Source organism: Denticeps clupeoides, chromosome 2, assembly GCF_900700375.1.
Source record: "Denticeps clupeoides chromosome 2, fDenClu1.1, whole genome shotgun sequence".
Taxonomy (NCBI): Eukaryota; Metazoa; Chordata; class Actinopteri; order Clupeiformes; family Denticipitidae; genus Denticeps; species Denticeps clupeoides.
The window spans coordinates 27,201,910-27,346,088 of NC_041708.1; the positions used below are offsets into that span (position 1 = coordinate 27,201,910).

The 144,179-nt window shown below is 41.9% G+C and overlaps 1 protein-coding gene across 3 annotated transcripts; it reads right to left on the reverse strand.

The window, feature by feature from the left end:
- Window positions 1-21,564: 21,564 nt before the first annotated feature.
- Window positions 21,565-84,643, reverse strand: ofcc1 (orofacial cleft 1 candidate 1). Of its 3 annotated transcripts, XM_028968436.1 has the most exons (24): window positions 84,376-84,643; window positions 83,640-83,757; window positions 82,581-82,652; window positions 78,210-78,276; window positions 77,604-77,798; window positions 75,084-75,188; window positions 74,394-74,486; window positions 72,558-72,766; window positions 71,264-71,332; window positions 71,028-71,101; window positions 69,925-70,036; window positions 66,229-66,468; window positions 62,889-63,152; window positions 61,969-62,098; window positions 56,955-57,049; window positions 55,139-55,308; window positions 45,454-45,690; window positions 43,557-43,638; window positions 43,386-43,457; window positions 42,850-43,013; window positions 39,818-39,977; window positions 28,540-28,728; window positions 24,336-24,471; window positions 21,565-24,090 (listed from the first exon to the last, which is right to left on the reverse strand). In XM_028968436.1, the coding sequence occupies exons 3-24, from the start codon at window positions 82,596-82,598 to the stop codon at window positions 24,020-24,022; spliced, it is 2,952 nt and encodes a 983-aa protein (XP_028824269.1). In that variant the 5' UTR covers window positions 82,599-82,652; window positions 83,640-83,757; window positions 84,376-84,643; the 3' UTR covers window positions 21,565-24,019. The 3 variants fall into 3 exon arrangements, with proteins under 3 accessions (XP_028824269.1, XP_028824277.1, XP_028824262.1); XM_028968444.1 differs by lacking the exon at window positions 28,540-28,728 and having other exon boundaries at window positions 43,386-43,638; XM_028968429.1 differs by lacking the exon at window positions 83,640-83,757 and having other exon boundaries at window positions 43,386-43,638; window positions 82,581-82,651; window positions 84,374-84,643.
- Window positions 84,644-144,179: the final 59,536 nt, after the last annotated feature.

Here is a 144,179-nt window from a genome sequence, read left to right on the forward strand (position 1 = left end):
CACGACTGGGCTTCTGTGCCCACAGCCTCAGTGTCAGTGGCGTGGGTCAGGTCGACCCGTTGGCCAGAGCGTGCCCCACCCTGCTGGATTCTGTGCGATCCACCGTTTCCTGTAGAACCCAGGGAAACGTCATTCCGCTGTAGTCCTGTACACCAGTTTGCCGATTTGCCATGTATGTAAAGGCATCACAACATCCTATAATTTATATTTAAAACTAGTAGACCATTGTGGGATAGAGGCTCAGATGGGAAGATGATCTGGTGTCATATTGTCATGTTTTCAATATGAGACATATTTTTATGACAGTAAATAATATGAAGTGAATTAAGACATAAATAACCCCCGTCTGAATACTTCCAATATGAATTTTATATATATATATACATATATAAAAAACAGACCACAACACAGCTCCCATTTGCTGCAGAGTTAACGTTCCCCTGATGTTCCTATTTGCGGCCTGAGCACACAGGGCAAGCCGCACTGTAAAAGCAGCAGCTTGTCATAATAATGATAGACTTGATTCCATTATGTTCTTTTGAGTTGATTTCTTTGATTTACCACCAACGACTTTGGCCTGGGATGATCTCCAAGGTTACTGTCATGATGAATTTGATGTCCTTGGCTTTCGCTCCTTTCTGCGAACTTCTGTCACATCAGTTCAACACTGACTCCCGTATCAGCTAGGACCTCTGGCATATTGTTTATTAATAGAATATTGACACAGACAAAAAAATGTGTGTGCAGCGGTGGTGCTGCTAATGCTGCCCAGGGTTCCTGTTGTGGGTTCCTTTTTCTCTCCTGAAAGGCCGTTTGAACGGCTCCTGTGAAAGGAACACTTTAATTAGTGCTTTTACTACATCTTTCTCATATTAAATTAATTATTAATATAGGCGTGTTTCATGCCTCAATTATCGTAGCAGTTTTATTATGAGGTTGAGCAAATGACACTAGAGTGCACAAAGGAAGAGTAGATGCTCCCTCCTCTGTCTGTTCTGGTTTCTGTTATCCTGTGGACATCATTTAATTGCATTAATTGCAGAACAACAGCAACTCAACAGGAGCAAAGCAGTAAAATGCTGAAATCTCTGAGGTTTCTCTGCCAATGACGGTCCTGGAAGATGTCCAAGGCTCTGTTTAGAGGAACCTTGGAAATGAGTGTTGGTATGATGTGCCATGTGCTGTGAAACCTTAGCATTTAACATTTCTCAACAGGGAAAAAAGTTTTCGTAAGATGGTGAAGTTTGGAGAGCCTTGAATGTCTCTTAGCTAGATTATCCAGGGCCTGGGATAACTGTCAATTTAGGAAAAAGCACATAGATTTTGATATAAACGTAATTATCGTCTATGTCTGAGCAATTGGCATGATGAGATGGAGAGTTCATTATCTGGAAAACCACATGGGAGTGTGATACTCTAATTAATTTTCTGTAATGAAGCCTATGTTTTGCAAAAGCACTGGATTACTCCAATGATGCATTGTTTACAAAGGAAGATTATCAGCGCCTCATTGGGTGCCACTATATACAGCGCTGCTGAGGCATTGAGAGGCTATTAAGCCTTTCTTACAATAACACATATTAATTAGCGGGAAGCACCATTACTAAAACCTGCCATATTGCTCTGTAAGCGCCCTAAATGTGCTACATGAACATTTACGGAAAATCCTGTATGAGGATTTCCTTCTCTATAGTGTATATAGCGTAAGTCAATCAGTGACTCTGAAATACAAAGTCACCGTGGTCTAACAAAGCACCACAAACCCACTGTTACCCCCTCTATGTAATAAGGCTCTGGACAACCTGTCCGCTGAGAAAAGGTCCAGTAAAATATAATTTCTACAAGATTTGGTGGACAATTTCACCTTTCCCCCCTCAAAATAATATCTCCTATGTGCACTTCATGATGACAGCATCCAAAACTATTTTCAATAATTGATTCTGTTCTTTAATTGAACAGCATGACTGAATGACATAGCTCATTACTTTCCTCATTAGTTAATTATCGGAGAAGTAGGACAAGTCAATAAAACTGAAGGCAGTAAATTTCAATGCTAATTAGTGGCGTTTCCTCAGAGACATATTTAAAGGCAGATTAGTTACCTGAATGTCCCGTGACGGCACGGGTGGAAGAAACAGACAAGAGCAAGCAAAGGTTAGCTGCTCATCATCATTAAGGCATAAATTATAATAGTTACAGCACTATTAAATAACCGTCAAAGGGAGCAGCTCCTAATGGAATGCTGGCTAAGCTCTCCTTGTAAACAAAACTGCTCATATGGATTGGCTACTCAGGGTGGACATATTGTACACTCATGCGTACTAGGCACAAAAATATGATATATTTTTGTACCTATATTAATATTAGCTCAAACTGATGTGAAACAACTTTGAATAGAATATAGATGCATTGCATTAAAAAAACACCTAAATTGATATGATTAATATATATACATGTGACATTAATATAAATGAATGCAATTATCAAAGCTGTATTTTGCTTACTTCCTGTGTGGGTCTGACCTCTTACACAGAATGCAAAATTCATCTTATCCAAAGACAGTCCCTGAATAAGAACGAAGACAGAGAGTAAAGGAGTTTTAGGGCCGATTCAGATATTTTGTGTATATGTTGACATTATTTTCAGACGGAGACACATGGCTTCCGAGGTGCTCAAACGCCAGAGCAAAGCACTTGTGGTGTGTGCACGATGTGACATGTCACATGGTTCACGTTACAGGATGTTTAATAACATTACCAGATCATCTCCCTGTCTACGTCATAGTTTTAAATATGCATTATAATGAATATTATAATGCATATTTGTATTGAATTTGCATTTGTAATGAATTCATTTGAAAATATACAATTAATTTATTTAAAAATGACATTTTCTGAAAGTGTAGAAATAACATTTCGAAACATATTGTATATACAGATTTTGTATATACAGAGTGTTGAATGTTTTTAGATGTAGACCCCAATTTAAGAATTGTATAGTCCATCTTTAAGAAGGCTGTCGACTGGCTTGTTTTTGCTTTGGTTTGGAGATGGTGTTAATAGCATGCTCTTGACAGATGATCCCGCTCTGAAGAAGCCACGGCCGGCCTCACACTCTCATCATGGAAGATGCTGACATCGTGTGTCACACAGACTCTGACATGCAACCCGAAAGTGAGGCGCATAAAGAAGGCACATCGGGGTGACACAAACACGTCTTTTTGACATGCAAATTATCCAATGAGATACTTAACACCTGACATGGACCATGACTGCTTTATTCATCGATTTTAATCAAACTCCTCACCCCCTCTTTGTCCTTTGTTTTTCCACTCCTACACTCTCTCTCTCTCTCTCGCGCGGCGCTGTATTATCATGCTTTCTGTCCATTGACCGTAATAGGCGTTAAGGGGTTTTTTTTTCCACGTCTTTTTTTTCGGCCTGTGTGTGTATGTGTTTTGGGGGGGAGGAAGTGACAGAAGGCTGCTTTTATTTACCTTCGTGGCCTCACCGTGTCATCTGCTTAATCATGTGGCTAATCGACAACACTGTCTCCCCACTCACACTGGGCTGGACAATAGTGCCTCATTCATATTTAATACAAAGGAGCGTTTAACTCATTGCACGCGTCTGAAGGGGGATATTATGTCTCATTGTTGTAACTCTCTGAGGAGACTTGGCCCCCCTCCTCCTAAACAAGCATATGCTTTGCACTTCTGGTGTTAAGCAGCCCCGTGCAGCTGGACTTCGTGGGGCCGCACCAAAGTATTAATTCAAATGATTAATTCAAATGGTTAATTCAGCATTGTCGCGCTTTCAGATATAAGATTACCAAGACAAATACGTACTCCACTGAATAATGAATTACAGGCAAATTTAATTATGCAACAGGGCATATAATAATAATCTTTTTTGACTAATCTCCTCAGCACCTCTACTTGAAGCAGGGTGTCACTTTGTTTTGTTAACAGCGCTTGGAAAAGGGATTATTTAATGGTGACTTAAACAGCCTCTTCCTGCGGTGCTCACGCTAGAGAGGGGCATTAGAGTGGCAGTTCTTGGTGAAGTCCATAATCCCACACACAACCGCTGATGCCGATATCTCCATTTGTTTTTTTGGACCTGGCTGGTGTTGAGGGCGATGACATAAGCTTAAAAGAAAAAGCGGCCTGGTGATGCGCTGGCACCTTTTTTCCCCCGTTGCTGTTTCTTTAAAAGATTAAGAAGGGTCGTTAAGGACACGCCGGTTCATTTTGCCATTACGAGCGTGGAATTAATCATCAGGGATGCCATTTAATGACACACTCGCCTGGCTGATTACTTGTGTTCTTGTTAATTACAACGGTTAACTACAGTGCACCTATGAAGGTCCTTTTGGTATTTGGCCCAAAACATTCCAACCTGCTCCTATCAACACACACACACACACACACACACACACACACATACACGCGCGCACGCACACACACACACACAGTTTATTTTCTCCTTGAAGCAAATTAAAGAACATAAAAGAAACAGCTGTGTATTGCTCAGATAGAGCCATTACGGTCCGCAGTGCTGAGGAAGGAGCTTAACTTTGTCACACAACATTAAAGAATGGGGAACATTTGCCAGAGTGTTTGTTATGGTGCCGGTTCTCCATCAACAAGGGAAGAAAAGAAAAGTTGATGCCATTAAAACAGCACCCGTTAAACTACCTGTATTTTCAGTCGCTGAAAGAGAGGTCAGACGGGAAGCGTTGAATTCTCGGATTTAGCGTGGTTAGTGGTTAGATGACCTGGGGCAGATCGGGGTCAGGCCGGACACATCCCTCCATTGTGGGGCGTCATCAGTCAGGATGAAAATGCCTCGGTGAGCATCGGGGCAACGGCCTGGGGTGACAGGGACAGGGTGTGACTCCTTACACTCAGAGGATAGAGGAGCAGATAATGGGGTTAGAGGCCTGATGGTTATCAGAGGGAAAAATGCCAAGATGTTTTCATTTGCTCTCTCCACGCCCACCCCCTCCCTCTTAAAAGGCGATCGGGGAGGGGTCACCCCGGCGCAATTCCACTGAGATTTTGGGATGGAGATAGGGTCCGAGCATGAATGGGTTCTGCTCCCTTTGTGGTGCCTGCCAAAATTATTTGTGGAGGGTTTGTCCAAACACTAAGCAGCCATGTCTTGCAAATTGCATAATTGAGTTTATTTCCTCAAGATGATAGTTCAGGTCATGTATGAAAGATACAGGCCCAGCAGTGTGTCTTTAGTCATTATGTTTTTTTTTCTCATTACATTTTCTACTATTTCTACTCATTGCGTAGATTTTTCAGTGGTACTGAAGAGTGAGGGTTTTTTTTTGTCCTAGTATGCTAGAAATGCAGAACAAAAATTTCTAGGAATGTGTTTTCATTATCTTCTTTGTGTGTGGATAACAGTGGATCACACCAGCTCCACATTTTGCCCCTTATGTCTCTTTGGACCAGTGACAGTCCTTTGATTTCCTTTTCTTTTTTTTCACCCATACAGGGTAGGCTTAAATGTTCTTCTGAAAAGGCCTATAGAAATAGTGAGCCCAGAATGCCGGGATTTTTCTCTCTCTTGCTCATTCTCTTTCTCCCTCTCGTCCTCTCTCTCCCTCTCCTTCCATCTGTTTTACAATCTCATTAAAACAGCCCTTTGTTTTGCCACTTTATAAGCTCTGATCTCTGGCTTAGGACGAGTCAAGAGGCCGGGACAGTTTGAAAAGGACTGCGCGCCACAAAGAGGCTGCTTGTTCCCGGCAGTAGTAAGCCTACCCCTCTATTTTTTTTTTAGCTCTTTGGTGGAGAAAAAAAAAGCACGAAAGGTCACTGGCTGGCAAGATATCGTGAGAACTTAATGAAAGTTTTATAACTCTTGAAATGTTTATGACCCCTGCACTCACCAGCTTGTCCCTCCACTTAATAGGCGACTCTTTGGGGCCACGTGGGCCACAGCTGGAGGAGAGCCAGGTGACTCCGACTAGTCTGCGTGCCGAGCCACACATACTTAGTCAGGGGCAACCTTTACTAATTTGGGCCGACACTCATTATGAGGTTAAATATTCAGTCAGCCCGTCAGTAACCTTTTGCGTATCTATGCAAATTAAACGCTTATACATTTTCAGAAGTTTGAGCTGAGATTTTTTTTGTTGTGCTAAATAAGACTTCGCAATAAAAGATTCTTTTATTGCATCACAATAAAAGAATCTGTTTGCATCAGCCTTTCTACCTTTCTAGCTTGTTAGCTATATCCTGGCCACAAATGCATGTTTTACGTTTTAGATATACTAAAATAAACGTATTTAAAAGTATTTATTGCTTACCTCTTAATGGGAGAGTCAGATGTCAGTGCAAAGGTTTGGTCGAGAGTGATGAAATTTAAACAAAGAACAAGTATAGGTATCAGTAGTGTTATTTGCATAATTCACAATGTCCATGTCACGCTGGATGTGGCAGTGTGATGGAGCGAGGAAATCGAGGGAAGAAAATTTCAATCGGCCCGCTCACCTGCTAAAAATGAGTATTAGCATGCACAATCATTACACATGACAGCAGTTATTGAATTACTTCTTCTGGTGAGGATCCATCTTACCACTATGGAGGACCTGTCGTCACGCGCCGAGGAGAAATCAGAACCCATCTCAAACAAACGGCAGAACCTATCGCCTCGAGGGCCCTTCTCCCTCTCCCTCTTGAACAGCTTCGATGGGAAGCCGTCACTGTCCACAAAATATGATCAAACCCACGCCATAATAGGATTCATAAACATGCCTAAATACAATTTGGTGAAATGTATTTCAGGAAAAGACAATCATTTACAACTTCTGAGGGGGATTTAGAATAAGTATGTTTGTATGCAAATCCGCAAACACGTTTTATGTACTCTGCTCCTGCAGTTCATGAAAGCGCATTAGATTTATGGCAGTATGTGTGCATAATTGTATGAAGGGGGGACAGGAGTGTTAGGATTTATAGAAGGACCTTTTTGGAAGCTTTGATTACAGAGAAAAAGAGCTCTCCTTTCACGCCTCTGACATTCAGAACAATCCTATTGGGCTTGAGTGGAGGGCTTCGCCAGTACCGCCCTTTTGCATCGACATGGGATCCCGCCAGCTTCTGTGATCAAACATATTCTACTGGCATTAACACCCATCTTGAAAGAATCCAAGGAACAAAAGGCATGCACAGTCTCCCCTGAATTCACACACACTCTCTGTCTTACGAGAGAGTAAACTCTAATGACTTAATTTTTTTATTTATTTTACATCTTTGTATTTGTATTACTCTTATATTTGCATGCTGAGTGAATTAGCAAATCTAACAAAAAGCAATGTTTAGAAGTACAAAAATGCTCTTGTTTCAAGATAAATGCCATTTAACATATGGTTTTGTGCACATTTTTATTAGAAAAACACAGTTAAAGCAAATAACAATGAATGTTAAGGGCTATAGTGTATTTTACATTGGTCTTTATAGGTAACCCGTTTTTAGGGCCTTATCAGTGAAACGTGAACAGGGTTCAATAAAGATTCAAGCATCGCCAGCGCCAAAGTAGAGGCGTGCCTTTAAGTTGTCTCAATCTAAACATTTTGGAGTTTAATGTAATAAAATCCTATTTACGATCTTATTTATTACCAATAAAGGGGAGCAGAACACCTGCCTCGTAGACCTTAAACTCTGATTCAGATTTGTTTGCTTTGCTCCTTTTCGTTGGTGGAGCCATTTTCCACAATGTGGCATGAATTTGAGTGTCTGTGACGGCGGCTTCCATCTTTTCCTGTGACCCCGGACTGGGGGCTTTTTGGAATGAAAGTTCAAAGGCACTCCCCGCAGCTTACATAAACCACACTCAATTGGCACAAAGAGGAAACTCAATTTGCAGGGAGCTGCATCGTATACTTTTTATAGAGGAACTTTTAGTCATTAGGCCAGAGACTGGGGTGCGCTCAAAGAGCAGGGCGAAGCGACGGGAGGCCGAGCCGTCCTTCCACCTCGGAGCCCCTAATGAGAGATCCGTGGGCTGTCTGTGTGCTCTGCGCAAAAGCCAACGAGATGCCCTTCCTCAACAAAATCTGCTTAGAAGGTGTAATCCTATCACACATGCATATGGCAGTCTTTGGGCAAGGATGTTTTTGGAAGGGGGGAAAAAGCCCAAGATGCTAAATAAAATTAAAATGGAGTGAGGCTAATAAGAGTTGTCTCTGCACCATTAGATGTCAAAATTGTAGATATACAGATGCCTTTACTACAATAAAATGTAGAATTATTTGTTTTTTTGTTTTTATCGTACGTTCCTGATAAACCCAGAAAACTGGATTTTTTTGACAACTCTATAAGATGCAGGCCAGCGAATTTTTTTCTATAACCTAAGAAACCTATGATGTTTATCAGGATGTCTGAAGCAGTTTTGCTGTGTTCCAGATCTACATGAATTTAAACATACATGAAGAGTGCAGACTGACCCCTGGGCTATTCTTTACATATCTTACATACATAATCTTACTACCACATGAACAGAATGATATGCACCTTTTCACAATAAAACAATTTGGAAATATATTGTTGACCCTTTACTTCAAAATGTATATATAGCAAGTAGAAGTAAATGATTAATACTAAGAAACGATTATTGTCTTAAAATCGATATTATGGCATAGGAACTGAAGGTGATTTTCTCCAGACAGCACTGATGTTAAAAAAACTAATACAGTGCAGTGATTTAGGATGTTTCTCTTTTTCTTTTTTTTTGTAATTTGTGATTGTAATATAGATAACTGCTTTGAAATGTATTGAGAATTGCATAAACGTTGTTAATGATTCATTCATCCAGTTTCACTTTTAGAACACTGGTGAACTTTTACCTTTGTCTGCATGTCTTTGCAATGTGACTGGTGCCTTTGTGTCCTCTGCACCCTTCTTCCCCTTTCTCTCCTCCTTTCACAGTCTCTATATATGGCAGATTAATGACAGCTAATAATATCTGATGTTCCTGGACATTGCCCCGTAATGAGTTACAGTCCCAATGGGTTCCTGAGGTGTCACCACTAACAAATTCTCCACTACAGCACGCAATTAGCTGGATAAAAGGAGGCAAAGATTTTTACAGTACTGCAGCAGGCTGGATAGACAAAAAGAGACACAAAAAAGGTAAAAAAGAAACAAAAGAAAAACGGACTGAGAACAAAAACTGTGTTATTTTTGCACATTTTTCTAACAGAGGACTTACCTTTATGGTTACATTACTTGACTGGCTGCTGGCAGAATTTCATTACACCTCGACAAATGTTGAAATATTTTCTGCAAAATGTCAGCGTATGTAAATGAGACTGAGTTCTCATTCGCATGTCACATTTTTTTCTTTGGAGAAAGTTGCTCCTGCCTTCCATCTACCACTGGCTTTCCAACATTTTTTATTTTTTCTCTCAAGGAACACTGAGCCCCTGCTCCTCATCGGCCGCCCGGAAAGCAATCAGAATGTCAGTCAATACGTTTTAATTGCTATATACTTCACCTCACAATAGAGCTGTCAGAGATGGTCAATGGGCAGAGGCTGTCAATACAGCTGAGAGGAGCTACATTGTGATAATAGGCTAATAATATCACTGAGAGCATGTTGCTAGGGCGATTTAACATTATTCCTGTGCTCGGGGTAACAGCGGATAATGTTATGCCTTCTGTCATCCACCGAGGGCCTGTAGCCATGTGATCGCTGTGGGTCTCTCTCTCTAGCTTTTTGCTCCATTCAGAGCCTCTGTGCCCAATGGCTTTAAGGGGTGAACAGTCGACAAGTCATCCTTAATGTGACAACTAGGACAGTTCAGAGCGCTTGCATGGCACCACACAGCCACCGAATCCCACCCAGTTATCACACTGGTCCAGTGGCCGCGGGACGATGAGCAGACAAAAGCCGGCGCCCTTTACATTAAAATATTCAGGCGGCTGTCTGAGTCCCATGCAAAGTACAAGCAAGAATTCCTTCAGTCTGGGGATTGGCGGTGGGCTTGGGATTGTTCAAGTTTTTTCGGTTTCTCTCACAGGCTCCCCGTGTGAAAAATTCATGGCCACTGTGTAGAAAAAAAAGCATGGCGGATGAAACTGGCAAACTTCGAGATCGGAGATCAGGGTGGCTCGATGAATTCTGAGCAGGAAAGGGGCCATGGTGTTCCTGGATGCCAAAAGAAGTCCAGCGATTTGCCCCCACTGCAGACACCACAGATAGATAGACTCGGTAGGGGGCCCAGCACTCCAATGAAAATTACATTCTCATTCGCTGCCTCGCTGTCTATACGCGTTGCATTATGCAACAGTTGAGGATTGGGGCCCGAATGTCGAAGTTGGAAAGCTGTTCTCACACAAGCGAAAACACTAAAATATGTACCATCATATCGTTGTGTGCATGTGTGTGTGTTTCTGTTAAAAGGGGAGAATATGTATATAATCTATTAAGATGAATACTTTTTACTGATGTACATTGTAACTTTTGAGAAGAGGATAAAAAAAGGCTAAATTTTTAAACATTAAGATGCTAAACAGTTCATGGAACTATGGGGGACTTTGCTCTGAATTTCTCTTTAAGCCAAAAAGAATTTAAAATAAATTACTTAATTCTCATAACCATAGACCTCCCTATCATTTGTTATATGCTAAATATGTGCAATAATATAAGAAATCAAGTTAAGGGAGGTGGAGTGTGATTATTATACATTTGCATGAAAATTTAGGTCCCTTCCTCAAACACATCTACAATATTGCAATGCAAGAAAAAAAAATCCTACCTTCAATTCAATTATCATGTGGGGTGAAATAATCATAATGTTGTTGGAAACTCAATTATGGAGGCAACCCATGTCTGAAAATTAGCAGAACTTAGCTAAGGGAAGTCAGCCTTGAATTCATCAAATATGGATTATCACAATATTGCATGTTCACTTTGATTCTGTCCAAAGACAAACATCCTCAGTCACTGGTACACACTCCCAGTGTGTGTATTATTCATGAACGACGCTCTGATCTATTATATATACAAAACTGGTTCTGCACTCATGGCCAGAGGCTACAAAGCTCAAAATTGTATTATATGCACATGCATGATCTTGTGTACAACAAGGTATTTCCCACTGTATATTATTTATTGCATTATTATTATTGTTATTATGAGTATTATTGTGACCATGTTTTAATATAAATGCTTCTGCTATAAGAAATTAATAATTTAAACCATTTGTAAGGGGCAGGGTATCAATGCATAAATGGAATGCTCATATGTGAAGAAAATTACTTTGAAATTAAACACCAGTCCACAGGTCAGGCAGGGAGACGGAGATAAGCGTATTAGTTCATTAAAAATATTAATGAAATATCTCAGCACTCGTGGAGACAGGCAGCCTTGCACAATCTCGTCTGCCTTTCCACTTGCCGCCTCCAGTTGAGTTTGCGTGTCTGAACAATGACTGCTAACCTTATTTTAAATAATGCTAATCTGTATACCTGTGTACATTTGGACAGAAATTGGCAGTGAAAAGTTAACTTGACCCTCTCCAGCTCAAGGTGAGCCTGCAGCATGTCTACTCAGGTCTATTCAGGTTTGGCTTAGAAATATGGCCCGCACACACCCATGCACACACACACACACACACACACACACACACACACACTCACATGTATACTGCATGTGAATATGTGCTGCAAGTCTATGTGTGTCTGAGCCAAAAAGGCAACTTTCCGTGTGCTCTGACACAAGCAAGCCTCGTTTTCCCCAGTAAAAGTGGCGACACCGTTGAGCTGGGAGCAGCCCGCGAGACGACTTCAATCCCACATTATCAGGGGAACGCACATTGCTTCTCACAAGGGTTTAATTTATTTGTGCCTGTTTCAGCCCAAGATTAAAGTTTAATTGGCACTGACTGGCAGCTCCCAAGTTTTGACTAATTCTCCTTATCGGGAGTCCTTACTGAGTTGCTGAGGGCGATGTGAGGCCTGTGTGCGGTAGCAGTGCCCACACACACACACACACACACACAGAAAGAGAGAGACAGAGAGAGAGAGAGAGAAGCAAAGTCAACACTGTAATCCTTTTTTTTTTTTTTTGGCCAATATGTTGAATACCTGGGAATTCTCGTTGCACATTTGCTATGTTTCTCTGGCAAACCCCTGACAACCCAATGGATTGAAGTACTGTAATTAGACATGCGTCAGATTATTTACTGCATAATGTAATTGATTTGTACATGGGATAGACCTCTTATGACTGACTGAGCAGCAGATTTTTATATTTTTGTACCAGATATGTTTTGACACAATGTGCACATTCTGCACATTAATGACAAACATAGCGATGGAAAGAATAATCCCGCTAAATAAAAACAACAAATGTATAGTATTTTCATCCTACAGTGTGTTTTTCATGCATTGTTCAATCTAGGGATCATAATTCATCACGAAATGCATTTCTGTACACATCACACCTCCATAAGTGCTTGTGCCAGAGTGAGGGGTGAGGGGAAAAAAAACACACCTAAGTAATGCAAATTGGTTTGTCTCGTTTGATCATCTAAATCCGAGTTGGGAGAAAATCTCATTTGTGACCTGTAGTATTATTAACAGGTATTTAAAGCGGCAGTTAATATGGGCGGCTGTGTTTCGGCTGGGCAGAGATTTGTGTGCAGCGCTGTGTCTTTACCCGTAAGTAATGCCTCTAATCAGAAGCAATAGCACAACGACACAGGCCAAAACTGGGACGCACTGGATTAGCCAGATCTCTGGGGGACCAACGGCACCAATCAAGCCAAAACCTCAACACAGAACTGAGGACCGCCATGTTGGAGATTTGCCTGCAGTTGTGCATCCTCTGTAGCCTGAAAGCCTCACGAGCACCAAAACGAAAGGCAAATGATTGATTCCCCTCATGCACGAGTGTGTGATAAGTAAACACGAGGAAGGTGTGAAGCGATTCGCACAGAGCCGGGGAGGCGGTGTCATGGGGGCTCAGCAGGCCCGTCCAAACCAGTTTCTCACCTGCCACCGTAAATCTGGGATGATGCCAAACTTGCAGGTAGGGCAGACTGTGCACCACGTCCAGCTGGGGACAACATGCTCCCTTAATGCAAATAGTGTGCTAATGCGTTGTCCCTGAGCACATGGCATGCCATGCACTGCAAAAGCGCTCACAACAGGCGGCACCTGTGGGGAACGGTGTGACCAACCTCACCCATTCACCTGAACGTGCACCGAATTTCACATTTACAGGCAATTTGGGGAAAGCCTTATACTTCTAGACAATCCGTAGGTTTCCATTTACATTCCATTACATTTACATTTACAGCATTTATCAGACGCCCTTATCCAGAGCGACTTACAATCAGTAGTTACAGGGACAGTCCCCCTGGAGACACTCAGGGTTAAGTGTCTTGCTCAGGGACACAATGGTAGTAAGTGGGATTTGAACCTGGGTCTTCTGTAAATTGAACCTGGTTCTTCTGGTTCATAGGCGAGTGTGTTACCCACTAGGCTACTACCAGCCCATTGACCATTATCATTGACCTATCACAGACCAAAACAATAAAACAACTCCAACACCATGTTATGGGCTGACTTGGATAGCTTTACGTATTTTGCAAATGAGATTCGCGTTATTCCTCTTTGAAGGCCGACAACACCACCACATGCGCGCTTAGTCCTGTTGTCCACTTTGACTCCAATTGAGCGAATACACACAGGAGTAGATTGACAGCTAATCACATTATCTGGCTGTTTTGGTTTTTAGTCAGTCTAACACAAAAAGTACTTTTTTGTAGTAGCCTGAATGATGCCTGCAAACGGAAGCATCTTCCCTCTAGTTTGTGAACGCATGTGTGTTGCGAGGTGGTGGCACAGGCCTGTTGTCTGTGTGCTGGTGCTTTACTAACACAGTGTCCCTGATGGGGATGTGCATCTACAGCGGGGCCGGGACAGCCCGTAGACGCAGGGTTTAATTTCAGCGCGGCGTCGGAGAAAGGCACAGAGGGGGTGTGAAGTGTGAATCCCCTGTCATTTCACTTACGCTCATCTCGCCCTAATGAATAAAAGTACCTCTCTGGGCCTCAGTCAGCTCCCACTAATTTCACCAGACCCCAGAGAGAGCCCGGCCCAGCCGTCAGGCCGCATCAGTCTCAATCAGCACTGCCGCACGACGTGTCCCCACCAGCCCCAGCACCAAGGCCATGTACCCCAGAGAGGGCACCTGATCTGGGGAGAGCACAGACTCACCTCTGGGTGGGAAGCTAGCATCTGACTGCTGCGGATCCTCTGTCATACCTAATGGTAGCTGGCTATCAACACCTCAATGAGACATTATAGACACAGTACAATACAGCTCTTCATTATGATTTTTGTAACAATATCAATACAAGATTTTGGAAATGATGATAAAACACAATTGTGATTCACAATTAATAATTCCCCAAAATAATGGAAATTGAACCCTCCAGAATTAGGCAGATTTATTTCTATTGCAGTAAAAACTGCAGAGTTCAGTGAAATGATTGTCAATGTGATACACTGCAACACAGCACACATGCACACAACAAAATGTGTCCTCTGCTTTTAACCAGTGCGCCCGGGGAGCAGTGTGTGGGAATGGTGCCTTGCTCAGCGAATTGTGGATTCGAACTGGCAATCTTCTGATTACGGGGCCACTTCCTTAACCACTACGCCACCTCTGCCCCAGGAAACTATTCTGGAGAGTCAAGATTTAAGAGATAAGATAAGATAATATGATAGTTTATTAATCCCACAAATGGGAAATTTAACATGGGGGTGGCCACATATGAAGGATTTCTGTGAGGTCAGAGTCCATGTCACATGTCAAGCTTCTATTCTATTTTCCTGTTGGAGGAATTTTGGAGGAAACGTTCTTCTCTTAACTAGAAAACTTTGCAACTTTCACATTGCAGCCGCGAGACCACAAATCCGCTGTGGTTCTTCTCAAATGCAGAGACGTGCAGTCAAGCCAAGCTAAACCAGCGCTGCAGAGTCAGGTCCTGTGCAACAGATGGTGAATGATGAACACAAGACTGAGCCAAGATGCTGGCACTGGTTCTGTTTAAAAAAGGGGTGTGTGGAATTCTTCTCTTGCTTGGCAGCAGTGTGATATCAGCCGTCCACATTTATGACACTTATTGGCAGCGTAGCATGGTCATCTGTGCCTTCACTCGCCGACTCCACCAAAAAAAAAAAAAAAAAAAAAATTGATAAATAAACAAACACAGATTTATTTGTGTAGTCTCTCTGTATCCCGATTCATTTTGCATTTCACAGCTTTGTGGTGCTGTGTTTATTCGAGGGCATGCCGCGCTCTCATTGGCTGTCAAAAATGCATGTTTTGTCTAGTGAGCAGTCTGTTTACCAACCAAAACAGTTTTGTTGTTACTCGTTTGGCAAATGCTGCCCATTGAGATCCAATTTGCTGGAAGCCAGAGCGCGCCATCGCTAGTTTCTTCATCAGGCACTGGGGTTTGGCCAAAGAGTTATGTTTGAACATATTCAAATTTGTAAAGCTATTAAATGTTCATTTGCGCAAACAGATGAGTGAGACATGCACTGGTTTAATCAAGAACCGCATTGCATTGGTGTCCCTCAGTGAGAGCGCAGAACGTGGTGCTTGTTCCGGTAACCTTTTTATAGATTTCCTTTTTAAACGTGCCCAACTTCTTTTAGACAATTTATTAGTTTTTAATACAAATAAACCCAGAGGGATTAGTAAAGATGTAAGCCTGTTTTTTTTATCAGCTGGAACCGTAATGTGTTGCCACTGGCTTTCCTTGACTTGTTAATGCTTAAACCTCTCAGTCTGTTAATCACTGTACAGTGCAGGCAAAGCAGCACTTTTCCACGAGCACCGTGCCTTGGAGAAGACCCGCTCGCAGCTCGAAAAGCCACTTTATTAGCTCTGATCGTGAGTTGAGGGTGAATTAGAGAGTAATCATCCAGGCAGATGGGCCTCATGTCGGAGCGAGCCTCGTTTGCGCAATGACCATCTCCCTGTGCTTACCATACGGCTGGCGGCTGCACCCGTCTGTGGTGTCGGGGAGGAAGGAGCCATGGGACGCTGGCTAAATGAAGCGCGTTGACACTGTCTGTTGTGGAGCCAGGGCCGAGCGGTGGTGGGCCACAGTATGTAGTGTGATTGAAAACGAAAGATGAAAAACGCTGGCGGGATGGGGGTTGCTGTGTTAGCTGAAGCAAAAGATTTGGTTGACTAAAGGGGTTTCTCAGGACTTTCTATCAAAAAACAATGAATTGAAGGAGCTTCAATCCTGAAAGCACCTCCTCTCCTAAAAGCCCTTCCTCTGTACTATAGTATGGACGTTCAGGGATCATCTTGGCTCTGCCGCAGCTCTGTCAGAAAGGTTTTGATGGGAACACCCATGCAGGCCTCAGCTGACAGGTCGCAGCGCCCTGGCTGCAATGGAGACTAAAGCACTGGAACCTCACGTGGGGCCTGAGCTGATGCTGCCTGACGCAGTCAAAACACGGCCCACCATGCCCACTTTACAGCACCGCCCCGCGCCGACACTTCAGGCCTACCTGCACGGACGTGCCCAATGCTGCATGTAAACACTGCCAGAGCCGGTAACCTGGTGCATGTCAGCGACAGTCAGAGTGCTCTGCAGAGGGCCGCTTTAGTCACCCTTGTCTGTGCGTCGGCGCAAAGATAGGCAGTAATGTAGGAGAAGAAAAGCGAAAGAAATGGAATAAATAAAGCGATGCCCAGTGATTCAGATGAACACGCTATAAATGATAAACCAGCAGAAAAAAAAGAAAAAACTGTGGAAATGTCAGAGAAGTTCACCTTTTGCTGCGCGAGTGCAGCGATGCATTTTGCTAGAACAGTCCCTGTCACAAGGAGCCAGGCTGTGCTTTTGAGGTCAGCAAGTGCAGGAAGTGCAGTGGGTGCAGAATGTGTTGGCACTTACTTCCTCCATCTAAAGCTCCTGGATGTGAAAGCTGAGGTCACGAGAAGAGTACAAATGAGAACTGATGGCTCTGTTGTTCTGTGTCGTCCTCCTTATTCTATGCTTTGCTATTTCCGAGTGGCGGGGTAAATTCGGAACCGACGCTATGCCCGCATGCAGTTGTATAAAAGAGACGTGGGAAGTTCAGACAGAGGCACATTATCGTCCATTAAGACACAAGCTTCACTTCTTTCACACAATGTGATGAGATTTGCCCTCATTTTTTCTTTATTTCTTCCCCACTGCAGTGGGCTTTTATGCGCGTGGACCTCCATTCTCATAGGGGACTTTGCAATTTTTCTTGGTCTGTCTTGCACATCCATTATATGCCACAACAGTTTGACTTAATCATCAGAGACCCAAAAGCACTCAGTGTCCCTGTTCTCCTCATTTTTTCCTCTTATATTGGGGATTTTTCTATTTAGGAGTGCATTGTTTTAATGCAAATTATAACCATAAAACCCAATACCCCATTCGGTTAAATTAATAGAATTACAAAAAAAAATGTAATGATAGCAATTAAGTCTTGAAAATGCAAATTTTATAGTCAAGGACGATTACCTCATTTATAGTGTGTGCTGGAATGATGCCAGCTGAAGGTAATTTAGATCCTAGTTGCTCACGGTTACATCATGATGAATATGTGTTGTGCAGCACGATTATGCACCTACAATCTGAGAACTTCAAATGAGGAACAGGAAATGAATGGGTTCGAATGCTGAGATTGTGTACTTCTGAATGAGACCCTTTTTTATGTTGGAGATGCTCTATAATTTTGCCACATGACTAAGAAAAGGAAGCATGTGGATTGAGCAGACTTCTAGAACAAATATTTAATGGAAGTGACAAAAAAAATGCTCCCTTCGTCTGTACAGCCTTATGTTGATAACATTTCTCCATTTATATTAAAAAATTTCATCAAAACTAGGCAGATACTAACGTGATCAACATTCGGTCCTATATTATACATGCATCAGTACATTTTTGGAGGGAACATTCGTTTGGATTGGGCCCATCCTAATAATGAGTGAAACATTTTAATTTATTGCTTTTGCATGATCATAGTAAAGCCTTGCATTCCCCTCGTAAGCACAAGATGATGCATCAGGGCTGCAGTCTATTCTTTTTCTTAATGGAGGCGCTAATCTGGATTGCAGCAACCACGACAAAGCACTGTTGAAGACAAAGCACCCGAGCCACCATGGGATGATATAGCGAGACTATTATAGCGGAGTTGTAAACCTTAACACAACCAACACCCCATCATAATAGAATATTGATTATATCAGAACTTGGCCCCTGCTACTTTCCGCTGTGGAGCACGAAAGGTCATTTGATGTGAAAATGTAATGGAGAGAAAGAGAGGTGTTCAGACATTTATGACACCCCTACAATTGGTTTTATTTTAGCCATGTAAAAAAAGAAGCCTCATTCAGATTATAAGTACATTTTCTAAAGCCATATCCTGAGAGTTTTCATTGAATATAACCCTAAATATGCAGAGCCAGCTGCACTAGACAAACATCGAGTTATTAACTCCGATTGTTGCAGGCCTCTGTTGTTATACGCTCTTATTTATTTATTTTAGAAAACCAACATCTGCTTCATCCACCATGAGTAACTGAGGCGATTTGGAATATTAAATGTTGATAAGCTGTTAGAGGGAGGGATGGAGGGAGGGTGGGGGGAAAGAAAGGAAAGTATTACGAGAAAAACAATGACGAATAACCACCTACCATGCAAACAGCCGCACAAATTACACCATGAGCAACAGACAGTTATGCTTGATTGGAGCAATTTAATGTTTCTTCAGAAAAAAGGGAAGTCAAAGCAAATCCTGGGAGGACAGTTAAGAAAATGACTTTTTAATCATGTGAGGAGCCACTGTGACTTCTGTCTCCTGACGACTCCTTCAAGGGTTTGTGTCATTAAGAAGATTTTAGGGCCTTTTGTCGCCTGTTTGTGAAATGTCGATTGCACGTCCTGCGCACCACCTTTTGACTGATCGCTAAAAGTATGCATTAACACAAAGGCACGACATGCACAATATATTAGAGTTCTGACTAATCCCCCACAGTGATGTTATAGGCATCGCAAACTATTTATTTTTCCTGGGACTTTGGAAATATATTCATGAAATTTCAATGTCCAATGAAAGAAGCCATCTTTTAACCAGAACACCACTGTGACATTCCATCCCTCATGTCGCCTTGGAGTAATGCATTATTTTAACCAAATAAATAGTCATCCGTCTTTTATTCCCCCAACCCTGACACTAACATCAGATAATTGATCAAAATCTATTTGTTTACTATTTTTGTTTCTTTTTTTTATTAGCATTAATTAAACTGCTACCTTTACCCTGTATTGATCCTGTAATGGTTTAGCTAATATTAAATATCTCATGATGACATTGGTCTGATATTCTAGTGTTTGCATACTTTTAGAATACTATTAAAGAAAACACTCAGTAACTACTGATAATGTCGCCAAAATAGATTATTTTAATTTTGCCATTGGACAGCAAGCATTTATACATACACACTCACATGTACATATATATGTGCAGAAAGCTTTGTTACTACTGTGGGGGGACTGAGAACTCTGTGTGGCTTGGCTAATAAATTATTTAAATCCATATCAACCCCTGCTGTCTCTTCTGGTTATGGATGACAATAAAACAGTCTCAGTTCTGAATCAACGTGACAAAGAACAAAGCAATCATGTCCAGCCGGCCGATCTGCGCCAGTGATGAAGCATGGCTGTGGAGAATAAGGATCACCTCAGCCTGTATTGATTAGTGTGTGTAATAAAGAGAGTGAGACAGTTGGCCCCACTGTGGATATGGTTCACTTGGCAAGTGTTATACCCAGGGCCAGGGGCGCTATTGTGAAGAGGTGCAAGGACGGTTGTGTATGTGCATGTGCGTGTGTGTGTGTGTGTGTGTGTGTGTGTGTGTGTGTGTGTGTAAGACATGGCGAGAGAAAAAGAGTTAGCTGTGTGTGTGTGTGTGAGAAAGAGATCTAAAATAGCTAAATATGCCGATGTGTGCATTTTCTCTGAGCCTGTGCCTATGGGTGTCTGCAAGCATAAATAAATGAGCGTGTGTGTGTGTATGTGTGTTTGTGTGTGTATGTGTGCTGCAGGCAGCTTTCCCTCTGTGGCATCCACATGAAAACACCTCTCACACATAAGGGGTTTGCACATGGAAAAATCAATAGGCTAGTGATAGAAATATGCTCGACCCATTCCCCAGGTAAAAGATTGATCTGGGCTCTACTGAGGTTCTGTCGAAATTTCAAATAATGGTTAGAGGCCACCAACCCCAAAATCTCACCAGAAGAAAAAAATAAAGGGGAAAAAAATCTCCAATATAATTATACACTTACATGAGTGAGCAAACCTTTCAATGGGCTATGCAAAGACTCTGTGTACCGGTTTCAAATGGAAGGCTGCCAAAGGTTCGGTTAAAATCACTGTGATGCACAGCATTGTAAAAAAAAAGCAACCTACGTGCTTGCACCTTTGTAGATGTTTCATCCGTTTTGCATTCTGCTTCCTTTCTTCTGAAGAAAAAAGAAAACGGAATCTGAGAAAAGAAACTGTAAAGTGTATTTTGCAATTTGAAACATTTCATAGTAGTTATATTGTTGATAATGAATCATTCTTGGAAATAAAACGCACAAAATCCAGCCCTTTCCCACAAGATTATTTTTCATATTGCAGCAGTATGCAGGTTACAACATCTCTGAGCACCTTAGCGTATCAGTAAAATGTGCACACTTTGAGTGATGACTTTCCTACAGGAACTAACAGCTGTATGTGCAAATCATGCATATAAATCAATTACCAGGGCCTATGTACTTTAAATGCACCCATTAATTAAGCAATGTCAGATACAATGAACCGTGAAGTTCATTACATTTTTAGCATTCAAAACCAGGATTATTTGAGAAGGAGATGGGTTTACCTAATGATTAGCACCACAAAGTCGGGTGGCTGCCAGGAATAGCCCAGCGAGATGCGCACTGAAGGATGAGCCAGTTTCAAGATGTACTGGACCAAGAAGTAAAGATTTTTTTATATATTTTATTATTATTTGTAACCATTTGTCACCTTAGCATTAATATGCTGATAAGCTTGTGGCATTGTGTGTATCTGTATTTTATTTTTATTAATTTCTTTTTTATTTGTGCATGGGAATGAAGCCCTGCCCTTGCCCCCTGTGCTGGGCTGCGATTCTGTTAAAGTTGCACGGAAGTGACAGGGTGAGCGGAGAGAGGGAAGGAACGAAAACATGGGCCCAGCTGCCTGCATTAAGCAATGACCTCTGAATAATGAAATATGGCGAGAACATTTCCCAGTCATTACAAGATTCCACGTTGTGACATGATTTGCATATTCATATGCCCCCCCCCCCCTTCCTCTGCAAATTATTTTCCTGTGAGCAGGACATCTGCCTCTGCCACCCTGGAAAAATAAATAAATAAACAAACAAACACGAAATGCACATGATCCATCCAGATGCTTGTACTGCTAAGCAAAAAAAAAAAAAAAAGACATGGGTGCAGGGGGGTGGGGGTGGGTTTGACATTTTCTCCACATCTCATGAGCGAAATGACTTAAGAACCAGAGAATGGACATGGAGATCAGGACAAATGGTGACTGTTTTGGCCAATGGGAGCACGAAACCCTTCAAGCCTTGTGCTCGTGCTTTCATGAAACGCGGATTAGGGTTTGGATGAAACAGCCTCACGTAGGGAGTCTCCATTGTGCCAAGTGGGCTGTTTGATTAGCTCTTAGCCCTGAATGCTACTGGGTTGAATGAACTTACTATGGCACTTCACTATGGTGTGATCTGAAAGACAGTGTTGTAATTAAGACTTATTTACCATGGTACACATCGGTACTAATGTGCCCCTAATACGGTGTTGAAGTTGAGCCGGGCAGTAAAACGTCTGCAATAAATTCGTAAGGAGAACTTTTGAACAACATGACAACCAGACAACAGACAACCCATGCTGCTTAAATGATGAAACTCAAATTTCGTCTCATATAAACATCATCGAGAACTGTGTTGTACTTAAGTTCTTAAATAAATTCTTTACTGCAAAACATCGACTTCACAGATGCACTTTGTGAAAACACCAATTTAAATGAACGAGAAGCATGTAAAACTCTCTACTGTTGAGGACCGCTCATCATAAGAAGGAAGAGCAAACACCTGACGGTAAATTCAGTATTTGCTTCGCATGAATTCCTTTTATTTATTTTAATTCAAACGAATCATGCCGGAGCCCAGCAACTGCCTCCAGAATCGCCCATCTCACCGTACACCATAACAATCACCAAAGCGCTGTTTTATGTGAGCACCACAAGCTGAGGGGAACATAAATATAGAATTAGATAAAGTGCTATTTCTTTTTATGTTTTTACCCCTCACTAGCAAAATCCCCAGGTTTGGACTATGCAGATTTAGAAGCTTACTTCAAAAAGTTGCGGCTCCCATATGATAGCTCGGCAAAAAAGGGCTTTTCTTTTAACTTAAATCAGCAAATGCAAAGAAGAGACCTAGAGGCATCATTTTTAGAAATAACTGCTTGCAGGGATTGATTTGAAATTTAAATTGTGGTGAAAGGCTGTTTGTCATTAGCAATCAAATATTTGAACCTTTGGAGTACCTTTTGTCCTCTGGTTGTGATTGCACACCCCAGCATACAGGTCTGTTGACACATGAAAGGAGTTCACTGAGGAAAACTTCACTTTTATCAGAAAGCATTAAACCCAAACAATGTGATGACTTAAATACAGAGAGAAAAATCCAAAAGTAATTACAGATTAATTTTACTCACTTATATTCATTGCATGAAATATGAAAAGGATGTAACCAATATTGTATTAAAAGTGTGAAATATATATTTGTTAAACATTGTTGTATGCTAAAACTTTAATGATAAATTTACAAATTGCATAAACCATGCACTTACATTTCAAATAATATTCTTTATGTATAAATATATATGAACTGTTATGAATCCCATGTAAGCAAACATGGCTCAAATAAAATGAACAGACACAGCTATTCAGTTCCCGATTCCACTGAAAGAAAGTCTGGGTAAATAAATTAAACATCAAAAACAGTGCTGTAGCAGTTGAGGTTGTGTAGGTTACAGAAGGTAACACAGAACCTCACAGAAGGGAGCAACTTTAATGCCCAGTGAGTGAGGGTAATGGGAGCTCCCAAAAGGGCTCCCTGCACAGAACTTTCATCTCATAATGGTTGCCCATAAAGGGAATCATCATCAATGAAAATGACAGGTTATTAAGATCAAATATTAAGCAATGGGTTTAATATGGTAGGTTATCTATAAAACCTTTACAACCTGGTCTTATGTGAACAGATTCCATCGGCCGTGCCCAATGCCACAGACACATGTTAATAAGCCCACAACCTTTAATTAAGCATATGTATAAGTAGGCACCCATTACATGGTGATTTGTGTGCCACTTCATTACGTCAAGCACCAGCTAGCAGACATGTATTCAATACAAATCAAGGCAGCCTGAATATTATCCCTGCTGAAGGTGGGTCCAATATTGATATTTTATCACTGGCCTCTGATTAGCGACTTTTAGGATCTTCATTTCTCATGGGGTTTGGACAGCCCTGAAGACCTAATGATGCTCATTAATTTCCCCACAGTGTCATTATTTTATATTGTTTGTGGGTGACGAATTACAGGGCATATTTACAGAGCCAGAGCTGTACTGTACATCATGCACCATCAGTAATGTACTAAAACTCTCGTCTTTTACACCTACAGGTTAATGCAGTCTCACGCCCCACAGACTGCGCCCGTAATGAGGTACGTGCATTTGTCCTTACCATTATAAATACAATTTTGGGCAAGAACAGTTCACCTTTGTGTGTGTGTGTGTGTGTGTGTGTGGTGAGGGGGGTGTTATTGAGATATTTTGCTGAGTGAGGTATTAAGTGAGGTATTCCAGAACATTGTAGAGAAGGTCACTGTCTGTGGTCTTTCGCTGCTTCATTTCTTGACTCACTTTGTCCCAGCGGTTCGACTCTGTGAGATCCTGCAAAAGTGAGTGGTCAGGTAAAGAAAACATCTTGTTCATCTCAGTTTCTGTATTCACAGTAAATCGTGCAAAATTAAGCAGTGCTATATGGATAGATGCCTCATTTCAATCACCCAAAACAATAAACAGTTTGTTTTAATATTATAGACCTTAAGTTACATGGCATAGGTACTGAAGAAATGTGTGCATTTACAAAATATCATTTTATATGAATTTAATATTCTTCAGTGATTTTAACTCACGTAATGCTGGCTTCCTTTTTTTTATGTCTCTGAGCTGCTGCGAAGAACAAGCTTCCTCTTCCTCCTTTCTTGTCCTTTGATCAGGCAGAGACATCACACTAGGAAGAGGGCCCAGATTGTCCCCATCGCCAATAACCTTTCCAAAGACAGAGAACACGATGCTCTATGTACTGTTGTTATGCACGGTACACACTCAGCTCCACTGTGACCTGAACGACCTGAGGAACTGCACACACTGGGGAACAGAACCGGCATAAATTCACTAGAAATATACCTCACCACAAGCCTTCTTATCTGCCCACAAACCTGTAGGATAATTGCACAGTTCACACCTTGGAGGTCTCCCCGTGAAACAGATATGCCTGGCAGGTGAGCATTAATCTCCACCTACCACACACAAAGCCAAGGACACCATCCGCACGCTGCAGAAAGCACAAAATGTGAAGCAGAGCAACTCACGTTCCAGTGACCTGAGAGCTACTGAAGCATGGTTTCAAGCTCCGGAGCTACAATCAAACATGCGGCAGAGTAATTATAAAACAGGGACGGAGGAGGGAAGCTGATGCAGTTTGTCAATTAACGTAGCTGCAAGCTGCTTTCTGTAAAGGTTAACTCTCTTCATATTCCAAACGCTAAATTGGGTCAATAATAGCGAGTGTGTTTTCTTCCGCTAGCATGTCTGGCCCAGCTGACTCATGGAAACCAATGACTTATTAGCGCAGGATGGAGCGCACGTAAATGGCACTGCTCTTCACCGTGTCCGCTCGAGGCACATCCAGTTCATCCGAGAATATCACTCCCGGTTTACACACGTTGATTTAATACAATTCCATCTGATATTAATGCAGTTTAAGGAGTGCATGTCAGTTTGCAAAATGCCATGAGAGCACAGTACTCTGACTAGAAATGAAAATAATTGTGCATATATATATATATATATATATATATATATTTGAAGATACATGAAGCCCTGCAGTAATTTTGTGGCAAATTTAAAATGATTTGCATTTAAAATGTCATTCTTGTATATGTTTCTAACACATGCTACACATGTGTGCAGTCCTGGGTTCCCTTTGTGCTGCGTGGGCAATTCATGGCCTTAACGTAAAGTTGCAAATATCCAAAATCTGAGAAAATGGGTGATAAAAAGGCAGCAGCTGTATTTACTGCACGTTAAGATACTCATCAGCATTTCTTCGGAGCATAAATAATTTGCGCGGAGGTAATATTCAAGCTGTTGGAGTTTTAGTTGTGCATTTTTAATGGAACTTTTACAGAAGTCGAGCCAGGCCTCACATATGCTGCACATCGCATATGGACGAGTGCGATGATGCAGCACAGTTGGCTAGACCCATGTTTTAGAGGCTGCAGTCGCTTCAAAAGTAGCCCCAGAGAAAATAGACATAGACACATAAACCCACTGCCGTTTTAGTGCACAGGATAATGAATGTGTCTCCGTTTATGTTGCCTTCCATCTTGTTCTCACAGATAAAGCTGTTGTCAGCCTTCTCCAAAAGTTGCAAGGTTATGCGGGAGACATTAGCCATAAAACATCGTTTGTTGCCATTTTAGAGACTGGTAAACATCTGTTTAAATAATGTTCTCTGCAATAATTTAATTTTCCTTTGACGCAGTTGTTAACCGTTGTCTGCATTATAAGACATGGTCATTCATTGCTGCAATTTACCAAGTGGGCAGTTTTCTGTAACATTAAGTGTTATAAGACGTTGCATCTTGGACGTTGCATTGAATGTCCGGTTTCCAAGTTCCCCATTCAAAATTTGTGCATTAAGGTGCTGATAATCTACCGCCATGTTTGGTTGGTCCAGAGATGAATATAAACAGAAATTTCTGATGTCTGCTTAAGGCACCGGCACAATTGGTATTACAAACAAAGAAAACTAACGGGGAACACAGGAAGAGGAGAGGATACATGAAAACTGCTTGTCGAGAACAAACTAACATGTTAGTATGTCAAATAGTAATTAAATGCTATTCACATTTCCCCAGTTTCTGCAGTTCTGTGTGTGTTTTAGTGCATTTTTTGGACAACTGTTGCATGAATCAATCGTTTATTTGGCAACACACTGCTTGCAATACTTAGAATGTATGATGTTTTGATAGAGGTGAGTTTTAATGGATGCATGAGAGCAGAATGCATGAGAGCTGTCAGTCATCACAATGGGCCTTTATATATATATATATATATTAAAAAAAAACATAGTTAAAGTTCATCTTCTGGCAGAAATTATGACTCTCAAAAAAGGCTCTGAGTGGGTAGTTAGTTCCTCCAATTTAAAATAAAGATAACAGGCAAGAATATAAAATTTTGAAAAAAATTTGTTTGTTTAATATGATGCCTCCACTGTAGGAAACACACAATATGTGTCAAGCTGTGCTTCCTGGTGCAGTGGGTGTGAACGGTTCAGTATTATGCACAGACTAAACACAGACGAAGAATAACCCGGGCCTCTTCAGTGGAAGTGAACCATTAGTCAACATAACCTCAGGAGACAAAAGGACGACCTAGTCAGTAGATAAGATTAGTTTGGGCTGAAACCCCAAACCCAAAGAGAGAGATTACATGCTTTATCGCCATCCCGGCATCATTGCCTTGGCATTAAACAGTAGTTATGGTCCTCCTCTAAGGAAGAATTGCTAATGTTGATAAGGATTAGAAAAAAAGAGCTGAATGATTAAGTAATGCTTGTAGTTGTTGAAATCAGATCTACAGCTTCTCTGTTTTCCTTACATCCATGATACGCGTTTTTTTTTTTTTTAGTTCAATGGCACGATTGCCTCAGTGTTATTCCTCTCTGAGGAGCTGTCACCTTAAATCTGCAGGCCAGTTTGTACACAGCCCCCATCGCACCCTACAGTATATTGCTGGCAGAATTATATAAAACACTAATAAAATCATCTCAAGTGTTCTTCTGAGTGCTGGGGATGCCCTTTGGATATTCCTGGATGTATCTCAGTACATAAAACTAGTGTATCGCCAGGAGAATTACTTTGAATATGTAAAGAGGCTATTCTTTTTATCCCTGAAGAAGGTGGGGTTGGGGGGTGGGCTCTCCGGCTGTGCGACAGCATTACTGTCACCGTTACTCGAGGTGAACAGACACGGCTGCCATCAGCGTCTTTCACGTGTCACCCCCACGTAGCAGTGCTCCCGTCATGCAGCCATGACACCACGTGACGCTTGGTGGTGCTGAGTCTCGCTGAAAAATTCCCTTTACACTGATACCGGGCCACCACAACCAGAGCTGCTGCCTGTCACAGGGCATGTGAAATAAATCCAAATGGCATTCTAGGTTGACTCATTACAACCATTTATTCATATTCTGGCCCGTCTTATTGTTCAACATTCTTTAATATTAACATAATAACTCCAGTGTGTTTTTTTTTTCCCTTTTCTTAATGAATTTTAATGGGACAATGCAGGTGGACAAGAGGATTTCAGCTCATGTGCTCACAGTTGTTAGCGAGTGAAGTCAGTCATACATTTAATTAGACGGCAATCTGGCCTGCAGACTGCTCACTCCTGTCTGTCTTATTTCAGTAATGTGTGAAGCGACATGAATAGATCTCCTACAAAGATTCCTAGAGAACACACACACAAACTCACACACACATCAGCAGACAGACCCAAACTTTTCTTTCAACAAACTCTCTCTGTTAGCCAGAGCTGGTTTGGGTTCATCCATTATTTCATTTTTCACAGATAAACAATAGGCTGCACTTTTACAGTGTCATTAAAAGAATACTTAAAAAAAATACTTAAAACTAATGAAAATTGCTGATTTTGAAATGTATTATAAGAACATGCACTGGATTTTAAAGTTTCTTGCCATAGCCGTCCCAGCAGCTTTAATAAAAGAAAAGAAACATGGTGCGATGGCCGGGAACACAGAAACAGGACATAACGGCAAGTGTAATGTAACAGTGTCTAAGCAACATACACGAACCAACGTGAACACAAAGTGACGCACATGCATGTAAACTGGCATCACCTGGCTAGCCCAGGTGAACTGAGGATCGGCAAGCTTATGCCTTTGATGCCAAATTATGTGTTAGTACAGACAAGAAAAAAAAAAGTGCTTGTAATGTTTTCTTGTGACAAAATTTTTGTCTAAAAATTTTAACATTCTGGTTTGTTGTGTACACCAGCAGCAGAGGGAGGGAGTGTGAAGGCATAACCCACCTCCACAATGGCCCCGTCAGGCTGCCGGAGGAAGTGCCTGAAGCGCCGGCGCAGGCCATTCAAGTGCAGGGTGTAGATGGACACGTGGGTGCTGCTCTCTCCCACACCTTCCGTGGGCACGGGTCCAGGTGGGTCAGGCCGGACCGCCACTGGCTCCTCTTCGGTCCAGATGTAGTCGTACACTGCCACCTAGTGAGACCGACACCCCCCACCACCGCCCCCCCAACCACACCCCAGTCATTCAAAATCCACCCTTTAACTCTAATGAGATGGGGACAGTCTGTCAGCACAAGGCCAGGAGAGTGAAAGTGCGATGTGATGAGAACACAATAAGGCGAGCGTGTGTCCACGAGGTGGCTGTGGGCAGGTGTCTACCTCAGCGGCATTTGAGCCGGGGATAGATTTAGCACTGCATGCTTGCACAAATGCTCACTTTGAAGCAATTACCTTGCCCCACCGGTGACCACAGCTTAGCGGCCCTGAAAGAACCTAACCAAAACAGTTGACAGTAATCCCCTGTAATTTGCTGTGCGCTTTGCATTCGCGGTTCAACACTGGTTCGGCGAACAAAAAATTAAATAAATAAAAAGAAGCAAGAATGCGCTGGATCGAATTGCTAAATTATTCACCCTTCTCTCACCCTGCCAAGGTGCTCTTATATACTTAGGCTTGTCTCCGGCTCCATTTAGACCGGTTTTAAGCAGATCTGTGCAGTGTGCCAAAAAGAAGCCGACATGCAACCTATCTGCTCCTTAAGCACTGTCTTCGAACTAATAGGGAGTAATGTTGCAGCAGATAAAAAGATCAGGCTGTGCCGGCGCCGATAGATGTGCCTCTTTCTACTGGCGTTGTTGTTCAGGCGTGCCAGGCGTGCGCAGTACCTGTAACGCGGCGCCCTTCTGTATTAGGAAAACACAGGAAGCAAGCGGAGCGTGTAACATGTTATATAGGTCATGGCGCTCAGAGGCATTGGTGTGTGAAGATCACGGTGCCTCCACCCGAGTAGGGCCGGGCTGCTTTCTGAGGCCACCGTCAGCCTTCCCTCTGACCTCTAGCCAGGTGCAACGCATGCATGAAACACATGCAAATGTGACAGTCAGGCACGTAGCGCAGCAGCCTGGTAAATTTGTATGAGGTGCATATATATATATATAAACACGGACATATTTTAGAACACATGCTGCATGAATGCAGATCCATGTAGATCTAGTCACAAATAAAAAGCACAAAAATGGCAGGACAGAAAGCAGGAGCTTGCTGAAGATGCCTAAAATTAAGCATCCCGTGAGACCTGGGGTCCTTTAGGCCTCTTCAGCCAAGGAGAAAGCACAGAATGGCTGTGTGTGTGTGTGTGTGTGTGTGTGTTTTTTTTTACTCATCCGCTGAGATGAGAAACAGATTTTGGGGAGCCTGACTCAGTGACAAGGGAGGAAGCAGGCGAGCCAGGGCAGGCCCAGACTCTTTTGGGTTCAGGGCAGGGACCTAATTATGGCGTGAGTCACTCTTCTCTCTGTCTCTTTCTCCTTTAGCCTCTGACAGGTTCAGCCTGGGTGAAAGGCACCAGGAAGTTTTTTTTTTTTGAGGCTGCGGCCAAGTTTGTAAACTCAAGGTGACCCCTTAATTGGCTTCATAATTATGATTTGTCTGGAAAAACAAAGCGGGCTTACTGAAAGAAAGGCTACGAGGCAGGGTCATGCTGAAGGAGAGACTTCATTTTTGTGTACGCCCATGTCGCGATTTCGTGAACTACTTAAGAGCATTGGCTAAACACAACTTGCAGTCGTTAAGTGCACGGGGGCCATTAACCGCTTGTAATTAGACACTTCTTAAATAGACAGCCCCGAGTGAAGGACCTCACTGTGCGGCGTCAAGGAAAGCTGTGAGGCCATCAGAAAGAAATTAAGTCGAGGCCAGAAATGCTCTGATTTTCCAATCATTTAACCTTCCAGTCATTAACTAAATGTGGCCTTGCCAGCGCATTGCGCCCTTCTGCACGTGTTGTGTGGTCCACTCACCTAGACGCACCTCCACAGCTTGGCATCATGAGCTACAGCCTCGTACATTACGCAATAGCTGTTTGGTAACGGTAACAGGTGTCACCGAAGCACTTCTTTTTCTTTCGGAATGTACAGTCGTTTCTTTTTTCTTTGCTGTGAGCTACTTATATGCTAATCTGCATGTGAAATTTTAATGACAAAAAACAAGGCATGCACACAAAGCAGCCTTTCGCGGCAACAACACGTCATTTTGCGATATCATTTCATACGTTGCATCATGGCTCTCCCATTTAATCATTTATGAAATGCAATGAGATATAAAGGAGCGTTGGTTCGCCGTGTGCTTGGCTCTTGCAAGCACAACTGACTGCTTTCTCTCCCCCATTGTTCCGTCCAATAGCACTAAGTGACTGATTTAGATTCAGTGCCTGGGTGTTCTCACAGAGACCAGCTGTGGGTTAAGCAGATAGCATTCAAGTGAGCTAACCTAATTCCAACCAATCTAGCCTTGATTTATTGTTGACGTCTTTATTTAGAAATCTGATATAGTCCATATCAGTCTCTTTACTTGCATCAGGGGAGACAACCATTACTTCTTTGAGGACTATAAACATCAAACCATGTCTCCAAGCTTGGACATAAATTCAGGATTTGCAGACGTTACGGGCAAATGCACAGACAGGCTGAGATCCAGGAAGTGGGAATCAAACAGAAGCCACTGCTGCAGTGTTTTCAAATGAGTGTGCGCCTGTATGAAAGCAAATGTGATTACACGTCTCCATATTTGTAAAAATGGATATACAAAATTTGATAAGCATAATATTTAAGTGTGGGTGTCTCCAGTGCTCCACGCTTTCTTAATGTAACAGAAGGAGCTCATTTTGTTTTAAAATGGAATACTAACATGTGCCATTTGGGTATTAATACGTAGCCCTCTTACAGTCAAACGCGTTGAGATGTGGCTGCGAATTGAGAGCAAAAAGATTAGAGGTGCTGTGCATGGAGGAATATTTCCCAGTGTGTGTATCATTTCAGAAAAACTGACCCACATACTCATCTCAGTACACAGCTAACACACCTCCAGACCACAGGGTAATGTTCTGCTTGGTAGTAGGACCTGAGCAGATAAAATGGATGAGAAGCTACATTAACTGGAATATGGAAGTATAGAATATGGACAAATTACATAAGATAGTGAAGCATCCTGACATGACAGCAAAAGACGATTTTAGACACCTATTGAGAAGTTAGGACCTAGAGCAGTGAATTGTGCAGTTTGAGGGCCCGACCACTCCAACCCTGGTGGACAATGTACACAAACTGGGAGCTTATATTTGATGTGGTGATTAGATATAAACCATTATTGTAATCTTTAGTTGATTCTTTATTTAAGCTAAATGTATCGTGTTTAAAACAAAAAAGCAGATCTTCTTTAGCCAGAGATCAGAAATGCATTAGTGAACCAGCAACTTCTTTTCCAGATAATGGGATGAGTCAAAGAGAAAAGAGTGGAGAGAGAGAGCGAGAGAGAGAGAGAGAGAGAGAGAGAGAGAGAGAGAGAGAAAAATTCAGAACAAGGAGGGAGAGGCCTGCTTTAAATCAGCCCTATGATCGATCCAATCATGAGGGTGCCATCATTACCATGCAGATTCATCCTGAGGTTTCCCTTTTATTCTAATTTTACCTTCTATTTGCATGCTCCTTTGGACTAATTAAATCTCTTCCTCTGCCTCTTGCGCTCTCTTTCAAGTCATTGGGATGACAAATAATGCACTGCAGTTTTGGCACATTATTATGTATGAAATGTGGGGTATAATGTATTCCACTCGGCTGAATATCTCGCATGTAATGAGCACAACAGCGAGCTGAACTGTGTATGTGCGTACGCGAAGCCTGCGCAAGTTATTCACCTCTCCCTCTCCGCCCCTTCTTGCTTTTTTTTTTCTCCAGCTTTCTTTTCATCAAGACAAAAGCTGCTGACCTTCCTATTCAGTACCACCCACCCGTTTCCTTTTCCCTGAACACAATTTATATATAGTGCCGGCTTTCCACGGGGATCCTTTGGGTTTTCAGTTCTGTCCCACTTGGCTTTAATTTACAGTGGGAAAATAATTAGAATCTCACTTTTGCGAAGAGTGGAGTGAAAATGTAAACAATGCTTCCCTGCGGGCGAGTGCTTCATCACGTTGACAGGTGCATTTGAATTTGCCTGGGTGGCGGACAGGCTGGGTTATTTATATGTCAGTCGGACATGGAAGCCCAGGCTCGGGGAAGATGGGCAGCAGCGCCCTCAGTTGCTTTGGCAGTTCCTGCCCCCCGAAAGCTGGGGGCCACACAGCCGTGCCCCGAGCCAGCTGAGGAGGGGCACACACACACACTCTTTACCCAGGCAGGTTCCGGTCCATACACACACTCACGGAAGCACGTGCAAATGTATTCATACACACACGCACGCACGCACGCACACACATACTGCCTGCAGGCTTGTAGCGAGGCCTGCTCAGCGGTTCCCTGAGCTGTGGCTGGTCACTCCCACACCGTGTGGCTCAGGCACACAGCTGGCTGCTTTTCAAGGCCTGTCTGCTGCAGCCTGAATTCATAAGAGAGGAAGTGGCATGCAGGGCCGGATGCGCCGGCGCGCCGCTGCAAGCGGCAGCGAGCAATACGCATGGATAGCCGAGGCAATGCAAAGCCATTAAAATGGAAATAGATCTGCTATTATTGTAAGCTTGCACAAGAGAGGGAGCATGTTGTTTGTGCAATTAGGACAGCTTGAAGATGGCACGAATTCATCTCCGCGTTCATTCGATTTTGGCCGTGCTGCTGCCCCGCGTCTGGCTCAATGCACAGAGGGAAACGACAGGCAACCGTTTCAAATTACAGCTGTGTAAAAAGCACTCGGTACAGTTTACTGTGGCCTAAATATTCCTGTTACGGCCTATTCAACCTTGTTATCATACGGCGCTGGGGAAACTCGCATATGAAAACCACATCTCATTTACTTGAATAATTGGAAAACAGTATGACAGCAATGGCAATCTAGTTTGCGTTAAATATAGCATGATCACAATTCGACTGCTTTAAGGGTGGGCGAAGACAAACAAACAAACAGCCATGAACATTTAAAGTCAAAAACAGGGATGACTTCAGAGTTGGAGTGGTGATGCTATCTGCACTAGATAATCTTGGAAGCGGATCTGCATAATTCGCTGTCACTAATCTTCTTTTATCCACTCCAAGAAGCCAATTTAATCCATAAACAACTCTTAAGAAATGATCCTCTACTTTGTACTGAGGATGAACGGGCCGATGCCTTCAAGAGATTCCTTTTTTTTTTTTCGAGGTTTGTTGTGATGGGCTAACAGCAAAAGGCTTAGGCTCTGGAGCTCAGCGTGAAAGTCATTCTGGCTCGCCTGGTCAGCCAATACATGACAGATTTTTACTCTACAGTTTAGTAGTTTATGCAGTTATTTTAGGTGTCTTCCATTTGAGACTGATTCTAATGTAACAATCCTTCTCACTGTTAATAAAATGAAACAACTTATAACATTAACAGGAAGTAGATGAATAGAGGTTGAAGGGTTGTGCAGAATACTACATTTGGTAATGTATTCTGTACATAAAAATAATTATTTTAGAAGTACAGTCCAGTTCAGTAACATGACTGAGATGGAGCATTTTTATTTATTTCAGTGATATAATCCTGTGCTGTCAGATTTATAACCTGACCTACCTCTGCATCACGGTATCTATAAGGTCATGATGGTGATAAGATTAAAAAACGATGAATAAAAGAAGTCGCTCCTTGGTATGTCACCCCACCTGTTAAGACCTGACACCTGTCATAGTCACCATTTCTCTCCCCTCTTGGGCACTGGAGAAAAAACAACGAAAAGCTGCGTTTGGTAGAAGACACGCAATTCCACAATTTCCAAATCTAGTGGCTAATTGACTTGACCCAGCAAGGCTGATAACTGCTATTAAAATGAAGCATCATAATAACACCCGACTGTTTACCTTAATTGCTGCATTTACAGGCATTGAAAAACAGCTGGTTTGGTAGTGCCAGTGCTGGTTTTGTTTTTAGTGCGAGGCTTAAGTGGGATAATAATTCTCCAATTTGCGGATTTATCTGAAACTGCTCTGACCTGGTGACACTGTAACCACACTAGAAAAGGATCTGAATAATTACAGCAAGGAGCAGGATGTAATCCAGTAGATTTGCCTCTTTGTCGGGTGCTTTTAGTGAAACATTGTTTCCTTCTACAAAACAAATAAGAAAAGAAAAAAAAAAATGAAAAAAATGAGGGAACAAGATGTGTTCTCTTAAAAATCCCATTTGCTCTGTGAGCCACTAAAAACTGCTCACTCACTGGCCGACAGTCCAATTTGTTCGTTCTGTTTTACATTATGGATGGCAAGTGAAAAGCACCGGGAATCCATAGGAGCCGGGGCGCGGAAAGAGCAGCTTTCACTGAGGGAACATGTGGACTCAATTTTGTGGCTTCCAGCTGGATGTGTTTTGACAGCTGACAAGGCATGCAGCATATTATGATGAAATTAAAAGGAGAGTCTGTCCCCATGCTCCCAGTGAGCACAAGCCGGCGAAGGGTGGAAAAAAACAGCACTCTGGAAAACAATCACTTGGCCTGGTATTTTCATTTGTCTCTGCGTGTGACATGGAAGGCCCTTAGTGAAGCAAAGGTGCTTCCTCTGCAGGGCTGGCGCCTACTGAATGCTGATCCTGGATCGGGATCCCTACCCCAAGGCTAATCAGATTGTCGTTATGACCTAAAAGGCCATCCTGATCCCGGATCAAACCTTTTTAAAAACTCTCCGGTTGGGAGTTTATGATATCCTGTGCCTGTATTAATTGGACAGGATACAATGAGCAGCCTCTGATATTCTCCTATAATTAAGTCTACACGCAGACAAGTCCAAACAGGAACGTTCTTTTTTTCTTTTTTCTTGGATCCTGTACAAACGGAACAAGGCAATTATCCTGCCAATCATCTTTCTTCATCTCTTTTGAAAAGAAGCATTATAATTCAAAAAGTTCCCTTTTACTTTTTAAAACGTTGCAGGTTCACCTAGAATGTTTCACGCTGTTGCTTATGGGATGTGCCTTCATACATTGAAAATAAAAGGCTGGATTGGAAACGGAAAGAATAATCTAACCCCCTAACCCCCGATTGCCCAGCAGACACTGGGGCTTTACGGAGACAGACAGGTCAGCCAGCTCAAGAGACGAGGGGAGGGGGGCCAAAAACTCCGTCCTGATACACCCCCTCTTTTTTAACCATTGTTCCCCCACACCGCTTTCACACATTACTGCCCAACAAAGTCCATGACCTTTTCACCAACACAGGCATGTACTCTTAGCAGTCACATCTCATATTGAGCTGCCTAATGCAGCAGCACTCCTCCTGTGCCGGTGGCCTCGGGCTATGGAGGCACAGAGCACTGTCCACTAATAGCCCCCCCCACCGCCCGTAATTGAAGAAGCTGCTCTCGGACCTAATGCGCTTACACGCACGGGCTCTATCAACCGCAGGGACAGGGGACTGCAGGTGCCACCTCCCCCCCTCACCTCTTTTCCCTTCTGTTTGTGTTCTTGTTTTGGGTTCCTGTTCAGGATTTGGGGGGAGGTTTTGTCTCCGTTACAGGCTGCCAATCATCAGGTTGGCTTTTCCAAGTCGCTTCCTGAGGTGTTGATCGAGTTCCTTCTACTTCTCAACTTACTGTACTGCTAGAATGTGTGGAAAGGATGCAGGGGTCAGTTATTGTAAATGTAAGTGATATGTAGCTCACAAAGACCCTGTCAAGGCCATTCAATGAAGCCGTGTGATACATACATGCCCGACAAAAACAGTGCGAGTGGAGCTGTCCCATCTAACAAAATGACACCGTGGTACTTAGTTGTAAAAACAATTCGGTGTGATCAATGTCCTGCCGCCATAACTCAATTTCAGAGCAGCTCGAGTGTGCTGCGCACAGCACTGGGGGCCAGATTAGAGGGAAGATTTCTTCTTCTCTCATAGAGGACACAAAGAAGGAGAAAGAAAGGGATAGAAATAAGTAGAGGAGGGGGTTCTGGAGAGAAAGGCCCACATGGTCTGGCCCACATCATTAGAGCTCCAATCTGTGACTCTTCCCCCCGCGACAGGTTTGCTGCCCGTCAGTTGTTTTGCGTAGCACCTTGGGTGTTCCCAAATTTTGCCCGTGGTAACACATTACCGAGACGCGTGGCGAGACAAACGACTAGACGGCGCACAAATCTTGATGCGATTCTATTGCGAAAACATCTCCAGGGCCATAGGCTCCCATTAACACAATGTCACTAGAACTTCTTGTGAATTACGGCAAAGATTACAGCTAACCAGCCCTCTCTTCCGTCACTGTCAGGGCCCTCTGACAAAACAGTTTGTGTACCTGCTTAAGTATTACAGAAATGAACACCTCCCTTCCAGGTACAGTAATCAAGAGGGTGACGGCAGACAATTAATTAGGTCCATCTGCATCACTGCCTTTACATAATTAATGTGCTCATTACTGAGCCCCGCTATGATATTGCACCTCCAACTCCATTTGCTGGATCTTAGCGGTTCAAGGCAAATGTTTTTCTGTGGAAACTTTAATAGAGTGAGACAAACACGGAAACATCAACGGCACAGATGTACGGCAGACGGAATGCTGCACTTTTCTTGGTAATAATTGTCAACGATCCGGCTCCAATGCTACTAATCCACACACTTTTATTAAAAAGTCTGTTTCACATAATATATTAAATGCAATATTAATTTACCAGCATAAGCTTATTAAAATAAGTCAAATTATACAAGTAATTCAGAAAAGGGGATTTTTTTTTCAGTATTGCTCCTAACGGGTCTTTTGTAGATTTGGACATTGTTTTAAATTCCTGGGCTTCAGGGAAACTATTCTACTCTAGAAAAGATGCTAGAATTCATGCTTTCTTTGTTTCTTTATTGTTTTTTATTGCTTTTATTTTCACTCACAGGTAATCAACTTAATTATATAAATGCTGTTGAATATGAGGTGTTATAGAGAATGGAGTTCTTCACATGTTTATTGGGAATCAAGGAATCATGCTACTTCCGGTTTTACTGTTATGTGGATACTGGATTGGGAGGCCCTAAAATTGTTAATAGCTTATGCATTATAAAATGCAATAAAACTTCTAATTTTTGTTCAGTGAAAAACTTTTACAACCTTGACACCCCCACATTTTTGGCAGGTAGGGCACGGCATCACTATATGTATAAATGTATTGTTTTCTACACCCTTCCCTACCTTCTCTTCACTAATGAAGGCCTTGTGGCCTATTGTTATTAAAATTACGGCTTTCTGCCCTGTATTAATTGGGTCCATAATAAGAGACTTGTCAGTCTCATTATTTAATTGCAAGGGCACATTTGGAATACAGTTTCTGAAATGTATTTTTAATGAAAAACACTACATCCTGACCTAATCATATCAACCTTATTCTATCTAATTAAGGATGCAAAAAATCATTAGAGTTGCAAAATATTAGTTTCAGCTCAGTCGGGCTGCTCCCCTTGCCTTCATGAATACATTTTTTCATGTCTATGATAAATAGTTAATGAGGTAAAAATGACAAAAATTTGCATGTAGGCAAATTAGTTTAATAGGGATATGTCTTTGCTGAGTTAGGAAAGTGACCTTTTTTGCATGGAGAAATTGCTACAATAATTACGAAATAATGGCACAGCCCATCTTATTTAAATGAAAAATGGCCAGCGAGAGCAATGTAAAAAAAAAATCATAAAATGCAATAACCCTAAATTTTCATCATGGTGGCAAATGTGTTTAATGTGTTAGCATTTTATGCGTTTAATAAAGTCAAATTAGGGACAATGTGGAGTTATCGAGTACACACTGATTGTTGCTGTTGCTGTGATGGTTTTAAAAAGGATGAACTGGCCTACTGGGGGAAAAAGGCTCCACTATCCTCCAGGTATTACTCTGATACTTGAGTATACTGTTCTGAGGCTGTTTTCACCAATAAATGAATGGGATGTGTGATCATTAAATTTGAAGATGTGCTCTGACTGCTGTACCGATGAGCCTGGAGACCTGGGTCTGTGGTTGGGTGGGGTTATTGCTCTCAGTTTCTGTGTTGATTGAGTAGTTTTTCCAGGTTGCTTTGGCCATTCTGCTTCTCCATTCAGAGAGCGGCAGCTCAGACGGTCGGATCTGAAATTTGACCACTTATGTCATCATAACTGGAAAGGTTACCTCCCGTTTCTCCTGCTGTTTCCACTCAGAGAATTTCTCACCCTACCCCTAAAAAAGTAACTCCAATGACTGTCATGGCTTAAAATTGTGCAAATCATTGCAGTTGCTCATAGCATTTACAGCTATGCCAAAATGGCACTTCCTGGGAAAATCTCAATTGTATGACTGGCTAACAGTGGCTCTAATTCTGCACCAAGGCAAAATTTTGGAAAGAGACTTCTGAAAGTGAAAGTGAAGTAATTGTCATTGCGATACATAGCACAGCACACGGTGCACACAATGAAAGCCATGACGGGTGCCCTGGGAGCAGTGTGTGGGGACGGTGCTTTACTCAGTGGCACCTCAGTGGCACCTTGGCGGATCAGGATTCGAACCGGCAACCATCTGATTACGGGGCCGCTTCCTTAACACCTAGGCCAACACTGCCCCATATATAGTATCATAGGAAAAGAAAAATGATTAGCATTAACTAAGAAAAGTGGTTAGCAAAAAGAAAAATTCATAATAGGGGACCTTTAATGAAATATTGGCTTCTACAGAATAATCAAGCAGCTGCTAGCTGACTTTCTGTTTTGGTAATTATCATGTACTAATTACAATGAAGTTAAAGACCTTTGAGATGAATTCTCAGCTTTCTGAAGTGTAACTAAAGAGCACAATAATATTAAGCAAGCTTGCAATATATATGCTTTTATATGATATATCAGTTCACAGTAGAGAACTGTGCTAAAGTGAGAATGCAGTGGTAATGAGCAGGTTTCACTATGTGACCTAATAATATTACATTACTCCAACCCACTGAAACCACCATGAAAATATCCCTTTTAGTCATTAATGCCAATGGGTATCTCCAGAGGTTACATATGAACCAGTTGCAGCCTTTCTAGCATTGCAAGGATAAATCTAATGGATTAGTATCAACTAGAATCACATGCATCCTTAAAAATGAACAACTAAAGACTTGAGGATTGCAGGATAATGCCTTGACGGACAATGGTCCTCACCTTTCGCCTCTCTCCATTGAAGCCCCTCCACTGTTCTGCTTTCTTTATGATGTAGTTCAGCTCCTGGTTTGACACCTCAAGGTCCTGTGGAATGAAGAAGACACCCTCGGCGCTGTGGAGCCTCTGATATACATCCAACATTCGACCATTGTTATGGAGCCTTTATCAAAAAGAAAAATGTAAAATGAGAAAACATTGCATGTTTTATCAATAATGTTATGTAATAATTTTAGTTAGCAATTTTATTTAGTGTCATTGTAATATGATTTATTATTTGGGAATTTTTGCACATACATTTATCAGGTACTAGACTCATATACACTATATTGGATAGTGCATGTGTTTTTCTCTTAGTAGCATTCTTCCTAATTGTACTATTTAGTTCCTGGATTCACCATTAACACAGATAAGGACACCATACCCTATTAGACCAAGAGGACACATTTATGGAATTTTCTCTAAATTGGCTTTGCTGCATGTAAAGTACCAAAAATCATCTTATTAAAGAGAGGCAGAAATGGGGAAGTCTAAAGGTTAATTGACATTCTCCAGAAAGACACATCAGAATCGCAAAAGCTGGACAAACATTCTTTCTAACATAGCCTTTCAGTTGGCCTTCAGTTACATGACCACACCAGCATTGCTACTGATTTATTATCTAGAAGTGGCTTTGCACATGAGTGAAAAAAAATATTATTTTCCAATGCTGTGATTCAACTGGCATTGCATTGCCTGTAAACAATTACCTTGGCCTCCCTTCAAAACTCCGAGGCCTTCTGACCCAACACAGGGAATCTTCACAGTCAAAGGGTAATCATCTCTCAAATAAAGATCACATCAATGATGCATGCCTTAAAGAAGCAGACTCTTTGGAGCTTTGCACCGAACAGCACTTCCAATGCCTCTGGGAAGGGGCTATGAGTGAGGCTCGCTTGGCTACCGTATGTAAAATATGACCCCATTCACACAAGTATCTTGCACTGATGATCCAAGCTCAGTTCATTCATCAATGACATTAAGCAGAAAAGCTGACATTCTTGAACTTTTGTGCTGTTTGAAAAAAAGATTATGATTTAGAAAGGCGTGATTGGAAATCATTATGCATTTCCACTAACAGCAAGGGGAAAACACTGACTGATAATGCAGGAACATTTTCTATTGAATAAATTCATGGGCAGCGTGGTCTTCGCATGGAGCGTAACACTGGAAGCCGCAGTTATAACATGTTAACAGAATCAAGCAAGGCCCATTTTGTGCAGTTATAAAAACCCATCTGCTATATCTCAGTCCATCTTCCTCAGAGTCCCTTTCTCATTACAGGGTTTTAGGATCACTGTGAGCTCAGGCCCTGAGAGAGATGGCTCATTCCCCATCTATCTGTCTATTTCAGCCCTAGAGCCTCCCAGACACTGCACAGTCTGCTGTATCCTGCCCCATTCAAAGGGCCGAGGAGACCAGTCCCCCACCTTTACCCATAAAAAAATGGAGGTGCTATTACCTCTCTTACCCCATTCTCCATACCTTACAATCATTAAAATGTAATATCCCTGCTATCAATGTCAAATCATATACCTTTTATTTGTGAAGTTTTTGAGGGGAAATGTAAAAAGGGGAAAATATCAGTCAAATATTTTGGCCGCAAATGAATCAGGGCTGACTAAAATGTAATTAAAAAAGGATAACAGTTCATTCTATCTATACATATAGCCCCGGGCTTTATTTTAGAAATAGGTCATGCGCTGTGTCAGAACCACTCCTCTGACAGCCAATAGGAATTTGTAACCCATAAAATTATCAGCCCTCCTCAGCCTTCTGCCCTACATTCGGATCCATCTACACTGCAGTGAGTGGCAGAAGTCATTATTCTTTGCTGCTGTTTTAATATTGCCCATTTACAAAAAGGCCTGATAAGCGGCGCTTACTGAAATGAGATGGTACCCTTTCCCTTTACTCCCGATTCAACGCAGCGATTAATTCAATAAGAGCTTGTAACAATTTGCGCTCTCATAAAATCCAACCATAATAAAAAAAAATATTTTTAACACATATACATGTCTCAAGCCCACATACATCATGTACATTATACACCATTAATGGATATTAAATGAGCATTAATACCAAAAATATATACCATATAAAACTACATGACTAGCAATTTACGTCTAACGTGAAAAATAATACCAATCCCAAAATAAGTCCCTTCTACATTACATTGTAATTTAAATACAGGCCTGCTGTTCATTTTGTCCAATTTTAATGATTGATTTGTGTGATTGTGCGATTGATCAGGGTGGTAGTAGCCTAGTGAGTAACACACTCGAACCAGAACCAGAAGTTAATGAACCAGAAGTTAAAATCCCACTTTCTACCATTGTGTCCCTGAGCAAGACACTCAACCCTGAGTGTCTCCAGGGGACTGTCCCTGTAACTACTGATTGTAATGTCGCTCTGGATAAGGAAGTGTGAAACAATGGCGTAAAGGTTTTTCCTGTACAAAGTGACAGGAAAGTGCAAAATGACAGTGAAAATACCATCATCAATTCAGGAAAAAAAAATTAAGTGTAAAGCTTCCAGGAACTAAGAAACAGTCAAACCTCCATAGAGCAAAACATTAGTGGGTGGTAGTAGCCTAGTGGGTAGCACACTCGCCTATGAACCAGAAGACCCAGGTTCAAATCCCGGTTACTAGCAAGTAAGCAAGGGAGCAAGACACTTAACCCTAAGTTGCTCCAGGGGGGGACTGTCCCTGTAACTACTGATTGTGAGTTGCTCTGGATAAGGGCGTCTGATAAATGTAAAATGTAAATAAGTGTCTAACACAACTGAATTAGACTAATTTAGAATTAACAGAATAGTTTTTGTCAAATAGCATGAGGTTTTGGCTTGTTCATGACCAAATATGGGTGTCTGATAAATGCTGTAAATGTAAATGTTAATGTAAATTTAATGCATGCATAATTTAATTGATTGTAAAGCAGTATTTTTTTTATATTATGTGTGTGGTGTGCAAAAGCGCTGGGTATAAACCTCACCTGATGAAGTACATGTACAGGATGGTGATAGAGCAAAAGAACAGGACGGTGTAGAGAAAGATGGTGATGACTATGCCCGCTGCGCCTGACTGTTGAGTCCTGTAGAAATGCCAGTAGAGCTTGCTGGCGTCTCCCACTGGGTCCTCAGCACTGTAGGCCAAGTGCTACAGAAACACGGTGCCACATAGAGAAGTGGGCATATGGAATATTAAATTCCATTGGGAAGGGTCAATTGGCCCAGTTTTAACTAAGCATGGGAATGCTGCAGGCCTGTGTTTGCATACTATACTGCATATTGTTCCTGCAGGTACTCAAAAATACATAAATCACAAATGTAATAGCAATTGCTAGAATAAATGACTTAGAACCAAACACCCTGAACTCACTGAAGCAGCTGTTGGCTGTCTTCACGTCCAAATCTAACCTTGCCCTTTTCCCCTTTTTTCTATTATTTTTATTTCTAAAGTCACTTTGCCACGATAATGCGAACCTCTATTTAAAGTGCGCAAGTGTCCAAGTTATTTTAAGTGACTTACCCCCAGGATTGCATCCACCACAAAGACTGCCAGAGGGTCGAGCACTGTCCACACTCCCAGTGCCATGATAAACTTTGACAAGAAGGAAGGGAGTGAGCCAAACGCCAGCTGACAGACCCATCTGATCACAAGCAGAAGTAACATAACAGCATTCAAGGTCAGGGGTCCCACCACCACCATAGCCAGCTCCTCCCGGGTATGTAGCAGGGAACTCTGGTAAACCAGCTCCACCGTGTGAGCATGGAACCGGAATCTGAGGGAGGAGAGGGAATCGGGGGTGAGGAGAGGGAGTTATTGTACGTACAGCTGGAGGGCTAAGTGGCCCTTTTGTTTACAAGTGTAGCAAACAAGCTTCATTGCTTTAAAAAGGTGGTTATTCGCCCTTTATTTCAATTCAACCAGAAAGAAATTTGCTGTAAACTGCACATTAATGCTGTACACCACACTCTAGTCACATAATGTGAGAATAGGTTCTTGTGAAATGCTACAGCCACCATTTAAATATATAAGGCCATAGTTTCATGGCACTGTATAGCACATAGAGGGTGTATAGCTTTCTGTATAGTGTATCTACAGAAATCAACAGTTAAAAATAAGAAAGGACTACTTGTTAATTAACAAAATTTCAGAAAGTCTAGTCCTTTTTTGTTGGTGTGTAATTTTTTCTGATCTTAAATCTTTTTTTTTTAACAAAGGAGGAGGAGCAGACAATGGGGATGATTGACAGCTCTCACACACCCTACGTCCTAATTGTGGACTTCTTAATCCTTTGGCTGTTCATAAGCCATGGCGCCCTCAGCGGACACCACCAACACGACTACGTTTGATATCATGCAAATTAAACACACTGATACTCCCAACACAATACGTTGTGTGTTGCACCTTATTCCCCATAAAGTTGTGTAAAACAGAACGCATTAAATTGAAATTTTGATGTACTGTACTCTCTCAGTTTAACATCAAGGCTCATCTGTTTCTTAATCTACCAGCTGCAGGTTGGGCTGGTGTGAGCCAAGTCCATTTTTTTTGGTCATTAATTCCCTCCTGAATGGCAGAGAAAAGGGACGCCACTCCCCATTAAGCAGAATGCGGTCCATTTGCGATCCGTTTGATCCTGACCATGTACTGCTGCTCTTGAGGGGGTTTTGGGTTCTCGCCATTACTATTGTCAACAACACTGTTCTGCCAGGTTTAAAAGGTTTCATTTGAGATACAAACAAAAACTTCCTAGTGATAAAAAGTCCTTCATTTCTGAAAGTTAAAAAACCGAATTCATGGAGATTGAGATGCCATGAATTCCATGAATTCCATAAATTTTCCTGAACTCATCATAAAATTTGGCATAATATTCATATCTGATATTACTGAGGGTTTGAAATGGCAGCATGTACTGCTCGCTGTATGTGTGAGTGGATGATGAGGAGGAGGTGGTCCAGTCTGCCAAGGGCTGATTAGAGAGGGGCAGCAAGAGGCGCGCAAATGGCTGACGACCGGGAGGCAGGCACACACACACACACACACACACACACACACACCCACCCACTGTCAACACTGCGCCTGCTCCTGACCATCAGCGAAAAAATCCAGACACCAGCCCTGCCCATTCTGGGGCTGATTGCCAGAAGGAAGCGCACCAGCAGACATGTGGAACTTGTCATATGCCAGTGATCCCCCTCTGCATTCGTTCTTTTCATTCTCTTCCCCTTTCCCGCTTCCTTCCCTTTTTCCACCCCTTTAATTCATCCTTCGTCACCCTACATATTTTCCCCCGTTCAGTCAGCCCGGTTGCCGTGATTTAATACTGGAGCTTGTTCTTCACTATAAAATGTGTTTTGCAAGCATATCCATGATCTCACTGTGAAACACCATAAATTAAATCAGCACCACGTGCAGACAAGGCCATCGTGTCTAGTAATTTTAAAATGTTACTTTGTGTATTATTAAAATGTGTGTTTGGAGGGGGGGCAGAATTAAAATGTGTAAATATCTCTTACAGGTTGCAATGTTCAATTGGTATATTAGGCCTTGCTGTGTAGATGCATTGTAGTGCAGGAAGGAACACACTAACTTGTTGACAGGAACTGCGATGGCCTGCAGGAAGATCCACTGGCTGCAGTAATGCAGGTAGAGCCTCACAAACCAGATCAAAGCCAGCAGAGGCATAATGAGACAGAGCTGCTGAGCGCAGTAGAGGCCGTAGTGCGTCGGGAAAAGGCCCAGCTCCGACGGCAGCATTCGCAGAGCCAAGTGCCTGCACTCCACCGCCGAGCCCCCACACAGCAGCCCACCGCCGGAGAGCTGAGGCCTGACAACACACGGGAGTGAGCATTTACATTTTACACACCATGATGGAATGCACAGTACTCTCTCAATTACACAAACGCAAACGAACATCAGAAATATAATTGGTGCAGTTATTTTAATGTTCATTGTTCATTGTTATTATTTAGCCATTACATGCCTTTAGCATGTGAACTTTTAATTACACTTTTCCTGTATTATATCTTACAGATATATACAGATATATACAAATATATACAGATAAGTTGTGCATAGAAGTGGATAGTTGAAATGTGCATAAAATACTTAAATGCACTACTGCTACTCTATTACTTCTAATACAATTAATTATTTCAGAAATTATTAATCATTAGAAATGCGCTAATAATTATTGCTGTTGTTGTCTCATTTTGGCTTCTCGTGACATGGGTTGCCACAGTGGACCGACCGTTCTGGTTGTTCATACAGACATTTGGCAAAAGGTTTTACACCAGATGCCCTTCCTGACCCGGGCTTGGGATTGGTACCAAGAAACAAACAGTCACATGCCTCTCCAGTGGCTAGGTTGCACCAATTATTATAGTAATTAACATAATTCTACTAACCTGGGACAAAATGTATATTTTGCCTTAAGCACGTGCTACACATTTTCAGCATATGGTCGAAAACAGAAAATGATGGGTGTCATATGGAGCATCAGATTTTTCTACTGAACCACAAAAAGATGTCTTGCATAAGCGTGCCATTTGCAGAGGATTAAGTCATAGGACGTTCATGGCAATTTCTTACATCAAGTGACAAGAAAGTGGCGAGAGAGATGGCCTCTGGCCTCCCCATAGGAAGGTGCTCTGTGAAGTGGTAAATTATTTGGAGTTCTCTGGTTTCGTGAGGAAAAGATAAACACCAGATCTCTTTGAGCTTTTACGTGTAAAGAAGCCTGGTCCGGCCGGAAAGTGCAGTGTCAACAAGTTTGTTCTACAAAGAAATATTCACTGTTACAGGCATTTAGTTGCACGGCATCCAACTCAGCAGAAGCTGCTTTAACTCTGAGGCTGTAACTAATTCAATCCATTTTCCCAGGCATTTTACTTTTCAATTGTACCAAGTGGGCAAAAAAAAGAAGTACCTGCTGAAAATACTATATGTGTGTACGTGTAAAGTTCTACAATCATTTTTTGAATGCAGCAGTACAAGTTGTAATGTTTGGAGACGGACCAAAGGATTCTAAAGTTTGTGTAGGTTCTCCTCCGCCCCCTTATCGCTTGATGCCTGGTTGCATGGCACAGAGCTGCTTTCTGCACATATATGCAAAAGTGAAATCACACAGTAGACAAAAAGCCAATGTGTCAGAGACACAGGCAAGATGCTGCCCTGTCAAAAAGCATTAAGGAACTATGCCAAATAAAACCTGACTCCCATCTTTCATGTAATGAAGATATTGATGATGCATGAACAGAAATCTTTCTAGCTGTCTATGCAGAGAGGCTCTTCAAAAAGAAATGGGTAACATAATGTGAAATCTGTTATCACCACCAAATTGATTTCGTCGTTGCACCTACAATTATGGAACGCGAGTTTTAAAGGGAACAGAGGGGGGCGGAGTGGGTGAGCTCCGACTTGTGGGTGGAATTTTCTGCATGATATCACAACCTTTCCATTTAATGTGACAGCCAGTTCTTGCACAGGCATATCTGAAACAATCATCAAAAGGAAAGTGCTGACAGAACAGTTCAAGGCATCACAATTTAAAAATCCACCCGGAAGTTTTTTTTTTGCCTTTCTATTCCTCCAAACAGATGTTCGCCAAATTGACAAAACTAATGGTGAAATGTTTTAAATAGTAAACAACATTAAATAATCCCTTCTCTGAGACATTTCTCTAAGACAGCTTTTTCTGGGCATTATATAACATGGAAATCAGAGCTGTGGCTTTTAAAAAAAAATATAGCATAAAGTAAGGGAGCAAGCAGGGACATGTATTAAGCCTTTAAGTTGGCATGGTAATGACGGCAGGGTGAGTGAGGTAGTGGTGTTGGCTTTAAAGCTGATTTATGTTGAGATGGCTCCAGGGGAGAGCGCGCAAAGGTAACCCTGGGAAATATTTTTGCCTTCGGTTAAAGCTCTAAATCTGGGGCCACTTAAAGACCGGACTTATCCTTTATTTTTGAGGATTAAGTTATTTGCTGTCACTTTTTTATTTGCGCCATGGGCATTGTTTTATAAATGCACCAAAACCACTTTTTAGCCTCGCCGTCAAGGAGAGGATTCCATCTTGGGAGAGGGGGAGCACGGTGTTTGTCTTTCACGTGAAGGGTGTGCGACGCCGTGTGTCATTAATCGAGAGTGCGGTGGATTTGCATAGTCAGGCAGAGTCACAGTTGTTAAAACAAGCTAAAGACGTCAAATAAATGCTGCCTTTTAGATGCAAGTGGGCAAGAGATGAAGGGATGGATCTCATTCCTGTACAATAATAAATTAGGTAATGCATGCGGCCCTTTACATTCCCATGTGCCGCTCATAGCAACCGTTCTAGCAATGTGCATCCTCTGCCAAAGGTTCAATTTCAAATTGTCTACAGAAAAAGAAATTCATTTATTTGATCCTAATAAACTCTCCAGTGCATTAAGCATATATGCATGAATTAATACTTGGGCTTTTATGTTCCAGTGAGGCAGCACTTTCACTGCAAAATTTAAGGGCAAATATCTTCAAAGCCAAAACTTCTGGGCAAACTATCTTGCATGGCGAGCCCGGCAACAGCGTCGGCTGTGCGTTTCTTGACTTGCGCCGTTTCACTTAATGGGGCTCGTCTGAAAGAGAGTGATGGATGAAAAGCACAGTGCTTTTTAGTGACTGGTGGTAAATGGCAGGATAAGCGATATCACAGTGTATGTCTTCCTCATCGCTGCGTTTTACAGAGCTCGTCTGAGGCGCGCCTCGACTTCACAAGCCTCCCTTCGCCGAGGCTCGCTACTTAGGGCTTTGATGTGAGACAGGCCATGGCTGACTCCTTCGCAGGTTGATGGGCTTTATTCTTAAGGGTCGTCACGGGGAGAAGAGAATTCGTGTCGTCTCTCACGCACGCCGCTCCCACCTAGAGACCGCATTATTCAGCTTACTGGCCCAGAAAGCGCGTGTGCAGGAAAGATGGCGCGCGCCGAAGCGAAGCTGCGTCTGTGGGTTTCTCCGCCCTGCGAAATGTCACACTTCGGCGCCGCCGAACGTTTATGATTATTCCGGCGAAGGAGACGGAGTCTGGCCTGTGAAGAAAAGAGCGGAGGCTGTGGAGCAGGCATCCTGTTTGGGTGACCCCTGAGGAAGCGTAGCAAATTGTGATCATGTGCCAAGATCAGATAAACGGCAAACTAAATTATGTCATTCCTTCGCAAGTTGGGAAAAAAACTGACCTTTTTTTTTTTTGGTTTCGTTTTTTCACTGATGACGGAGTAAGGTTTTACGCCGCACTGCGAATAGAAGTGCTGTGTCCCAGCTAGCGGTGTGAGATGAGACCTTTTATTCATGCGCTGGGATCCATTGTGTCGGATGCTGAGAGCTCTGCCAGCGTTCACGTGGCTGCATTACATTCATTATCTCGACTATAACAGTTCACACCTGCAGAAACAGGTCAGCCCCGACCCTGATGGAGCGCTGCTACGTCAGGAAGTGCAGAAGCCTAGCCTTCGGTAAAACTCGCACTGGGAGGTCAAAATTAAGTCAGGAAGTGCTGAGAATTTAACACTTAAGGGAAAAAAAAAAAGACGACTTCACTTCTGTTTCCAAACACACATTAAATGGTAATCACATGTGCAGGTTACAGCCATTTACAGAAAGCATCCCTTGGTGTTGTTTAGAGCAAAAAAAATGAACTAGAAAGCCAAGGGTTGGGATAATTATGTGATAGGATATCTAAAATTGACTCTTTTTTTTCCCCTTAAACGTATTTTTGTGTTACCTGGCAATTGCCCTAACTTCTAAACATTTTACTAGCAGCACATTTTACATGAGGCTGGCAAAGCAGAGGTGCACATAAACGAGTTTCATTGAGAAAATGGGAGAGCAGTAGGTATTTGGGGTATAGTAAAAGGGAATTATGGCATCGTGACTCAGCGGCGGAATTGGAATACATCACATAATTAGAATAGTAATGCTGTACTGCCAAATTATCGGAATTATTTGCAGCTGAGAGGGATGGAGAAATGGGAGCTGGGGCTCTCTAACCTAATCAAAAGTAGTTGGAAAAAAATATGTTCCACTTAATTAGCAGCCCTTGTTTGACTAATAGCTGGCTGCTTCTTTTTTAGTACTGCTGCTCTCACACATGTGAGGCAAGTGTACGAGTCCCAATAAAAACGTAGATGATGCTGGTCTGGATCGGGCAGACTCTGCAGTATCACATCATATTTCCCACTATGCATTTTTGCCATGATCCATGAGAGCTGTTGAAATGCATGCAACATGTGGCTTTTTATAGGCCAATTGCGCTGCTTGGTAGAGATTAAGATGCGGAAATGGCAGGTCCCGTTGTGATTAATAACTGCTTTGGAAACATCCCTGGGATTCACAAAGTGCGTTAAAAAAACAGCAGTTATTGGCAGGTTGCTTTCCATAACCTACGTGTGTCTGTGACCTTTAAAAAATAATCCAATGTTTCACAGCATGATATTTGAGACTTTAATGTTAAGTAAACAGAACCAGTAATTGCAGTGAAAGCTACACACACCTTTAATTCGCATGTGTTTGCTCAGTCACCTAAAAATGAGGTAAAGGGAATGAGTCTTTCAATGCAACATGAGGGCATCTGGGTATCATAAAACACAACTCCAGTGCTTCATACATTAATATGACACTCACACACACACACACACACACACACACACACAAAGTCCCTATGGACGTGTTGTGTCAAAATCACGCTACTCGTGCTGTCTTATCCCGCTGATCTGTGGGTGGGGATGAGCACCAGGCGAGACTGCACCCTTCAATCAGGGCACAGTGGCGGGCACAGGCGGCTGTCTGGTTTTCATGCTCTGTGGGGTCCCTGCAGCCTGGAAGAGCCCCCAGAGAGTAGCTCAGATAGAGGATCTCCAGCGGGAACCTGGCTGCTGGCGGAGGAGTTGCTGATGAGATGCGGCGAGCTCTGCTCCAAGCCAAAAAGCTTTACGTAAAACTGAAGAACTGCATCATACGCCTGGGCGCAGCGAAAACTACAGGGTGCGCTCAGCTGTGCACAATTACAGGAGCGCTTTCAGTTTTATCTGGGCAAACAAAGAGTATCTCAGAATAAAGAGGATATTGTTGCTGAGACTACAAGTGCCAGTGATTGAGGACATGAATTAACAAGCAGAGCGTAATCAGTTCTGCATTGCGATTGTAAAACCACAAGAGTTGTTATGTCATATTAAAAAGCGTGCACATGCACAGAAAACAGCTACAGGCACAACCTGTTAACTGTTAGTTTTTGTGTGATGCAGTTTGTCATGGAATGTCCATCCAGTTCCCATTTTAATCGTGTTTTTTTTTCAGAGCTATATAGCTGCACACTGCTTACATAATAAAAAATAAAAAGGAGAGAGAGTTGAGATTCAGTGTTATGCCCAAAGACAATGTGCGGCACTGGGGACTTCTCTCTTCTGGGCACCATGTACAAATTCTTTGGGGCAGCTCTGAACATCTAACACACCATGGCTGCTCTGTTCACGCACCCACTACACCAGGGCAAGGCAACGGCACCAGGGCCAGCGGCTCAGCAGAAACTGACAGCTCAGATTTCCTTGAAGTGGGTGCGAGGCCAACACATGTGCCGGATCCTGGGGGCCTTCCCATGGGCCAAGGCCAGGCCTGCCCACCTCTTCCTGCCATGGGAACCTGAGGTGATCACCTCTAGACACAACACCACCAGGAATTAGATCAGAATTGATTGACCTTTGGCAGCCTGTATGGAGCCCTGCTGTACACAGGACGGATTGTTGAATGGACATTTTAACCACTGTGTCTCTCTGTTTTGCGAGGGGCCTAACACCATGTATATTAAAACAATGATAGACTGTGCTTCTAATACTTTTATTCAAGTTACTACTGTTCTTATTCACATGACGCACTGGACAGAGTCAGAATCACAGCGAGAAATCTTCCTAAAATCTTTTTTATTCCTCTTGCTCAGTTTTTGTCAGTGTACATGGTTCTAAAACCAATTTGTACACTATATTTGTAGTACTTCATAGTGAGAAATGTGTTGGATAGAAGTCGCATCAATAGCTGTGAAATAGGCTGAGACTCAATAGACACTCAACCACTGAGACTGAAGAAATATAGGTCACTCTGTTCTAAAATGATTTTAGAGAACACTTGTCCAAGCCCTAATGGTTCTTAGAAACAAAAGGAGGCATCCTAAGACACACGTTACAAGTTTCTAAACTGGTGGAAATAATGTTAAATGACGTCTAGCATGGACTGATACACATTTGGTTGAAAAACAAGTGGTTACTCCAGAAAATATGTTAGACATTAAAGGTGAGACATTGCTGCTGCTTTGCTAAAACATTTATGTCTGAAACCATTAATTTCAGACATTAGTTCTTCATTCATAATAATAAATGTGTTTTCATTCATAATAATAAATGTGTTATCATTCATAATAATAAAGTGATTTGGAGATCACTGCAATGAGGTAAAACATAAAATAATAATTATAATAATAAAACATTTTAGCAATGGTAAGAAGCTAAAACTAAACAAAAAGAACTCTTTCCAGACAACTGAGTGTAACCTCTTTAAATAGAGGCAATAAGTAGAGCATGTGTCTGAAACATAATAGGGCTTTCTTCATTTTTTAAGTGTAAAATGAGTGTGGAGATACTGGCTACATCACATGGCCTCTGGAGGCGAGGGGTGCTGCTACAGTCTGCCTTATCTCTGCCATTTTCTTTTTATAACAAGAAAAGTCACAGATATAATTGATATGAGATTTAGGGGGTACATTTCAGTGTAATTAGAGTCTTGATAATTGGGCTAATTAGATCTAATTGTTATGTGAGAGTGAGTTTGATTAAAACAGGTTTCCCCAAAACGAAAGACGAAAAAAAAAAAAATTTGGTTGGATGACACAAGCACCAAGCAGTCTAATTAATAAGCAAACATGTATAAACAGCACTGATAGGCTACTGCAATGTGGTTGGGGATGATGCACCACATGCTATGTAACTTGGCAAGCCCAGAAAACAGTTTTCTAAAAACAAATAAAAAACTTAGGCGTTACTGCATATGCACAAAACTAGTCTTGGATAATAACATCAATAAGGCAATTTAATTAAGCTGAAATGTATAATATTATATAAATAATATGTGTATATGAAAATAATATAATGATGTACACAAACCAGTGTCTGATAACAATAGATTTTTAAAAAATATGTAATTAAGACATTTAGTCAAATGTCATGCCAGATTCTTAGATGAGAAGAAGGAAACCACAAAATTCCTGCCATATAAATCACAACAGTGGACACTGTTTAAATTCAGCACATAGCCCTGTAATTTCATAGGAGTGGATCTCATGTCAAACTACCTATTCACTTTTCAAAATATGTTCATTTTCCACATTATTTCCAGGAACATCTTATAAAATTACACATAAGCCCCAGGTGGGACTTTATATTCACGTGATAAAATGTATATATTTATTGGTAAAGTGTATTAATAGCACATTCACCATATTTTCTATTGCAGGCCAGAGTGCAGTAAAATGTTTACTTGTACTAGAGTGGTCAGGAGAATACTTAGGAGGCTACATCTGAACACTTTGATTTCTTTTGCTTACATTTCTTCAAGAAAGGTGGCGAAGACTGTACTTGCAGACATCAAATAAGTTGTAAGGTCAGAGAGTGTCTTTCATGTCTTCTTCAAACAGATATCAACAGAGAGGGATAGACTCATAAAATCATCCCTGCCGTATTTTTCACGGTCTTTTCATTTTTCTGGCAATTGACTGTTATTGTCAATACTTGCACTTCGGAGCATTGTGTTTTCTTTGAAATTATAATTTATGGTTTACGGTTATTATCGTTCCATGGATGTTTTGGGAAGTCGTTTTTTTTTTTTTTGAGGTTAGCAACCAACAGCTCATTTTTTGATATGTAAATCTGCAGCGGATAAAATGAGAAGAACATAATCAGGCTCAAAGAAAGGGAGGACTGCACAGACTCTGCCCTATCGAGATAAACTTCAAATATCAAACGTTATTCATGTGCCTCACATTGTGAGCAATAGGCAGCGTTCAATGTCTTTTAAAAAGTATGCCAGGAGCTTTTAGTCATTGCTACTTTGTGTTAGGAATTGTTTTTTTTTTTTCACAGCTGTGTGTTGTAGTGTAGGCCTTTTTAAATTTCTTTATTATTCCATTTACTCTTTTTTTAAACCTATGGCTCTTTCTTAATTGCATATGTGTATGGTTATTAAAACTAGCAGAAATGAAATATAATTTGTCGGATCCATAATACCCTTTTGGAAGTCTCATGCACTATAGAAAATAGGCAAATATTTACATCCTTTTATTTAGTAATAATGGTGGTGTAGGTGTATTTTTGCTGTGCATTTTTAAACAGCACTTTCCTTTAACACTCTTCTCAACCTGTTACAATGCACGGCATAGGCACATGCAGCATGTGGGAAAAAAGACAAAACATCAATGAGTTCAGTCTTTTGTGATTCTCTAGATGGCAGTAATATCCCTCAATCATTCGATATGAGCAGAATTCGGGATGAAGAGGCGGGCTGCAGAATGCGGGAAGGACGTGATATCATCAGTATGCCTCGCCCTCCAGTCTGAACAGCACCACGTGGGTCAGCAGGAATTAGCTAAATGAAGAGCAACTAAGGGACCCATTGGTGAATTATGTCTCTAAACAATGACAAGGGGGACAAGTTTGTGAAGACATTAACATGTTCTGAATCCCCTAAAAGCTGCCTCCAAATATAGGAACAGACAAAATGTTAATAATACTGCTTGTTTTTCCACTGCTAATTTTATGATATGATGCAGGGTTTTTTTTATTATTTAAATGAAATATAAATTTATCATTTTTATAAATGAAAGAAAACACACTGTGGGAACTTATTGCTAATGTGGAAAGCTGGATTTGATTGTGTTCTAAAGCACTGATTCCACCCACGTCCAGTCAAGGACTCCTTGCCAAAATCAATAAATAGAACATGGGGAACTAGTTATTTCCTAAAAGTATGAAATAAAGCAGTTCTGTCTGCATATGGAAAGTGCCGAAACGTTAATCAAAAATCATTCAAAAAACGAAACTCCACAAAGGGAGTTAATTAATAACAGTAACGTGAAATCGTTGTCAATGGTTACTCTCCAGACATTCCGTGACATTTGGTGATCACATCTATTTATTGGAGGCAGACACACACACACACACACAGGGCTTCACATGGTGAAGTTGATAATGAGTTGTGAGACTTACTTTAGGGAGAATCTGTATTCCTGCAGCTCGTCGGCGGTGAGCCTCCACTGCGTCTCCTTTTTGGCTGGCTGCACAGGGGGCGGCGGCGGCGGTGGTGGCGGTGGTGGTGGAGGCGCGACGCTCCCTCTCAGACAGGGGTTTGAGCTATTTGTCTTGTTGATTGGCTTCTTCTGTTTCGTGCACAAAATCGGGGGAGACACACACGCGGATGTCGTTTGTAATCAAAGCAGGAAGCGCCTGCTCCCGATTTATCTGGGGAAGCGTGGTGACAGTGCCACGACACCCGGGCCTCATCCCTCACACACACGTACACGCGCGTGCACGCATGCTGCAATCAACCCCAGAGACGGATGACACTCAAATTACACTCAGCGTCTAATCAAAGATGCAGTGAAGAGAGAGAAGAAGAGGGGGAGGTGGGTCGGAAGAAAGATGCCCTAACGCTTAACGGTGCGATATGGTTCATTTCAGACGGGGCTTGATGTGTGTAACAAGTCATTTGCTGTCATAAACATGGGGGAATGGAGTCAGGAAGTGGGTTTTAAATATTTCAGAGAGGCACTTGGGCTGCCGCTGATATTATTTGTTAAGCCGCCAACGTGCTAACAGCTTGTGCTCCTTCGTCCTGACGAGTGTTCCACTATGCCCTTGGGTGGGCTTAGGCCGCACGCTGTAAGTTGTGAGATCCTCCGTGCTTATACATGTTAATGAGATCTGGCGTTTAAAAGCACGCCCGCTCATTCCCCAGTTCCCGCCACCTGGAAGGCCAACCCGACCGCAATAAATAGTGCCATGTAATAAGAAGGCAGCCGTGGCTTTCGCAGGACAGCCTTGGCCGGATACGGTGTGAATATCAGGGTGATGACCATTTATGACAACCATAAAAAAGAAAAAAAAAAAAAAAAAGACAAGAGGGAGAAAAAACAGGAGATATAAATAAGCCACGACGTTCTCCGGGTGCCCTGACAATAAATTTATTGCAATAGTTTAAGAAGAGATTTTCAAATGTGATTTCTGCTGTCCCTCTGGGGGAAGTGGTGGCTGGGAGAGAATACATTTTAATTAGCCCGCGCCACAGGTCGAGGGCCCTGAAATTTGATGCCTGGCTTCCAGGCGCGGGCACGTTTGAGATCACCGCACTTAATCATTAGACAACTGCCTCATGCCCGTTGACATTTGACAAAGAAAAGAGAGCTGCCTAAAACAACTCAGGTCCATTGTGGGCCAGAGGCAAAAAGAAAACACAAAAAAAATCATTTCTTAATCTGTTCATTTAGGAGTTCAAAGTTGCCATCGTCTGGTCAGGACAAAGCGGCAGCCATAATGAAGGGGCAGGAGTACCAGAGCTTCATTTTGCCCCTTGAACTGCAGTAACATGAATGCAGTGTGGTGGTCGTAACAGAAAGAGTGATGACTGAGACAGCAATGCCTGATCAGCAAAGAGGGAGTCGTTGTGCAATTACCACTTCAAAGTGTGGCAGGTACAGTAAAGGCTTTGATTCATTTAGTTTAAGTCCTGTGGAACCCCGGAAGAGTCGTATTATGAGAGAAAAAGAGAGTTAGGCTGAGGGAGTGAGAGACAGAGAAAGAGAGAGAGCAACAGAAAGAGAGAGAGAGGTTTGCTGGCATTGCTGATTTCACAGAATTTGAGCTGCTTTGGCTTGTCAAGCAGATCAAAACTGGCTTTGAAGACTGAAAAATACCTGTTAGTGTGAAATGTATTTTGACAAATCTCTGATAATAACAGGCTAAGGGGTGGGGGTGGGGGGTGTGGCCCATTTCCAGGGCGAAACTGTTTCCTAAATCACATTGTTACCTTGTGCTGCATTCCAGGCTTGGCTTTCATTGGGAAGGGATTGCTTTTCTCGTCTATACGCACAGGGCTTGGGACAGCTCCAGTACAATTCTTCCCTAGAGTGAAAGAAATTAGAAAAAAGTAATACACTCTGTGCCTTGCTTTCATTGCCAAAACATTTCAATTAAAAATAATTTAAAACATGCAGGGGGATCTTTACTGAGTTAAAATTAAACAAAAAGTTAATTCATATTACACCTGGATTAACAGTTATGACTGTGTCTGTTTATGAGTAGTAAAATGAAAAAAGCTAGTCCATAAATATGTCAGCTGTAACAAATTTGAATACTTAAATAATCGCAATGCAAGTGTAATTGCATGCAAATAACTTGTTTCAATGAATTAGTTACTTTCAAAGCTACAGGGTATCTGGTTATGTTTTTCACTTTATTTTTGTTCTTTTGCCTTTTAATTCTGGACTCTTTTCTCCCTGTAATTGTTTTGGTGGCCTTGCATCAGTGGGTGAAAGCAGTAAATTGTTTCTGTTGTACAGTCGGAAGAACAGCAGAAAAGATATGGCGGTAGATTCCCCTCTGCAGCATAGACTCTTTGGAGGAACAACCTATTAAACTTTCACAGCAACACACACACACACACACACACACAGACACAAACCTCTCAGAAAATCTCGCAGCCCAACCTCACTGGCTCAGATCACTCTAATGCATGCAATTAGAAATGATGAAAAATCGAAAAAGAAATTAAATTTAGTTGTAATACATTTCTCCATTCTTCCTTCCTTTGGAAAATTACTTTTGAAGTGTTTTTTTCTCTTTCCTTTTCTCTTTTTTTCCTGTAATTTAAATGGTAAGCCGCCAGATGTGTGTCTCATGCTTGAAGAGCTGGGGTTTTGCATTATTTAGCATATTAACATTCACAGAATTTAAAAAAGGGTTCCTGCATTGCCTGGGGGTTCTAATTAAGTAAACCTTAGCTTGATACATGTAAAAATTTCACGATGAGAAACTTTTTTTCATTGCTTTTTTTTTTTTTTACTGTAGCCAGTCACATCTATATAATAAATATGGAAACTTCCCAGATGATATAATTTTACTCTTGCTGCAGGATTAAATATATCAGTAATAATAACTTTTAAATATAGGCAACATATCAGGAAAGCTTCTGAAGGCTAAAATGGGTTTAATAGTGGCAGCATTCTGCCTAGCAGGATTCTGACATCCGCTCTCCGTTTTTGGAACCGACATCAGATTTAATTCACACACAGATGTAAGTTTTAATTACCACTTTTGCTGGTAAACATTGGCGATGCCTACAGTTACAAGGTAATGGGGTTAAATCTGCTTTATCTCAGAGGCAGGAATATGTGTTTTTTATTTCATTAAGAGGCTTGTGTAATTATGAAACTTTCTCTTGCATGGTTTGCCTGTCATAGGCGCTGCAGTCACTCAGTTTCACAAGTGTGCCCGTTTGTGAAAGTCAAACGTGTTTAAGAAAAATCCATTTATTGGGACTGTTAAAAATATTTAGTTAAGAATATGCCCACAAGAAAACCATCATTTGAACAAAGTCCATTTAGGGATCCATTCCATTTAATGACATATTATATTTAAATGGGTGAAATTTCTTTCAGGACGTAGGTGTTTGCTTTTTATTATTATTTCTAGCAGCTATGCACATAGGGGTCCAGCAGTGTTAAACATTACTAATTCATCCAATAATCGCACCATTAATTTTCACCTTCAAAAGTAAGTGTACATTTATACCGAAATCCCCTGTCTCTGTAAAGAAAACTAATTAAACATACTCTACATATGCTGCATTGCATTGTGGGTCAGCTTGCCTGACTCTAATGAAGGTTCCCTGGATGTCCAGAGCCACAGAGTGCACTGTCTCTGCTCTTTGGCTGGAGCCTGTAAATCCCATCACTGGAGCTCTGGCACCTTGACTCCTCTGTGGTCGACCATGTTTTAATGGGGAGAGAGCGAACGAAATGCCGCAACTTCCACTCTAATTACACTTGCCCAGGCCTGATGCTTAGATGGTACTGGGCCAGAATTAGCACAGTGTTGACAGCTATAGGCTACGTCCGTGAACTTGGAAGGCCGCGGCCGTAACCTGTGTTCTCCGAGGGCGAACAACGGCTCCTTGTTATCCACGGTTTCCCCAGTGCTATGTGTATATGTGAGCGCAGGAGAAGGGCCTGGGGCCACAGGGCCTGTTACTGGTAGTGAGTGTGCATGCAGGCCTCAGTGCTCACCTAGACACTGGCTACCCCCCTACCCTGCCTTTTGGTTCAAAAGTTGCATCGTTTCGAAGGTCAGTGAATTATTGATTTCTCCGGAGAACTGTGCTTCATGTCAAAGATGGCCTTTTCTGATTTCAGCATTGTGTACTCCAAAGTCAACAATTACAGCTAATAAAAGAGCTTCCGAGTGATGGTAAGGAGAGAAAAAAAATACACTATTCTTCTATTATGCCTTCAAATGGACCCGTAAATTGAACATTTTGGTTTACAATTTTATACAATTCTTCACATTGTGTCTTTCTGGCCAACAGCCAGTTATATTTGCATTACAGTGGATTGCATATGGCCTAACTGCAATGATATTATAGCAAAAATTAGCTTGATGACAGAGCTGTCACTTCAAAGCACTTTTTTCACTTGAGGAAAATGTCCCTTGGGTATGTTTGTCCCACTCTATCAACTTTACCGAATGGGCACGGGGGAATCAAGAGGTGTTCTGGCATCTCTGCAAACAAGCTTTGATGTAACAAAGGTTAAAGAGTCCATTAAAAATACACAGACTGTAGGAAAGTTAATTGGGGTAGGGCTCTGTCTTTGTGAACAACGATCTTAAGCCTTAGTTCAGCCCACGTCTGCAGGCATGATGGGTTAGCCTCTTCGCTGCACAGGCCATCAAGACCAAGACACGAAAAAATCCTGGAAATTGTCATTGTGCTCAAGGGCCTCTATATTATGATGCATTAACTCAAGGCTAAAAGAGCAACAGAGCACAATTCACAAACTACAAGCACTGCACATGGTCACTGATATACTGAAGGGCAGTCAGAACGTGCAGCGCTAATTTAATTAGTCATGTGAATTCAAACAAACCCAGCAGAACCGAATCATACTGTAAACGTGAAAGGTCAGTTAACCCATAGTGCCTCTAGCTATGTCTTATGATATAACCACTTAAAGTATGTTTCTTAGTTTTCGGCTCTTATGTTGACACAATATTTTGTATCTTATTTTCAAATAGCATTTTGAATTTAGATTTTTGGGAAAAGAACCCCAGTGTACTGAGGAAACGTCATGATCTGCACATTGGGTGGAAGGCATTTCTACAAAATGAGATTTTGTTTGAGGGCAATAAAAGTCTGTATCTCTAATAAAAGTCTGTATCTTCCTCCGACATGACGGCATCGCTCATCTAGATATCAGAAGTTGCTCGCAAAGTAATGCAACCTGAACGCACCCATATGCAAATGTGACACAAACGTCAACTCAGCTTACCAAAGCCGAGCGAGACGTGCCGCAAGGGACACCTTTTGATCTGCTATTTGAGTTTCAGATAGGGTTCACTTCTCCCTCTAACCCCCTCACCTGACATTTTCCTCTCTTTTATACCACGTCGGCTACGTTCTCTGTTTTTTTTTTCCCATCAGTGTGGCAACAGAGCATAAATCTCCCAGAGTGCCTCAGTATGGGGACACTTCCCTCGTGGGGTGTTAGGATCTCGGTGGGAGGTCAAAGGTTGTCCTGAAGAGGAAGTGACAAGCTGTGAAATGTAAAAGACCAATTTCTTCCACATGTTGCGGTACTCTGAGAACACTCCGGAGCTGTCAGCCAGCATCACGTTTAAATGGGCCAGGTTGCTACCCAGCAGACCTGTCACGACTCATTTGTAATTAAAAAGGCTGTGTGATGTTTAAAGCTGAGCACCCCAGAATTTTTTTCCTCCGCACTGTTAAATAAAGATGAGTTCCGCAAATATATATACATTTACATAAATTGTATACATACATGATCTATTGATAACAGAGATTTCGTTCTTTCAAGTTCTATCAATACCAAATGCAGCTTGCAGTGTTTGAAAGTCCTTCTGCTTACTTTGCCAACTTTGTTGGATGACCTGAGATGGACTTTAAAGTGAGGAGTTGAGAGAACTCTAAACTGCCTCTAAACTGTACACACTATGACGTGTACACTATAGATCGTACTATAGAACAGTCAGCTTTTAATGAATTAGACTAAAAATATGATAGAAAAGAACTGTGACAACCTGACCAAATATATTTGGGGACAACAGGAGGCGTGTGCAGCATTATAAATCCCATATCTGCTTTGTGTAATCCTGCCATCACCAGTAGTAAACCTTGAGGAGGTATATGAATACAGGATGAAAAAGAAGAGGCATGCAGCCACACACAAACACACACAGTGGCCAAACAAAGCATGGTGTGTAATGACAGCTTTTGGCCCCAATGCAGTGCCAATTTGTTTGGGGGTGTAGTAGGGGGAGTTTGCGGTTGTATTTGCTAATAATTGTGTGCCGTTTGAGCTTCTGGATCACAGCTTACATTCAAATGCAAGGAACAGTATCATTACTTTTATCTCAGCATGCGACCCACTGCATTCATCTGTTGTTTCTCAAACAAACATGGAACACTCATAAAATGAAATGATCAGTATGCAAATAGATGAGGCAGAGGTTAAATGAGTTCCTACTAGCAGCATCCCATTCACATTCAGGCAGGGTTTAGGTTTTGTACTTTAATGCCACATGAGCGCATGGGTTATGTTAATATCATGTGGTAAACATGTCAGGTATAACCAACTCAAATCCAAAGTCAGTTCTGGAGATGTAATCTTTTATAGTAATGGAAGTGAGCATTGTCAAAGATGAGCATCTCAGCATGATTACTGAAACCTGCCACTGTGGCACCCCTGGCAGTGACATTCAATGGCATTTGTCCCCCCGTGGAGCCCTTGGCAGTGACGATGTCCTACCTGGCACTGATGCTGAGCTGGAAGCGGAGGCTGCCGGTCTCTCGCTGGGGTAGGACTGGGTCTGAGGGGGAATGTGCAGGGCCACGCTGTGCTCTGGACCCCCAGAGCTGCCCCGAGGTAGCTTCCTCACCTGTACCCACCACAGAGGCACCAGTGAGACAGTTGACATATGGAAACAGGAGAACACGGGAGACAAACAGGACTGCTCTTATTTATTCTGCTTGTGCCATTAGTGGATTTACTTCTATTATACCTGTTTTACTGGTATTAGTGGACATAATTGGACATCAGTGATTAATGCAACTTCTAATAATAGAGAGCTGGGGTAAACAGATTAGCATCAATGATGAAAGGAACTCTTGTTCTGCCTTTTAATTCAGTTAAGCTGTTGAGTAATGCGATCAATGCAAAGGCTCAAATGCATCCGGATATGTTTAGTAAAGATGTGGTTTGTCTCCAATCTGGCTCCAGTTTCCAATTTGCACGCTAAAGCCATTTACCACACACCAGATCCAGTTGTGGCGAAGAGAGAGAGCAGGTAGTGCACATGTAACTTGACCACAGCTGTAAGGAGACAGGCATACGTAAGCGCATACTCAACTGCAGCCACTCTGTCCCATTAGAGAAGCACGCAACTGCTCTTCTGCCTGCCCAGGATGCCCCACATGTAGTTTTTTTTACATTAGTAAAACTCTCAGTGATCATTTGAAAATGGTGTCCTCAGAGTGCATATCCAGCCATTGTAATTCATGTTCACAAAATGTTCACATTTGGCTTTGTAGTTTGAGAGCTTTACTGAAGATATAAAAAAAAGTCTTTATAGTGGATTTATAAGACCATAAAACTACTAACTGCTCTCGTCAGTGCTTAAAACAGTGTAGTTTTGTTGCATCTTTTGTGCTACAGAATATATATTATACCTGGAAATACAGGTTGCACAGCCAGTTGTCTAGGTCAGCTGAGATGAGATCCTCAATCTTTCGAAACTGGTCGAGTGTAGGGTCAGGCCGGCCTCTCAGGAGGGGAGTTTTGAACTTGCCCTGGATGATGCTGAGGGAAGCGTCACACACAGGGAAGGCTGCCCAGCTGACCACAGCGCTCATGTGGCTGTGCTCCCCTGGGAGAGACAGCAGCCTGAAGATCAACACGGAGCACGGCAGGATGTCACAGGCAGCTGGCAGGACCTGAGCATCCAGAACAAGACAGGCAGCCAAACAGACAGAGGCTGGCATTTTATTCTAATTAATTTATTGCCTAACCTTTATTTTACAAGGGATGTCTCTGGACATAAAAAATATCTGCCGTCTACATTTAATAAGATCTACAACACTTCTTTAATGTAACCACTGCAATATCTCTGTAATATAAATAGATTATATTTTTGGATGGAGGAAGGTAGCAACCTTCTAATATCAGAGGTAAAAATGAATGTGCAAGCAGCATTTTGAAGTAGCAGCAGATTAAATTAGGAGCTCATGGAAAGATCACATAACTTGAGTATAATTGGAAACAACTTTAAATATATTAAAATTCAAATTGTATGTAAACTGAGCCATATGTGAAGAGACAGGACCCTTAGCAACACACCACGTTGCAGTGGATAAAAAACATGGATTCTTATTTACACTGAGAATTGTAGACAGACCTGTATTCGCCTTTAAAAAAATGAACTGACAGAGAGGAGCATGGCACTTCATCAGTCACCGGCAGGAATATTTCATCCCTCTATTAGTAGTAATGGAATATGGTGAAGACTTGTTTTATAACATAAATCATGTATATCCATGCTAATCTGCTTGTGTTAGCGCCTGAAAAATTATGGGCCAAGGCTGACTCAGGACAAAATGGCTGGCATAATATTGCATATTATGGATATTGAAAATATTTCATATTGTTAATTTACCTCGAAGAAAAAAAACATGCCCCACACAGTGAAATATGAAGAAAGGAAACTGTAGCGTCCCATGCCAGGCTGACAGACGGTTCGTCAGAAGGAACAGCAAACAGAACCAACTGCAGCATAGAAGTACATCCTTGCTTAGTGGAATCTGCTATTAAAACATTTAAACTATCGCGTTTCTTTTGTGCTTTTTATTTTCTATGCCCCCATCCTCAGACGTAGGGATTTAAAAGACTTACTTTCCAAGATTTACTTTATCTCTCTTCTTTAAAAAATCAATTAAAAGCATTTAGTTAAGAGGATGAGGGAAGTATGAAAGGTTTGAAACCGAGATTTAGTTCAAGATGAACTTCGGAATAGATGCCAAACGTTTTCCTATGATGGTGCGCCTTGAATGCACACAATCTCAACACAATAAGGGTTTGACTCCTTTGCATCCAACTTCAAACAAGCCATGAACAGTTTTGCAGACACTGTCTGGCATTAATCTTGAATACAGATCAAGTGGAAGTCTAATTTTACTCTTTACCGGCAGAGCACAAAGAAAGGAGAGCAAGAATGAAAGAGAAAGTGAGCAAACAAGGAGCCGCTTTCCTCCTACTGCTGCTAATTCCCCATTTCCTCTCAGGAGGCACCAGTCAGCTGCTGAAAATCGCACAATAATGTGGGCTAGGGCGAACACGAGAGCCAATCCTGAGAGTCACAAACAAATCTGCTCAGCATCTCCACATGGGAAACAGCCACCGAGTCCTATAAATAAGAGAAGGGGCTGTTGGAGGAATGGGAAAGTGACACGAGGCTTTCTCAATGGCGCACTAAACCTTTTACCTCCGAATCAAATCCCACATTTTTTTTTTTTAGGCGAAAGACTGAAAGAAATAGAGAGAAGGGTCTGCATTCAGTTTAGCCATCCCACTCGATCCTTTATGGCACAAGAGTGCCAGACAATATTATCAGGGGAGTGAGTGTTGATGAATACACCCACCAGCGCATTGACTGTAGTATGGCCACATGTGCTAAGGCCCGCACAATCCTCATCCGAAGACTGGCTTTGGACAGGGAACATGCACAGCTAAAGAGAAAGTGGGTAGATCTTAAAAAAAAAAAAATCCTTCAGATAAAAACATCCTTTTGTAGGTCTTTCCAAATGGAACGTGGCTTAACACTGCAAATCTCCAATAATTAGTCTTATGTGGTTCATGATTTAAAATGTGATTAAAATCTTTAATTTTTTTTAAAGAACTATATGATGGTTCGAATCCAAAATGTAAACAAGTGGATTGTAATTAAAGTAATAAACATTCATATTTTGCAGACGTATATAAAATAGAATTTAAAATTTCAAGATTGTCATTTTTCCTTTGTTCAAGGTGAATCCATGATGTGTGTTCACAGGCCCGTGGAAAATGCGGTAAATTTTTCAGAGAATTTGTACTTCATTTTCATTCCAATAAAACACTGTGCCCTTATATAAATGAATAATAGATCTTCTCCTGTGATTTACATGCATGGATTAAATGTCATGTTTGAAAAGTTGCTGTTTTATTCATATTGGATTTCCCTCAAGTAAACCCAGGCAGCATATTTTAATACAACGTCTTTCTCCCCTCACAGACACAGTTATGTTTAATATAAGTTCTCATAACCTTCCCAGATCTATATATTACAGTGAAGCCAAATCGTAAAGCCTTGGATGGCGGAGGGGAGGTTTTTGATCCAGCGCCGCGGACTGGTGCTATTATCATAGAGGACTGTGCATTCTGATTCCATCTGACAGATTACCTCTGCTTATTTTGAAGATAGCATTTAGCAAATTCTGGTTTGGATTTCACTTCAAAGCATTATCCCTTCTCACACCCTCCGTGTTGGGGAAGAATGTGTATTAATGTGAGAGGCTCTTAGTGTCAGAATTACTTTCAGATGAAGAATATGTTTTTTATTTATATATTTCTTTCTTTATTTTATTTATCACACATCCAGCCTGGGTTGTGAAGGACTGTGCTTTCTGACGTGCCCCTTCCCCCCACATCTTTTCAATAAAGAGGGCCTTATTGAATGAGCTCCCATTGCCACAAATCACATCCTGTCTTTTAGTCCTGAATAAAAACACATTACTGCTCGTGGAGAGGAGGGGTTTTGGGGAAGAGGGAGTGTGGCTCAGAGTGTGGCAGGCCCCTTCAGGGGAGGTATTGCTTTACATTGTCACTGTGTCTTTGATATAGGTGTTTTTTATGGTATTTGGCCTGTTTGGCAGTGGTGCAAATAGTCTTGGAAGTTTGAAAGTCTGTGGGGAGAAACTGCAGCCACAGAGTATCTCTCAGCTTGTTGCGTTTGTCTCTAGTCTTATGTGCAGCACTTACAGCATGAAGGCTCTGGTCGATGTTCAGCTCGGTGTCATAGAAGCGACCCTTGTGCTCAACTGGCTCTGTAGAGGCTGCCCACCGCTCCTCCTTCAGATTAGACCAGTGCAGGGCCGGCCCTCCCAGGCGGCTATGCAGGGACACATTGAGGGCATAGTGGCCTCTTGGCAGCTTGTCCCTCACTGCTCGCAGGCAATTCAGGCGAACCTCTAGAGGCTGGGGGGTATGGGCCCATTCCACCTAGTCCAAGAGAAAGAAATGATTTTATATGTACATTCTACATACCGTATACTGCATGTGCATTGCATTATATGTTTTTCATTCTGAATCATCTAAATGTGAATAATCAAGGACACGTGTACAGATTATATTTACTTTAACACGGGGTCATTTTTATCCTGTGGTATTTCCTACCAGCATAAGAAAGCATATGTGGAGTGATTTGGTTTACAAAATTTGGTGACACAAAACTCCATGGCCATATGTAGTGGAGATTCATTTGAGAAAGCAGAAAGTTAAATATAAAGCAAAGACAGCCTGTAAGCCGCCATGGCAAAAGCGTGGGAAGACGGCAACACAAGACGCACAGCCTGGAGCTGCTCTGACATCAGCCTATTGTACCATCATTGACAAAACCATACAAAACAATAAACAAACACATGACCTGTCAGACATTTCCTCACCAAATACACAGTTTGGGGCTAAAGTAGCGATTGTTTATGCATATGATTAGCAAGATGCATTTTAGAAAGGCTACATGTGTGAATGTTTTAGGTGACAAGGTGGATGGAAGTATGATTCATAATACAGTCTACTATTCAGTGGTTATTGCATTCAGGTCTTAGTCAAGATATTCTTTTCACTCTGTACTGAAGGATTCTAATTGGTTATTAATGTGATAACAAAATTACAACTCTCTATGGTTACTGTAGACTAATTGCTAATGATTATTATGTCACACACATTTCAAGCTTATTCCTGGAATAAAATCAGACTGTTTATTGTGTTTAAATTACAGTCTAATAAGGCTATTGTAATCATTTTGGAGTGCAAAAACTGTTTTTTATTAAAGACTATTTTCTTTTTTTTTCTTCCATCCTAAAGTATACACACTAATGTAATACATAGAGGGTGTGGGGTCACGTGAAGAATTCCATCCTCACAAAGACGGTGTGAAACCAAGCTCGCCTCTTCTCCTCTAATCTTGCACCCACCCTGCACAGTGGGAAAAGCCTCACTGAGCCACGCCGTAATGCCACCCTATCTTCTCCACGGAGCGCCTTTGCATGGGCAACAACAAAAAACTATTTAGGCTTCACTGAAATGAGCATAATTGGTGGTAAAGCGGTTTAACCCACACATCCCATACAGAAGGTTATGGCTTCCAAGCCACTACAAGAGCGGTGATATATATATGTGTGTGTGTGTGTGTGTGTGTGTGTGTGTGTGTGTGTGTGTGTGTGTGTGTGTGTGTGTGTGTGTGTTTGTGTGTGTGTGTATGTGTGCGTGCGTGCGTGTGCATGTGTATAGCGATTATAAAAGCATATCACAAGATGATCTGAAAACAAATATTATTAAAATAAAGATTATAAACCTAGTGCAAAATCTAATTTATTGCATCAAGTATTTATCTGTTAAATACATAAACTGTAATTAATTACCTTTTACATGCTTTACATAATTTTGAAGCTGGCAGCAATTCTCATTGGTAAACAAGAACATTCAGAGTAGCCAGACCATGTTCAGTTTTCAAATTATGATCAAAAGTTTTCCAAGTAATGCACTGAACTTTACACTAATACTTTGTAACTTGTACACTGGCAGACTAATAATACTAATTAATGATAATATATTTGTAAAACAAAAACACCAGGGATTTTATATCAATTCATACAAAACAAAAATGGGTAAGGATCTTACATAAAATATATATTTTAATTCTCAAAGAAACCTTATCATATCCCACCAACTTAGAACCAAAACGTATAACTGATTTATAACTAGCTTCATGCATAAATTCTAAATATATTTCAGTCACCCTATAGTCTGTAATGTTGATGTATCCTTGTTATAATATAACGATGAAGCTTTGAAGATGCACAATTTTTTCATGTGGCAACACATACATTTTTTTACAACAAAGTTGCCTAGATGTTTGTTTTGAAATGACACTATTATGATCTGGTTGGGATGGACACATGCACACACACTCACCTACAGTACACATGTACACACATATCAGGCAGAGTCAAGAGTCGAGATTTCCAGGAAGGTAAAAGGTGAAGTGAGCCAATTTTCCATATCAGAGGTGGTTTGTTTGCCCAAAGCCTTGGTTGTGCTTAAAGTGCCATAACATTACACCATTCCTACAGATGAGATCAAAGGAGCCACCACATATTCTCTGCAGGTTTTTTCACCCCCACCACACCCCACCCCACCTTTTTATTTTTTTGGCAAGAAGGGTGTCCTTTACCGAAATACCTTTCAGGGTTCCGCATTGACTGATCACAAAATACATTCTTAATATACAGGAAATGCCACATACAAAAACTTCTTTTCTTTCTAAGTATAGCCTAATATTCAGAGATTAAGCTTTCTCGTTAATTATTTTCATTTTAATTAGTAAATCTTAATTAACAATGAACATTTACCCTTAAAATTTTTGGCTTCGGAATGAAAGAGGGGAAAAAAACGGGTGAATAAATATGACAATCTTTTCGGGACCTCCAGGCAGGATTACTGATGCAGGCAGACTTGGTTATTAAACACGTTCTAAATTAAATGCCTCCATGAATTTTGCACAGAAATATATTTTCATAGTTTTGCATGCCAAATGTGACATTTTATATTTGAGATTCATCTGCCGCAGTAATTTTGGAAATGTCATATAAACAAAGATTTTGTCATTTACCAATGAAATTACTATGCAAGGCAGGCTGGCCATTGCTTTTCCTGGCTGCGCTGGTTGTTTCAAGTCAGCAAGCCATAAAAAATCTTTATCTCTCTGAAACACAGCAATTTGGGAGATAATCGAATGGTGACTGGGGGGCAGAAGTGCCAGTCTGAGGAATTATACCACAATCTCTCCTGCATTTACAACCTTCCTCAAAGCGAGTTGTCACCCTGGCAGGAAGGGCTGATAGAAGATTCATTACATCCCTAAGCCTGCATGGTGGTGGAGAAGCCTCATCCAACCTCCATGCTCCTGTTTCTACACAACACACACACATACATTCTTTTTCTTTTCTGTCGTTTTTTTCCCTTGCTCCCTCTCTCTCTTTATAAATATAGAACATATCTTTTGCACACCAGGGGGAAAAAATGAAAAGAGAAGGACAGAAGAAGAAAAAAATAAATTCTTTAATGGCAAAAAGTCTCATTTCTGAGGCTGTGTGACTCTCTCTCTCTCTAAGTGTGTGAGTGTGTGCTTATGTTTGTATTTTAATGCATGTTTGCATGCATGTGCAAGACAGAGAGAGAAAAGAGAAATTTGCACTGCCACAAAAATTACATTCATTTGGAGATTTCACATAATTACATCACCTTTTTGTTCACCTTCTCTTTTGTAAATACAACCTTCACAGCCTCGCAGAGTCTAAAACCTCTGGAAAAGATATGCTCACTGGATATAAAGGAAATGTTTGGTTACGTTGCCATTTACCCCATCGTGACCGATAGCAGGGTAAAGGACAGTACCTGCCAATTATGAATGGGCTCCACTGTCGCCGGGGTCACCGTCAGATGTCCGTATTTGGTGATGACTTCCCCTCTGCGTTCCCGCAGCGCCTTCAGCAAGCGGTTCTCCGCCCTGCCAACACAGGCCCTAACCGTGTTACGAACCACCTGCATATTACATTCGCTTGTTCCACTTGTAGCCAACAGCAGCGGATCTAATAAAAACCCAGCAAAACACACGCTCACACGCTCTCCGTCTGTGTTTTTTTTTTCTCTTTCCCTTCCCCTCTACCTAACCTCTTGGCCTTTCAATCATAGCTGAGCCAATGCAATAAAGCCTCTGAGCTGTGGTTTGCAGCCCTCTCTTAATTATTCAAAATAAGACAATATCATGCGCTCTGCCTCAACAAGAGAGGAGCCATGTCACATTGACTTTTTGGTGGTTTGTGTTCGTTTTTTTTTTCTAAGAAAGGGTTGCACTGTCTTTCATCAGGAATCATCACAATAGAGCATGGTGCCAAATAAATGTAATGTGCTTGGGCCGCTGAATCAAAACACGTTTGAGTAAAAGTCGTTTCGGCCACCATCTCAAAAAGAGTCCACAATAATTTTCTCATTGAATGTTCACCAGTGTTGCCTTAGGTGATATGCATTAAGTCTCCAACAGCAGCCGACCAATGATATTTTGGCTAATTTAAAGGGCCAGGCATAAATGGCAAAGGTCATTTGTTGATGAGGATCTTCTGACAGATGTGGTGTTAACCTCACAGCCACAACTTGCATCGAGCATGGAAAAAAGGCTGATGTACATTTTGCTGATTTTGTTATGGTGGTACAGTTATTAAAAACCTAATGCTCCGGCCTGAAGGCAAAGGGAGAATATGTGTGACTGTGGTCTGAAGTGGATGGAGTACAACTGATGCCCCTTTGCGTGCAGATTTTTGTACCCTGCAGTGTTTTAAAGAGACCACAATATATCAGGACAGGACAGCACAAAAACCATGCAATACCCAGCCTCATACATATCAGCAAAATACAAGTATTTTTGAAGGAAATATAGATATAGAAGAGATTATATTTAAAGATATAAACTGTGTACGGAGCCAAATGCAGAGGCAACATACTGCTGAAATGAGGCATAAAGCCTGTCCTGAAGTATCATCTCTTCTTGGTGGGCGTCTCTACGGGAGTTTAATTCCTTTGAGGGGAAAAAGAACATTTAAGAAAGCTATGTGGAAGTATATCATTTCCAATTAGTGTACTGTGATGTAATATCACAGCTACTACTAGTTTAAAAACTTTACGGTTTTATCAGAAATTTGAATTTAGTGAAATACAGATTGCACATTCTTGCACATACCTCGACATTCTCCCTTAAGAAGGCCATCAGACCTCTCTTCTTTGCCCACTCTCTCCCCGATTGTTCATCCTGCCAAAAATGAGATGAAACATTCGCTCACTCTGGGACGGTTGTTCAGCAGAATGCTGGTTGTGCGAATTAAGCACAGCATCTAAACAATGTGGTAATACAATCTCCAGGCGATCGATCGAAGCCAGACCCTACAGACATACCACGGTAGCATTTGATGAATATTTCTGGGGATACCATTCAGTCAGCAAATTTCCTCCTCTATTCACAGGCCATTGTAATCACTAACTGACAGACTCTTTTGAAGTAGCATGAAGGCTTTGTGTGTTAAGAGAAAAAGGGAAAAAAGAAAGACACAGACAATATTATTCTGAAATAGATATGGAATCTTGAGTGGATAAATGTGCTCTTTCAATGAAAAGTGGGCGCACTAACAGCTGGGGAGCGCCTGAGCCATTATGATGGGATAAAACACTGATCTGCACTAGTATATAGATAAGGCTGATTATCCAACTTAAGCAATGACTCAAGCTACATACCATTACATCTGATCCACTGTAACATATTGTGGATCAATTTTTCTTCAGTCCAAAGTTGCCAAAACAAGATTAAAGCTATAAATACGTTGGATAATATTTTGCACTCATACGGTTTAGTTATGCATTTAGAATAGGTTTTGATTGGCACTTATCTCTGACAATGGAAACCCATGTTCCTATTTTCACCCCAGTGACTGATGTGGTGGAGAGACTTCTCTAAGCTTCTTCCTATGTTTACAGCAGTCCTAAAAAAATCCGCATTTCAAAAAGCGAACCCATAGAAACAACAGTCACGCTCTAGTTTTCTTGAAAAGACATTTCAATTGTTGACAAACCCAAATGGAAAATGAATAATGATGAGTAGTCACAAGATAGCACACTGCAGGAAGGCTGTAATTGAATACTTTTGAAGCAAACTTAGCCTTTTCTCTGAAACCTTTGTTTCGTTCTAAATCTAAATGAAAATAAACAAGGTCCATGATTTCACTGCAAACAAAAAAAAATTCATGGGACCTACAGTTTAGGTCATTCAGGACATCCGTGCTTTTATTTAAGTCAAAGTTAAGTGAGATGCAGTATTGAATGACTCTTAAAGTGGGCACATAAACAATAAACAGGCACATGAAAAGGTTCCACAGACACTCTGGTTCCAGTGTTTCCATTAAAGGAAAGCCCACAGTAGTGGCGGCGGCTCACGTGTTTCTGAAAGCGGAGGCTGACACAGATCTTCTTTTTGTGACTCTGACCTGTCCCAGTGAAAGGCTGCCAAGAGGGATCATGTCACCCTGCACACACTCCTTCAGCTGCTTCACGTAGCGCGGGATAACTTCGTCTCTCTTTTCTTCCGCATCCTGCCTCAAATGCGTTTTCCATCCACCCGAAGCACCAGCTACACAGGCCCGGGCCACAGACCTCCACTCAACCGTCTCATCGCCTTCGTCTGGCGGGACTGTACCTGAAAACACACACATTCACACGGCAGCAAATCCAATCACAGACACAAAAAAACATGTGCACAACAGGCACATACAACACAACCATAGCATCGTAGGGCCCTGCAGGGACAGTTACGGTTTCACACCTCATGTTGGCTACTGCTGGTCTCCTTAGCAATGCAGACTCATGCCCCCAGACACATTTGTTCTGCCAAATTCTCATGTGCAATATTAAGATTTAATTAAACCCATCAAGTTAATCAAAAGGGGACAAGCTAATGTTGCCCTGATGCCATTATGTCGTTAACACAGGAGCCCATAAAATATGGGAGCCTACAAGCAGTACTGTAGCAGTACTTAAATATGTAAAACTTTTTTTGCGTTTCAGACAACCTTATCTTAGCATAATATAATGTTAAATGTACACACAGGTTTTCAGTAACCTAGTAGCAAAATATACTTTTAATAAGACTTGGCTAGTACTTGGCAAATTCCTCATCCACTATGAATTTTTAAATAATGCAAATGAATTCATAAGTGGACATTGCCTTAGCCCTCTGACACATTAACCTTTTTTAGTTTAACAGATTCCAGTGCATACTTCAGGTCATTTCAGGTCAACTTATTAAGGTCACACTCCTTCATGCTTTTGCAACAGAGAAGCATCACCCAAGTTGGACTGTATGTCCATTCGCATATATCCTCACCCTGAATGTATTTGGCATTTTTAAAAACCTTTTCAAAACTTATCCATGTTGGCGCAGGTTTCCTCTAGGGTCTCTAACGTTTCCCCTCTCTGCCCAAGAGCATGCACACCCTTCATCTACACTCACAAATCATTACAAATCTTATACCATGGCCAGTGTTGTCCATTTTGCTAATGATTCTTCTTCCTGCACCAGTCTACATGAAGGTGCTTTGTCTCATTGCTGTGTGTGTTAAGCCCACAGTGCATCACACCACAAGAGAAAAGCCCAGCCTCGGCAGACTGAGGCCTGTACAGGTGGGAGGCATCCAAAAGAAAAGGGGTATGGTGATTGTGTGAAAGTCTATTGTGGCATGCTTGGAGAACCACTGGCAGTCAATGCTGTTGGGACACTCACTGTGCAGCAAAAGGGAGATTTGCCTCTTTTTTTTTTTTTTTTTTTTTTGCACGTGAAACTGTTAATCCTGGATCCTCTTTACTTTTTTTCCCCTCTCTTTAGGATTTCATGTACACTCAGAGACAATAGCTGGCCTGCTAATCTCACCGCTCCAGCTAAATCCACAACAATCAAAATAATACCAGCCGGCTAAATTCTAGCATGTAGTGGCGGGCCTAAGCCCATCACTTGTGCACTGGAATTACAACAGAGATGCAACGTGTCAACAGGATCCCGTGCAAGTGTCTTTACAGAGAACAATGGAAGCTTAAAGCAGCACCATTTTGCCTGTTTGGGTGCATATTTAAATTAGCTTGTGCTAATGGTACAAGGCATGTCTGACACTCAACAATGAAGCTAGCATGGAGAGAAAGCGCATTACAGCACCCAGGCTGGTGAAGATCAATGGATGAAGCATGTCCTCTGGTTCACTTAAGGCAATATGTTGCATTTTGTTACTTTGCATTAAAATGGCATCATGATTAGGAAGTGGGGTGGGTCTTACCTGGTAAATTTATAATCATTGTTGTGCTATCCTCCTCATCTAGCATCTCAGATATCTTATAATGAATCGTCCTTTCATCGTCATTCAGGTACTCTTGTAGAAAAAAAACATATATGCACACAAGCTTGATATAAGTCTTTTATAGAGCATTTATAGCCACATAAACCTTAAATCATATACCAACGTTTTATTAATCAAATACATTTTTACCAATCAAAGCAGGTGACCGTTTTTGATATTAATGCAAAATTTACTCTTCTGCGGTATTTTGTCATTATCAGAGAATATTCTGTTTTTAGGGATTCCTTGGTTATTACAAGGCTATGATATCCAAAAGATACAGGTGAAATGGCTTTTCTGTTAATAGCCCATATTTCATTATACCATGCATATTACTTTGCTCCCAAGAGCATGGTTTTAATAGGCATCGGGGGGTGCATCTATTGATGTGGCATGGAAGACCCCCCTCTCTCATTTAACACAAGTTCAGGGGAGCATAAGGAGAAAGAGAGCTGACCAATGATATGTGACCTTCATCAATGACAGTCAGCTCGTCGTCCTATCTCATCGGCCATCAGCAAATGTATTTACATAGGCTGTCCCACTGCCCAATGTGACTGGCCATGAGTGATCTTTCTCAACCTGCTTTAATGAACTGAGGGGAAACTATTATGACAAGAAATGGCATACTTAATTCCAGCTCATCTTCTGTGCCGACCCCCCTCATCCCGCACCGCCTAGGGTTGGCTTCCTGTGCCAATGATGGGTCAAAGTAATTTCGGGCACGTTCATTTCCTGTGGAAAGTACAGAAGGGCAAGAGAAAAAAAAGGAAAGAAAGCGAGGGTGTGTGGGGAAGGAGGCTGGCTAAGGTTAGTCGTTATTAGAAGCATATGAAGTGAAATGTTAATTTTTGAAAACTGCACTGTTGAGGTCCAGCCCAGTTACCTGATAAGCCCAGGCCACCCAGCCAATTCTTAACATACCGCTCACCAGGGCCTGGGCAGCTCAGGGGCCTAATTAGTATGCTGCGAAAGGTCATACCAGGCAATCTCTTAAATACAATTGCCATATGTTACTTGTGTTTAAAAAAAGTAATGAGAGAAGGGTGAAAGAGAGAGTGGCCTGGATTTCAAAGACAATTCCTGGGGTTAGCAATCATGAAGTGAAAGGAAGAAATAACCTAACACTGTTTTCCACTTACAACTTATTAACAATTGTGGACCTATTGGCATCAACGGTGCCCTGAAGAAGTTATGCAAACCCACATTTTCCATTACACAGTTACACCCTAGTACCTTGGAAATAGGAGATATAGGACTTCAGCTGTTTATGTTCTCAAAAATTACATTAAAATATCAATGTGCTTTAAACGCATGGGCCTGATAAAGTCATGGTCATTTATTTAATGATCAAATGATCACAGTTGTAACAAATGTTTCTCAACAGCTGTAATGTTATGAAATCAACCTTGATTTTATTTAGGAATAATTTTAATGAAATAATTAAATTAAATCCTTAATTTCACTGAACAATCTGGCCCTTTTCAATCTTTTCTGTGAGTACGTCCTTAATACGTTCTTAGAAAGAAGACTGGTAAGATTAGGCCATTTGGGAACATATATGACATATTTGAGAGAATACAGGTTGTTCAAAACTATTTGTGCACATAAACAATAAATGGCAAAGAAATCAAATGAGAAATAAAATTTGCTTTTTGTTTACATTTTTAATGAGAGGTTCTACACTATGTATCAAAGGATCCAGGCAGAGTCGTTTTACTTTTGAAATGATGTGAAGTAAAAGAATAAGGCTTGATCTCTGCTTGAATTTGATAATCATTTTAATTATTTAGAAGAAATGCCCATAAGCGATAACAGATTCTGTATTCATTTTTTTTCTTTCACTTCTCAGAAGACACAGAGCTGGCAACAATTTGAAATCTATACTCGAGTCAAAGTTTTTTTTTTTACCTCCTCTCGCTCTCTCTAGTGTTTCGCTCATCATACATTAACTTGAATCACAGTGAATCTAATTTGACTTCACAGTTGTGATCAGACAAGAAAAGTTATGTTTCTTCTGTGATGTTCTTTCTTCTCCTCCTTTTTTCTTTTTGACACTAGTTTATTGAATTTTTGTCACAACCTGTGATTTTTCCTGTATTATTTTTCTCTCCCACATTCCACCATTCACGATCATATCATATTGAAAAAAATAGAATTAAATAGACTATTACAGACATATGCATAGGATAACATAATTCACACATCAGACATGTTTAGACAAACTGCAATAGCAGCAGTCAGAGGAAATATTTCTAATATTTCTGATATTTCTGATAAATGCAGAGGAGGAGATTTTATCATGCGATCAATTTTATCAGATGAGATAAGACTGCCCATGAGATTTGTCCCAGTGTTGGTCATATTCTGCTTTACATGCATACACACATACAGAAACAGGTCAAGGAAGCGGCCCCGTAATCAGAAGGTTGCTGGTTCAAATCCCGATCCGCCAAGGTGCCACTGAGGTGCCACTGAGCAAAGCACCGTCCCCACACACTGCTCCCTGGGTGCCTGTCATGGCTGCCCACTGCTCACTCAGGGAGATGGGATAAATGCAGAGAACAAATTTCACTGTGTGCACCGTGTGCTGTGCTGCTGTGTATCACATGTGACAATCACTTCACTTCTACTAAAAAACATAAAAAGCATGCAATTAAGCTACACATGCATTACTAAACTTCTCTTTATGTTACATTATAACGAATATAACTGTACTTGTAACAAGTTGTTACAAGTTTTGTTTATTAAGTAATTAATTTAAAAAACATAGCTTTGAACATGGCATACTACTTTTTTCACTTAAAATAAAAATGAGAGGGGGCAAACTGTAGTGTTCTGGAGAATGAGCAGTCAGCTATATCTCAGTGACATTATGAGCCTTCTGAAGAGGGTGTCACACATACGCATGCCTCCAGAGCAAACACTGCCCCCTGATCTTGAAGAAGCCAATCATGTCACATTTTCACCCCCCTGAATGCTCTGCCCTATCAGGGAACGTGTTAGGACACGCTTGCGTTGGAATGCCTGGATCTTCACCGCTACACCCCGCCCCAGCACCCGCACCCTAACCCAACCCCCCAAAAAGGTTAGATCAGGAACAGAGCCCACTGTCAGTGCGTTTGAGGTTAATGAAGAGTGAAGCTTCACCTCTTGCTTTGGCAGGGCCTCGCAGCTCCGTTTGTTGTTGGTGAGCTGTAAGGGTGCTATCCTGCCTGTCACCTTGCATCTCCCTCCATCCTGAAGGCTGGCCAGCTGAAGGCTCCGCCTCGCCGCCGTCACTGTCACTGTCACCACGGAAGGCAGCATTTTCAATACCTTCCACAGTCTCTCTCATGTCTCGCCCTATGTGTGTGTGTGTGTGTGTGAGAGAGAGAGAGAGAGAGGGAGAGACAGATAGATGGAGGACGACAAAAAAAAAAACATGAAGGTCAAAAGAGACACATTACACCAAAGTACATTTAATGACGGCAGAAAATTCCTTCTAGTGATTCTACTGCCCCAAAAATACTCAAGCGCATCCTCCTCGAATGTCACTAAAACACAATTAGGTTCAAATTAAATCCAAATCTTGAAGGGAAAAAAAGAGGAGAGAGTGAGAGAAAGAGCGAGAGGAGAAGAAGAAGAAATGATTAAAATAATTACAAATTGCGCCCTGACAAGCAAGAGCAAAATTTAGCCCAAAGCCATTTGTCTGTAATTAGTTAATTAATCCTTACACAAATTATGAGCAATAACTCATCAAGCAGGGCTCACCCATCAGAAATTCAGCCGACTTGGATTTCTTCTGCTTAGGTTGCTTCAGAGCCTTCTGCTCGAACTTCTGGAGGGAAATTGTTAAATGAATAAATTAGCTGCAGAATGAAGATCATCATTTATGATCCGCAACTAACGCAGTATTTTAAATATGGGACGACACTGAAATGTCATTTAATTTACATCGCCGCTAAAGGGGTCAAGCACTAATTGAACAACAGGAGTGGAAAAAAATTTAATCATAAATAGATAAGAAAAGTTGACATGAATGCGTAATGAAGGTCACATTAAAATACTTTCTCCATATTCCTTTTTTTCCAAAACAAATGAGGAACAACTTCCTCTTAGAAATTTATGCATTTTTATACAGGCAACGTGAGAATGCAGAGATTTGTGCTGCATATGAATATGCAAATCAACATAAACACATTATGCACAGCATGTAGGCTATGCTCACACACGGAAACCCGAATTTTCCAATTAAGTTAAAAGCATTTAAATTCTGAAATTACTGTTTCTGTTAACTATCGAATAACTTTGACATCTCCTGGATGTGTAGTTAAAGGTCTTAAACATGAAACACTTACGATTCCCTGTGATTAAAACAAATAAATAGCAAACGCTATTATTTAGCCTGCTTCCCTGCAACTCTATGTTCACTAAATAACCAACAGTAAATATCTCAGGGTTTTTTAACTCTTGTATTTCATCAGATAAATGACATATTTTCACTGAATCACGGTACATAACACTTCCCTAAAATAAGTCTAATATGATTCAGCACACCGTGAATGAGTTGTGATTAAATTGAAAGTCCCTCCTCCTTATCAGTCAGCTAGCATTTGAGACTACAACACTAAAAATATTTTTTTAAAAAACACTGACAGCTCTTCTGTTTACCTAGGACAGATGCTGCTTTTTATATATTTTAATTATTTCCTGACGTTACATTGTTCACCGTCTTTAAAAAAAAGAACAAAAACTGCATCAACATACCAGATGAGACCCCACATGTGCCATGTTTTGGGTTGAACGCCATATTGCATAGATTACAGTGTCAAACTGTGCATGTGCATATTGACAGCATGTGTAAGCATACAGTTTATGGTCCCAAAGATGAACTAAGGAGCTGATGGGGAAAGTGTTTTACATTCAAGAAGAGGGGCAATTAAAAATTGCGGAGGACAAATTACAATCTGGAAAGAAGAGTTTTGTAAATCTGTTTTTTCATTCAACAAGCCCTACAGCAAGACATTCATTTATACCACTGAGATTAATGGTTATCTAATTGTAACTTATTTAAAACCCATTTTCTTTGCCACTGCGTTCCAATCAATTTCTCCAAGAGCAAGACTTAAACACTGACCAGGCCCATTAAACGTGTAGATTAAGTTTTCATTATGTTTCACACTAACATTTCACATTTTGTAACACTTTGGTTCCTATAGATTCTGACTATTTTGATAATAGCCCTGTTGCAAATGAATGATAATAGGAAGATAATGCAGTCTAGTACCTTAATAAAACATTTCTGTTGTAGACAATGTAATTTCAATAATTGAATACGTAGCTCCCTAGATGCTATATGTTTCCACCAAGTAAAATGTTTTCTTTGACATTATGATGACATGAATATTTTCAAGTGTCCTTTGCTTGCTACATGAAATTGCAAACAGCAAGCTACAATCTCTGAGAAACACTCAGACATTGACGGGGCTGGTCCTTGGTTCGCTTGTGTAATTAATCATTAAATTAGTACAATGTGGGCGGATAGCTCGCCTTTATTTTTTCAAATCACTGTTTTTGCCCTTGAGACTGAGGGACTGCGAAGAGGGTGGCAAAAACGTAGCAGACATCAAAATTAATTACTCCAACTTGTTTTATCACACACCAGACAGAAGTGTCAGACCTCATAAAAAGTGCAAAATAAGATATCAAAGCAGTACATTTTCTCCAATTAGAAAAAATGCATGAAACATATTCCAATAAATTATTACATGCTAATAAAACTAATTTGAAGAAGACATATTTTTGATCAACATTTCATCATATTCCTCAACTTGATGAAACACACACACATAAAATAATAAAATCAATTTCTCATGATATCATGATTAGAAAAGCTGTACAGAAAGACTGTGGCTGCAAACCATGCAAACCAAGTTGGCTGTCAAGTGCTTTCAGACACTTTACTAAATCGCAAAATTTAATATATTCCACTGAGAGTGCATATGAATTTATCATCCCTTTACCATCCCAAGCATGAATTTATGGGACTAATATGAAAGAAATATGTTTGATACCTGAATGAACAAACACTTGAGAGCAATATGATCATAATGTAAAATTGGACAATAAAATTGGACGTAGTGTGCCAAAAAATACAATACCTCCAATATCACAACATGTTAAAAGTACAGAGGGTTAAAATCATTTTGACACAGCTTTTCATTGGGCATAAATATATTAAATGTATGGTGCTGTTGCTGAATCCTGTGCCAGAAACATCTGGTGCAGCATAACAAGCTCTGCATAATAGGAAAAAAAATGAATTCATTTATTGTCAGCCAGATGCACTCAGCCTGTTGTTTAAAAAAAAAAAACAAGAAATCTAGACCCCTCTTTCACCCAGTATGTACATAAAACACTTACTTCCATCCCGGGACAGGGAAGGAAAAAAAATCATTTACCACTGGTGACAAGGAAAATCTATGAAGTTTTTAAAAGAATGTGATTGTTGTCAAAAGGAATTGGGCACAACAATGCCTTGTTCAGTTCTGGTTCCATTCAAAGCTTTGCCTCTGAAGGCTCGAGGAGGACTGCTGCTAGGGGCTGGTGGGCACAGACCAGCTAGAGAGTGAATTTTGCATACTGTACGGATCATCGCCCAGTTCAGGCCAGTCACATTGAATCTGCGATCAACCAATTGTGCTTCATGAAACCGTCAACCTTCATTTACGTCTGGCTGTTTTCTTCTGGGCCACTGTAAACAAGCTCCCGCTCTGAGCTGTCTCTCTGTTCGCGCGGGGGAGCACCGACAGACGACGCTCGCCGCATCAGAGGCCGACTTAAAGCGACCACTTCCAGACGGAGACACGCAGGCTGTCTTCAAGCCCCACTGCAATGTCATTCACTGGGTTCAAAAGGAAGCTGCCCCGCTTGTAACAAACTGTACAACGCTCTCCTAATGCCAGTCATGGCCCGTAGTCTGCAGACTGTGAAAAGCAGGAGACGACTCAGGAAAGGCTAATATAAATTGACATTGGAATTAAGGCTGATTGTTGGTTTGACGCAAGGCTGACAGTATATTGCTTAATCAATACTGAAGTACCCTTGCTTTCTTATGCGTTGATAGTCTTTAGGGCCATTTAATATTGAGGGAACACAAAGCCACACATTATCTGCACTGTTATTAATCATGAAGTTATTAATCATGCTGGACTATGTTCAACCACCAGATGTGCACACAGACCCAAAAGAGCCTATGGTGGTTGCACAGCGCAAAACAAAGACTGGTAAACACATAACAACACAGGGTAAAACAGACAAAAAAAGTAAAAAGGAATAATTGAATTCTATTCTGTTAGACTGTAAAAAGCAGAACTTTGCGACCGATTTCGTTGCATCAAAACAACTGATCCGTACATATTTTGAGCGTGCATTTTTGCAAATCAGGTCTCGCAATTGTTATTAACCTAATAGCTTTATGTTGAACAACAACCATGTCGCTTGCAGAAGACAGGAAAACATAATTAGTATTCAGACTTAATTAATCTACGCTGGCCCCTTTAAGTGAATTAGTCAATTATTTATGCATGTGTGCTCCTTTGATGGTAACAGATTAAGGATGCAAAAAAAAAAAAAAATTGAACCTTGAAAAAACGGGGGGGGGGGGGGGGGGCTTACTTTATCATGATGAAAAATGTCACAACAATCTACATCAATGGCTGCAGAATGTATGTGTACATAAGGAGAATGCTTGTGGAAAGTCTCTTGTTATTCTGTTCCCTCAACACTCGCACAACACGCCAGACTTGACCGTTACGAATGCTCAGTTGGGTATAGCGTAATAAAACACACTAACGTGTACTTTGTGTGCACAAATCCAAGAAGTGGAACTCCAACACAGCCAGATGAGGGTCCTTACAGGGATCATGGGAACTCCTTGGGGTTTTCAAGAGCCTTTTTGTTCCACTTCTTGAGAACCCTCAATGGCATGGCTTTAGCCCTTCCACGGCTCAATTCTCCATTGAGGTCTCCCAGGCAGTTTCACTGAATGTCAAATGTCAATGGTCAGGCTGCCACAGCACCTTAATAGAAAACTATGAGGTAAGGACCTGACCCTGAATAAATGAAGAGAAGTCTACTTACATCACCAGTTATGTCCATGTGCCCAGTCTAAAGGACCTCTCCACACTGTGAATTGAGCAGGCGATACAAAACCTGAAGAACAAGACAATGAGAGTAAAGTCAAATTCTCAGCGCTATTGTATACAGTGAACATACGTCAACATATAGAAACAAAAAATATTTCCCCTTATATAAATTTTAAATTCATGCCTACATACTAATACAAATGTCTATATGTTACAGCTAAATTCATTCCCATCAATTTTGCAAAATATGAGTCCATTAAAATGTTATAAAATGTATTTCCAAATCCCATACTAGCGTGTTTTTAATGATGCAACTATAGATCAAGCAAAGGGCCTTGGTTGAACTTGGTTGAAGCCTTTAGATATGATGAAAGATTTCCATTTTAATAATTCCCCTCAATATTAATTTGTTTCTTTGTGATACTGTTTCTGCAATGCTTTTGAACGAAAACACATCAGTTTTGAATGAGTCGATCTCCTCAAGAACCTTATCTGAGCAATGCATCTAGATGAATAACAATGAAGTCCCGGTGTATTTAACAACAGAGGTAACAAATTATTTCACCTTGTTATTTAAGCAGAGTTTAATTATTTACATCCCACACAATACTAGTCTGTATTTTTTATCTTCTCTCCCTCTATGGTAATTCACATGGCTTTCACAAGTTTCTGCTGAAATAGCAAAACAAACCTCAGGCAAAATGTGAAAGATTATCCCATACCATGTGAGTTACAATGAAACGCTACACTTTTTCACACTAAACACTGTTCCACTGGGTGTGATTGAAAAACATGTTAAGCTATTGAATCTGTGCTTTGTATATGTGAGAAGAAGTGTATGTTGTAACAAGTGGCTCTCTGTTTTGGTAATTGTTTCAAATTACGATCTGTGTGGTAGCGATGTGAAAATGATCCATTCTATTCATATTAGAGTTGGTGCAAATTAAAAAAGGAGAACACCCAGTGCACCTCAGGATGCTGCACAGACACGTTTAACCCCGCTGTATACTTTATGTCATCTTTATTATCAAGATTAGATAGGAAACAGGAATACAGCTCATTTCTTCCAGGATTGTGTGAGCATGTGCAGTATTTTCTTAAAAATGGTTAGAGATAGGTGGATGAATGTGTATGGGGCTGTAAAAGGTGACGCGGCGATAGGCCCAGGCAACCTGTTGGGAGAAAAAAAAACTGTGAGTCGCTAGATGCCAAATGTCATTGGCCAAATAATGTGACATTAAACGCTTCCTCAATGACTGACTCGCCGCACTTTCAGGAAACTGCCTGTGAAAGGTGGCATACATTTATGCCATAGTGACTACACATTCACCATCCTAATGTAAAACTCTATTTTATTGCTCTCAAAGCTGCCACTGCCAACACAAACGGCCCTTTGTTAACTCACTTACATTACATTAACATTGCACTTACGTTATCATTATAGTACACTTATTAAACATACTTATTTTTCTTTTTTTCTGTACATGGGGTGAAGACCACAATGCCATGGTCCCTGGGCACCTAAGAAAAATCCCTAAAGGCAAAAAAAAGCCTCCAAGTGTCTGCATACTTTTTTTTTGCAGTACAGCTGTGAGAAACCTGCTATTAGCCACCAGCTTTTCCTGTAGCCTCCATAACTTAGTTCCATCTACTGTTTTAGTGGTTTGATATTGGGCCACCGTGACGGTTTAACGCGCATTGTATTTACAGCTAGAGCGGTTGCACAAAGAGTCGAAGAAAACGATTGCTTTTAAATTAGCCATGTCCTGATATTTGGAAGGTGAATTTACCTGCTGAGGTCACGTCGGCTTCACCTCGACAGCGGTTGCCAAGGTGACGCTGACGTCTCCGGGTCGCGCGCAGGCGTGCGCGCTTCCGAGCGGGGGATTTGGCGCCCTTTCTCGTTTCTTCTTTTTTTCCTGAACGTCGTCACCCCTCAGCGCGTCACTACCAGAAAGTCGGAATTTTTACGAGGCGTCCGCGTCCCGGCCCAACCCCCACCCGCCACGGAGTGGCACGGGAACGCCGTGATGGCCGCCGACCGGGACAGCGGATGAAGTTTCAGTCGCGTCTACCAGATGCTCTCCACGGAGCGGTCGCGTTTAAAACGTCGTTTTATTATTTATGGGGACGTGTCGCTGCAGAGGTAGCACACCCCCTGACAGCTTTCGCCACAAATGACCCAAAGCTTGTGACCCGCACGGGCCAAAAGTCTTTGTTATCGCCGTAATGAGGGCTGATAGCAGGTAAGGCGCCATGCAGCCTCGTAACTAAACATCTATTATGAATCGTGACAATTCATACAAAGGTCCCTCGTGCATTATTTAGCGGTCTCCATATTAAGCGTACTGCACACAACGAAAAGCAAAGGAGCACAACATCTGGCATGAGGGATGGGTGGGAAGAAAACAACAGCAGGCCGCAGACATGGCCAATGTTCGCCTCTAAACTAACACAAATGTTGCCTTGTTATTGATCACCAGGTTCGGGCCATTGATGCCCTTTTCAGGCGGCACACGAAATATTGTAAATAACAGTAACAGTATGAAGCACCATTGTCACCATTCCCTTCTGTCATATTTGTTGTGCGCCTAAACGGATTGTGTTATTGCTAGGCCGTGTCTGCTTAGCCTCCAGATTACGTTTGAGTGTTGATATTATAGGGATACAATTCAATTACTAGACACATTTTTTTTTTTATCATATGGGCAACGTGTCTCGCCCGCTTAGGCTCATTAGTGAATAATTTGGCGTTTGCGATATTATTTATCCCAGAACCATGGTCGACTTCCTCTTCTGTGATCTAATAACCGTTTCCCCATATTTCATTACCCATACTATTAAGCCAGGCGGTAACTGGGATCTAAATAAGACATCCACCAGTGTGGACCGCTGTCCTCCTCCATGGTCGTCCTTGATCAGATCTATGATTAAATACAGGCCCGAGTCTACGTTCCAGCTCTGGCCCATCCAATTAACTCTCTTTGCCGGCATGAGAGTAGTTAATGATGTTATCTTACCTAATTAACCTGAACAAGGATTGGACTGTGAACAGGAAATGTTCATGCTTCGTCTGAGTGTTCGTTACTATCATTAGGCCCACTATAAATTGACTAACCTGTAATGCCGGCTGCCTAGGCAACATAAATGTAGACAAAGAACATTTTAGAGCGGTCTGTGGTCATTTTGAAATTAAGGCATTGAACAAGCTTTGAACATGCCTTTTAGTGTAGTTTTGAAATCTTAGAAGACTTGAACATCCAGAAACAAGCCAAATGCGCTGATAAACAGCCCCGCAAACTGTTACCGCTTTGCTGTTTAGAGAGGCAGCTTTGGTTTATTAATGCTGCCGAACGCGAGGAAATCAATGGCCTTCATTGGGCAATATGTCATTTGGTAATCGGATATTGATGAGAGTATTGGCAGCCAGCTAATTAATCTTCGGCCGCGCTTCAGCTTTCATATGTTTCCTTAATTATGTCCTTCATCTTAGCCCTCTGACTCTGGCTGCGGTGACTGAAGTCCACAACCAGGCGCTTTTTTCAGCATGACGATGGCATTTAGCACCTCTTTTCTGTTCTAGGCCTATTTGGAACTAGAAGAGATCATAAGCCTGTGAAATGACTTTAATCCATTGTAAAAAATTCACTATCGTATTCAGGGAGAGCCTAATGCTGACTGAGGTTTCGCGTTTTAGTGGCAGCATGAGGGTGCGACGCACAAACAATTACGCTGCGACAGCATGAGCCCTGAAATTACATTACTCATTAACATGTTGTGGGCTCTTGCAATTACAGCGGTTGCCTCTAATGCCTTCATTAACTGGGCCAGAGCCGAGGCGATGGCCGCCCCACCCTCGCCAGCGCCATGCCGCACGGGTGCGCAGACGGCAGGCCATTTGGAAGGAGGGCAGGGGCTACGGGCGCTGTTTGTTCACAGCCTAATCGATAGCTCTGCTCGCATTAGCTCTCAAACCCCACCGCCACGGCGCTCCTGAAGGTCAAAGCTACCGGAGGCGCCACCACGGGGCTCCCACAGCATTTCCCCAAACTGCAGCGGAGACGCAGAACAAATCCAACTTCTGCCCGGTGCTTTGATTATTGTTTATAGATACAGTGGAGATTTAAAGCGTTGCCCGGAGGCAGCATAATAATTTAGAGCTGAAAACTCATATCATTATCAGCGTGCTCCTAATTGCCAGAAGTAATATCAATGTTAGTTGAATAAATGTGTTTTTTGTTGTTGTTGTTGTTCCTCCGTAAGATGCACAGAAATTGTTTTTCTTTCAGCATATGTGACATTTTATCAGGATTCAGCTGTTCAATTAACTTGCCTTTTATTTATTTATTTATTTATGTTATTTATTTATTTCCCTTTTCAGAGAGCAAAGTTAGATTTTTTTTTTTTTTTTTGTTGGTTTCTACGTGTATGCGCAAAGTCACGTAGTACACAGCATTAATAGAAGCTCACGCTGCACTGCCATAGTCCAAATGCATGGATGGGCAAACGACCCTTTTTCTGAGTTTTCAAACAGTCGAGAGAGAGATTTGTCTGCATTATAGTACAGCAGCAAGGAAACAAATTTGCTGTAGGAGGTAATTCTTGAAACAGGAATAAGTGATTGATTAAGCAAATGTTTAGTAGGCCCGTGCTTGGCTGTTTCTAGCATTATAATGTCAAAATATTTTGTTATATGCTTTAATTAAATTGGGCTATAAATAACTGCGCTCATGTGATAGAAAAATACACAAACATGAAGGGAAATTTATTATTCATATAGAGATCACTCAGATTCTACTATACAATTTAAGTGTTTAGTTAGCAGCCATATGTCAATTTTTCTTTTTTTTTATCCTGACATTTGAGATTCTGTGGATGTGAAATGCCTATGCTGGACTATCTTAACTGTTTTAGCTGTATTTTTATATGTGAGATATTTGAGTTAACACAAAGTAAGTTGCCTGATAAGTAACTTAATTTGCTTCTAACTAAGCATGTGTGCTTAGCACATTTTTTACAGTGTAAATTTATTTTTAGACAACTGAGACGCTACTTCATGCCATGCTGCAAATAGAACTCATTTTTTCCACATTAAATGGCTGTCAGGAGATCATATGTCATTGAGTGATGTGCCAAAATGGCATATTAAGCCTTCAACTGAACTTACATGATTAGCAAATATATTTACTGCAATGATTTTTACTTTTTTTTTTTACCAAATTCGAAGGGGACCCTTTTTGTTGTTGTTGTTGTTTTCTTCTTTTTCTTTTCTGTTATTTTTGGTAGATTTAAAATCTTGCCAGTGAAGGATGTGCCAGTGTGCCTCTTGCTTTGTCATTGATCTATATATGTAACTATTTAACTCTTTGTAGCTCTCATGTTGAATGGCGGCAGCACGGCTTGGTGGGTGTTGATGAAAAGTCGGGGGGTTGTGTACAGATCCAGTGTTGCTTTTGGGGACAGGCTTTTCTGCACCGCAGATGGGGGAAAGGGGGAAGAACAAGGAAAAAGAGGAGGAACGAAGTCTGCCAAGTGTGATATGTTTAATATGCATAGGGATAGAAAGAAATAAGACTGTTAGAGAATTTTCTGGTTTCTTTGAATGCACCGCGCCTGCCACTTGTGATAAAAAGGCAAACTAATGTGGCCCCAAAAGATTACGTCTATGAGGCAGAAATACAGGGTTGCCATCTTGGGTGCAGAGTACAAATTGTGCAAAGAAGTGGAATGATTGTTGAAAGGGCACGTAAAATCATTATTAAAAATGGGCCTTGGGTCATCGTTAGGGCATGATCTTGGGAGGCTCAAGAATACAGGGACCATTTAGGGAGCATCTTGTCCGCCACTGAGATCTCTTGACAGATTTAGTATGTGTCTTTTGACAGGCGGTTAGGCTGCTCAGAGCACTTTAGGAAAAGACAACTACCCGGACATCTGTAGGAATGAACCATTTTTTACGGTCTTTGTTTATGATAATTCGGAGACATGTTGATGATGTCAGCTCTGGCTGCATGGCCCTGCTCTGTCAGGTCAAGTGCCTTTGGCTGGAGTTTGTCAGAGCCCTACTGAGTGAGAGAGATACTACTGGAGATGGAAGTGCCCACTCTGTTGGTGAACAGAGACTGACTAATGGCATACTCATTTTTGACTTTCTCAGAATGCAGTGCAAAGTTATGCATTTTTCCTACGGGCACGGCGCTCATCAGCGTGATACACTCCCACAACAAAATCCTGTTGATGCCATGCTTCAACAGATGTTCAGAGCCCTCTTGTTTCACTGAGAATGTACACTTGTCTTACATTTGGTGTTGCTTGTTGTGAGCTTTGGATAGGAATTTGATGAAAATTTGGGCTATAAATAACTGCGCTCGTGTGATAGAAAAATACATAAACGTGAAGGGAAATTCATTATCCATATAGAGATTACACAGATTTTGCCATACATGTTTTGTTAGCAGCCATATGTACTTTGTTATAGCTGTATTTTTATATGTGAGATATTTGAGTTAAAAATAAAGTATCTTTGAATGGGAATTATATAATAGGAATTCTGTAATATAATACAACTGAAAAAAGCTCTATATGAGAAAGAAGCTTTGCCACATTGTCATAATTAAACATAATAAAACATTCTTATGACCAAAAAATGTTGTTACGACACAAAAGACTGAGAATGTTGAGTTTTATCAGTTTGTGCGTGAAAGTTCAACAATTCATAATTTTTCTTTATTGTATTTGCTTTTGTGTGTAAGTCACTTGTAGAACTAATTTGCCATTCACAATCGCTTATGCGCCATCTAGTGGTGCTTTCTGATTATGCTCACTTACTGTATGGCTGGACGGTATGGCAAATATATTGATCACAATATACTTTACCAATTCAAATAATAATTTTTTTATAAAATAGTTTTTATAATTTTTTTTGCCAGACTGAATATACATATACATATTGCCAGCCTGAAATGTACACAGACTGAATCTTACATACTTTGGCCATATCCCAACTATTTGCAAACTGACGTTAACCTTTCCTGTCAACAATGACTTCACATTACTGTCATTTCCATGACTTTTGCTGCCCTCCTCAGCTCCATGTTCAGCCATTTTGTTTTTTTGCTAGTTTGACATAGTGTACCACGTTCGCACGGATGGTAGTAGCCTAGTGCAGTGTCTTTTTGTATTTTTTGTTCTTATTCTCCCTGTATTACACTGCTATATAGAGTCTATATTAGAGCTGTAATCGTCCCTAAAAGCTGGAGCATGACCCGAGATGACTGTAATGCTGTTTGGTGCATTTAAATAACTGATAAAGTCACACATTTTTACCATTCCATGTCCATACAGCCATGACCCCATGACCCCATTCTTGCAAATGTACAGCTTTTTAAAAACCTGGCTTTTAAGAGTGAAAGGAAATGTGCGGGTTTAAAATATTATCGCTTGCTTCCATTTCACCGTGTCAGTATCTATTTTTCACATCCCTCTCGCGATAATTAAAAAGCATCACCGGATGACAATGGCCAAGATTTACAAATTTACAAACAGGGAATCTGCGAATCATACGGAAAGGATAGGTACTATAGGTCTCTGGAGCATTCCTGCCCCCAGGAGGGCAGCGGAGCCCAGGTTGGGAGCCACTAGTCTAGTGGGAAACACATATACCTCTGAATCAGAAGACCACAAAGTTGCAGGTTCAAACGCCACTTACTACCATTGTAACCCTGCGTGTCTCCGTGGAGACTGTCCCTGTAATTACTGATTGTAAGTCACTCCGGATAAGGGTGTCTGATAAATTCTATAAATGTAAATGTGCTACTGCGTTTGTTACTTCCTCAGCAGTGCCTCAGCAGCCGGATGCTAAAGGTAATATAAGCACACACGCAAAAGATGCTGATTTCTGCCATTTTTAAAGTGATTGTGAAAAATACCCAAAGCTGATCACTGAGATTGAGCTGAATTTTATCCTGATCATTGGTTGAGATCATATAATTGCCCAGCCCTAATTCAGCCCTAAGTTCAATTCTAAACTGAATGTAATAATGACAAACCTTTTAACAAACAAACGTGGAGGTTGGTGCAGTCATCCAGAGTGTTCTGTGACAGTGAAAAGGAAACTGCACTGACTCAACAAAAGTCCTTGATCAGCTGACCGCTTCAACTACTTGGGCTTCACAGAAACCTCCTAACCAGAACAGACATTAACGTCTACAGGCCAAGGCCCCCTTCTGTAAACCAGTAGCACATTCATTTAGTGTGCATTAACCCGTTTTCCTTTTGAACTTTTAATGGTCGCTGCGCTGTAGTTAATGATTCAGTGCAAAGGGCGCAGAAGTCGTGACATATTACAGGTGTGTGTGTATGTGTGTTTTGTACTCTACTTTCTGTTTACTACGACCCCTACTTGCCTCTTCATCTCTTTTTTTCGTGTTCATGATTCTTTGCCTTTGCATGATAACGATCATCATGATCATTATGAAGTGCACATTATAGGATTCTGGATGTCTTTAGCCAGCTTGTGTGCTGAAAACCCTTTTTTCTGCAGCCAGCCCGAATGGCGTGATGAGTAACAGTGAGCTGTTTGTTTAGTTGGAGATGAAAAGTTCATAATAGCAGGAGAGGCTCTGTTGATACCGTTAATGCTGCTGTCAGTGTTGGCCAGATTAGTTCAGCCTCATGTGTTTCCTCTACTTTCCTCTTCAAATCAAGTAAAGCATGAGCCATGCACATACACACACACACACACACACACAAATAAACAATGGGTGACCTATCCAATCGGCACATCGTTCATTCTGTCTTTCAGCCCACATCGTACTTAAAATTGTAGAGTGGCTTATGGGCGGGGTGTGCCACCGCAGTGCTAATTATACTGTGTGTTGTGCCACTGCTGGAAGCCCGTTTGGTCGTCGCTTTTGTGGGGATCGTGCTCTGAGAGGTTGTGGGGGAATGCTTGCTGGGAGGTGGCCAGGGAAGCCATCACATGGTCTCTGTGTGAAGCATTCCCAGGACACGTTTTCATCGGTTTCTTTATGGGACTTTTTCGCGGTCACAAGCTAGTGGTTCATAGGGCATCACAACTGAAAGGATTCTTGGTAAAAAAAAAAAGGGTTGCTTGGATGATCGTTAGAACTTCTGTGATTCTGTAAATAGACTTAAATAGAAAAATTCATAGATCTTGTCTCAGTGTCTCCATTTCTTGTATTAAAGTCACCCGTAGCTTGTGGGTATGAGTGACATATCTTGAAATAGGATTCGATGAATGAAAGTTGGTAATTAATCTCTGGGTGTTTTGACTTTGCAGACATGTATTGCAGGCTTGCTTATGAACTATCAGTAAATTTGTGGCAACTCTGTTAGTAAAAGAAATGCTGCACAGTGCACCTGTCATGTAATGGGGGAATAAAAACCTCTAATGAGGGTCATGAAAAATGACTTCTCCAACAAAGGTCACCTGCCTGCTGTTTGAAAGGTGATGGGTGCAGAGATGATAAAGAAACATTTCGAGAAAGAACATTTCAAAGAACTGTGCCCCACAGTTCTAAAACTAAAAAAATGCCAAAATAAAAATACCAGAATATAAATAAAAAACATTTTGTGACAGTTATAAATAATTTTTAGATCACATTCTGTGTTTCGTATCTATTAATTTGTTTGCTCAGTTTGTTGCTACATACATTATTTTACTATTTGGAAATATTATTTGAGTGTATCTACTGATGTTTTCCTAAACGATGTTCATAAAGGGCGGAGCATATAGAAATGATTGACAGCTCTCACATCTTGGCCCAGCATCACATCCCGGCCATTTCTCCTCAGTTTCTCTCCACTGTTTATTGATCATAGCGTGAATAAACCCATTTTCCTCCAATTCCATACTATAGAAAACATATACACAATGTTGAGTATGTATTTAAAATAAAATCCTCTATTTAATTATTAATTATTTATTCTATTTAACACATTTGCATTCCAGCTCTGTAACTAACTATAAATTAAAGTCTTGTTTAATGATGATTAATGGGTTAATCATCAACAGTACCCCAAATCTGTGGTGCAAAGATTTTTTTTGTTAGTGTTTTTCATGTTACTGAATATGATGCATATTGGTTATTTAATATAAAAAAAACATTCATGCTTCTAATCTTACCACAACTAGCATGCTAGTAGTAATGTAAGAACATACTTTTCAGCCAGCATGCGTGTGTGTGTGTGTGTGTGTGTGCTTGCCATGTTCCCTCCTTATGTGATAAAATTACTGTGAACTTTAAAATTCTGTCTCTGTCCTTGTGAGGTCACCTTCTTGCATCCAAATTCTCCGCCTTGGTTGTGTTGCATAACGGTAGATGACACAGACCTACAGACTGAAAGCAGAAGACAGAAAGTTCCACATTAATTTACAGTTGCCTGCCTTACAGGTAGCTGAGTTTAATGTAATTACTCACCGTCCTAAATGGCGGTAATTGAGAGAAAGCCTACAGCACCGATGATAACGAATAGGCGGCTAATGAAAGTGCTAAGCGCCCGTTGAGATTGATGTGGGGAATATCGCTGCGTGCTCGGAGATGATGCTTTTCAGCACCACTTGTTCTAGCTTGAGATAAAAATGTAATGTAAGATCTGCCAGGCAGCATTAGATTAGAGATTTCAGTTTAACCCTTATTCAGCATGATTGAGTCTCATAATGAAAAATTAAATTCTAAATTGGTCATTCAAATCTGAAGTGAGTTGTAATCCTTGTTTATGAAGTGACTGGTATTTATTTTTATTTATTAAATACTGACTATGGGGAGGCCTTTTGAAAGTGTGTTCAAATATTGTTCAAAATGTTTCATTTGGTGTGCAATGCTGTTTATCCGTTACCCTCCAGGTTTACGGGGGCACGGTTTTCAAGGCCACCGCTCCCTCTGTCTGCCCATGCTGTGGCCTACATATACCAAATGGGCAAAGCCCAGTTGGACGCGACGGAGGAAATGGCGTTTGTGCTCCAGACCTAGTGGACTCCAAGTGCCGTGTCAAAACTGCAGACCGATAAAGACACGCGCACACTCACAAACACAAACACTCTTCCAGTAGAATGGTTGTGCAGTGCAGCCAGATGAACATATGGATGATGCTAGATTCTTTTAAAGGGGAGTGGGATGAAGTCCCCCCCCCCTTTTTTTTTTTTTTTTTTTGTTGTTAGCAGACAGATCCATTCTGTGCCAATACGCAGGACAGAAAGAGAAGTGGGGCACAAAAAAAAAAGAAACAGGGGAATCACCACCAAAATGTGAGTCCTAGACCGCTGCTTATTAGCAGTTTCTGAGCTGGGTGCAGACAAGAGAGCGAGAAAATCAATAAGGCTTTGCTGGGCGACCTGACCCACATAGAGACCGGCCCGTCCTGGCGCTGTTTCATCATGTGGGCTTTTACACACACACAGACACTCTGTGATTGTATAGGCAGTATAGGCAGAGGCCGTAGAGGGAGGTAGGGGGACAGAAAGAGAGAGAGAGAGAGAGAAGGGGCGGGGGGGTTAAAAAGCTGGGAGTTCACACAAGCCCAGTTGGCCCTGCCCTATCCTGCCGCCTGACTTCACTGTCGCTGATTACAAGTGACGTCGAGTTAATAAAAGAGCAAAGCTGACTGTCAGGCCCGATTAGGCTCGCCACAGAGACAAGACAAAGAGGATAAGCAGCAGCCATTATTTATGGTCATTAACTGGGTTGAGTTGCGGACGGCAAGACCCTTACCTGAGTGCCGAGGCTTAGACTTGAAGGCCGTTTTTGACAGAGCCCACCTCCCATCTGCCAACAAGTCCAGGCCTGGATAAAGAGCTGCAGCACTAGTTTAGTTTTTTTTTTTTTTTTGGTTGTTTTTCTTTTGTTGCATTTTAGCAGTAAGCTGTGGCTGTCGCCATAACGCTCGGTATCAGCTGTAGGAATTCTCACACCGGGGATCACTGGCGCAAACAGTGTTGTGTCTAGGGGTCAGGAGTTCAGAACGTCATGTGAGGTCATAGACATTGACAAACCATACTGCTACTCTGGCTCATGATAATATATAAGCATATATTTGTATTTTTTTGATATGGAGAAAATGTAAGTTTAAGTGTTCACTGGTCATTTGCAATATACTCATTGGGTTCTGAATATTTACTGAATATTTTAGTAAATTTTTAATTTGGAGCATCATAAATCCTCGATTTAGTGTGTGTGTGTGTGTGCATGTGAGGTTTGTTGTTATTTATTTATTTATTTTTGAGAAATGGTTGCCATTTGGGCCAGATGTAAGCCTTTTTAGACCTGTTCTCATCTTCCATAACAACACACCCGGGACAGAGGCTTTCCTCAGCTATTTTGCCCCAGACGGCATTCTCCATCCTTCCAGCTCTTGTAATTTCCAAGTGGAGGGTCAGGTCATGGTTTTGATTTAATCCAGAGGCAGATATACCTTACCCCTACACAATAAGCCATGTCCGACTTTATGATGTGGTGATAGATGCTTGTGGGCTTCTCTCTCTCTCTCTCTCTCTCTCTCTCTCTCTCACCAGCTCGCTCCATCTCACACGTTCAGGATATATATCTCAGTAGAAAGAAAACAAACATCCTGGCATGAGGAGAGAAAGCCGCTCAGTGCCATCAGTCAATAACGTTGTCTGGCGCTCTAAACACAAAGTCCCGGCTTTGTTTCCGAGGAAAAAAAACTGCATTGTGATCAATACCGCGCCCGGCGCTACGCTCACTGAGGATTGGATTGCTCACAAGGGCAGCGCTTGTCATCTGCTTGTGATATAACCTGCTCTCACTTTCCTAATGTTCATTTCATGAGGTTTCGTCTCACATCCTGGACGCGTTTGAGGCACAATTATCTGTCCCTGTCTGGGTGTAAAGTGATAAAATACCTCTTCCAAACACTCTTTCTACTAATGCATGACTTTACACATTTCACCTCTTTGTTGTACATCTGGGTATCTTTTTGATATCTATACTGTTAAAGTGTATTGAAATATAATATTTTCCCACACTGTTTTGTGAGATCAAAGGTGTCTGGTTGCACGGTTTTAATAAGCTTGGATCAATTCTTCTGTGAGAAACAGCCACTCTACCCAACAGCTCTGACTTGTGGAGAATATGCGTAATGGTTTTAACATGCAGGCAAGCTAATGCCGTAAATTCCTGCTTCTCCATTAAGGTTGGCTTTGGCTTCATGGTACCGTCCCCGTTGTGCTTTTCCCTTGCCCAGTCATCAGTTTTGGGGCTCTGGTACTTCGCGTTTTTTTTTTTTTTTTTTTTCTGCCTCTTTCAAACATTCCATGACACATTTAATGCTTTTGAAATCCCTTATATCCCTCCACTGGTCTGAGCCTTTCAGCAGCAAGATCCCTTAGAGCTCTTTTTGGAGGAGGGCTTTTTTATATGGCCACTTCAGACGTTTTCAGTGTGCTTTGATGGAAGTGAATTACTGTTTTGATATCATTAGGTTTTTTGCATTATAAGTGGATCATTTGCTTTTACACATATGTTGTGAAGTTGTTCTTAAAATGAAAGGTGCTAATGAAGTAACTATGATGGTTCTGCAGATTTGTCTGGACACATCACAGATATAACATCCAACTGTCAAAAGAATGTAACAAACAAATGGTGTGCACTGCAAATAGACTTTCATAATGCGTAATTCTTGAACTCTATTAAGTTTATTGCCATGCCCGGTGTAATCACAACATGTCTGTGTCTTTTTTTCTGAGCCACAGGCATCTTTGTTTGTCCTCAGGCTCCCTTTTTGTACTTTCTCTTTTTCTCACCCTCGCTTGGTCTCTGTCGCTCTCACCCCTCTGATCGCAAACTCTGGTGTGCTTCATTAAAACAGGACACTTCATTTGCTGAAAATACCAATAAAGATCAGCTGTATTTACAAAATTGATGAATATGGAGCATGTGGCGCAGTCTGGATGCAGTATTCACTGATTTGAAAAGCATGTTACTGGGACTCTGTCTCTTTAACAGCAGCAAATTAACATTTTGTGCACGTCTTAGGGATCTTTTGACAACAGACAATTTTTATTTTAATGGTTTTATTATTGCACTAAAATACAGTATATAAGAAAGATTTAATTAACACAGCATTAACGCATTATGAAAATGTTTTCATTTGTAGTGCTGCATTTTTATTATTAGGTGAGGTGAAAAGTGGTAATCAACTGAGTGCCACACAGAACTCCCCTTTTCATGCTTGTGATCACATGACAGGAAGAGGAAGCGGTCTGGTCAAGGTAGGTGTGTACATATGCCAGTGGAAATTGTAATTATGGTAGAGGATACATGTTGGACATTTTTAGATTTTTTTTTTACATATATTTCCAACCTGCTTAGCTCTTAGATTCTTCTTATGAGACTTGACTAGACATGTCACTCATTCCATTAAGTTTTATTTGAAATATATTTTGTGAGTGCTTGTAGGCTCATGCCACTAGCAGGATGTTGGTCTTTATTTACACTTCAGCACAATCAAAAATTGTCATGACTGTCCCATTTTTATAGCAAAGGAACTATGATAATACAGATGTGAGTGTATGTCTAATGCTCACACACCTGCACCAGTCTTCTTTTCTTTGCCTACACTGCACAGGTAGATTCTCTGACAAGCAGGTGAGGATTATTAAATCTCTTTTTCTCCCCACCCCTTTTTTGGATCCATGACAAGTAGGTTGACTGCAATTTTTCTCCCCTTGAACGCTCTACATACCAATGATATTACCTCCCAATAAATCACTTATGGGACAGGAGGCATCCTAACTGGTATGTATGAAAGGCCAGCTGAAGATGTTGTAACTTTTCTATTCTACTAGTGTGTCCGGTGACCTCTAAAGATTGCTTAACCAGACCCCGGCTCCCGCTCTGTGTGCAGAATGCATTATTCATGTATTTTATTTGTAAAAGGCAAATGAATCTGTACCCTTACTTTGTGCCTGTTTGAAGAGAGGGGCGGCAGGAGGGGCAGCATCCTGTTTCTAGTGAAGTATTCGAGCAGGCTCAGACTTGTGCACTGCGCTCCGCCTGTGAAAGTCAGGACACGGATTACACAGATTTGCATTCATCCTGAACTATCGCTTTCCTTAACAATGTTGCTGCTTCACAGCTTTTTGAGAGTTATTGGATCTTTCATTTTAATCTCTGCTGATGAACATTGATGTGTAAGGGTGCATTTTTAATATACAGCCTCTTTGCGTTTGAGAAGACATAACAAGTTGCAATTCAGGACCTACTCAAGTTATCTTTTGTAAGTTATAGAAAAGTGCTGCGGGCGCAGATCAAACTGCAGTAGACATGCTCACCGCAGTATCGAAGGCCATTCATAATTCATCGTTACTCTTCACTTTTCATTGACGTCTGGAGCGGATAAAGCAGCCAGTGCGGTAGACTCGGGCTGGAGAGAAAGGCCTCCTTTAAGGAAAGCTGTTTGTTAATTGGTTTGAACCGCGGTCAGGCGCGCTCCTGCTCGGCGTAGCCTAAAGGTGGGTTTGTGAGGAGGGCGTCAGGGGAGTGCTGGAGGTAATTAATGCAGGCAGGCGACCTGAACGGCCAGACAGGAGGCTATAAAAGGAGGGGGGTCAGGAAGGCACAGTGCATGTGTGTTCGCGGTAAGAAGGAGGCGAGCTTCACTCTCTCACGCCTTTTTTTTTTTTTTGCCTTTCCTGTTCTACTCACACCCAGGCAAACACTCGCATTGACATACATATTCACACACACACACATGTATGGGAATGTACATTTATAGAGAAAGAATGGCATGGCCAACTCGAGGCAACATGCACGGCACCCAGATTACTTATGGTGCTATGCAAGACGTTCTGGGTGGGGAGTTACAGAAATAAACAGATATTAAAAGAAAGCACTGTGCTGTCTAGATATTTGTGTCTTGAAGAAGAGAAGCTAACTACACACCCAGCCCTTTGTCATTTGTGCCGTCATTTCTGACACCCAGAAGATGAATGTTTCAAATGGATGGAGTCCATTGCAAGGACTGACAGCTCTCATGCAGCCCTCCGGTCAGTACATCACATATGCAAGTGCAGTCCACTGTCTGTCTCCTACCCTCCTCCTCAGTTAAATTTCTAATTTCTACTATTGTAATTTACATTTGGATTTACAGCATTTATCAGACAGCCTTATCCAGAGTGGCTTACAATCAGTGGTTACAATTGGAACAGTCACCCTGGAGCAATTTAGGGTTAAATGCCTTGCGCAGGGAAACAATGATAGTGAGTGGAGTTTGAACCTGGGTCTTCTGGTTCATAGGCGAGTGTGTTACCCACTAGGCAACTACCACCCTGGCTAAACCACCCTGGCAAAACAGATAGCTTATCAGCACTTTAATTCAATAAATTACTTCAATTCAATAACTAGTAACCAAATAACTAGTAACCAATAACTAGTAACCAAATCCAGATGAACAAAAAGGGCTGAACTGAAGGTCATTTTTTTCCCTACACAGCACCACTTGAACAGAACATTTTTTTTCTGATTGATTCTTCATTTACAGACATAGCAGGATGACTGACCTGCAGTGTAATGAGTATCGCAGACTTGACAGTATCATGGTATTTTGGACATATTGAAAGTGAATCTTCTCTGCTCTTCCTACACAAATACTATGCTAGAAGGCGCTCAATGCAACTACACTTCAGTATACACACACACACAGTGCTGCACACTTGTATTTTCTAATATATTAATGCAGGACTGGTTGTAACTGGAACCTGCTGCCAAAATCCAGGGGTGTTCCAGGGCTGCTGATGAGCAGATACAAGTTTTTGTGTCTGTAGTAAGGGTGTGTGTGTTTGTGTGTGTGTGGGCGCTTGGCTAGGACTAGCAGCAAGGTGCCACTTTGCTCCACACGCCATGGCATCCCCCAACTCCCTGAAGGGCACCCCACACACACACAGACACACACACACACACACACCCCCTCTGGGGCAGAGACTGACTGCCTGACCTCGGGCCCCGGTTTCCTGGGTCTGTTTCAGAGAAACTAAAAAAAGAGCCCGTGCTACGCTGCACAGTGTGTTCACTGGATTATACACACAACAGCAACCTGCCGTAGCTAGTCCCTCCCAGGCACGAACCAGAAGCACACTCCTCTTCTCCCTCCCGAACACCCCTCCTTCTCTCTCTCTCACTCCGTCTCTTTCAGTGTCTTGCACTGTCTTTGTCTCTCAGTCATATTTTCCTCTCTCTCTCTCTCCCTCCCTCTGTGTGTGTGTGTGTGTGTGTGTGGTGGAAGCCCAGACCGTTTCCACCTTGAGGCTGAATGGCAGCAGAGAGAATGGAGATTAGTCATTGCTTTTACGAGCGGCCCACTCTGAAGCAGCAGCAGGGCAGGATGGGAAATCGCTAGTGAACTGTGATGTAAGCAGGCAGACATAGGGCACTCTGGAGATGTCAGCGATTGTGACTGCTGTTCTTGATTTCGTGCTGCTCTCACTTGCTGCTGAGTTTGCCTTCATATAGTCTGTCTCTCTCTTTCTCTCTCTGTCCCTCTCTCTATCTGTGTGTGTGTGTGTGTGTGTGTGTGTGTGTGTGTGTGTGTGTGTGTGTGTGTGTGTGTGTGCTGCACGGCTTTGTTGTTTTCTTAGCTTTTTGTTTTTTATGAAAGTGCATGGGCTGTTCCACTTAAATTGCTGCCCTGGCATGTTTATCATCATGCAAATCTGCTCGGTTTACTGTAGCTGGGAGCTAGAGCAGATAGGGTGCTTTTTCTATGCCTTGCAACAAAAAAGGAATCTGGCCTTCTCCTTAGCCGGCCAATAACCTCCAGGTGAGCCTGCGTTTCCCAAAGCCATCAAGCATAACTGACAAACTGCCATTTACCGTTAGCTGCTCTCGGTGTAATGGATGTCAGTATGCGACAGTCAGGACCCCAACCCAAACACACACACACACACAGTAAACGAAGCACGCCAAACTGCAGCCACCCAAACGTGCCGCTGTGTCCTCAAGACATGCAGTCACTCTCACCTGCCCAGTAGCCCCCAGCGACTGCAGACAACCTTTTTCCATCTCTGCTGTGCAGTCACTCAGAACCAGTCAAATAAAGACTGGGGTGGTTTTAACCAGACATTTACCTGTCACAACCCAGCACATTCACTTCTGCTATCATGGGAGAGGGGCCTGAAAAATACACCTTTAGCCAAATAAAGTAATTACACTGTAAATAAATGTGACGTTTATTATTTAGACCAGTGTGAATTATTATGTGTTACCCACTACGCAACTACAACCCTGGCTAAACCACCATGGCCAAACAGATAGATTATCAGCACTTTAATCCAAGAAATTACTTCAATTCAAGAACTAGTGAATCTGACATTCCCCAACACTCCCCATGCGATGCATCTTATATATTGGCATGAAATACCAAAACCAGATGAACAAAAAGGGCTGAACTGAAGGTCATTTTTTTCCCTACACAGCACCACTTGAACAGAACATTTTTTTCTGATTGATTCTTCATTTACAGACATAGCAGGATGACTGACCTGCAGTGTAATGAGTATCGCAGACTTGACAGTATCATGGTAACACATTGAAATTGAATCTTCTCTGCTCTTCCTAGTATAGTATAGTATCGTATTGTATAGTATAGTATAGCATTAGTGATTATAATAATCACTAAAAACTCTATTCAGATCAAATAATGAAGAAATGAGCATGTCCTCTGGAGTCTTTGCCCTTTCAAAAGTGTCAGTTACAATCAGGTCACAATGATCTACCTGACAATCCCGCTGCCCCGCCCAGAAAATCCAGAAGACAAATTATATAAAGTATAGCTCTATAATCAATACTATATAGTCCACAGCATTTACACAGTCTTGCTGCAGTATTCTGTAGTAGTTTTGTAATACATACAAGGTGTTTAGAAACAATTAAAATTTTGTCATGACGTACAGCAGTTGGAAAATAAACTCTTATATATTTTGTTTTAGGCATATCCTTAGCTGCTGTTTACTGTCAACCTCCCGTGCAAGAAGTACTGTTACTTTATATTCCACATCATCATGGCAATCAGGGCAATTTTATTGTTCATATTTGTCTGCCTCTCCAAACTTTCAATGACAAGTCACCATCTGGGGAGCATCTGACGCGCACATACCAGCAAACAGACTCATTGGTGGCAATTCAGTTCCCCCATGAACATGTATTTAGGGCATGGTGTTCTTTGCGCTTGCTAGTAGGCCTCAGAGGACTTTTTCTGTTGTTTTTTTTTTTCAAAGAGAAATTAAAGCAGTCTCGTGTCGCCCACAAGGAGATATGTCCTGGTATACCTGGAACCCTTTTTAAAATGGTGCCAGTTTTAAGGTCAGGTGACCATAGTGAAGGTATTGGTTGCTCTGGATGGAATGCTGTAGAGTCAACATTTTGACAGGCTTGTCAGATGCAGTGATGGTGCACATTGGCTGTGGTGTATTGATGAAATATTTATAGCCACGTTCATGTGTTTGTATTTGCCACTTTGTCATTTGGAACAAATCAAATCACATGAGTATAGTCCCTTCCAGGAGGAAATTTAGATGGAGAAATCATTAATTCTGCTAAATGCGGTAAATAATTCATTCTGACTCAGATCCTATGTTTAAATGTGGTTCAAGTGTCTGAAATACAGTGCATTTTATTTACTACTGTGCGAATGTCTCTACATGCTACTCCCATTACTCTGCCTCAGCTTGACTGCATTTGTTTACCTTCTCCTTCTTGGTACTGTGGTCACCTGGTGCACGCTGCTGACTCCCACAGGAATAGATGCCACGCATCTGATCTGCTCCACTGCACTATGACTCAGCATGTGTGTGTGTGTGTGTGCATGCTTGTCTGTGCAGTATGTATGAGTCAAGGTGAGGCTTAAGCAGATGTGAAAGCAGATGTGTCTCCAGACACCACAACAAAGTGTGTGCTCTACTATGTTTGCGTGTGTGTGTGTGCGTGCACTCCCCTCAATGTCAGAGTTGGAAGTAGTTAGGCCCACATGTGAACATACACATGTTCAAACATATATTGCTACTAAAAGCACCGTCCCCACACACTGCTCCCCAGGCGCCTGTCATGGCTGCCCACTGCTCACTCAGGGTGATGGGTTAAATGCAGAGGACAAATTTCACTGTGTGCACTGTGTGCTGTGCTGCTGTGTATCACAAGTGACAATCACTTCACTTTCACTTTAAAAACTCAGTGTCCGTTTCTTTCTGTGCTTTCTTTCCCTGGCCAGCTCGGAAACTCATTGTATAAATGCAGACGCATGCTGTCAAGATTATAACACTGAGTATTAAACCAGAGCACCTTACGTCAAATGCTAAGAATGTGCCTGATTTCTGAGACGGCTCGCATTTATCCCCCCGAGCAGCAAGTTGGAGGTTTTGCGTCAATTCGAGATTCTGTGAAAGTCATGCAGGTTTTGCCAGAGTGACACTGTACTGACACTCAATCCGAGGTGTAGCATCAAACTCTGGAGAGGTGAAAAAGCTTGTCTCCACCTGCCACAAAGCAAACTGTTATGAGCTCTGCCTCATGCCTGTTCAGACCTTATGCTTGACTGGTCTAAAATTAAGGAAAATGGGTCTTGCCAAATCACTGTAAACTATATGCTTTAATGTTCAATCAGTGCGTTTTTTTTTTTTTCAGCCATTTTTAATCGGTGGAGACATGCACTCAAACATCTGGTGAGAAAAACAACAGAAAACAACAGGAATCTTCCCACAGCAGAGTGAACACATTCCCAGCCTCTGTCCCTTGGCTGAATCTTAATGAACACCTACACTTAAAATATTTAAGTACTTAAAATATTAGATTTCATTGTAACTGGTTACCAACGAGGCATGGTGCACAGGGAAAGAAACACAAACATGGAATTTTAAAATGATAATTTACTACATTGCTGTAATGCAAGCACACCAGAGAATTAATATTAATAATTTGGTGTTTCAGCAACAATTTATCATTTCTCTCCGGTCACACTTTTTCTTGCAAAACTTACTTTGCTGGCAAAACTTTATGCTCAAGCTTTTATTTATTATTTTTTACTTACAAAGTGTGAAAAGGTAAGTGAGATGACCAAAGGCTTTGAATTGGGGTAAAGCTGCAGAAGATCCAATAAAAGACATGCCAAATGACAGCCATCCTTTCAGCATGCGCCATCCGAGGCAAACGTTCAGCTTTAAGGGAGGGCTAAGAAAAAGGTTTAAAAAAGCTCAGTGTCCTAAAGTAATCAAATCCTATCACCCAAGTCTCTAAATCTTTGTCACAGAAATGCAATTGTTGTAATACATTTATTGAAACTTGGGCAAGGTTTTATTTAATCCCACTTGCGCTAACTGCGGCAGCGAGATGAGAAAAGCGGCCGGTCTTTCATCACGCCATCACCCTCCACAACTGGATTTGCTCCTGCTCTGTGCTGTTGATTGCACACGTGCATGCCCAGTTCCTTATTTCTTAAATCCGACCAAAAACCTGATTAATGGCTCTTTATAACTACAGATGAAAAGTGGAGTAGGGTCTCATGTCATTTCTGATGAAGTGCGTAACAGTTAGATGTCTTTGTATATGTCCTTTTAGCACTGCCTCCACTGTATGCAGAGCAGCCCAGAGTCACCCTGTGTGTTTCAACCACCCATGTTGCACTGAGCGAGACGTTGTGTGGCCCTGATCCCCCCCCCGCCCCTCTCTCTCTGTCGGCCAGCTTATTTATGGCAGTGCCGGAGCTGCTGACAGCTGGCAGGGCCGACTGTGGCCTGTGCTGGCTGCGTGGCGGTGGGGCACTGGGTCGCCTCAGATCTCTGGCTGGGCGCTGAGTGTTTTGTGTGGGGTTAAAGGAGGCAGGGGTGCAAAGGAAACCCAGCGAGGAACCAGACTGGTACAAGAACTGCCTTCTGAGGCACGGCAAATGCTACTGCAGGATGTGTTTAATTATACCCAGTAACATGTCGCCCAAACTCACATAAATCATGACTCAATAATAATAATAACATTAAAAACATTATTTTATTATATACTTTGTCTTGGTCCATACTGTGTCTTGCTTCATTGTCATTGGCCTTTTCTGTTTGTCAGTTAGATACATTAATGATTCCAAAATGTGCAACTGGAGATACTTTATTGTGTGCAACACTCCCTGAAAGAGTGTAATTTATTGAGTGGATACATATTACCCATCGTGCTTCTCAGTATACACACCTCAGTTCCCTTTTGGAGATTGCACCTACTTACCTACTTCCACCACACCCTGTCCCAAAACTCAGATGACTCAGATGAGTGAGTCAGTCGCACTTGTCTGGTCTACAGAGATGTGTGTGCGTTTCTGTGGGTTTTAGTGAGTTTGTGTGATGCATCTAGTTTTTACAATTTAAGGTTTAGAGTCTATTTGTTCATGTCTGTCTGTCTCTTGCAACCACATGTTAACCCTTTGTTGGATATTAAACCAGCAAAACTAGTCAGTGTCTAAAAACATTTGAATTAGCTTGAAGTGCAGATGATGGTAATAAAAAATATAGAAATGGATTTAAAACAGACCAGCTTTAAAATGATAGTCCTTGAGATTTCCCCTAGTCTGCAAATCTTTTGCCTTGTTTGGTAGATAAATTCTTTACCTTCTCTTACATATTCAAACAATAAACAGACACATTCGGGTTATGTATGAAGACCTTTAAATTCTCTTGTCATTACATTTGACAGAAAATAATTTATGTACCTTTTGTATTACTTTGTATTCCATGATGAAGATTTAAATGGCACTGCCAAAAGCAAGAAAAAGCACTCCATTTTGTACTTTTTTCTGATTTTTATCTTGCTATCCTCATACACTTGAAAGCCCAGTTAGGGTCCTAGCTTTGGCGGATATGTAAATAAGTGGTTGCGTGTTAACAGGAAGTATGTGCCATCTTCACATGTGGACATTATGTGATGTTTGCTGCTACTGCTTCCACATTTCTGAATTTGTTGTACATGAAGGTGTATATAGGCGGAGAGGGGATGGGGGGTGGTAATGGTGCCAGAATAAGCAGATCATGATGACTGACTGTTGATTAGCAGGAAACGGTATGGAGGGCGAGGATGTGGGCTACTAGTAGGTGTGTATCCGACTTTCCTTTTCCTCAGGCTCTCTGGCCCAACCAGCTGGAGCTCTCCAAATTAGTTGGGTTGTTGATTATGCGCCCCTCACCCCTAGCCACAAACCCGCCTCACCCCTCCTATGTATTTAGCTGGAGGTAAAACAGGGAGCTGGCCTTATGTTGCCTTGTGTCTCTGAAGCTTTTGTCCTCCTCCTGATAATTGTACTCTTACTACATAGTCAAGCTGAATTGTGTGTTTACACCACTGTGTGTTGGTGTGTGCGTGTGCACACGCACGTGTATGTGTGTATATACACAGAGGCATGCCTTGCTTTTCATCTGTTGCCTGTAGTACACCACAGCAGAACCACCCCCTCCTTATTCTCATGTCCAACACACACATGCACACGCATGAACACACTCCCCTCCAGTGTGGTTGTTAGCCATCTTGTAAGTTGATGTTAGCACGGTGGGTTATTCTTCTAGTCTTTCTCTCTCTCTCTCTCGCTCTCTCTCTCTCTTTCACGTCTCTCTCGCTCTCTGTCTCCCAGCTCCTTCTCCATGCTTTGAGTCCCGGGGAGATTTGGGATTTCTCTTCATGCTAGGCCTGGGGGAGGGCCAGTAACTGAACCACTAGCCGAGGGAGCTGGACCAATTACATTGTTAGGATAAATGTAGCGCTATGCATGGATTGTGGTACTTAACAGCCTGTGTGAAGGAAACCTTCAACAGGGTATTTTAAATGGAAGACAAAAACAGATTTATGGGTCAGTTAAATATAGTAGGCAACTGATCCCCCCAAATACACTCGCATCTCCACAATTTTACTCCTGTTTTTTTCCCATCCCTTTGGTCTTTCATAAAATGAAATATCTATAAAGGATAGAACCCCCCATGGAACAGCAAAACACAAATTGACCATTCATATTCCATAGCTTAATAGCTTCGCTTCCTTTCATTTCTTTTTTCCTCCCCCTGACCGACAATAACTTATTAAATTAAGACTTAACTAAATCCGAGTTAATGAATTATTCTTACACACCTACGATGTGATTATTTTAATTAATGGGCCGGCATACCTGCTTTCACTCCGGCTTTGCAAATGAACATTGCAGGGAGGTCTAATGTCTTTCTGACATAGATATAGTGCTCTTCCACACTCTGCATGCCGGGAAATGAATAAATCTGGGGCTGATATTCAATTCCCCTCTCTTTAAATAGACCCGTGAGTCTGTATTAGCCGTTGTGGAGAGATCGGACCGAGAAACCCTCTGATTGGTAAAGGCAGTTGGACCCTGATCGTATCAGGGATCTGTTTGCATTTGGATGACAAGCATCATTTGGCAATCCCATATGTTTGTTCAGGGCATTGTGATGCCCTACTGCTTTGGGCATAATGAACGCACCCATTTCTCAAAAACAGCAGCGCCGGATAACCGAACATGGCCTGTTAAAGCTTGGGAAGCTGGTTGTGTCCCCTGGTGATCCAGGGATTCACATCTTCCACAAGTCTTGTGCCTCTTCCAAGTCCCAATTTGCAGGCACGTTCAGAGATCTTTTGAGGAACACGCAGGAGCACCATGTAAGCTTTCATTTGACTGCACAATTGCAGATAATTACAAAGAGATTTATGGTGCTGAGTTCATGGAGTGGGCCAAACGTTTAATCCTGAAGCCAATATCTAAGGCAAAAATTCTGGGTGCCTCAATTCCCTCCAAGTAAGAAGATTCAGCCTTGCTTAATCCAGTTTTGCAGGCAAATTTCCCAGAAGCTGCTAAATGTGTGAATTTGAGTACTTTGTTTCAGACTTTCCATGAAGCCTGCAACATTTAACACACTGAAGCCAATTTGATCAGTTATCACAAGACGCTAGGCTGCTCATTATAAATGCAAGAATGGCATGGCACTTAGTTCCAGGCTCCATCAGCTGCATTGACCATCCTTGACATTTTGTTATGTATTTTTTTGTCCACCCTCATTCGCCCGTGGACCTCCCTAACCAGAGCCTGTGCTTCAGCGGTGTGACCTTGATGTGCACAAAACGAAGGTACACAAAGTACCGTGTCACTGAGTTCAAGTACATATTAACACAGAGGAACAATTAACCAAAGCAAACAGTGGTATGCTATCTCTGCCAACAAATTCCACCCAAGGCTTGTTCAAAGAATGAAATTACCCTTGAGGGCCCATTTCTATGGGCCCTTGGAATCTTCATTGAAAAAGAACCCATCCAGTAATCAGCTAATTGTGTTTTAAATAAGAATCATGGATATATAATAAACTCATTGATGTTCACCATATAACTTTAGAATCATCGGCAATAACCCACAAAATTATTATTTTATTTTATGTTAAGCACAAGCAATTGTGTGTTTACTTTTATGGACCTAATGAAAGCCATAAATACACATTGCAGTTGTTGTGTGTTCAATAACGGTACTATTTCAGTTCAAAAATGCATAATTAAAGGCCTGGCAGTCCATGAGCTGTCCGAATGAGGGTTTGACGATAATGGTAAATAACACAGTGCCCATGCTAAGCAGGGCGGAGAGGTGCGCTTGTGCTGCTGGGTTGGCTCTCTCAGGTAGGCTCAGTGCAGTGAGATGTGAGGGGAGCGCTGTTGACCCAGGGACCCGTGGCTGGTGTGCCTGTTGGCTGCCTGCAGCGAGAGCAGCGGTGCACTGATGAGAATCCCCATAATTGGCCGAGCCTCCACACATGGCCCCAAGCACCTACATTCTACATCTCCAATGAGACTCCACAGAAACAGACAGAGCACAGAGACGGAGCGGGAAAGAAAAGGGGGAGAGAGTTATAGGGTGAACATCAATGAGCTTATTATATATCCATGCAAAGACATTAACCATTTATGCTCACCATTCTTGCCTATGCATCCATTTGTAATTAGTGCAGATCACCCCATTTGTTACAGCATTTTAAAGCATTGATGTTGTTTTGATGATGGCAGTGCAACAGTCCCTCTCTTGCACCCCCTATCTTGTTTACCCACTTTAGCACCACCCATCTCTGTTTCTCCTGTGGCTGTCAGAAGGGACGATCTCTGCTCTCCGTGTCTGAGGGCCACGCCTTTGGTGTTGGCACAGTGACAGAGCCCTAGGCCCCTCTGTTTTTCCTCTTAGTTTATGCAGCCAAAAATATGCCAAGCAGACCCACCACTGCTCTCTAGGTAGCCTATGAATAACAGAGAGCGCAAGTCATGTGGAGACGTCGCAACCCTGCGCTGTATTTGCATGTGCAATGCTCTGCCATGCTAGTGTTGTGGGTATTTCCCATTTGCTTAGATGTAATGGATGGTTGGTGAGTGCTTGCCCTGCTAAAGGTGGGATATTTGTGTGGAGCTAGAGGTTGATATTAAGTTCAAATGGTTTGTTCCTATCTGTTAAAGCAAAGCTATTTGCGCAATCATGTAAAAAGATGTAGTTTATTCTGGGTATACACTGAAATCATAAGATTCTTTGGTTTCTTTATCAAACAAATAAACAGATGTAAAAATAGATGCTGATCTACTACAAAATTAATAATCATATTTGAATCAAAATTCCAGTTGTCATCAACAACGTTTATTAGTTATAAAAAATACAATTATGTTAAAGTAATGCTAAATATGAACAGTCAAAAACAGATTGAAAAAGGAGGATTAAGACCAGGGTAGTGGTTATCAAATTTTGATTGTTTGGTGAGATTTGGTTGATCTGATCATCTAATCAGCAGCTCATCATGTTGAAATTTAAAGTCTAATTTTGCTGTGGCCACCGTGCCAGTTCTTTGTTCAGCTGAGCTGCTTTCCTGTAAATAGCTCACCTGAGATTGCTCAGGCACTGCTGGCCTTTCATTCATTAAGCTAATCACCAGCAGCTCATTCCGCTGGCCAACTGACACTTCCCCCTGACAGCCGCCTCATATCACACTGCCAATGAGCTCTGCAGACACATCAAAATCCAGTTGCTGGAGATGTAATTTACGCTTGTGTTGGGCCACGTGTGTACATGCTATTACATTTTTTATCACTGAAGCATCTGTAAGTATATTATGGTCACAGACACACACAAACACACACATTTTCCTCAAGGGAATGGACAGGATAGCTGGCATCCTACACCCACTGCTACAGGCAGACAGGACACACACAAACACACAAGGGATTTCAACCCTTTAATCTCACCCTGCATTGCTTTGATAAGAGAAGCCCGTCTCCCTGTTCTCAAGATTGAGTTGTCTTCTGAACTTCCCCAACATGTTTTATCTTTTTCAGATTCGTCTGTACAGGTACAGGACTGTGTTTTTTTTTTTGTTATTTATTTGTTTATTTGGCATGTATGCGTGCATGCACATATGGTGGAAAAGTTCAGAGAACAGGGCTACACCTGCAACTGTACCTGTATGTGCATAGGTGAGTGTATGTTTTTTTTAGTCTGCATGCATGAAGTGCACCTTTGAAGTGGCTGACCTTTTTGTGCCATGTCGTCACCACTGGTGGCACAAATGCAGTCTGTCAAGCCTCCCTACGCACCCGCCGCAGAAATAAAACGCAGGACCAATGTCATCCGGCCCCTTTGAGCCCGACGTGGTGCCCGCCGACCGCACGGGCTCCGAGAGAGGAAAGTCTGGGTTCAAAGGGAATTGGCTGCCACATTAAACAGATCTCCCCCTGTCTTCTCCCAGTGATCTGATCTCAAAAATATTCAGTGTGGAGTCCCCAGCTTCGCCCCTGCTTAGTACAACATGCTTTTCACTGAGGGCAGAAATGACTAGACCTGCCTTTTCCACTGTGTGTGTATATATATGTGTGTGTGTGTGTGTGTTTGTGTGTGAGTATCTTTGTGTATCCTTGGCAGCATGACTGTTTTGAAGACATTTACTCATGCATTTAATTTATAGCGCACCTGGAGCGGCTGTGTGCTGGAAGACAGGAAGCCCACTCTGGAATGTGGCATCAAGTGACTCACTCTATGACAGGCCTTTTACACTCCAGCAACCTGCCATACACACACACACGAAGGCAAGACAGAACCGTCAGTGTCTAAAAACATAGGAGCACTCTCCAAAAATCTGCCACAGACCAACACAGACACTTTTGAAAAGGGATGTGTGGGGAGACAGATCCAGTAAAAAGCTAGACACACAGAGTACAAACCGTGAGTAAGCTGATGGCAAGCGTAGAAACAATGGGTAGATTTTATGTTTTCAGTGCAACCAGACAGCATTTCAGTTTTTGGTCCTTGCCAGTGTCAATCCAATCATTCAAATCATTCTGCTGCCTACTGCAGCGAGTGAAACAGTGAGCTGGAAATACACTGTACAAAAACTGCCCAATACACACACTACTTCCTTACTCTGGACTATTTAATTTTGTTAATACACCACATGCACAAGGTTTCTCTCTCTCTCTCTCTCTCTCTCTCTATATATATATATATATATATATGTGTGTGTGTGTGTGTGTGTGTGTGTGTGTGTGTGTGTAGGTAGGTAGGGTATGGTATGGTATGGTATGGTATGGTATGGTATGGTATGGTATGTATGTATAGTATGTATAGTATAGTATAGTATATAGTGTGGTAGTAGCATAGCAGGAAAACTTGCCTATGAACTAGAAGACCACAAAATCTCAGGTTCAAATCCCACTTACTACCATTTTGTCCCTGAGCAAGACACTTAACCCTGAGTGTCTCCAGGGGGGCTGTCCCTGTAGATAGTGATTGTATGTTGCTCGCTCTGGATAAGGGAGTCTGATAAATGCTGCAAATGTAAATATATATACATATACAAATATACACCATACAGGCCTATGTTCAAACACAGCTGAGTACTTAAGGGTCTTATACTAAGAGACACTGTTAAAGTCCATTTCCATTTGAAAAAAAAAAAGTTGACATTACGTTCCAACCTAATCAGAATTACCAAAAAATAAAGTGTAACTATACATGAGGCATAAATGACACCAAGTACTGTCCAGATGCCTGTGTAATTACTTGGGTATGTGAACTAGCCTGACCAGTTGTATTTTTGTATGCAGTAAAGTGCATCTTCATACTGTATAGTTTGAAATGCTTGAAGTCATTTTACTGTTTTAAAATTGAAAACTATTCAGGAATAGTAGCAGCATAAACAGTGCTGACTCAGATCTGAATGTGTACACAGATGAAGAGGCATTTAGGAACCAGACTGACATAAGATATGTTTAGTTCTTAACAACTCCAGATCATCAGGTGGAAACATGCAGATATGCATTTAGCGTGAAGGAATTTACTGTTGAACATTGTCAGGAATATCCTTACCTTTATTCACTGTAATGTATATTAAGTTTTGTTCCCAACGCTTATAGTGTGTGTCATATTACTGTTACGACAACCCTCTCTTCTTTTAGCACTTAAAATTCAAGTGTCACTTTTCAGCCCCCATAGTGCCTCACTGGATCACGTTTTCAATGATTGTGGGCTCAGCAGGCATAAGGCCGAGCTACTTTTCAGGCCCTGAGCCATGTAACACTGATAGGATCATGTTCAACAACAGCTGTTTATGATCCCATGGAAAATTATGAGGCAGATTTGCCTGGAGATGGTAGCTTATTCCATTTACCTAAATGAGGTGAGTTATTTTTTTGTGCGTGTTAGGCACCCTCCCTCTCATAAAAATGCTGTGGCTCCTTGGTTCTCTAGGTGTCAGGTGTTGCTAAGCTGTCACCAAACCTGTTCTTTGCTCCTTTGTGTGTTTAATGTCACTGTGCTTACGTTAGCATTTGCCATTCAAAAGATCATCTAAAACATGCTACAATACTTAGAATAGGAAAAGTATAATCCATATAAATATTAATTCAGATATACTATGCATATATTTTGGATTTTGCAAAGGTATGTTACTGCGAGGTCATAGATTCCATTTTTTATAGATATTTTAATGACACCTGCTATTGCTCAGGGCTTGTGAATCCATGCTGAGAGCACCCCTTGATGACTCTGTTGGGCAAAACCCTAAAGCTATTTATGCCCTATGTTATAAATTGCATAAAATGATGCAACACAAGCATTTAAAAAGGCTGAAGTAATAAGGAAAAGTGCTGTTCACATGGCTGTAAATTCCATTTGGTTACAACGTGCCTATTGCCATATGTTCTCCTTATGTATTGCTGGATTCCAACTGCACTAAGTTTTACATTGTCGGTGGCTGTGTTTGTTATGATTTTTCGGATGCTGGGATTAAGGAATTCATCAGTCATTTATCCTAATCCAAATGTTTCTAATAAGTAAAAAACAATCATTTAATTGAAAATAACTGCCTTTTTCCTAGATGCTTGTGTAAGTTGATTTTATGTTTATACGATCACATTCTGTTTGATAAAAAAACGTTGCAAATGAAAGTGTACTAGAAAAAGCATATTGGCATTTCTGTTCCTTTGTCGTTTGATAGTGGGCAACACATGGGTCTGTTTAATTACACTTATATGACCACCATAAACGGAGTCCCCATTATGCATAAGCTTTCTTTATGAGAACTTAAAAATGGAGGCCTGGCTTTGAAGTATGAAGCTCACTGTGGTATAAACAGTAAAAGTGGTGAAGTAAACGCAGTCAAGTGATACTTACTTAGTGCAATAAAACACCTGGGTTTGATGTCAAAGTTTATTGTCCTAGTAGAAGTATTAATTGGTTATTTTAAAGAGATTATATAGGCCAACATAAGCATTTTATAAACTGAAATGCACATTGGCAGCACATGTATGAATCCTTGATGTATGGAAAATGCAACAAGGTGCAGGGCATTTCCAAAAGTAAACACAGGCTGATTTACTTTGATGAACTCGTCAGCAAAACCATGGGGAGGCAATCATAAAACGAATAGTGTGGGCAAATGGTCAAATGTATTTCTTTTCTTTTTTTCCAAAGACTTCACAATAAAGTAGTAGTAACTTCCATTGTTTTTATTTTCTTTATTAACTGCAAGTCACAATATTTTGGCAAATTATTATTATCAGTTTTCTGTTAAGAAACTTATTTATCACAAAAAAAAATTAATTAGGGATGAAGGATTATGGTTGGACCTCCCGGCCAGAGGATATTTATGAATGGAATTTGGGGGAAAGTTCCTGCTTGAAAATGTACAGTGTGTAGGAATGCATGGCTGTTGCACTGAGATGGACATGGAGCTCCTGACTGACACAGTGCACACTGACCACCAACAGACCATTAGATAGTCACTCATTCATCAAATTGATGCATTCCTCTCCCATTCACAAAGCTGCAGACGTCAGTTGCCCTAGAGGGAGTTGAGACAACCTTGTGGAGTGTGATACAGTTGCCTTATTCCCCCTTCAGTGTTACTTTTCTTTCTACCATGGCCCCTTTGAAAGAGCAATCAGAGAAATTTTGTCAGTGCATAAGGAATAATCATTTATGGACAGGCAACAGCAGCCCAGGCATTGCCATTCTTTAACACACTAATAGGAGCCAATTAACCTGGCTGTTTCATAAGATTAATGAAAATCCAATGGGTGGGTGCAAATGGGCTGGGTTGGGTGAGTGGGCCGAGGGTACGTCATCTTAATATTACCTCTGCTTCGACTTTGGCCATACTGGCACTCTTCTCCTGCCAGGCAGGTACCGGTGTGGGCACCGTCCACCTCTTCCTCCCACCAGATAAAGGGCCATCCATCACTGGCACTAGCTGCATTAAATTTTAACTCTGGTTACTGAGTGCGGCCATTCAAACTTTTATCTCAAACCTTCTTTATCTTCTTTTCATTAAGTTCTCAAGCACTAATAGCTTCTGAGCTCCCCGGGTAAGGATGATGTCCTGAATAATGAAAGCTCATTATTTCTGCACAGAATGCTTGTTAATTCAAATGATGATATTAAAACTATAGTAGCCCTTAGCAGTAGGGTGATTTCTAGCATACTTTATCATGTATCAATATATACTCTGTTTGTCAAAACTGCCCAGGGCTCGGACTGACATTCTCTCTCCCGAGGAGTTGAAGTGCTTCAGTAGGGTCTAGAATACTCCAAGGTGACAACTGGAAGAGAGTCCCCCCCCCCAGGTAATATTGGCACGAGGGTCGCGGGTGCTGGATGAGGTGAATGTTTTTGACTGTTGAAAAGTGTTTGAGGTTGGTGGGGTCGCATCTGTTGGACTTTCCAGTATTTCCAGTTTTGATGCAGCAATATGGCTTCCACACCCACATTGCTGTCTTTGAGTATTCATGTGATGTTTACACACAGGTTTTGGGTGACTGTTTTAAAAGTAAATTACAGCTCCTTTAGTGTTGCCTCGTGACCTCATGATAATCGGTCTCAACCTCTGTCTTACCTTGATCTTACATTTCCTACAGTTAGTAGGTGATTTTCACACAGTTTCATATATTCACTACTGATTGCACTCCACTCTCCTTTAACATGTAGTTGTGCAACATAAATAGCTGATTGGCAGATTCATGACATTGCTGGGAGTGTTGAGTTTGGTTGTTGTTTCATGTCTCAGATATTTTTACCAGTGTATACAGCAAGGATGTCTGTTGGCAAGAATCAGATGATATGATACTTGTCACGATCATGATATATAGATATATTGTTCATAGGGCAAATCATTACATTTTTTAAATCTAATAATAAAAGTTGTTGCATAGTACTTCTTATAAAGTAGTACACACAGTAGATTGTAATTAATTTGGGTGTTCTTATCAAGCCAGTAATTGTCCTTCAGTAGCTTCCGGTGTTTCAGTATCTTCTGTATGGAAATGTGGGATTAAAAAAGCATTCAGGAAACAGCATGTGAGCTGGTGATTTATGGATAGCCACTCAAAATCTCTTCCGTCGACATCAAGAATACCTCTGTGGGTGAGGTCATTTGTTTACAACGCCCATTTGATCATACTTTCACTCAAATATTGTTTCAGTGTCAGTATATCTGCACAGGAATTATAAGCATGGTAAATGATTAAAAGATTAAAAAAGAAATCTGAATTGTCAGTGTCAGCTCTATATCTGTATCTTTGTCTTCTCTTTTTTTCTCAGAACCTTATTTAAATGGTGGCCAAAAGTAGTTGCATTTAAATATAGCTTGTCCTCTGTATTTAGTACATGTCTGTATGAGGGGACTGTTCTGCATTGCCCCTTCTGTTCTTGCATAATGTTTTTCTTTTCTCATCTTTTGCCGCTTCTTATGTTTGTCAAGGCCAAATTAGCACTGTGCTCCTTGCACTTTAATGCTTTCAAAAGCATTAAAAAAAAATTCCGTATGTGACAAACCATCAAACCTAAATTATTCTTCTACTTCCTATGATGTTTGTGTCTACAGTTGTGAAAGCTAAACCAAAAATATTCTTAAAAAGCTGGAGAGTGTCTAACCATTCCAAATGCAGGATATGCTGGTAGCACCCTATATTGCCTCTGGTGCTTTACACTAAATGTGTATCTTGAGGGAATTGCAAAATTGTATTATTATAAGCAGATCCCCCAGAGACGACTCTGATAGGTGCAATGCCACACCCTGTTGACACAGCACAGCTCCTCTGTGTGTGTGTGCTTCTGTGTGAAGTGCGTGAGAGCGAGCGCACACATAAGAGCTCGACTTCAGCAACACACTCTTCTGGCCAAACCTGTTCCCCACTCTTGCCCTCGGGCCAGGTCACTGTGGCAGCCGATTCAAGTTTCAAAGCCGCCCGCAGCCGCAGCGGAAGATTTGCACCTCCCCACACACCCTTACCTAAACATACCTGCTCTGCGCAAGGCCACAACGGGCCGGACCGTTGGCAGTTCCGGCAGGAGTGCCCGATAGGTCACAGGTGTCCTGCTTTCTTGTGTTCTACGATTCTTACAGGTTTTTTTTTTTTTTTCAATTGCCGAACTTTTTGTCTCACAACTCATCACCATTTTATGCAAAAAAAAAAAAAAAAAGAAGAAGCTTTTAAAGAAATAGAGTGAATAATGTGGGGGTGGCAGACGCCCAACCCAAATGGACCCCCGGGGGGATGCACGCTCTCTGCACCGGCTTTGGCTGGCACTCAGTCCGGCAGCCATCACTAGATGCACACATCCTCTAAAATCCAGAGCGGCAGCTTTAACAGCCATGACCTCTCGCGTGTGCATGGGAGTGTGTGCTTGGGCATTTCTCTGCAGTAATGTCCCTAATTTTAATTTCTGCATGTGCACATTTGCATGCATGAATGAAATTTGATTTGAAGATGGTATGGAGTTCCATTTTTAGGTTGTTGGCGAATGTGTGTGTGTGTGTGTGTGTGTGTGTGTGTGTGTGTGTGTGTGTGTATATATATATATATATATATATATATATATATATATATGCTTTTTGGGTGTGTGTGTTTGTATGGCTCGGTTAAGGTCCCTGTGAAGCATCCGTCAGTCTTCGGCGCCAGTTTCAAGAGAACAAACAGATGTTTCTGAGGATTAGGCGCCGCAGCCCTCACATATTCCACTTATTGAGCCTGTCACTTTGGCTGCACCTCAGGAGGACACACTTTTACATCAGGCATCGCCACTTTAGTCATCACTCTGTCAGAAGCTGACGTGCCATTGTGAAGTGCAGGTAAACTGTGCAGACTCTGCTAAATGCCCGTAGAGCTTGGAGGAGCCGCTAAGAGAACTCCTGTTTTTCTAATTAGCAGCATTATTTCCCAGTAGTCCTCATCTGTCTTAGAAGTCCCATTTTCTCTGCCAAACTTCCAGATGTACTGTCAAATGGCACATTCTTCTGCCATTGCTTTAGGTCATCTGTAGTATATTGGGCAAATATTATGAGACACTTGAAAGTAGTGAAACAAGTGATTTTTTTTTTGTGGAAGCATGACTGAACACCAGAGACTTTCTGAGCATTGTGTAAATTTTATAATTCAAATTTTATTTGTCACAAATTTAGCTGTGCATCATTTTATACAGGTTGAGTATTTTGTTTCACCAAGTGTCTTTTAATCCCTGGAGAGACCCTGGGGCAGCAGATGTTTTGAACAATGTTTTAAAAAAATTAAATATTTCTTTATCTGCGATTTGACTTTTTCAAAGGTGCAGTGCTCTATCCCCCCCCACCCCCACCATATATATGTTTTTTATTTTATTTTATTTTATTTTTATTTTTATTTTTTTTTTTTTTCAGTGTAACTAAACTGTGTGGAGGCTGTTGTTCTACCTGATAATGGATTTTGTGGACCCCCTGCAGGCATATACTATTGGCAGATACTGAATACAATTGAGGGATCAATGGATGAACCAAGGAGAGGCAGGGAGTTAAAGAGAGAGTGAGACTGAAAGAACAGGAGAGGATAAAAAAATCCTGGGGTATCCAGCACTCCGGTTCCCTGAAGTGTAAAGATCACCCCGTAATCTGTTGTTAAGAAACAAGGCCGCTGTAATGTTTCCAATCAGCAAGTGGATTATGAGCCGGAATTGTAATTTACATCAGCTTCACTTTTATGTGTCACTCAGCTTAAACGTTAATAGCATTTGCTGAACAATAGACAGTCACATCATCTCAATCTTGGGCGTCCAAATCCAAAAGTGAGGTGCCACCAAGTGACATAAATGTGAGACCCACCCCCCAAAAAAACAATGGGACTCGTTGAGCTAATTCCCTCCTATCTCAACACCACACATGTATGCCATGGCTGTTGCTACACACATCTCCGTCCCACTGTATCAGCCGGTGCCATTGTCTGGAGCGGTTTGCTTCAATAATCCTATGTAACGCCTATGGTTTTTTAGCCCCATAGAAGTAAGTCTGTTAGATTTAGTCCTCGAGTAACATGACCAGACACTGACTTCAGACAATGCTAATCTACGGTGTTCTACTATTTTTATCTCCTTTTAAAGCCAAATCTCTGTCTTTGTATCAAGCCAAAGTTAAGGTTGTTGGCAAATTTGCATTATCACATTGTGCTCATGTGTATCACATGATCACCTCAATGTGGCAGTTTAGCACCATGGCACCGTCAGCTTTGGATCCCGTTGTAAATGTCAGAGCTTTCTGCCACAGTGCAGCTCATGACAGGGCTTCTATAATTTAAGAGCGAAGCAGATTCCATGCCTCAGTATGGAGCAGTAGAGCAGCAGAGTTCAACCAGGCTCTGTCCATGAGCCGCTCAGCCCGTACAGGAGAGCCCTGGGGCGAGCAGGTGTGTTGGGAGGTGGGAGGAGGAGTATAGAGGGGGTGGGGTCACGAGGGCAGGTAAGTTAAAGATGACAACCTGACATATATTGGCAATATCAGTGTGTAAATCATGCACTCCCCATTACCAATCATGCCAGCTGCTACTATTCCTGGTTCTGCTGGAACATGTTGTTTTTCCTCCGTTCACCGAAGCTCTGAAGGCCGGAGACTTCGCACTGTGTTAGGAAATCTGGTCAGTGCCATGTGCATCCTCAGGATTTATATAAATGAAACAAGAAAGAGACACAGACTTTGATGGGCACAGGTTTAAATCATCCAGAATGAGGAAGCAGAGCTTCCAGCCATCAGCTCCTCCCATTTTGAGCACTGTTTATGACAGTGTTCTGAGTGACTGAAATAATTACACAGCAAAAAAAAAGTGTAGTCTCTTTCTCTTCTTCAATATACAGGTAACTACCAAGCATTTTGTTCTTGTTTTTTTATTTATTCATGTAAATCCGAAGGACATGAACAAACCCCATGCTTAGCGGCATCGTGGAAATAGTGCCATTAGTCTCTCAGCAGCGGTGGCAAATCTTAATTAGCACCAGAGAAGTACAGTATTAGCACTCTGGCAGCGACGCCGTCCTCCTCTGGAGGTGATGAGTCCAAGTGAAGGTGTGAGCAGAACAAGTAAGAGTAGTCCTGAATAAGTAAAACTCCATTCCAAGGCCTTGCTCCATTATTAATACACGCTGGCCTCATCTTTGATTAAGTTACGCAAGTGACCGTCCTGTGTGGATTTTGATCAAGGCTCCCGCGTTACCGCAAAATGCAGAGGGAGCTCTGCGCTCTCTCAAACACACCTCTGTTTTATTTTTTTCCCCTTTGTCCCTTATTCTCACACTCTATTTTCATATTCCATCTTTGAAGGTGATAGGCATGGGACAGGCATTTTGGCATTTACTCCTCTGAAGTATCGTTACATTTTACACCACTGGATAAATGTCATGTCGGCAAATGTCACGCAGCGGACATGGGGTCAGAATAGCTGGTGAGTTTTTGTTGTGCCATTAATCATATGGGAATCACTGGAGATCTGTGTACTGGGACACCTCAGGAATTAAGCATTCAGGTATTTGTTATTTAGGGTCATGATCGGCTGCACAAAGATTTATGGGCGGGAATACCAAAACACACAGAGTTAAATCAGAGTGCAAATCCATAGTAATATGCCTCAAATTAGCAGTTTTTATTAGTGCTATTCAGTATTAAGTCGCTCTGGATAAAGGCGTCTGCCAAATGCTGTATATGTAAATGTAGTAGAAAATTAAGTTTACAGTAAGGAAAAACTATTTAGGTAAAGAACTCAACATTTCATTTTGGTCCTTCTGTGGAACAGAAAATCCAGTCCCAGCAGTTATTCCAGTGACAAGCACATTCCTCACACAGCAGTCATATATCAAGAGCCCTTAATGCTGAAAGTGCAAATAGAAGCATGTCATCCCTGCAAGCCTTGTCACTCTTCTGCAATTTACTCTGAACACAACTGTGCGAATGGAAAATAGTCGTCAGTGAAGTGGGTAAACAGGATCAAGGGAGATCACAGAGAGCATGAGGGAGCTTAGTCCAAGTCAAACACAAATGATCTTAAGTTAAGCTCTTTTGTCTTTGCCCCCTGCTTTAGAGACATTTATCATATTTGAATGCAGTGTCTTCTGGTCCTGAATTTTTTTTTTTTTTTTTACTGTTTGTGATAAATGATCATGTGGGAAATTTATTTTTCATTAGTATATTTGAATGATGGAAAGAAATATGGGATGTTCCTTGAAGGACTTTGCACAACATCTCATGTGGCTCTCCTGATCTTTTTATGAACACCTCGCCAGTGATTCTTCTCCACTTCAGGGTACTTCTGTTCCATTATTCATGGTCACAGGATTAAAACTGAACCTAGCCTGGCTTCCCGTTCCAAATCACGTGACACACCACCCTGGCCAATAGCATGGGAGCATGGGTTGCAACAGGCACCGTGGTTGGCCACCCACACACCCGGAAGAGAGTGAGCAGCACGGTATCAAGCAGGGAACATCTGTGGCCACTGGGCCATGTGGACCAGGAACAGTGGATGCCTGGGGGCAGTCAGAACTCTGGCCTGCACAGCAAAGGCAGAGGCAAGGCCGCGGAGCCAGGCACATCCATAGGCCAGCGCAGGGACACCGGCCAGCACCGTGGAACTTGTCAAGAGCACAAGCAGAACTGAACGGTACCCAGCAGTCACACAGCTACAGTCACTGCAACGACCGAAGCAGGTCCGACTGCCTTCAGGCCCACAAGCCCTAGATAGTCTCCCACACAGCACAGTAGAGTTTGTCACAGAGTAATTATTACAGCACAAACATGAACCCATACCTCCCATCTTACCTTTTTCACAAGAGTTTGTCATGTCACACCGCCGACTTGAACTAACACTGTTTGGTTCACATTGTTTTCAGGAGCTGCTGTTCTTGTAAACATTCATTTTAGTTCTGTTTCTGACTAATAGTACACCGTTCCAAATTTTTCTGTCTTCCATTTCCTTGACACGCCGCAGTTCTGGATCAGCCAGGCAAAACCTGCCCTACATGACTGGATTTTTCTTTTTTTTTTATTTATATACGAGCTTTGCGTCTTTGGATATGGAGATGGAGTAGAACACATGCTGAGCCTTACCGAGCACTAACCACACCGCTCCTGTCTTCCCACAGAGACACATTGCCAGTGTTGATTCCTACAAGCCGAGCAAATCTCATAACTGTTTTGCCGTGCCGCAGACGATTTCAATAAAATATTCCACAGCTGTTATGGCTCTCAATGGCCTCCCAAGTGGCTTTTATGGGTTGACACGTGTGAAAACGCACAGGCACAGAAACTGATACCAAGCCCCTATCTGTGTCACCGATCCCCCCGCTGTGTCCCAGCATCACCTGACTTTGATGGGCTGCTGCGCCTCATCGTCATGCTCGGCTAGGCCAAATTAGCTCCGGCTATGCCAGTGCGTGCAGCACGCAAGCCGAGGCATCAACAGACGTAAATATGCGCTGTACTTCATTTCAAAATCATCTATGTACTCTTGCAATCCAATTGGACATGCAGGCGAACAGAGGCCTTTTGATTGAATATAGTAGGTTTTGTAAGGTTGACTGGGGCGGGGGATGGGATGTTTTTCCATTGTATTTCGTGTGTGTGTGTGTGTGTGGGACGGTGGCAGCTGCAAGGGACCTGAGTGTTGTGTGTCAGTGAGCAGCTTAACCCAGTGTGGTTGCCAGTCTGTGGGCGCAGGTGCATCAGTTTCCCAGTAGGGAACTATGGACTGGTGCATCTCCTACCCACCAGAAACCCCGTAGTGCCCTCTGCTCAGTCACACCTGCTTAAACTTTGCTAAAAATTTGTCCCAGAGCTTGGGTGACACCAGCAGCAGATTGCAATTGCAGTTTATGTAATGAGTACACTGGATCTGAGCAATGTTTAATATAAAGTCTTTGTATTACACAGTCAGTGCCATCAAAAAGGCCAGTGTATAACATCCAGTATGGTTTCCTGGATCTGATCAAGGTAGTAGTGTAAAATATAGGGCAGCTTTTTCGAACTTAGCACATAGTTTGAAAATAGTGCCCATAAAGATCCGTAGTACAACTGGTCTGAAGCCAGTTATATGGCACCCTCATTGCTCCTATGAATGAAGCCGCTCTGCAATTTATAGTACTATTTTGAGATATTATGACTGTCTGAAACTGTACATTTTCTTGTTTGACATAGCTAGCGGTATTTGACATTGTTGGGCAGGCCTGCTTCTTGCTGCTTCTCTTTGCTGCATACTATACTATCAAATGTGTGAGGTAAACCCAATTCACTTACACAAAACTGTAACTATGCTAACGGAGCAGAAGAGATTCACAACTGATTTCATTCTCACTTTCCCACAATTAAGTCAATTAATATGAGCATCACATGACCAAGGTATTATTAGCCGTAGCACTAATAAAAGGTGATTAATTTGCACGGCAGCCCACTGGCACTCATTTCCACCTCCTGTCAGAGTCTTATATTTCATTTGGGTTAATTATTCTCTCTGCAAACTTTCTCAAATGCGTTTCCATTTCGGAATGGATCTTGCCCTTTGCAAGCGCGCTCAGGCCCAAGGATGGCAATTTTACCATTTTTATTACGATGCCATCAGCTGCTTTTGCAGCAGTTTCTTTTTCTCTTCATTGTTAAATTTTGCATATCATCTGATCCAACATGGACACAGGGCTTTATTTTACACTGGAAATCATATAGATTTTAAGTTATTATTCATATAATTTTCATTCACTTTTATTACCCATAAAATCTTTTAGTATTATTTTACTGTGCATTTTGAGCATTTGTAAGTATCCACTGACATAACATACCAAGGGAGAACCTACATTTGAGGTGTTCTGTACCTGGTTGTACCTGAGTGGTGAAAGCATTTTTCGTCTGTGATATTGCATAGACCTTAACGCAGAAATGCCGGCACTTTAATTTAATAAAAGGTTACAATCTTGGCATTGTAACACATTATTATGGTGATTGAGCCGGAAAAGTGTGTCATTTCTGCCAGGCGGGTCTTTACTTTTCCTTGACAGTGTGTACCCTAAATCCCCATCAATGAGACCACTCTCATCCAATTCCTTTTGGTTTCTGGGGTGGCTACACAGCCCACTGCTCACTGGCCAAAAGAGAAAAGCAAAAAAAAGGCTTTTTTTTTTTTTTTTTTAGATTGCATTAATGCCTCTGTCGGCTGGTTTGAAACACTTTCAACATTCCCTGAGATTATAATCTGTTTAGTGGGTCCGTGTACTGTATAATAAACTGTCATAAGTGTCAGCGCTCTTCTCCCTTGGGGAGGTGCTGGAAAAGAAGGGGGTTGTGTAGCTGCACGGGGAAGCAGCGTTGGGGAATTTTTTCGATTCACTATAATGCCGTTTGAGAGGGACAAGGTCCCTGATAGAGTCAGGTTTATTTCCAAAAGGGGAAAACAAGCAGTGGTGAAAGTCCTGACCTTGGCTTTCAGACCACACTCATCAAAAAAAGGAAGAAAAGACAGGAAAGAAAAGCAGGATCATGGTAGCATGCATCTCCTGACCACGTTTTCCTCTACGTCCAGAAAGCACTTAGTGATTTGGAATTAATCAGAAACTACAAATTATGGGCTAATAAAAGTAACCGCTCTAATCATTTATGTTTTTTTTCTGATGATTCGGTAAAAATAGAGATAGCAACAGAAGGTATAATTATTTTGACCACAGTAGCAGAATTCTGTTCCATTCTCCATAGTTTTGGTCGTGCAACGTGGGATTCCGCTCAGCTAATGAATAGGTGTGGACGGGTGGTAAAGTACTTCCATGCCCGGTGTGATCCAGGTACCTGGTGACACGCCGTTATCCTATCAAAAAGAAATAATCCACGTTGCGCTCGGGCTGCAGGAAACAGATCTTGTGGCGTTTTCGCAGCAGAGATTGCTTTCACCTGCAACCCCTCAGGCAGCAATGCTCGTAGAGACCTGTGCCAGCAAGAGAGACTCCTCCATTCTGCCTGTCTGACTACAATGGAATCAACATTAGCCTGTCTCTACAATCACAAACACACACTGTACAAGAACCCTTGGACAGGGCAAAAGAAAATCACAATTACGAGTGTATGTTTAGCGCTGAAGTTGTGCTCGCTAGTGTGTGTGCATGCATGCAACTCCACGTCCGCTTGTTTGTGTGAAACAAGAAAGCGCGGAAGAAGGACAGAGAGAGGCCCTGAATTTTTGTTGATCTTCCAGGGAGTGGAGAAAATGATGTCAAAAAGGCAAATCTGTATTTACTGCTAGACAGATATCCTTGACTTGACAGGTATACAGTCATTATCTGCTTGTCATGTGTCGCCTGCAGCGGCTCTGCAGTGAGAAAACCCCGGGTTCCCATGTATCAGAGCAGGCCTATTAGCTTACCTGCTTCCAATTCAAAGGCCATCCTGAACCAAAAGACGCCGAGAGGACAAAACAAGGTGTCATATTTATGAATGTGTCAGCAGGGCCCCCGAAACGCAGTGAGCTCCGGTGAGGAATGGGCTTGACATGTGCAGACGGGAGGGGGTTTAGAGGCAGGAGAAATGATACCTCGCCACCCGCAGGTAAAACCAAAAAACCCGGGTGCGTGTAGATGCTCACAAACCGCCGGGGCATTGTGAGGGCCCAATTAGTGGAAATTCAAACTGTAATATTGGGAAGAACTAAATATCAAGTGTTTGGTAATTATTTAAGTTTGTTCCCTGTCAGGTCTAAAGGCTAGATGACCTCAGATTTTGGTTTCCACTCAAAACCTGTATCTTGTATCTCATTTTTTCCCCGCTCCCTGTGTGCGAGTGAATGTGATCAGATTTCACCTTGAGCTTGTCCATACATCTCTGTGATCCCAGCTGGTCAGTGCTGTTCGACTGACCACACCACCCTCTTGCCAGAAGGCTGGTTTTGCCACTCAGCGGCTCTGCACAACTCTGACTTTCTGTGGTTCGAGTGTAAAGCTCCCAGTGTACTTTGCCTCTCCAGTTTGCTCTATCATTTCATGGCACTCTTTTGTAGGCCGAAGTTACTCTAAATATGGCCCAGCAGACGGCGGCCTGTGTGGCAGCACTCCACAGCAGCAGCAGGCCAAGTCTCTGCAGTGCATTCTCACACCCACTGCATGATTTCATACCAGCTACACCCTGCGTCTCCCCTATGCTCTGCTTTAAACAGCCCATGGCACCTGGGATCCACATTTAGTGGCATAACTAATGACCGCAGCCCTCCTGCTCATTTTTGAACTGTCCTACATTGTGACCTCTGACCTTGGACAGACTACGTGGGAAACCCGGCGATGGGGAGAGGTGGGTATTGTCACGAGGGAGGGGCCAGGTGGTGGAGGCAGACAGAGACAAATTTGTCTCTGTCAATAAGACGTGCCAGGGCCAAATCTCAACCGTCGTCTCTACTGGCAGCCGGGCCGCAGACATGATGGAGGAACAGGGAAGGACGATGTGTGGAGAGGTGTACAGGTGAAGAACATTCTTCACATTTGAAAACTTTTGACCTGAAGCATTTGCTCACATATGTTACCATTAAACAAAAATGTTCTTTTTTAGGTGACTATAATGCAATTTGTTTGAAAAATGTGATCATTTGTGACTTCATAGTCATTATACGTAGTGTTAAAGATGACTAATTGATTCATAGAATAATACAGTAAACACAGCAGCTCCTGCTGTTACTGAATGTGTCAGCTTTTATATAGCTGGGTTGCTAGGGAGGTTGTGGGGAAGGTATAGTATCAATCTTTTTTACTCCAATATTTTGCCCCTTTATTCTCTGCCTTTCGCCCTGCACCCTGGAGCCCCGAGCATTAGACCAGGATCAATACAATCTTCCAGCTCAGAATTTATTTCATGAGCATGGCCATTGATCTCAATCAACTGCTAAAAGTTTCTGGGGAAGACAGGAGACAGTTTCCTTCTTTCTTCTTGCTTTTTTTTTGTGTGTGTGTGTTTATGGCCTGTGGGTTGTGTATAATACGGTGATGTAAGCGTCAAGTGAAATGTGCACTTGGCCGTCCATAACTTTAAGGTATTTTATAGCTTTAGTGCTAAGTTTATCAGTGTACTATTGTACGTATGTATGTTATTTCTGCAATGTTATAATACTGTTATTGTAGACTTATAATGACATTTCTAGATTATATTCTGTGTCAAAGGTGTCTGTTTTAGGTGAATTGTGAAAGAGATATTGGCAGTTTTCATAGGAAAGGAGTTGGGCTCGACGGGACAGCGGAGACCAATAGATTGACCAGCCAGGGCGTGGGAGACAGGCAGGTGCTGCCGCCTCTCTGGGAGTCGCACAGAAAAGGAGGCAGCTGGTTGAGCGCAGAGCTCAGCTGCAGCAGGGCCAACACTGGGCACGCGGAGAGGGTGGGACGTACTGAGGCTCAGCAGCTACAGGAGAAGGCTCGCGAGGGTCCATTCTTCTACTGTCATTCCAAACGATTAATAATTACCCAGATGCAGCTCCTGATAAATGTGCATGCGCATGTTGTTTGTGTTTGTTTTACAAATTAGTGCACCATAAGAACTAATCTGTTCATTTGTCCTATATTAGGTCAATTTGTGCCGTAACCAGAAGTTCACAGAGTTCATTTCCCAGAGCCTCAGCAAAATCACATATAAACTCGTATTTACAATAAACAAAAAGGAGGAGCTTATATTAGTGCAGAACAAAAACCCAAAATTGTATTGGCCTCCCCCTTTGTGTCAGTGCACGCGAGATGACGTAATGTTTGTGAGGTAGCATATGTAACTCGGGTAGGTGTTTTAAAATATTTTACATTTCTTTACTCCCAGCATTTAAATCCAATGAATAAGGGACTTTGGCATGTTTAAAGTGTGCTAATGGCTGCATTGGCTAACCCTAGAACCAGAGTTGAGAACCTCGAGAATGGTTTTTACCTGCAGAGTCCTGATTTCTCAAAATTGCTTCTGTCAGAGTTGTGTCAAAATGTAAAAAAAGATCTTTACACAGTAAATTCTCACTTTCGCTAGCATTATCATTACCTATCTGAACCAATACGTTCACCAGTACAATAGCAATACTCCAGACCACCTGGACTGCATGGTCACATCAGACTGTCGCACTAGACCCCCTGCCTTTCAGCAGGTCCACGGTGGGTAAGCATGTGCACGAGCTGCAATGTGAGCCCGGGCATCAGGTCCCCACAGACCCCACCGTGCAGTTTCTACAAGCCCGCCCATGTAACAGATGCAGATTTTCCCAGGCTACAGGCGTGCAACTAAACTGGAACGGAATAAATCACACAGGAAACTCGCTGTCCTTCCACCGCCACTGTTCCCCTCGGTGGCCAGCCAGTGCTTGATTGACTCTGTGATTTCTAAACGACGGCGCGGGAATGGTGGGAGGAGGAGGACATTGGCAGGCGGGACATTGCCTAATTTTGATAACGCCTCAGTGGGCTAATGCGCCGGCATCTGGGCGACCCCTCTGCAGACGCTGAGCCAATTTTTAATAGGCTGCTGCTCTCTCTTGTCTAGAGTTGCCAGATCTCGCGAGAGAAAAACTAACCTGTCTGTCAGATGAATTCCAAAATTGAAGATCTTTTGTGTTTTCATTTAATATATTAATGTATAAATAAATGGATTCTTACGTAAAGGGAGGACGTTTTTTGAATATTGTATGTTTGGTATATGTCTATTACAGGCATACCAGTGTGTAATTTTCCATATTATGTCCTGTTAAAAACACGTCTTTACTTTTTAATTACTGCAAACAAGAAAAGGCAATCCATAATTGACAAAAAAAAAAAATGTTGCTTACATACGCCGACTTGGCAACACTGTGATGGAGATGGTGTCTGAGAAGAATGGATAAACAATGGATGTTAGTGGGAGAGAGAGACTGAGTGAGTGAGTGAGTGTGTGTGTGTGTGTGTGTGTGTGTGTGTGTGTGTGTGTGTGTGTGTGTGTGTGCATATTCTGGGACGGGCACCTGTTAACTGTGCCAAGTAATATGCTTCGTTAAAATTTTAATTACCTGCAAGTGCAAAACAAGTGCAATGCAATCACGCGGTAATTAGCGCAGCAATTAACGCCTCTCTCTCTTCTACGTATCACACATCCAGTAGAGCGGCGGCGCTTTGTGGCTGCGTGTTATTAACATTTCTCGTCAATTGGCTGCGCTTATTTGCAAACAGTTTGTTTGTGTTTTTGTTTTGTGATTACCAGTGATAGGCCAAGTGATGTCCATAATTACACAAACAGCACCAATCAATCTCAAGCTTGACAGATCCTGACTGGCTCTTTAATGTACAAAAGTAGAATAAGATGCAGTGAATAATTACATTTTGATTGGCATATGTGGCAATTGATCAGTGACCCAGGAAAACCATTGACTGTAGTATTATGACATTCTGGTGGCTTTGTCATAAAAATGCATGCTTAGCAATCCCCGGAGCTGGCCACTTAATTTTTTTGCGCAAGTGGGAAAGAGAAGGGATATATATATATATTTTTTTACTCAATACGTATCACAGCTTTGGGTAAAGCAGCGGGCCAGTGGGAAAGGTTACTGATGGATATCGATCATGGCTGTGCAGACTGTTACTGTGTCACTGAGTGTCTGCCAGCCTTGCGTTCACATGTGTGTGTGGGTTGTGTGTAATTCAGCTGGTCAAAGCGAGTTTCTGCTCATTGCACTGATGAAAGTCTAATTAGAATCACAATGACTGATGTGTGACTATGGTTATGGTTTTTTGGCTCATGTGACTGTAGGAGAAATGTCACACAAACACTCACACGCATTCCAGTTTTTGTCATTTAGCTCAGCGTCATTTTTGTTATTTTAGACTGCTGTCACCACCATTCTTTGCTCATTGAAATCCAGCTCTTGAGCTGATTCAGGCGTGGTGGACCAGTGAATGTATTTATTATCATGACCAAAATATTTCTAGAGTTGTATTGTTATTTAGATTGTCATGGTAATCACAAAAAATAAAATTTCATAGAAATAAACTTTGCTGTTGGATGTTCCTTCAAGAACACGGCATATGCTGTCCTGTCATTAATGCTAATGCATGTACTCAAGTATGACAGAAGTGAAATATGAACGGCTGGAAATTTAACATTTTACTGCCGTTCACATGGTGCACAGAAGCAAATCATTTTCTGTGTGCGTGAGACTCAGGCCGAATGGAGGCGTGGAGGTGGCAACTCTGATTGGGGGTGGGGTGGCTGGGGTTCTTGGCTTTTTCATTAGAGCCTGTCCAGTAAAACCGATAAGGTTTTGGCCTTGAAAAATGGATCCCCTCTTTGCACTGCCAATTAAAGATTACTGTAGTTATTTATCTTTAAACCTCATTGAGTTTTTCCCACAGCCAGAAACGAAATGAGAGATTGATTTAATTCAGAAATCTGAAGAAGTTTCTAAATGAAACTCACCACAGTGATAAGCTGAAGTGCACATTAGAAAGTACGTATGGATGGTCTTTTCAAGATGTAATACTTCATGAATATGCTGTATGGTACAAACTGCATGTGTGCATTAATGTGAGAATTATACATAGTTGCAAATAATCTGATTTCAATATTATGTTTACATTTCTTCAGTGTTGAAATAAAGTCATAATAAAGTACTGTGCATAAATCTTCTTTTGGTGTACAAATATATGAGGCTTTGTGATTCATTGTGCATGTCATCAAAGTGTGTTACTTAACATGCTGTAGTGCAGCTCTGTGCTGTTCCCCTGAGATATTTTTATTGCATTGTTAGAGTGGTGCACTGCACTGTGTGAGGGATATTGTTTGGATGCATTGCAGTCTCGTGTAAAAAAACTCTACACACACTTAAATGTAAATAGGTGTGTGTCGGGTTTGAGCTTCTGTTCTTTATCAGGCTGGCATACGATGCTGCAGGGCATGCATACTTTAATTCAGAGCCACATGGTGGCAGCCAGTGTGTCTAAACAGTTACTGGAAACCAAAGATACTGACTGGGTCAAAGAGAATATTTTAACTTTGCTGGAATAAAAATGATAGGCATGCTGGTGCTTCTGTTACACACGCAGACACACAAACACGAGGCTTGTTTGCCAAAATTCTTTAAGTGGCGTCAGTATCAGCAAGGACAAAAACCAACTTGGTATGAATTTTTTGGGGTGTTTTCTGTTTCTGTTTTTTTTTTTTTTTTAGAATGGCCAGATATGCCAAGGCGCCACTGGGGTAATTTGATTTCAGACAGATACTAATTTAGAAACAGCGATGACACCACTTCCTGTCAGCGTACATACTTCACAGGCCGCGTCATGGTCAGCTTCTCCGGGCTCAACAGATGACTTATTGTGGCCGCTGGTTCGAGCGGGACAGACACACATGGCGGCCAGGCTGGCCTTCTCTCTAATGAGTTCTGAGAGGTTCTTGTCACTGGACGACCATTTGGGGGGGCCTCGCCCCGGAACCCTTGACATTCCTCATTTGTCATTTATACCTGTGGTGATTAATGCTTGTGCTCTTCAGCACTCTTTCTTGGGTTCCAAGACCCCTTTCAAGCCATCTACTGCACCTCTGATACTCAGCCCAGAACAAAGAGGAGCAGGGAATGGGGGTGGGTTGAAATTACCCAATTTGATCTTACCGGAAAAAAAAGAAAGCGACAGAAGATAGTGACAACACATGTCTGACCGTCACTGCATCTAATGCCATTATGCAAGCTCATGCTTATTTCTCGATGGATGGATATGGTTGGTGAAGAGGAGGGATAGATGGAGGGAGAATGCGTGACAGAAAGCCCCCTGAGGGCAGGTGCTTCTTTCTCCCTTTTTCTTTCTCCACTTTTCTTTTCTGGAGTGTTCCAGACATGCACAGAGGGAAGCACTGTGACTCCCTGCGTTGGGGACGGGGGAAGCATCCCTTTGATTAGATTAGACACTCGTCGCTGGTGTGGGGGAGATGAATTGGGCACACGTTCTTCCTTTGATAGTCCCAAAAAAACAGAATCAGAAAGGTTCTGCGCACGCTCCCTGGCTCCTGAACACGGCCGAACTCCAACCTCCAGCCTGGCCAAACTCTTCCCTTCTGGACCGTTCCGTGTATCATGCAACATGGTGAGGGCCAAAGCCACCTGATTTCACAAGTGGGAAGCTTTTGGCTCAGTCTTACCTTACTGATGGTGTAGAGACAGGAGTTTATTGTGAGTCTCTGGATGATAAATGCTTGCAGAGATTTTGCCAGAACATCTTATCGTCAGCCTTGACTGGTCTTGCAGGAGTAGTGTAGTGCAATTATTTACAAATGACCCTGCATGCTTATGTATCCTGTCTGAGCCTGTATGGCTGCCTGTTTGTGTATGTGTGTGTATGTGTGTGTGTGTGTGTGTGTGTATGTTTTTAAGGGTGTGTGGAACTGGGTCATTAGCATTAGCTAACATGTTCGGAAGTTCCTTCGTCCTGCTTCAGATAAAGTTGTGCCAGATGTCATCGTTTCTCAGCAACATTCACACCGAGCAACATTCACGCCGAAATGCATCACATTGTGGCACCCAGGCTCCTCTGTCCTCTGTATGACTCCCATGCACTTTTCTGCAGTTCTTCTCGCAGAGCAGGGGCAAGCGCCAATTGGCTTAGCTTTTGAGGGTAAACAAGGCATTCACAATAAAGATCATCTCCTCTTTACGACCATGGAGGAACATTTATTCACCCCTGCCTGGCTGAATGGATGCAGATTTGCCTCAGACATTAAATGGGCCTTATTAGACCCCTTTTGATATATAGTCAATCTTTTAATGACAAAAATCGTTTTTCTCACTAGACCGATTTAGGGCCATTACACATGGGACCAATTTTTTTATTATTTGGAGCAAATTTGCACTTGGGAAATTATACTTCTCTTTATTTCATTCTCAGCGGAGATGTGGCTGCCTGCTATTAAGTTTACTAACATGTAAGAATAAGAGCTAATGCTTTTGTGCAAAATGGTTAGGATAAAAGAGTACTGGATAAAGCGTTTGGTGGGTTTTCTTATGTTGCAGCAAGCTGGGGACCATCAATCATGTCTGCAGAAGGTCATGAGTGAATCTTAATGAACAACTTTGTTTGTGGTCTCCTGCAGCATTGGACAATTTTTGTCTGAAGAAATAACACTAACAGAGCAAAAAATCTTCACTCTTGCACCATTGGGCAGGGTATAATCACTGTGTGTAAAAAAAATCCCAGTGCCAAACATGTATGTAGCAAGGATGCTGTACATTAAATCTTATTGTCACAGCATACTCTGTCATTGCAGAGGGTCCTGTTAAAATGTTTAAAATGTTAAACTCCCTGAAAATCCATATCTGACATCTATCTCATTGATTGATGACGCATATAAATTTGTAGAATTGTGTCACCTTCCATAGTTGAACTAATTTTAAACATGTCGACAGGTTAAAAGGTTGTTGTTGAATTATTCCTGTTTTTAAGGAATTTGCACAAAGGTAATATTAGAGTCTAACAATAATGCACTCATGACCTTTACATGCAACAGGTAAGTGTGTGTTTTATACTGATGTTGGTAGTTCACTACCACATGTCCTATCACTGTTAAAAAGCACAGCAGTCTCTCAGTCCAACAATATCAGCTACACACTTGATCAACCGGATTCAAATGTCTTGTATGTGTTTGGGCACATACCTGGCCAATAAATGCAATTCTGATTCTGAATTGCTTGCAAGGTATCTATATCGTGGCGAGGTGGAACTCCCTACACACCCAACCTCTTTTTGTCATTCTTTCTATCACCCAGTGGATGAACAGTGATGGTGATTTTTTTATGAACAATGTTTAAAATGTGAGGAGCCAATACAGGTAATTGACAGCTCTCACACACCCTACTTTCTCATTCTGGATAATTTAAGCTAATAATAATTTAATATTAGGACCAGTGTCCATGCAAAAACAAACCTGTGGACAGACTATCAGTGTTTTAAGTAAAGAATTTGTGATAAGCAAATGCATGAATGTAATATTAGTGAACATGCTCCAGAGAAGCCTGCTCAGTGACATAAATAATCTGCACAGAAACAATTAGTCTAACCAAACACAACTGGACAATTAAACATTACTGACTGTGCAATAGGACACATCATTGTTCAATTAACATGTCCATTAATTATTGAATTATTACTTTTATCCCACTATTGTTTGTTATTTCTCAGTGTCTCTGTGCTGTTATGTTTAATATTCTTTAATATAATTTTCATTTATCATGTTACTTATATGGCTTTAAATATCTTACATATTTTCTTGAGGAACCTTTCCAGTTTTACTTACCTACCTACCATGTGCCACACCTTACATCATACATGTAATGTGAAAATACACCCTTTGTTTCAATTCTAATTGTAGATATTTTATATATGCATCACATTTAGATAAGTTTGCCTATACAGTTTAAAATGTATGTTTTTACTCATTACCATTCCCTATGCACTAACTAACATTCACTATGTAGCCTAACTCACAGTATTTAGCATAACAAACAGGATGTGAGCCACCAGTCTGTCCTGCTGAATGTGTGTCTCTTCAGCAGGCCATCACAATGACTGCTGGAGGGACTCCTCAGCCCACCTCTACTGACAAATGATGCAAACATATCAGCGGGCAAAAAAAAAAAAGATTGACCCTCCCTCATCCTTCTTGCTCGCTCCCTCCTTTCTCTCACTCTCTCTGGCTGGTAATTAGAGGTCCGCACTCTCTTTTGCTGAGAGAGCACCTTGTCCTCTCCCCTGTTCCTAACATCATCAAAGTTGTGCCTATGGGGGCCTCGGGGCCCGTTAATAATTTAGGTGTGCGCTGCCTGCTTAGAGCAGGAAGCCCTTATTTATTGAGTTTGTAAACCATGCGATGATTTACGAGAACACCTTGCGTGCGTCACGCTCATTAAATAAAATCCTCCTGGTTTAATCAGGAACATGGCGGTAATACCTCTCACCCTTCCTGAGTGCCGTCTCTCGGTTTCTCTTTCCATCTCTCCCTCTGACTCTGTTTCACCTTTCCTCTGTGGGCCTTTATTACGTGCTGTTGAGGTAGCTACGGCGCAGCTTTTAGAAAAGGGCAGGGGCTAAATACTTCAGTCATAAGTGGTAGTTAAACCTCCGAGATGACCTCCTGTCTCACACATAAACACTCACATTCTTCTCTTTTGGATGTCTCTAGGTTGGGCTGGAGTGAAAGTTTTCGTTGGGTGTGAACGCACAAGAGCGTAAAAGCGGCGGGGTGGTATGTTGTCAGGCCACTCTGCTTCAGTCCAGAAACCCTACATGAGGTGTGACGGACATCTCGTACCTAGCCAGGCTCGGGTCAGAGGGCCAAGCGGAAGTGGGTCACTGGTAACAAGGGGCAGATCGCTAATGAACGCACTTCTCTGCCACTGTGCACACTTTGGCATGGCTTCCTCATAATCTGCCTGTGACCTGGGGCCAAGGCTGTCTACATAAATACAAACCACAGCGTAATGTTTCCCCTTGAGCTAATATCATGGAGGCCGACTCATTTATTCATTGTTGTCAGGTGACAAGTTAGAGGTTAAAGGGCCAGGCCTAATTGAATTATCCTCAATTCCTTCATTTCCACAACTGTAAAAATTTAGAACGCGGCCTCGATCTCCACTTTTTGTAATTGAAAAATATGCATTTTATTGATAGACAACCAAAACTCTTTTTAGGGCCTTAAGTGGCCGAGCCCTGCCTGTTCTCAGAGAGGCTGACTCCGTCCTGCCTTTCTTCCTCTCTTCTCCTTTCTTTGAGGACTTAGTGTGTCAGTCTAATGTGTTTTACTGAGATTATGCAGCGGGATTACTACCTGAGCAGAGAGGGTTTGGAAAGGTTTAAAAAATGCCTTTGATGTCCCCAAGCCCAAACAACACCTGGGGCCATCCAAGCTGGAGTGGCCTCTTTTTGTTATCCCGAGCCACGGCCCTTAATTGCAGGCCCCTCACAAAGGAGAGGTAACATTTTTTTTAAATGACTCAGCGAGGGGTCACAGATGCTTAGCATAATGCCTGCAAGATGCCGCAGTTAAATAGTCGTGCATGACCGGCCTCGTTGCGGCACCTTTATTGGGATGGGCAACTTTTTGCCCTTTTTTTCTGTACTTGCTGACCCCAACCCGCCTGTCTGCAGTTTGGCAACTGTACACAAAAATATGTATTCATTTCAAGTGGAAAGAGCACTAACTTTACAACAGGCCTCATATTATGACCCCCCTCAGTTTTGAGCAACACCCCCTCCTTTCTTTGCTGTCTGAGTCTCTCTGTTTAGCTATGATCTATTTAAATAGCCAGCTCCATTGAGTACAGGCTCAAAACAGCTCCTCTGTCTTCATAATAGCCATGCAAATGGGCCTCAGTGTGTCCACATGGCGCTCGCTCTCCAGTCAACGACTGGCCTTCTGTCTCGGCGGCAGGCCTCCTGTTTGTTGGTGCTGCAGCTGCTTAGAGGACTTGCTCCGGGTCAGGCTCTTGCCTGATTTAGTCAAAACGTGCTTCACTGAGGGCACCACACCACAGTACAGTAACGACCTTGTTTCCTTCAAGGCCCTTATGCATTTGTCACCTTGATGTGTGGTCACATGCAATAGATGGGCATTTTCAGTAATGTCTTGAGAAGGTTGGTAAAGGTTTACCTAAAATAAGCAAAAAATAAGCAACTTCAAAATGTACCTCTTTCTAAATATACATGTTTGAATGGTTCTATTTACTGGCAAGAGTCTGATCATAGAATTCATATCTCAACACAGGGGTTATGGTTTAATATAACATGATACACTGTGATCTTAGCAATCCTGCATTAAATTTAAATGTTTTCATAAATCTATCGATACCATATTTTAAAAAATTTATTGTATTATTATTTTCTTACTCCCCTAGTTTAAAGGCAAACATAGACAATGAACATAGACAAATAATTCATTTTTTGGTCCCTGAGGTCTGTGTCCCAAAAAGACGGAGAAACAATGTGACATGATGTAATTGTGAGGACTTGCGTTGCCTTCAGTCCATAGCAACCGTATGGCTCGGTTGGGGGCGAAAGCGGGCAGATCAATAGTGTCATTCACAGGTCCAGATTAAATGTCTCTTTACCTGCAAATGTTCATTTTCTTGCCATTGCATTGACATATTGGAGACTAAAATGAATCTCCCGGATCATATTGCTCAATTAACAAGTATGGACGTGTATAGTAGTCAATAGAGATGCTAAAATGTTGGGAAGGATTACAAATATCTACTATAAAGAAGAAACTGGTGTACAGGTTTAATCATTTTATATGTGCATTTTGATAAATATTATGATGCCAAGGCACAACTTATTTTCAAAAAGTAAAATAATACAGCTGTAGAAATTAATCTCTCCAGCTCCATCATGAGTTTAATGAATACTATGAGTCCTTTTATGCATTAAAATGGCAAATTGATCATTTTTCGGACTTTTACACAGGCAGCATTTATCTTTATGGATGCACAAAATGTTTAGCTATTGTGTTTGGTCTTCATGGCCAAGATAAGAAGCAGGTCAATCAGATAATCAGAGCTGTGTGAAGCAGCTCGATCCACAGTGAAGTACTTTATATGCCCTGCACCACACTATGTTGCCCTGCCTCTGCTAACCTCCATGCTAACGGTATTGTGAATACTGTTAAGGTCACACAGGCCTGAGGCTGATTTTGTGAGGGGGTGAGCGCGACCTCTATACCTTGTTTGGGCCGTAAGTTGGCCTCCACCCCACCACCCCTGGCTTGACGACAGGGGTCACACTTCAAAGGACTGAATGATGACTGAATTAGATGGGCATTAGTGCTGCCCCAACCTGCCAGTCTCAGCCGCAGCTGATTTTTTATTTATTTTTTTACACATATTGGTCAACTGTTTGTGTAACATTGGTTGCGCTACACTACTCATACTTATTTCATTGTGCCCAAAGACCCACCAGCATGAACGTGAAGCACACGTGACTGTCAGGTGACTGTTGCAGGCGTCTGGAACAATGGCCCCGAATCAGTGTCTTCACTGATGCTGATATCTTGGGAGAGTGTCATTGTTGGCAGCAGGTGTCTGGCTTGACCTTTGTGAAGACAAGAGGTCTGGTTGCTGATGGGTATCGTACGAAAGTTGAGAGGAACAAAGCCGGGTGAGTGCGGCCTCAAATCGAATCGCCCTCCCTCCCTCCCCCTCCCGCCTGCCTTTGTGAAGCGGCCCGGCGTGCTCACAAAAGGTGTGTCCTGAATGATGTTACAAAAACCAGGTATTTATGCTCCACTGTCTCATCAGATTACCCCTCTAGTGCCCGAGGGCAGAATGACATAAACCCACTGCAATCCATGCATGACCTCACTGGGGTCACCCAACACCATGCACCACACTCCGGTGTTAAAACGCTGAATTCCCCCCGCTCGAATATCCCACTCCAAAAAGTGATCAGGTTTTGGAGCAGATTTTTTTTGTCTAGAGGAGTGTGAAAAGTGTGAGATTATCTCCTTAATCACCATTGTAATGAGCTTTTGGCAAGGTCTCCATTGTTACACTTTCAGCCTTCACAGGATATCTGCCCACAAACAGATCGAAAATGGAGAGAACGGAAACCTTTTGATTGATTGTTTCCAATTATGATAATCTTACCAGCCATGCCTGATCGGATGCGTGCGTTCACATGCTAAGAAAGGATAAAGCGTCAGGGGGAGGAGTAGGGAAGGTGTTTTTTTCAGGGTTCTGGTGAGATATATGTAAATCCCAGTAATTGAGCAGCACGGAAAAATTCTTATTGTGGTATTTTGCTGCTCACCTGGGCCCGATAGCATCTGATTTCAGCGCAGGCCGCCTTTCACCTCCGGGCCCAGCGCTGTTTATTTAAACCCTTAATCGTTTTAAGGCATCTTCCTTTTTCTGCTGTTACTGAAGGATGGGGAGGAGGGGACCGATGCAGATCTCACAGAGACTGGGATCCCGGTGGTATCCTCCGACAATCGCATTTCTCTGGCTTTTTTCCACCCTTTCCTCCATTGTATATTTTGAACCCCCTCCCTCTTCTCCACATGGCACACATCATCCCAGCCACGTCTGCTATTAGATGAAAATTTCAGTGGAGATGTTTGCGCATCTGTTTTTGTTGTTGTTTGGGGAGAAGGGTTAAGTGTCAAAGGTGATGCTATGGATTTCTGGAGCCTTCCTGTCTCCTCCCACTCTATAGGTCAGCTGCCAGCCTCAGGCACTGTGGTGTCCTCGCATGACTTGTTTTCTGTCATTGATTTCTTATGCACCTATTTATTTCATTTATTTTTTAAATCAACGCTTGAACACATACAAAAGCCCCAGTTATCAGTGCACGTTGTATAATTCATACCATTACTTGATTTACGAGACAAAGCATGGCACACTTTGACGTTGTTGAGGTCATTAAACCATTAGACTGTCGGGACAGAAGTGAGGATAAATAAAGTATGTTGTTGTTGAAACATAAAATAAATTATTGGGCAAAAAAACTTGTCCAAACCCTCCCAGCACCTTTTCAAGCATGTTAAGTGAATATCAATGTGAAAAATTACATTTAGAAAAAATTCACGTTTGTTTGAAGTTTGTCTTATAATAAGTAAAGTAGCACGTCTTGGGTCCAAATATTGCCTTTAGTGTGTATATATACATACACACACACACACACACTATATATATATATATATATATAGAGAGAGAGAGAGAGAGAGAGAGAGTCAGGGTTGACCTGAGCATATTATGTGACTTGTCACGTTGCGGAGCTGAGGTCTTCCTGCTTCCCCCTTTTTTCTGAAAGACAGTTTTACAACTTGAGTAAGAATAGGCTTGTTTGCAGAAAACACAGTAGCTCTAGCCTAGAGGATGGAACTGTGATATGTTCACACGACCCCCCACATGCACACACTCTGAATGGGAGAGAGAGAGACAGAGCAGCAGAACGAGGCCTTACAAGGTTTCCCCCAAACTCTTTTACACCCCCCCCCCCCAAAAAAAAAGCTGTTTATAATTCAAATCTGCAGCGTTGTGATCTGGCACGGCACTTCGCCAATCTCCCCTGAGTGTCTGCGCCGGTACGGAAATCTGTCATGTCATGCTAAAAGCAGGAAGAAGCGCTTCTCAGCGCCGCAGCACTCTCCGACTTAAGAGCAGAGACGCGGGGCAAGGCATTTTATTTTTGGGAAGGATGGGAGGCGGAGCGCCACACGCTCCTCCACAGACTCCCCTCCCCGAGGACCCCGTGGTGCACTGCTGCGCCGAGAGGAGACGCGGCGCTCGCTCGCGCTGCTCCAGATTCGCTTCTCCTGCTCGGCCTTGCCCGCCGTTGAGCGGCCTCACCGAGCAGCGGCGGAGCGCTGTTACCCTGTCTGTCTGCTTTCCCCTCCCCTCATGTCTTCCTCGCTTTTTCTTTTCGCCGCTCGTACTGTGCGTACTAATGGACAGATGGCAGTCTATTATTTACTCAGCCAAGGTACAATGCCTTATCTGCCATTGCAGCGGAAAGTGGGCTACTGTTTCTGGTTGACCCAGCTTCAGATGGTCACCGAACGAAAAAAGAAAGCAAGACAGAGGCGGCTCATGAAGATTAACACCGCCAAATCTCTCCAATTTGATTCCCTTTCTTTGTGTACTTTCATCCGCGTGTCGCCAGTACACAAAAACACACACTCTCCCCTTCACACACACGTACACACACATGCGCAACAAAACAAAAAAAAAACAGATTGCCTCTCTGTCCCTCTAATCGAGTGCAGCACAGCCCCACATGCCTGCAGGCCGAAGGTGATTTCTTGACTGTGGGTGCAATCAGCTCTGACCAATCAGTAATGAGGGTTAATCAGCTGATCGATTGGCCGCCGAGTGCGACGGACCCCAGCTACTCTCCGACTGGCTCAGGCATGGGGGCCCCAGGGGGCCAAGGGTTGGGAACTTTTAATTATCAGAAGCTAGTCCAGTGACTGAATGGTCAAAGGCTTTACTGCCCAGGTACTGGCAACTCGAATAATAAAAGAAAACAATGTGAGCGTGCGCGGAGCGTCAGCCGCAGGACCCCTGCCGCGAAGACGCGGGGACTGCACGTATCATAAGATAAGGGTCCGGTTAATTACTTTACAGGGGTGGAGAAAGACCCAGAACAGGCATCAGGGATTAGCCACGGGCAACTTCTCTTTAACCGCAGTTGGGTTTTTTTGTGTTGGAAATGGCTGTTAATGGCATGGCAGTGGTATGGATGCCATATGCTAGCTGCAACAACAACACCCTGGGAAGGTTTTATGCCACCGGAGGGCAGGGCAGAAGATGTCTGACTGTTTTACCGTGATGGCTCTGGCTAAGGAATGCTCTTAGAGTGCCTATTAACAGTTTCCAGACAATGGATGGGCTGGTGAAACTAATCGTATAGCCATCACCTAGGGTTTCAGAGCTTGACCCTGTGACCCAAATCTGTCGATGAAGCTGGTACGAATTAAACGTGTATTCCTTTATCCTTATGTAAAAAACAGCATCATTTAGCCACTTAAAGTCTGCCCATTCCTATTTTTACTTGATGACCTGTGTGCAGTCAACACTGCAGCATCATTATTTTGCTTTCAATGTGTTTCATATTTGATCCGGCACAATGACCCTTTGTCTTCAGCTGAAAACTTCTCAGCTCTTTGCAAAGTGCGGTCTCTTGACGTGTGAAATATGGAATTTAAGGTCAAGGGATATTTAATAGTAGATATATATATATATATATATTTATATTTTTTTCCCAAAGAAACTAGAAAGCAAGAAAAGCACAATCAATATGTTTGCAAGAACTCGATGGAGTGATGGAGCCAAGAGGGTTTCAGGGCCTAAAGATAGCGCTTTTCAGAACATCACTGCGGTCCAAAAAGTGCTTTAATACAATCTCACACACATGCAGACTGTTTGCGTGACACCGTGCAAGACTTGGTTTATATTTTCTTTTTGCCATACACAAGTCTTTTGTGTGTTCTGTTCATAATTGTCCAGCCTTTTTCTTTTTTTTTTTTGTATTCTTAATTAATCACAAAAGATTTTTGTTCTGCCTGAGGCTGATTTTTAGGGATGACTCACAATAGCAAGTCAGAGCTTATACATCAGAATCAAACACAAGAAGTCCTCCTTTTCTCCTTCTCCTGCTCTCTCCCTAACCCCCCCTTACTGCTTACCCTTTTACTACTCGCTTCTCTTTCTTTCTTTCTGTCTGACTCCCCCCTTTTTTCGTAGGTTCCTTTTCTCCATTCTCTCTTGTGGGTGCATAGCATTGCTACATTTCTGCTACATCTCCCTCATTTCACTCCCTCTCCCCTCCTCCTCCACCTCCTCCTTCCCTTTTTGCTTCAGTAGTGGCTGTGCAGGCCCAGGCCTCAGGGCATTGGGCAGAAGCACCCAGATCTGTCCTCCGCCGTGTGACTTGTTATTTTTATCTGAAGCCACTTTCCAGGCCCAAACCAGCATCTCGTGCTTATTGTTAATTTCTTCCTTCCCCTTTGTTGTATTTTTCATTGCTGTCGACGACATTGTTATTAATTTTTTCTGTCTTTTGTTCTCTCTCAGTGTCTCTGTGTTTGGCAGCTTGCCTGTTTGAGTTCCCACAAGATGGGGTATATTTGCCACTAATAAGCGGCTTTAAAGGAACTCGACATGATATTATTTGTGTGTGCATGTGTTTGTATTCGTATATTTTTTTATTATACATTTGCCAGCTTTATCTTTATTTTGATTCATATTTTAGAAATTAAATGCAGATTCATCATTAAATATATGAAAGACCAGTTAGGTATAATATGCATCATAGAATATCCATCACCTAAGGTTACTGTTGCATAAATTTATACTAATCGTTGCAACGTGTCCAGGTTTTTTAATGTGGAACATTGAAGAATTGTCCATCCTACTTGCTGTGAGAAAGTGTGCTTTTATCGGGAGACAAACCATCTTTTCTTTTTTGAGAAGCACATTTTATGAATTGAGGATCAATGTTGAGGTCACACGGTGTCAGCAGAGGTAGTGCTGAAACAAAAACGAGGTTGTATTCCTTGTTCTCCCTGCAACTGGCGGTCCAGTGGTCAATGCAGAGGGCGCAATATTTCATCACTGCTGTAGACGTGTTTTTTTTCGAGTGTTGCTCGGCTCCAGCTGCGTTTGGGAGATTCGTCAGTCTAGACATGAAGTCGTACCTTTTAATTTCCACAAATGGCCCTTTAAGGTCCTGAAAGAATTCCATGCTATGTCAAATTTGAGAAATTCATCATATTCAAAGTGTAATTACAGCAAATTGAAGACAATAGCCCCCTTGCACCACCAGGACCACCGACTGCGACTGTAGTGGGAGGCATTGTTTTGGCTCTTGCCAGTGATTGTTTCATTGATAAGTGTGGGAACGAAACATGTAGGCACTGGAGTCTCCACATAAGGGACTTTTTGTCTTTCAAGAGCTTTAGTCCAGCCCTCACAGTGTCAGCATTGTGTCTGATGAAGTTCCAGACTCCGAAGGGAGCCTCCCTCCTGGGCTGCCGAAACTTCAGCAGGAGCCGTAGAGGCGTCTGGCTCCACCACTGGTCCAACTGTGGCCAGCACTGCTGAATTAGCCACCATGTCCTCTTCATTGTCTGCCCTCAACATGCCATGACAAGAGGGTGGACAGTGAACCTTGTGATGAATTGGTCTGGTTAGGGTAGGGCCTTTCACGGAGGTTAACTTATTGCATGTGTCGCCAGGCAGACAATAGGGGATCTGAGGAGATACATCAGGAGGTGGCCTTAATTATCTCAGCATGGAGGTAATTAGGTGACCATGCTGAGAGGTTCAGATGTGTCGTGGCCTTTTTTTTAACCAGACTTGCTGAAATATCTGGTGCACTAACAGTTAAGGCATTGAGAACCGGGTCTGCCCCAAATCCTGTTGTGAAGGTGTCCTCCTCACATTTTCTGCTGGACGCTTAAGGGGATCAGCGCACCATTGTCCACATGTCTGAGGAAATTAAAACACGTCTTGCACTTAAGAACATGGTGTTTCACTCTCAGGGATGGTCCTCCTCACCTTAATCCCATTTGGGCTTTAGGGTGTGGAGGTACAGCTCATCAAGCCAAGGGGAGTCCCAGCATGGTGCTTTGTATAATGGTCCCATAGTGAGACATCAGCTGACAGGCTTTCTGTGGAGCTTCACAAGAAAGCACAGCTTGGTCCTCCTGGTGGAGGCAAAGAAGTGTTAGCCAAAAGGAAGGGTGTGTAGACGTGTAAAGGGTGGATAGCCTCGGCTACACAGAAACAGACATCTGGACACTAATTGTAAAGAGGTCCAGATCTGGGCAAGTACATGACAAATGCTGCTTGATCCCTTCCTCTTCCTCTGGTCAGGAGACAAAAGCTGACTCCTGTCTTGGTTGGACTTCAAATACAACATCAGATGTCCCTCAGACTAAGGAACTGTGTATTGTGGCTTCATAATGTTATTGTGAGACATAATTTGGACTTCCAGTGAACTCTGTTTGAACCCTACAAGTGCCTCACTCCTGCTATTCATCGTTTAGTCAAGTTTGAGCAAGAGGAATTCAATTAATCCAATTAAAGCCTCTGGAAAGTTTTGAGCAAGCAGAAAACAAACCTGTAATGGCAGTGGCTCTTCCTTAATTTGTATGTGTGTGCAGGTGGAGTTTTGAAGGAAACAACTGCGATCAGATGAAGAGACGGCGAGAACCAGCAGGTGTCTGTTGCCGAACATGTGCCTGGGCACGCTTCACGGGAAGATGGGAAGAGAGGGCGCTTCGGTTAGCCAAAAAAAGGATTTGTGGGTC

What these genes read in the sequence shown, in the direction of transcription:
- ofcc1 (XM_028968429.1), bottom strand. An exon ending in AGAAGATGAGCTGGAATTAA is followed by an intron (nt 74,487 to 75,083) that starts GTATGCCATTTC and finishes TTTTTCTACAAG; the next exon opens with AGTACCTGAATGACGATGAA. An exon ending in GCAGCCTTTCACTGGGACAG is followed by an intron (nt 71,333 to 72,557) that starts GTCAGAGTCACA and finishes CATTTTTGGCAG; the next exon opens with GATGAACAATCGGGGAGAGA.